Source organism: Tasmannia lanceolata, unplaced genomic scaffold (genome assembly GCF_043159265.1).
Source record: "Tasmannia lanceolata isolate RefF3 unplaced genomic scaffold, GAP_Taslan_0.1 ptg000012l, whole genome shotgun sequence".
Classification (NCBI taxonomy): Eukaryota; Viridiplantae; Streptophyta; class Magnoliopsida; order Canellales; family Winteraceae; genus Tasmannia; species Tasmannia lanceolata.
The window spans coordinates 26,986,554-27,115,758 of NW_027518689.1; the positions used below are offsets into that span (position 1 = coordinate 26,986,554).

The 129,205-nt window shown below is 38.4% G+C and overlaps 3 protein-coding genes and 2 long non-coding RNA genes across 6 annotated transcripts in view; 1 reads left to right on the forward strand and 4 right to left on the reverse strand.

Annotated features, from left to right (window-relative positions):
• LOC143887144 (uncharacterized) overlaps nt 1–754 on the reverse strand; it is a 1,258-nt gene extending 504 nt beyond the window's left edge. The window contains exons 1-2 of the long non-coding RNA XR_013254078.1: nt 650–754; nt 1–63 (exon numbers count right to left, since the gene is read on the reverse strand). The exon at nt 1–63 is cut by the window's left edge and continues 94 nt beyond it. This is a non-coding gene — a long non-coding RNA (uncharacterized LOC143887144). The remainder of the gene's footprint in view (nt 64–649) is intronic.
• Nucleotides 755–2,295: 1,541 nt separating this feature from the next.
• LOC143887772 (phospholipase A1-Igamma2, chloroplastic-like) lies at nt 2,296–5,570 on the reverse strand. Its single transcript, XM_077391947.1, has 3 exons — nt 4,982–5,570; nt 3,759–4,565; nt 2,296–2,773 (listed from the first exon to the last, which is right to left on the reverse strand). Exons 1-3 carry the CDS (start codon nt 5,485–5,487, stop codon nt 2,536–2,538), a joined length of 1,551 nt encoding a protein of 516 aa, XP_077248062.1. The 5' UTR covers nt 5,488–5,570; the 3' UTR covers nt 2,296–2,535.
• A 27,240-nt stretch (nt 5,571–32,810) lies between these two features.
• LOC143887145 (uncharacterized) lies at nt 32,811–79,464 on the forward strand. 2 transcript variants are annotated; one of them, XR_013254079.1, is made up of 5 exons: nt 32,811–32,925; nt 76,161–76,205; nt 78,184–78,249; nt 78,342–78,971; nt 79,057–79,464. It is a non-coding gene; the product is annotated as an uncharacterized LOC143887145 (long non-coding RNA). The 2 variants fall into 2 exon arrangements; XR_013254080.1 differs by lacking the exons at nt 32,811–32,925; nt 76,161–76,205 and adding an exon at nt 76,285–76,697.
• A 197-nt stretch (nt 79,465–79,661) lies between these two features.
• Nucleotides 79,662–81,071, reverse strand: LOC143888683 (uncharacterized). Its single transcript, XM_077393113.1, has 3 exons — nt 80,098–81,071; nt 79,873–79,927; nt 79,662–79,757 (listed from the first exon to the last, which is right to left on the reverse strand). Exons 1-3 carry the CDS (start codon nt 81,069–81,071, stop codon nt 79,662–79,664), a joined length of 1,125 nt encoding a protein of 374 aa, XP_077249228.1.
• Nucleotides 81,072–92,800: 11,729 nt separating this feature from the next.
• Nucleotides 92,801–93,778, reverse strand: LOC143888684 (protein FAR1-RELATED SEQUENCE 5-like). The gene has a single exon (XM_077393114.1). It carries the CDS (start codon nt 93,776–93,778, stop codon nt 92,801–92,803), a length of 978 nt encoding a protein of 325 aa, XP_077249229.1.
• Nucleotides 93,779–129,205: the final 35,427 nt, after the last annotated feature.

The window sequence follows — 129,205 nt, forward strand, 5'->3', positions numbered from 1 at the left end:
GGTGGTCGCATGCGCCGTGAATTAGCACTGTAGTTGCTTGAGGATGCCATTTAATACGCTTCTCTAAATAGAATATACATTCGTAAGTAAACTTTAAACAGTCATAATCACAATCTTCGCCATCCATTAAGTGATTCCCATTGTGGGTAGGCCACGGCCCAAAAATCATCTACAGAAGATGATTCTAGCCACCAATTTACAACATCCAAACTAAAACCAAATAGTATCAAGAAACGTATGAAGCAAAGGAATTTTGGGGTTTAAAACATTATCTACTGAATCAGGTAAGCATTCTCAGCATGAAGTAGTTACTGAGTTGCTTCTTCTTTCGAAATGTTACTCCCAGATCATGCCCAATTGTCTAATTTTATTATCTAAAAAAGAAAAAGAAATCTACACAATTCCAAATAGCCACAGATCTGGAACCCATCCCACCTAAAAACCAATTTCATACAAAAACAGATTCATCCCCCAATACACAGATTGATCAACCCTAAAATGTGAAAACACATAGTTCTACTTTTAAAACCATAAAAATAAAAACCCAACATCCATATACTTTATTCCCCTTTTTTGCACCTAAAACCTGCAACTTACCTCGTAGCTCATAAAGATTTAAATGTAAAAAAAAGATGAAGAATCGGCTTACCAATGGGGCTTGAACTCGAGCACTAGCACTCTGAATATTAGAAGTTTCAAGGGCCTCCTTCTCAGAAACCCACAAAAATCATGGGAAAATACTCCTAAAAGGAAAAACAAAAGGGGGTTTCAGAAGAGAGAGAGAGAGAGAGAGAGAGAGAGAGAGAGAGAGGAGAGAGTACCTGTGCGATTTGGGGGTTTTTTTTCACCCAAAAAAATGTTGCGGCCTGATGGACTCCGATCGAGAGAGAATAGAGAGAGAGATTGGATCGAGACAGAGACAGAGACAGAGAGAGAGTGCGAAGAAATCCAGATTTCGGTTTTTTTTTCTTCGCCTAAACAGAACTCCGTAACAGAGACAGATGAGAGAGATGAAGATGGAGATGAACTTGGAATGAAGCCAACCTTTCTCGCAGATCGCATAGAGAGAGAGAGAGGGGTAGGAGAGAGAGAGAACTCCGTGAGAGAGATGATTTCCTTTTTGGGTTGAAAAACACAGTGAGAGAGAGAGAGAGAACTCCGTGAGAGAGATGAAGATGGAGAGCCAATGGGTTTGGGTGATCCAAACCATGAAGATGGAGATCTCCGTGAGCCGATGGGTTTTTTTTTTTCTTTCGAGGGTTTGGGTTTAATTTTTGGGTTTAAACACAGTGAGAGAGAGAGAACGACGTTATTTTTGGAGATCTCCGTGAAGATGGAGATCTCTGTGAGCCGTGAAGATGGAGATCCAAACCGTGAAGATGGAGATCTCCGAAAGCCGATGGTTTTTTTTCTTTCGAGGGTTTGAGAGAGAGAGAGAGAGAGAGAGAGAGAGAGAGAGAGAAAGAGAGAGAACGACGAAGTTTTTGTTTTAATTTTTTTTCGAGGGTACGTCGAAGACGCACCCTCCGTAACGCCGCTTCCTTTTGTTTTTAAAAATGAATTGGCCCACCATTTCAGCCAATCCGAGGACTTCTCTCTCTTCAAGCGTATATAAGGAAATGCGCTTCAAGCGTATAATCTTTTTCCCTATATATATATATATATATATATATATATATATATATATATATATAGAGAGAGAGAGAGAGAGAGAGAGAGAGAGAGAGAGAGAGAGAGAGTGAAAACGGTTTCTACACACAAGTGTAGATAAGTTATCTACACACTAGCTTAAAATACAGGGGAGGGAATATTGTTTGGGTGATCCAAACCATTCATTTGATTAGCCCTCACATAGATAGGGTGTCCAGAAAAAATCAGCTCCATAGGATCATCCCAACCCTATCTATGTGAGGTAAAATGGACGTGTATAAACCTTTACAAATCTGTCCATTTTTTGCCTCCACGGTTTGAAGGGTTAGGATGATCCTATGAAGCTGATTTTTTAGGCATACCCTATCTATGTGAGGGCCCATCAAATGAATGCTTTGGATCACGCAAACAATGTGGGCCCTCACTGTATTTTAAGCTAGTGTGTAGATAACTTATCATGGGTTCGTGAATACGAACTACAGACCGCTAGGAAGACATGTCTATGTCAGGGGTCTCTTCAAACAGCCTTCCCTGATAAGCCAAGTACCCAACAACGCATTAGTGACCATTTTTATGACAATAATATCTTTATTTATAGTAAAATAATTAATACACCCATTTTAAGTGGGCTGTTTGGGACAACTCTAACAAAAGTGTGTCTTGGTGTCGTTTACAATACAGTAATGATCAATTTTTCACTACAAAGGTACTTCCTTACAATAGGGCAAATGTTTGGGTCAACCATGACAGTCTGTCATGGTATTATTCTTTCCTTTTTTCTTAGTCTTAGGATACAAAGAATAGTTCTACATTTGCTAGCAAAAAAAAAAAGGTATAAGTTTTACATTTACATCAGAGAGAGAGAGATGGCCTCTCTCTACTTGTTCAGTTCAAATCTATCTGCTGAAGATGGTGATCTATGTCTTCAGGAGGAGGATCATCGATCCTCAGCCTTTCAGGTTGTATCCAACGGCCTTCATCATTCCTCACCATTCCCTTGTTCTCATCTTGCCTCCAATTCGGTGGCACCTGGTGGTGATCCTTCAAGAAATCGCACGCTTTATTAACAAGTGCAGGATCCCTTCCACTAGCAAGAACAAATCTCTGGCCCTTTCCATGGTATCTGATTTCATTTTCAATGTATAAAATTGGTTAGAAATTTCTATATGAACACAGTTTATGAGGAGATTTGCTTAATTTTTGAAAGCCATTTCACTAGTCTTAGAGAAGTGCTAGAAGGACGTGGCAATGAGGATGCCAAGATGAGAAAGCCTCTGGCTAACTCTGTGTGTGTGCCCTTCTTGAGCCCACTGTTAGAGAGGGCTTCAGTGGGGCTAGACCCCAATGCAATATAATTAAGCCCGGACCATTACTACACACCTTGGAGGGGTTGACACAAGAAACATTCCGTCATAACCTATCCCAAGAGAAAGAACCCGAAAAATCGAAGAAAAGATCAAATGCTAGTGGAACTTCATACCCTAATGAAGACCTAAAATGACAGACAAGTGTTCGAACAATCCTAATTGAAACCCAAACCTAAAGGAGAAAAAGAGGAAAGAAAGAAGGAGGGGCTCCGAGTAGCCTCATCATAGCCCCTCTTACTTCACTTTGAATTTTCCCAAAATGTAGGATAAATCCTAATGGGATCGAGCTCAAGATCTCATCTAATCTTTTTTCTTTTTTTTTTCTAATTGGCTTGTGAGAGCTATATGCGAACTGTAATAATCTTTGACAGCTTTTTAAATAATAAAAGACAAGATAGGTCAGTGCAATATTAAAACAATGGTTGTGCTGATACCATTTCCCCTTTTTATAATGCCACCTCTGGTTATTTTAGGGAGTGATATATCCGCTCCCTCGTCTTCTGGGTCATCCCCTCCAGTATATTTATGACTACTCTTTTTACGCTCCAAGGGGGTGGCCCCAGAAAGAAAAGGGCACAAATATATCATTTCCAATATTATATTCTTTTTTTCCTAGACTGAGTCTTGGCTAGTCAATAGCCAAAGACAAAAGTTTCAGTCTAGAATGAGGACAAGAGTGCCAAAAAATCAAGCCTAAAAGATCAGTATCTAAAGAAGAGGCGAAGAGCTTAGAGAACTCACCCATCAAGCAAATGCAAGTGTGCCTCCAAGTTATGGAAAGAAGCAATATCGCGGGTCTCTTTCAAGAAAGGAGAGTTCTTGTGATCAAGTTCAAGCTCCACTCCCACATGACTATAGCTCCATGGTAACCCCTCCGTCAACCTTCGCACAAACGCCGGCATGTGCTCATTGACAAATATCCCCGGCACCTTTGGCACCTTGTCATGAACGTTCACCACCCTTAAAACCTTCACTCCCAACCCCTCAACCCTTTCCTTAAACCTTGCATTGCCGACCCTCGGCCCCGAGAAGGAAAACACGGAGACGGGTATGTTGTGCCCATCGGGTGCAACATTAAGACCCGTCTCTGCTATATCATACGCGCTCAGTATTGCAAGCGCACTCCCGAGACTGTGCCCGGTCACGGATATGGTCAATTCCTCATTGGGGTATTGGTGCACCAACCGTCTTACTTCGGTTAAGATTTGCTCCCTCGCGGAGTACTTACTAAATTGGCTATTCTCATCCTTGCCCTTGTCCGTATAGAGATTGAGGAACCCCGATTCGACCTTGACCATCGGGTCACTGGAGCGAATTCCCTCGGGGATGACCGGTATCAGAAAATCCATCAAGTCCGCGATCCATTCGAGTTGTGTCACCGTTCCTCGCCAGGCAATTATGATGTCTCGGCGGCCTAGGCGTGCTGTCATAGCGTCCCCGGACACGGCCACATACCCGATCCAATTGGCATCCTTGCTCCAGACGTGGGTCCGGCAGGATTTCTTGGAGAAGTTGGGGAGATTGATATTGGAAGTGGCGTAGATAAATCTGTGAAATTGAGATTGCGTGATCAAATCATAATTAAGCTTGTGATTTAATAAATTAGAGATTTTATATGGCATAAGCCTGTATAATCCAGTATTTTTCAAAAAGTGTTGTATGGCCCATACATTAGGATGACCCAAACCGTCAATTTGATGGGCCACATCATAAATAAGTTGTGCCCAAAAAGTCATCTTCATAGGATGATCCCAACCGTCCAGTCTAAAGAGATTTCCATAATACATAGTTTCTATATAGATCATAGGATCGGGATCATCCTATGGAGATGATTTTTGTAAACCTATTAAAAATGTGGCCATCAAATGGACGGTTTGTATCATCCTTTAGTGCGAAAAAAATAAAAAAATTGACTATACAGGCTTACACCATATAAAATATGAGAAGAGAATGGACATAAATACCTAGTGACCTCATAGCCGCAGCCGGCGAAGCCGAGGGACTCGAAGAATTCCTGACGGTTATATTTACTACTCCCGCACTTCTTGGAGAAGGGATCAAAGTCGAATGCGTCATAGCATGCTTGAGCCATCTCCCCGTAACGTATGAGCTCAGTTCGAAGGAGGGGATCCATTGGATCAAGCAATCCAATCCAATCATCTTGACCTTGGATCTCGCGCCAGCAATCTGCCAATTTCTTATTGGGTTTTTTCTCTATCTCTTCTTCTTGTTGTTCTTCTTTCTCTCTTTCAAGCTCCGTAATTATGGATGATAGAGATTCATCGATCTTCGGTACGGCCACCTGATTTACGGGTAAGGGTGTTCTTGTTCCTATTGGGCCATACTTAAATCTTAGATATCGTGGGGTTTTACAGAAAAAAGGTGTTAGGAGTGGGTTTTCTGATCGTAAAGTTTTGAAGCTATTTATGTGAAAGGGCAGAAGAGCTGTTATAGAGAGAGGAATAGCCATGATCTGTTTCTTGTTACAGGTTTGAAGGGGGAAGAAATAATATTTAAGTCTTAGGTTACTAATGAATGAACGAGTATATATGCATAAAAAATGTTGAAAATGGACGTCCATTGGTGGGTGAGTCTTAGTTTGACAATTTGCAAATAGAGTTATCATATGTGGATGATTGTTTTGCAAGCTGTCCAATTCCAAGATGAGATAACATGGGTTTGGATTTTGCACCAGAGAACAGGCAAATCAATTCCAAGATGAGATAACTTGGTCGTCGAATATTTATTAGGGAATTTGCTAGGCAATTTCTTGGAAGGCCATTTTCGGTCTTACTTTTGCACGATAGACTTGTTCTCTGATGCAAAAGTCAGCTGCAAAATGGCTTCTGCAAAACTGCCTAGTTTTATGCTCTGTTTGGTTGCCGGGTTTTTTTTGTTCCTGGGAGTTTTGTGGGAGAGTAAGTTAAATTTTGGTCCCATCCCATGTTTGGTTGCCTTTTAGCACTAGGTTTATTTTGATCCTACTCTTGTAATGATTACTTGTGGGGTGAATTTTTTAATCCCACTTTTGTAATGATTGCCTTTTCATCCCATCCCAAGATAACCCCAGGAACAAAAATAAACTCAGGAACCAAAAATAAGCTTGAGAAGAATTTTTTGCTACCCAACAGTTCAAGCAACCAAACAAAAGTTTTTTTTTTCCCACCATATCTCCCAGGGTATTTTTTTTCTCCCACATAACCAAACATGGGATTTTTATTTTACCAGGATACTTCCAGGACTCTTTTTTTTCCCACCTATCTTCCAGGGTATTTTTTTCTCCCACATAACTCTCGGGAACAAAAAAAACCTGGCAACCATACAGAGTAGGGATTTGGCAGGGACCATTGCAGAAAGGATTTCATGGAGCGTCTATTGCATCACAGAGCAACCACATAGGCTCAAATTCTGTGTTATTCATTTAATTCATCTGATACGGCTGCTCTCTCATGCAACAGAAGCTCCGCAAAATGCCATTTGCGATGGTACCTAGCAAATCCCTTATTATTATTATTATGAATTTGCTACGCAATTTCAGGAAGCCATTTTGCGGATCATTTTAATTTTGATCTGAAAGGCAACCGTAAGACCGTCCAAATGGCGTTGAGACCGATGACATATCAAACCCTTGATCCATCAAACCATCATAAAAATCCATAGAAAAGTCTTTAATTTCCTTTCCCACTATGGTCTATTGTGGACATGGCTTTGGATGGGATGACATATCAAATCACGATCCATCTCTTCTGAAATGATATTTGTAGAGGATGTAATCCTGACCGTTAATATTCCACTCTTACCATGTCCATCTCGTGGAACATTATTTTAGAGGACCGATAGACACATCTCAGACGCGTTTTTGACTGGAAAAGTCCAAGTAAATTGCCACGCCAAAAGCCCAAAACACGAGGTAGACATGGAACAATTCAAAAGGAAATGATATGCGCACTTCGTCGTTTTCCTAATGTAAAATCTCGACTTGATTCTTGAATGCCCTAACCCTCTTATGATATTTTGAAGGAACATGCCTCATGAGTAAGAAGCTTCTTGATTGGTGTACAAGGGGGCCCACTGGTATTCATTTAAGGTTGTTGAAGGTGGGCCATTGATATTATTCATATTGGGCCCTGCTGTAAAATACAAACAGGGAATACCACAGGGCATCCAATTATACAAGGGTCGTCCAAATTACTCATCGAGTAGACAAACACACAAAAAGATACCCTTAGAAAGAGACAACAACAGATTTTCCTACCTTTTTTTTTTTTGATGGGCAAGCTGGGGTTAGGCAGACTCCTACCAGATATATTAAGAAGAAAGCATATTACAATCTTTCATAGAGGGACCCCAAAGAGTCCGAGGACAAGACCTCTACAAGGGAGGGGGACAGAAAATTAGGGGGGAGATTATCACCTTTACAAAAATAATCTTGTTTAGAAAGGATGTCTGCTGCTGCATTTCCTTCTCTCCAAATATGGAAAATTTTCCAAGAGTTTAGATTTCTGAGCTTACTGTGGATCATGGCAAGAGTTTGGAATTTCCTCCAAGGGGAAGCTTGGGTGCCTTCGATCACTTTGACGGCATGGATTGAGTCAAATTCAATCCATAAGCTGCGGATGCTGAGATTCTCTGCTAGATTTAGACCGTGAAGGATGGCTTCGATCTCCAGGTGATGAATAGCTTTAGGGGGGACGATTTCCGAGAACCGGCGAATGGGACAGCTGAGATGGTCTCTAATAAGGCCCCCAACAGATCCAGAGTTGTCCATGAGGGATGCATCAGTATTAAGTTTATAGTGGCTGAGGTCGGGAGGGATCCATCGACATAATTTTGAGGTTTTGGGCTGCTGGAAAACTGGGAGTGACAAGTTTGCAACAATTTTGGAGCTGGCCTCGGTGGGTGCGTCTGAAAGCCTAAGGGACAGTATTCTTGTGCGAGAGGTCGAGAGAATTCGCTTGAGGAGATCCTGCTTGTGAGACCATTTTTCATTATGGATTCTAGCGTTCCTATAGCACCCCATTTTGACCGTACCTTGAGCCTCCCGTGTTTGAGCAAAAACCCAACCAAATTAATCACTTAAGGTCCCAAACTTCACCCTAAGCTGGTTAGGGTCCCATCTAGCTCCCCGCAAAATTTCGTCGAAGTCCGAGCTCGTTTGCCTAATAAACGAGCCGAGAGAGGACCGTTGTGTAAATTTAGAGGGGGGGGTGTGTGAATTATCCTGGAGTGAGCCCGCATGGATCCGAATGACACACGATTCGGGCGTGCGCTCATCATTTTTTTGCGCCAACCGCGTGCCTATAAAAATTAGTAGTGCCGATATCAACTCCCAAAATTGCTATAAATACAAAACTTAAGCTCATTTTTCAGGGGAGAGGGATTTTCTAACCTAGCAGAGAGAGAGAGAGAGAGAGAGAGAGAGAGAGAGAGAGAGAGAGCAGAGAGATTTAGAGTTCTATGTGATATTCTCATTTGTCCGGTCATCTTCTCCGGCCACTACGTTGTAACTTTGGCCAATGTCGGCATCATTTTGATGTTTTGTCCTTTGAATCAAAGATCCAAAAATTTCAAACCCTCATTGCAAACCCTAATCTTTTCCCCCTTTCTTCTCTGCTTAATCTTCTCCGGTGTGTTAGCCGGAGCTCCGGGAGAATATTTTATTTCAACAACACCGGCTCTTCTTCTCTTTCTAGTTTTTCTTTTCTTTTCTTGCACAGATTCTCCACAGAAATCCTAGTCTTGCATTTTTCCTTTTTCAACAATCCTAATTGCCTTTAAAACCTTTGAACTTAGTTTAGAAACCTTAACCTTAGCTAAAAAGCTTAGATCCATCACTATTACCATTTTGATTGCTCGATTTTTGCTAGATTTATTCACTGCTGTCTGAACGAAGCTTATAGCTACACAGATCTGGTTTTATACGGTTCAGATTTCTTGCATTTATGAGATTCATCATAATCGTGATTTTATTGCTGGAATTTTCTGCAATTTTGGCTGACAAATAGAAGTTTCAAAAGAGGAAAGAAGAATACAGGTATGTTCATCTAGATGATATTTTATTCTGAGTTGAAGTGAGTATATTATTTTTCTTATCATTTGTTGTGATCAGATAGAGGTATTAGTGTTCGTTTCTGTAAATTTTGGTTTAGAGTATGAATTTGTTAGCTAGAACAGAGCATCCAATATTTTCTAGAATTTCAGTAGATGAATATTGAAAAATGAACGGATTCTAAAATTTTAGTAAAGAGATTTACAGAGTTTTAATCACTTTCTGAAGTGTATTTGGAAAATCAATCACTCTTGTCACTGTTGGTTTAAAATTTAGAAAATACAATATTCGAGTAAAACCTCAACTTTCTGATTTGTGAGTAGCTATCATTGGTTTTATGGCTGAATAACTAAGAAATTCTCTATGATAATGAGTAGCTCATAAATATGCAGAAATAAGAAAATTAATTAATTAAGCCTTACTGCATGTATTTTGGTTGTCACTTGTATGGGGTAGTTGAGTCAAGGTAAACACTTGTCATTATTGGTTTTATATGTTGCCATTCCTAAATTGAATCCATGTAACCTTCTGCTAACAAATGAGATCAAATCTCTTAAAAAATGACACTTGTTATTGATCCTTTCCCCTTTGGTTACCTACAAGACTTTGCTACAACACCTCACCCTTTACTTTGGATTTGTGTTTGTTAAGTTGCTAAATTGTTTGGCAGCACACGGTCCTTTGTGCCTTGGTATTAATGCATTATGTCTATTTTAAGCTCACTATTTAGAACTGAAATGGCATTTTTTTAGACATGATTTTCTCATATGAGAATTAGTTATTTTAATAAGTTTCATCGAAGATATCACCACTTCATGTGTAGTAGAAGTCAGGCATGTGATCTTGAATTGCCCTTTTGTAACCACCATTACTTAACTACTTAGTGAGAGAAGGGTTAGAACTGTTGAATGGCAGCCCTCACCTCCTTTGTATTGGCAGCCACCTCACCTTTTTAATAATATCAGCCCTCTCATTTTAATATTGGCAGCCACCTCACCATTTTGATAATGGCAGCCCTCTCACTTTAATATTGGCAGATACCTCACCATTTTGATAACAGGTAGCCCTTTCACTTTAATATTAACATCCCTCACCTCTTTTGATATGGGCAGCCCTCACACCCTTAATAGTAACAGCCCTCATATTCTTTTGATATGGAAAGCCACCATTTCACTTTGATAATGGCAGCCCTTTTCCTTTTTTTATATAGCAGCAGCCTTTACCCCTTTGCCTTCTCATTTTTTTTACAAACAGCCCTAACCATTTTGATAGTAATAGCTTTTTTATAAAAAAAAATATTAGCAGCCAGATGAATTGGATGAATGTAACATTTTTAGATTATGGTGCATGTAATATTAATATTATTATGATATTTAAGATATTTTAACTCATCCTGTTCTATTAATAAGGAATGAAGCAAAATGTATTTTAGTTTGGAAAGGTTAGTGTATACGATAAAATGTGGGCAGTTATGTTGTCATAGTCATTTTGGAATGTTTTGATAGAAAGTGCTATTGATCTAATCATGCTTGGTGATTGTATGTTTGGCTGCCTTTGGTTTATGAAACTTCCTTAGGTGATTAAAATGACAGTTTTGACAGATACTCAAATACTTGAATGCAAGCTTTAGGTTGAAGGAATGAAGCATGGTAGTGTAGACACCATTTCCTTATTTGGTTCATGAGAATTGCCTTTACGAGTACTGTTAGGATTTTGACAACCCTTAAACTTTGAAATGCAAGGAGAATTGGTGTGGTTTCTCTTCTGAGACTGGTTTAGTCTTTTAAACACCTTTAATCATTAAATCCTCTTTATCATAGTAAGAAGGGCGATGAAGGCGCTAGCCCAAGCCCATCTTTTAGGGAGACCTACTTGGTCCATGTAGTATCCCTCTTTCTTTTGTCTTTTATAAAGACAGCCTCAAGTCGTTAGATCATTCCTAGATCCTTCCATTCATCGCAAGGGCGATGAAGGCGTTAGCCCGAGCCCATTATTAGGGGACTTGCTTAGTCCAAGTAGCACTCCTCTCTCTTATTTAAAAGACTTGCCCAAGTCTTTTAGATGTGTATCCCTTAAACATTAGAATCCCCGCAAGGGTAATGATAATGCTAGCTGGAGCCTACCCCTTTTAGGGAGACAAGCTATGTCCCAACATGAATGTCAAACCCGTTTAGAGACAGGCTTTGTCTCGTTAGAGCGCCAACCCTTTTAGGGAGACAAGCTATGTCTCACGAAAACATGATCAAATCCTTTGGAGACAAGCTTTGTCTCATTAGCGAGTCATACATAGGAGACTATCCAAGTCTCAAATAGAACACCTCCTTTAGGTTAAGGACCAACTTGATCTGTTAAAACCATCCCCTTTTTATCATTGCAGGGGCAATGGAGCCCATCTCTGTGTTTAGGAGACTTGCATAGTCTCACTAGCACCCTTATTATCTCCTCTTCTTTTAGAAGACTAGCCTAGTCTCATTGGCACTCCCCCCTTAGGGTTGTGCAGTAGGATTCAGGCCTTTAGCATAGGATGTCTATCATTAGTTAGAGAGTCAGTCATTCTTTTCGGAGTTAGTCCTATCATCATAGGGGTTAGGATTCTGTCCAGCCTCTCATCAAATCATGTGATTTTTATATCCGCTCTTGCAAGGTATAGGATGCTGTCCAACCCTTGCAGAGTTGTGTTTCTATCATTTTTCCCCCGCAAAGCATAGGATGCTGTCCAACCTTTGCCGGATATCAGTAGTCCGTCCTCCCCTTATGATGATAGGATTCTGTCCTCTTGTGTCAAAAACAACAAAAACATTTCAAAAACAAAAAATCTTAAAAATCTCGAGTCATTAGGAGTAGCTAGGAAAATCTATTCCGAACTACGTTAGCTTGATCATCTTTCACGAGGTACGTAGTGTATCTTGGGATCCACATCCCAAGTCCAGCCAAACCTTTAAAAATAAATTTGTCAAATCTTCAAAAAAAATACAAAGTTTCTTCAAAACCTTTTCAAAAGATCTTCCCCTAGAGTTAGGAGTTTGTCCTAGCCGTTTGGGGTGTTTTAGAGTAAGGAGTCTGTCCTGATTTGTTTGATATGGTGTGTCTTGTCGTGTGAGTGTCCCTAGAGTTAGGAGGCCTCGAGTCGATCGGTTGGACATTTAGTCGAATCGGTGGCTAGACTAGGAAGCATATAGTCAGCCCATGGTTTTCCTTAGGTTGCACAGCCTAGATACACATAGGATGTAGGGCCAACCTGCATTAGCTCAAGGCTAACTAACTTGCATTAGTTAGGGCATATAGAGAGTTCTAAAAATTACAATTCACCTGAACTTAAGCAATCATGCAAAAAGCTTTAAAAATCAGTCGAGTCTAGTGGATCGAATCTAGGATAGCGGTTCTAGATGGTTAGGCATCGTAGTTAGAATAGGTCATCGAACTACGTTGACTCCGATTCTTCTCGAGGTCGGGATACGTAGAGCAGCTGGGATGGACGGCCATCTTAGTCCGAGTCAAGTCGCATTAGATTTAGGATTTGTCTTGTCTTGTCATATATAGGATTGATTTGTGTTTTATGTTTTGAGGTGTTTTCTTACTTTCTTGTACTGATACTATACCTTTAGCTGTAGTTTGCATGTGTATGTCCACCAGAACTTAGACACTAATTAGGTATGACATTCATAACCTAGCTATTCTCAGGCGACACTATTTTCATTTATTTTGTGTGTGCTTATTAATCATCTCCGAGACATGCAGATTAGATAGACGTCTTCTCGGAGATATCCGTTCCCATTTCATATGACTTTCGTCCAAAACTCTTTAAAATCAATAAGTAAATGGCATAAGAGACTAGGTGTTTACACTTGGGCGGATGAGGTGCTCTTTAGACCTTCCAAATTCGTAACCAGGCACGAACCTTCTTTTTATATCTCTGGTTATCCGTTGCAACAGAGCATAGTATGGGATCCTTGGCCCACTTCCTTGGATGGCGACTCTTCTTTGTTTAAGGTAAACCTCGAATCTGGGCTAGTCCCCGAATCGAGAGGTATCTCACCCTTTGTATCGCTACTCATGCTGTGAGAGGCACCTTCTTTCGAGAGTTCCTTGGTTCCATTCACGTGGATGATCCATAGAGACGAGTGTGTGGGGCCCGTCCCCGCCTCTCTCTCGGATCGGGGTCCACAGGCTGGCGACTCTGCTGGGGTGACTCTTTCGAGATATTGCCTAACTCTGTTAAAATGCCATTTTTAATTAACTTTGAAGAATTTTGGGCAAAAATCATTATAAATGGGAACTTTTACGCTTAGAAATTAGGGGCACCAGATAGGTGTTTAAAACAAGGGATTCACACACTGCACAGCATACATCGTCTTTTTGTTTTTTATTTTCTTTTATTGATTTTATTATTATTGGCTCCATGGGATAGATACAGTACATGCCAGCTGGGATGTCGTTACCTGGATGGGATTGTTGTATCTATTACCAAGCTATGCGTCGGTGCTGCAGCCGTAAACACTAGGCGTACTTGTGTTTACAGCAGCCGATGAGCAATGAAGCATACTATGTATAACACTAGGCGTACTTGTGTTATACATTTTAAGTATGGATCATAAGCATAGTACCCGATATATTGAGTCCGGAGCCCTACTTTCATTTTTACATATATTATGTATATGAATATATTTGCTGATTTAGTGAAACCTAATTAGGATCTGCATGTGCTTATATATATATTGCATTCATATAGGGACGAACATGTGTTGCTTATACATGTTGGAGCCTAGATTTAGAAGCCTTATCCTATTTTTAGACTAGGGTAGCTTACTTTATGTGGCTACACACGCAGTCCTAGTACACTCACATGTCTGTTATTGAGTCGAGACTCTCTCGACTCCACTAGATTAGAATTAGGGCTGGTGCCCCTGGTTAGGGTGTATATATGTATATATACCTATTTATATTGATTATTAGATTAGGGCCTTCTTATTCAGTGAGGTTTCCTTATCTAATTCGATCAATCCTATCGATCCATATTCAAGATTTAGACACCGGTCTCTGACCTACTTCTGTCATTTTTTGGCCGTGGTCTTCTGTCTGATCTACTGATCATCTTTGATCATGGATGAAAAATTCAGTGTTGCCTATTATATCCTTCTCCTATGATTGATTCTGATCTGATTATGTTCCACTTGTTTGATTGCGAGTTTATCTTGCTGACATTTATTCGAGTGTGTGTTCTTGCTGAGAGCCTTACTTTATCTTAACCCAGTTGGCATACCCTTTGTGATTAACAGCTTTAGACCCTCTCTATATGGCCGTTATGCTGCCGAATTTTCTGCAAATACCTTGAGTTTGGTCGTATCCTTTTAGACTTGTTGACAAACTCTATGTGCTTATCTCACCATATCTCTTTGCATAGATGTTATGCTGCCGGATTTTATCCATGGGAGGATATATTCACATCATCTCTTGTCTCAACTTGCATATGGGATTTTCATTTGATTACCCTATATTGAACTATAGTGTTTGTCAATTCCATGGCAAGAGTCTGACCTTGTTGACTTCACTCATTTGCAGCACCTATTTCTATTCAACCCATACCAGAACCGATGGCTGAATCCGGAAATACTCTGGCCGAAATGAATGAATTGATGAAATCTATGCTCCAACAGATGAATAATATGAGTGAGGAGATAGTCCGTCTAAAAAGTGATAGAGGTTCTACTTCTGAAGGACCTGCACCCCAGCAAATTCCGCTTATACCTCCTCCACCCCCGGTGGCAGCTAGGCCTGTTATATTCCCAGTTGATGATGACTTTGATGAAGAGCAGTACGCAGAAGAGAATTGTCTTCCCCATCCTGATAGAACTGATAAAAGCAAAGGGATTGTAGACAGGTTGGATAAGCTAACCCGAGAAATGGAAAGCATGAAGTTCCAAGGCCCTAAGAAGTTGAACATGTCTGACTTCATGATAGCCCCAGGAGTCGTTCTACCTCCGAAGTTCACAGTACCTGATCTTGATAAGTATGATGGGACGGGATGCCCAACAAGTCATCTGAAATCCGTCATTTCTCTCCTACAGCAACATGGACTTTCTCCAAAGCAGATTGCCCTCGTATTCCCTCGATCTCTAGTCAGAACTGCAAAGAAATGGTTTTTGAGTCTGAAGTCTGATGAGATCAGAACTTTGAAAGACATTGCCAACAAGTTCGTGGAACAGTTTTCCATGGAGGAGGGGATCGACGTAACCAAAAGGGATCTGAAAATGTTGAAACAAGGGCATGATGAAACTTTCACTTCCTTCATCCGAAGATAGAGGAGAAAAGCTGCTCAGATGACCCACATATTGTCCGACGAAGATCAGATCAAGATTGTGGTTAAGAATCTGTCTCCAAAGTATTACCATCATATGGCTATCCAGTATTTTCTTGATTTCAACCATCTCATTAAGACTGGAACCCAGGTAGTGGATGCACTGACCAAAGGCCTCAAGACAAGGACCTCAACAGATGTTAGAGATGGAAAGAGGACTATGGTAGCAGCTGAAGATGTCAGCAATGTGGAAACCTCTCGTCAACTTTTCAAGAAGGTAGCTCAGAAAGGAAGCTAGCTTATTCAGAAGTCAGATAAAGAGATTCCTCCATTGCCGAAGAATCTTGAAAAAGCTTTGAGAGAATTGGTCGAAGTGGGTAAACTTGAACTTTCTGAACCTTCTCCTCCTCCAAATCCTCTTCCTAGCAACTTTTATGAACAAGACTTCTATGAATATCATCGAGTTCATGGACATTCAACCAATAGTTGCCAAGCCTTGAAACACAAGATTCTGAAACTTATCAAGATTGGTAAGGTAGTTGTTGGAGAACCCGGTGCTACCAGAAAACCAGTGCGAAGGTCAGTTGCCCCTTTACCTATGGTAGGAGCCATCTCTACGAACGAGCCATTGTTAGATCCTGCATCCCTTATTCGTCCTATCTCAGAAACACCACCTGTTCCATCAACCTCTCGACCAATGGAGGAATCTTTTGAAAGGTCGGCCCTCATCCGAATGGAAAACTGGATGGTTAAACTTTTTGGTCAGATGGCCATGCTAACTGAAGAAGTGAGGGAGATGAAAACTCAGATACAATATCTGTCTACCGGATGTGATCCAGCTCCTAAGCAGTTTGCCGAAATGGGTACTATGACAGATGAAACATCAGTTCAGAGTTTAATTCTTGACAGATATGTTGATTTGCATAGTGGGACAAAGCCTGTCATTATTCCCAGTGAAGTTAAGAATGTTGGACCCTATCGTCAACCCTTTAAAAAGCCAACAGAAGTAGAAGAAAGGATGGGTCAGAAACTGAGGAGGGAATAACTTACCTACCTTGTCCTCAAGAAGTTATCATGAAGAAATGGGTCAGTGAAGGTCGTTTGACACTTTTAGATCCGAAGCTTCTTCCTAACCCAATCTCTAAACACTGGATAAGAGATCAGTATTGTGAGTACCACGGAGGTATTGGTCATACAACAGAAAAGTGCCTGGTATTGAAACACAAAATTCAGGACGAGATAGATGGAGACTCTTCCCTTCTTCCTGAACTCTGTGCTTTCATGAATTATGCACCGGTTAGACCTATTCAACCTTACAAAAGTTCCACCACCTCTGCTTATGCTGCCTCAGAATAGAGAAATGAATCGAAAGGAAAAGGAAAGTTGTCAGAATTTGAGCCTCCGAAGAATGCCAGGGCAGAGAGCATGATGCCACCGGCAGATTTTCAAGGGCAGTTTGGGCCAGGTAGACAGAACTACATGGGACTGCCTCTTCCGAGATTCCTATACCAAGATTGAAACCACTAGTTGACAACATCATGGAGGAAGGCGTGCTACTCGCAAATTTCAGTGCCAAACCCTTGTCTCTGTTCAAAAGTCATGTTCCAAGTGTCATATTTCAAGATGTTTCTATCAAGTGTATACCAACTCTTGTGTTGAAAGTTGGTGAGTCATAGTGTCAAAAAAAAATGTGTGTCATGTCTGTCAGTCTTTCTCATTTAGAGTCAGTGTTTTATTTTCTGTCAAGTATGATGTAGAGCCCACTGAGGCATGTTGAGAACGTACTTGAAAGTTTTCAATTCAATAAAGTGTTTGGTTCTCTATCTTCAATATTCAATGATTCACTCTTAGATCTAATGTTTAAATAACTAAAGACACCCTTCTCGGATGAGAATGCAAACGAAATTCCCCTCGAGATCTGAAATATGATCAAACGAGAGGAAGAACGTCGAGCATAGCCACTCAAAGAAGAAATCAAAGATGTTGAAAGTGGCATTGAAATCCGAAACTCAGGAAAGATGGATTGGCAAAACTTTATCTCCCAAGGAGAGCGAGGAATTGATAAACCTGTTTATAGGGGTTCGAGGTAGCCTTGCTTGATCCTATAAGGATAAACCGGGTGAACGCCCTGTGCAAAGCAAGACTCCATCGGCTTTAGATATCAGTCGTAAAGCAAAATTCAAGAGAGAAGCATTAGTGAAATTCCACTTAGAAACCCAAGAGGGGGTGAATTGGGTTTCTTTTCAAATTTTAAGGATTTTGAAAAATTTAGATTGCACTAGTTTTAGATTGAATAGGAAATCAAAAATAGTACTTAAAGCAATAGTGAAAAGCTTACCACAAGAGAAGAGGTGAAGAGACAAGGAAGCTTTGACACAAAGATTTTTATAGTGGTTCGGTCTTAGCTCAAGACCTACTCCACTCTTCTCAAGTTACTCTCCTTGAGGATTCCACTATCTTCTCCAAGGAACTTAAATACGGCGTTCCTTCCGCCTTGTACAAATCGAGCTTCACGCTCCAAGGGTCTTCTACGGCGCCCTTCGTGCCAAATACAAAGAAGATGAAATGAAAAAGCTTGCTTGCCTCTAGATAGGCTAATTTAAAGTAAAGCTCACTCACTCTCACAAGAACAAGATGAACAAATGAAGGTCCTAAAGTCTCTCAAGAATAATCTAAGGAAAATGGCACAAGAGAGAGATGGAGAGTGAAGATCTTCAAGAGAAGGATAATAAATGCCTTTTAGTGCTCTTGAAATCTTTGTAAACTCCTTAGGTGGGGTTCAAGAGTCCCTAGGTTCATATATATAGAGGGGAGAAAAATACACAATATTTTCGCTCCCCAACGGCCTTCTCGGACTCCGGGCTCGGAGCTCCAAGCCTTATTTTTTTTGAACCTGGAACCATTCTCGGAGCTCCGAGAATTTTCTCGGAGTTCCGAGCTCGGAGCTCCGAGAATATTCTCAGAGTTCCGAGAAGCCTACGACAGCAGATTTTTTCTTATATTTTGGCTGTTTTCGTTTGGGCTTTTGGAACTTTGATTTATCAAGATAATTAGAATGTCATGAGGGTCCAACAATGTTGGGACACCACTATGATCATTCACAAACCTATTAAGTTCTAATTAGATTGATTTTAAATCTCCTTTGTGCCATAGACCTAGATTAAACATGAAGGACCATTTACATTCTAAATTGACTTGGTCTTCAATTTTGTTGGCACCTTGTGGAGGCCTTGACATCTCTTCACTCAACTCCACTGATGCTTGAGCCAAGCTTGAACATTTGAGATGATTACCATTCTTGTTAGGCTTGAGTTCAACCTTGTCTTTGACTACCTTTGAGATGGTGATGCCTTTGATATCACTTCGAGCTTGAATGAATTGCCATTTGTCATGCACTCTTGAAGATGCTATGCTGTGAACATTATAACTTTGCCAATGGAAATCATTAGTGTATAAAGCCTTTATTTTATAACAAATTGAGTTTGTTAATCATCAAAACATTTCAATGGGAGTACTTGTTGAACCCTTGGGCTAACAATCTCCCCCTTTTTTATGATGACAAACATAATTTGTTTTAGGGTATGAGCTCCCCCTTTAAGGATGAATAAAACAATTTGGGCTCCCCCTAAGAGTTTGATTTAATTGGACATGTAAGGCATTACTTTTAATGATTGAAATTTGATTGCAAAATTATAAGCATAGAGCTTTGCTCCCCCTTAATATATGCATTGGGAGCTCAAATATTCTCCCCCTTTTGTCATCACCAAAAAGGTGGAACAAAAGGAAAGAGGGTAGGTGAGAGCCAATGAGACAAGTGAAGTGCAATGCAAGAGAGAAAGCAGGCATAAGACAAGGTATGCACGCAAAGAATAGAACAGAGAAGCACACGGCACAGTAAAGCAAAGAGATATAGATATATATATATAGATGATGTGAAATGGCATACATAAAAGTGCATACAATCAGTCAAAGGACATAGCATCCACTACACATCATAACAGTGACAAAATTTGATAAACTAAATACATCCCAAAAAGATCCAACTGACTTTGAGAAACATCTACCTAAAGAGGATCCATACAACCAACTTATAATACAAGGACGAGGCAAATAGAAACATATAGAGAAGCCTAAAACAGAGCAAAATGGGATCCATCATCAGAGAACGAGAGTCATCTACTGCTGCGGAGGAGGCGGTGGCTGATGAGAAGAACTGCCCAGCGCCTTGCCCCACTGGTCACCGGAGAGGTAGCGATAATAGGCGGCCCACTGGTCATCAACATGGGTAGTCAGGGTCTGGAAGCGAGCAGAAATCTCAGAGTCGACATGGGTAGACAGCTGCGTGAACTGTGAGGCCATGGATCGCTCAATAGCCTCCTGCATGTGAGCCAAATCCTGGCGAGTGCAGAACTGAGAGGTATCCTGTGATGGCTGGGGTGCTGGTGCAGCCTGGGCCTCGGCTTCGTAGCCGCCTCCATCGTTAGAATCAACGCCAATTGCGGCTTGATTCAGAGCCATGCGGTTAAAGGTCTGCTCATCAAACGGGGCAGTCAGAGTCATGGTCATTTCTCCATCCAAGGTGATGCCAAAATGGCGGAAGACACGGGTGAGAATCATGCCATATGGCAACGAAGAGCGGTAGCGGCCAAGGGTCTGAAACATGTAGCGAAACATGATATACGACAGACAAAGCTGGCGGCCCTCTAGGATGCTGTAGATAAGATAGGCCTCTAAGGGTCTGAGGGCTTCACGCATCCCAGCACGAGGGATGAAGATGTGGTACATGAAGTTGTGAAGCATGCGCGCAACCGGAACGAGGTCGGCGGATTGGACGGGCATATTTGAGCGGTAGCGCCGCGTAGACAGTGTCATGATCGATATCATCAAGTGAATGTGTCCCATCTTCCGGCCAAAAATAGTGTGAGAGGCCATCAGAGCTAATCCCAAGAAGAGTGGCAAAGGTGTGATAGTTGAGTTTGATGACTGTTTTCTTGATTTTGGATTCGATTTTGAAGAAGGAAGGTGAAATGGTGAGATTGGCATAGAAGAGACGCACCAATCGAGGGTATACTGGTTCATTGAGGTGAAGGATGGGTGTCCAATGAAGGGCATCAAATTTGGCCTGTAAATCAAAATGTTGAAGGATAGGGGGATCAATGTACCTGCCGGTGAGGATGCCCCTAGTGCCGACGTCGGCCCAGAGTTTCTTGGCCTTATCCCCAGTGAAAAATGAGTTGGGCATAACCTCAGCTCCCACAGCCTTCGCCTTTGCCTTCTTCCGAGAAGGCCCTTCTTCCTCGGGAACTTCTTCAGGAACGTATTCGGGATCTGCAGCTTGGGAGGAGCCTCCAATGTTGAGATTTTTAGTTTTAGGAGGCATGGTGAGAGAAAGATGTGGTTGGAGCGAAAAATAAAGAAGAGAAGAGAGCCCTAAAATGAAGGAAATTTGGAGAAATAGAGAGAAATAGAGAGAATTAGAGAGAAATAGAGAGAAATAGAGAAGGATAATGGTGTAAAAAGAGAGAATAGCCCTAGAATGGAGGAAATTAGGGGAAATGGAGAAAGGAAGAAGGAAAGAACGAAAAAGGGGTGAAATTCTAGGGTTTGAAGGAAAAAAAAGTTTTTAGGAAGAAGAGAGGGATTGTGAAGGGAGAAGAGAGTTGTGGAGGAAGGTGTAGGGAGAAAAGGAAGAAAAACAACGAAAATGGAGGTAGGATTTTAGGAGAAATGGAAGAAAGAGGTAAAGAAGAGAGAAAAATAAGTAAAAATGAACCGGGTCCAGGGGTTTTAACGCTCCTGGCCCGATTCTCGGAGCTCCGAGAAAAATCTTGGAGTTCCGAGAACACACGCATTTTTATTTTATTTTCTACTAGACCTAATCTCGGAGTTCCGAAAAAATTTCTCGGAGCTCCGAGAACACCTGGACAAACTCTCAGAGTTCCGAGAAACTTTCCAGGAGCCCTCTGTCCCTTTTCTCGGAGTTCCGAGAGATTTTTTTTTTTAATGGATGGATGACAAGATTACATGATTCAATACATGTAAGTTACACATATGACTTATCGATGGTTTAGATGATGGCACATGGCCAAAGTTTTAGGTATCTTGATTAAGGGTGATGGTACCGACTCCCCCTTGACATGAAGTGGGCTATGGGTACCAATTGAGTGAGTTTTAGAGTTAGGGTTGGATCATCTAAAACATTGTAGTCACAAAATATATATATATATATATATATATATATATATATATATATAGATAAATACATGGAGAATTGTGTCTTCTATTCATGCTTCATGTGCAAACTCTTTGACTTGATTCAAGCTCCAAATGTTGAGTCCACTCCTAAGGTCACAAAATCGATCCTCATTAAGGAGTTTTGTGAAGATATCCGCCAATTGTTCATTAGTGTGGATGTACTTAATTTCAATATCCCCTTTTTGAGAATGATCTCTTAAGAAATGATGCCTTACCTCTATGTGCTTAGTTCTAGAATGTTGAATTGGATTTTTTGTCAAGTTGATGGCACTTGTATTATCACAATGGATTGGAACATTACAAAATGCAAGATTGTAGTCCATGAGAGTGTTTTTCATCCATAGGATTTGTGCACAACAAGCACCGGCCGCAATGTATTCTGCTTCAGTTGTAGACAAGGCTACCGAGTTTTGTTTTTTGCTAAACCAAGACACTGGAGACCTTCCTAGAAATTGACAAATGTCACTTGTGTTTTTTCTATCAATTCTACAACCGGCAAAGTCGGCATCCGAAAATCCTACTAGTTTGAATTCATTCGATCGTTCATACCATAAACCTAAAGAAGGAGTTCCTTTGAGATATTTGAATATCCTCTTAACGGCACTCAAATGAGACTCTTTATGAGCCGATTGAAACCTAGTGCAAATACATACGCAAAACATTATATCCGGCAGACTAGCGGTCAAATATAATAGACTACCTATCATTCCTCTAAACTTTTTCTCATCAACCGGTTTGCCAATTTCATCCTTTTCTAATTTGGTGGAAGTACTCATAGGAGTTGGCTTGATTTGTGAGCTATTCATGCCAAATTTCTTAAGGAGTTCCTTAGTATACTTCTCTTGGTTGATGAAAATTTCATTTTTACATTGTTTGATTTGAAGTCCTTGGAAATAGGTAAGCTCTCCCATCATACTCATCTCAAACTCTTTTTGCATGGATTGTGCGAATTCTTCACACATCTTATCATTGGTAGCACCAAATATTGTGTCATCTACATAGACTTGAACAATAAGCATATCTTTTCCTTTTCTTTTAATGAACAAGGTTTTGTCAACTGTGCCCATTTGAAAGCCACTCTCTAATAGGAAGGAGTTGAGCCTCTCGTACCAAGCTCTAGGAGCTTGCTTTAGACCATACAAGGCTTTGTCCAACCTATATACGTGATTAGGGTATTTGAAATCCTCAAAACCGGGATGTTGTTCAACATAAACTTCCTCCATAATATACCCATTTAGGAATGCACTCTTCACATCCATTTGATACAACTTAAAGTTTTTATGGGATGCAAATGCAAGTAGCATCCTTATGGCTTCCAATCTAGCAACCGGAGCAAAGGTCTCATCATAATCGATACCTTCCTCTTGGTTGTAACCTTGGGCTACTAATCCAGCTTTATTCCTTTGAATATCTCCATGCTCATCAAGTTTGTTTCTAAACACCCATTTAGTCCCAATAACCGGGTGATCACTAGGCCTAGGTACTAACCTCCATGCTTGGTTTCTCTCAAATTGGTTTAGTTCCTCATTCATAGCAATCGTCCAAAATTCATCATTTTTCTTTTATGGACTTGGGTTCTATTTGGGAGATAAAGGCCATGTTGGCACAAACATTCTTATAGTGAGATCTTGTCTTAACTCCTTGTGAGGTTTCACCTATGATTTGAGTAGAAGGGTGACTAGACATGACTCTACTATGTTTATGAAGACTTTCTACTTCAAGTTCTTCTATATGTTGACCTTCTAAATCAAGATTTTCTAAGGGTTGAACAATGGACTCTACTTGGCTATGAGGCTCTAGAATATTGACACCGTCATCATCTTCATTAATGACTCTAGGAGGTTCAAATGACTCATCAAATTTGACATGCACGGATTCTTCCACAATTTGAATTCTTTTGTTATAGACTCTATAAGCTTTACTATGGGTTGAATAGCCTAAGAAGATACCTTCATCGGATTTTGAATCAAACTTGTGCAAGGTGTCTTTCATATTTAATATAAAATATTTAGAACCAAAAACTTTGAAATAGCTAACTTTGGGGGGGGGGTTCCACTCCATAGTTCATAAGGTGTTTTGTTAAGGTGAGGTCTAATGAGCACTCTATTTAAAATATAGCAAGCCGTGTGAACGGCTTCCGTCCAAAAGTTTCTTGGAACATTGTGCTCATTTAACATGGTTCTAGCCATTTCAATAAGTGATCTATTTTTCCTTTCAACTACCCCATTTTGTTGGGGAGTTCTTGGAGCCGAGAAATTGTGCTTGATTCCATTTTCATTACAAAAGGTATCAAACTCAATGTTCTTAAACTCGGTTCCATGATCACTTCTAATTTCATTTATGAAAACCCCTTGTTCATTTTGAATTCGCTTGCACAAGTTGAGAAATTTCTTGAAGGTTTCATCTTTACTAGTTAAAAACAACACCCAAGTGAACCTAGAGTAGTCATTAACAATCACATATACATATCTACTGCCTCCTCTACTACTAGTCTTCATGGGACCAAATAGGTCTATGTGAAGGAGTTGTAGTGGACAAGAGGTAGATAATACACTTATGGGTTTAAAAGAGTCTTTAGCATGTTTTCCATGAATGCAAGTATTACAACTTTTATCTCTAATGTATTTGAGTTTAGGTAACTCTCTCACAAGATTCTTAGAAGATAATCTTGAAATCAAATCCATATGAGCATGACCAAGTCTCCTATGCCATAACCAAGGGTTATCATCCATAGCGGAAAGACATTGGATGTTTTGATTTTCAAGGTCTTCTAATGCTAATGAATACATATTGTCATCTCTATATGCAACAAATTCAATTTCATTATTCTTAGCATTCAAAATCTTACAACTATCTTTTTCAAAAAGAACTTTGTGACCAAGATCACATAGTTGACTAATGCTTATTAAATTAAATGAAAGACCGTCAACGAGCAAAACATGATCAACCTTAATGTCCTTAATTTTAATGGTACCTTCACCGATGATTTTGCTTCTTGTATCATCTCCAAAGGTGACATTTCCTTGATGGCTCATGGTGACAAAGGCGAACTTGGTTACATCTCCCGTCATGTGCCTTGAGCAACCGCTATCCAAGAACCACTTGTCCTTTGAGGGTTTTCCTTTCAAGCACACCTATAAGAATCAAAGCTCATGTTGAAGTTTTAGGTACCCACTTTTTCTTGGGTCCTTCAAGGTTAGCAAGATCATAAAGCTCATCCTTTTTAACCCACATAAATTTAGATGCTTTTGATTTTTTAATATTGCATGCAAACCTTAAGTGTCCTATTCTACCACAATAGTGACAAGTAGGAATAAAGGCACTAGTGTTAGCATGGATGTGGGAGGAATTTATTATAAACTTATTTTTGAATGAAGCTTTTCCTTTAGAAAAGGGTTGGTAACCAAGGCCATTTTTTTCTAAAGAGACATGCTTATTTTCAAGAATTTCATCTAGTTTGTTTTTGCCACATGAGAATTTTCTAAACGTTAAATCAAGTTCTTTGCATTTCAAAACAAGTGTCTCATTTTCCTCTTTCAAGCTTTTGTTTTCAATGATTAATTTGTCTATTTCTTCATTCAAAGCTTTGTTTTCTAAAATCAATTTTTCACTTGTATTGGTTTGCAAATCGAATTCCTTTTTCAAGAGTCCAAATTCCCTAGTGATATCTTGTAAGGATTTTTTCATTGTTTTGTTTTTGGCAAGTTGTAAATTCAAATTTTCATGAAGTTTTTCACAAGCAAATATTAGTTCATCATTAGAGAATTCATGAGACATATCATCAACATCATTTACCTCGGATACGGAGATATCTTGTGTCACATCGGCGAGTCCCATGAAGCAAAGGTCATCTTCATCCCTTCCGTTGGATTCATTTCCGGATGAAGCACTCCCTTCATCCCAAGCCGCCGCACACAAAGCCTTTTTGCCATTTCTTCTATTCTTCATATCCTTGTCATTCTTGTTGATGAGTGGGCAATTTGGTCGTATATGACCAACCTTGTTGCATTTTATAGCATCTCATCTCCTCTTTGCTTGAAGGCCTATTTCTTCCTTGGCTAGAGTTGCCTCCTTTCTTGAACTTGAGAAATTTCTTGAATCTCTTGGTGAAGAGAGCAAGATCATCTTGTGTGTCTTCTTCACTCTCTTCTTCTTCACTCTCAACTCTTGCTTTGAAAGCTATTCATTTCCTTTTTGTATCTTCCTTTTGTTTGTTTAAGGTTTCTCTTCATTTTAAAACCATTTCAAAAGTTATTAAGGAACCTATTAAGTCTTCTAAGCCCATTTTTGATACGTCTTTTGCTTCTTCAATGGCGGTGACCTTGGGATCCCAGTCTTTAGGTAATGACCTAAGTATTTTGGTAACTAAGTCCTTGCTAGACAATTGTTTACCTAATGATCTCAACCCATTTGTTATGTTTGTGAACCTAGTATGCATTTCGGCAATGGTTTCATTAGGGTCCATCATGAATAGTTCATACTCTCTAAAGAGAAGATTCATCTTGGACTCTTTCACTTGATTTGTCCCTTCATGAGCTATCTCTAACATATCCCAAATCTCTTTAGCGGTTTCAAGAGTAGAAACTCGATTGAACTCCTCGGGAGATAAGGCACAAATCAGGGCATTCATTGCTTTTGCATTGATAGTGGATTCTTTTCTTTCATTTTCATCACATAGTTCCATATCAATACTAGGTTCATTATATCCATTTTGGATACTTCTCCAAACATCAAAATCTAAGGATTTTAAAAACTCTCTCATTCGAGCTTTCCAATATGGGTAGTTTAAGCCATTGAAGAAGGGAGGTCTAGTAGTGGATTGCCCCTCATTGTTATGAGAAAAGGTTGCCATTTAGATCTTTTCCTTGTAGGTTTTGAAAGAGAAATCCTATGTAAGAGCCTATGCTTTGATACCAAGTGAAATTCCACTTAGCAACCCAAGAGGAGGTGAATTGGGTTTCTTTTCAAATTTTAAGGATTTTGAAAATTTTAGATTGCACTAGTTTTAGATTGAATAGGAAATCAAAAATAGTACTTAAAGCAATAGTGAAAAGCTTACCACAAGAGAAGAGGTGAAGAGACAAGGAAGCTTTGACAAAAAGATTTTTATACTGGTTCGGTCTTAGCTCAAGACCTACTCCACTCTTCTCAAGTTACTCTCCTTGAGGATTCCACTATCTTCTCCAAGGAACTTAAATACGGCGTTCCTTCCGCCTTGTACAAATCGAGCTTCACGCTCCAAGGGTCTTCTACGGCGCCCTTCGTGCCAAATACAAAGAAGATGAAATGAAAAAGCTTGCTTGCCTCTAGATAGGCTAATTTAAAGTAAAGCTCACTCACTTTCACAAGAACAAGATGAACAAATGAAGGTCCTAAAGTCTCTCAAGAATAATCTAAGGAAAATGGCACAAGAGAGAGATGGAGAGTGAAGATCTTCAAGAGAAGGAGAATAAATGCCTTTTAGTGCTCTTGAAATCTTTGTAAACTCCTTAGGTGGGGTTCCAAGAGTCCCTAGGTTCATATATATAGAGGGGAGAAAAATACACAATATTTTCGCTCCCCAACGGTCTTCTCGGACTCCGGGCTCGGAACTCCGAGCCTTATTTTCTTTGAACCTGGAACCATTCTCGGAGCTCCGAGAATTTTCTCGGAGTTCCGAGAAGCCTACGACAGCAGATTTTTTCTTATATTTTGGCTGTTTTCGTTTGGGCTTTTGGAACTTTGATTTATCAAGATAATTAGAATGTCATGAGGGTCCAACAATGTTGGGACACCACTATGATCATTCACAAACCTATTAAGTTCTAATTAGATTGATTTTAAATCTCCTTTGTGCCATAGACCTAGATTAAACATGAAGGACCATTTACATTCTAAATTGACTTGGTCTTCAATCTTGTTGGCACATTGTGGAGGCCTTGACATCTCTTCACTCAACTCCACTGATGCTTGAGCCAAGCTTGAACATTTGAGATGATTACCATTCTTGCTAGGCTTGAGTTCAACCTTGTCTTTGACTACCTTTGAGATGGTGATGCCTTTGATATCACTTCGAGCTTGAATGAATTGCCATTTGTCATGCACTCTTGAAGATGCTATGCTGTGAACATTATAACTTTGCCAATGGAAATCATTAATGTATAAAGCCTTTATTTTATAACAAATTGAGTTTGTTAATCATCAAAACATTTCAATGGGAGTACTTGTTGAACCCTTGGGCTAACAATTAGACACCCAGTCAAGCTAATGAGAAATTTAGCGATGACTTTCAGAAAATGAAGTCATCAATTCGAGCCCGAAAAGAGCACTTGAGCTACATGTTTTCAATCTGATTCTGAGGTGGAATACTTCATGAGTAAGGACATTTCTAATGTTTAAAAGCAAAAAAAAAAAAAAAAAAAGATAAGAAGGAGAAGGGAATGTGTCCTTTAGACAATATCTTAGAAAAATCAAAGACCCAAGTGATGGAGTCTATGAGATAGATTGAACATCAGAATTGTCTCTAACATTTGGAGACTATTAAGAGCTGTATAACCTTGAGTATAAATTCAAGATATTCGAGAATCGAATAAGTTCAAATGGAGCACCGTGGTTGAAGTGTTGCCCAAGAATACCGCCAGACTCCTCGACAAAAATATTCAAAGCCGTTGTAACTTATTCCTCAAGAGCTTGTACATAAAAACACCAGGAGGCCATCCTTGGTCATTTGAGCCTTTATAGCCAAAATCCCAACGTTTAAAAAAAAAAATCCTTTTGTGAGCCCTTTGAGCCAACGTTTTAAAACCAAACAATTCTTTCAACCATATTATAAACCAGGGGCATTTTATGCACCTGAACTACGTCACGACCTGATCCCCAACTCTTCTGGGGTACGTAGGCAACATGATCAACTCAAGTTCGGTCAAACCTTGGGGATAAAAGGTAAATCATCCCCCTTTCAAAATTTTGAAGCTAAAAAGCTAAACCATTCTTTGTTAAACCCCAAAGCGAACTACGCGGACCTGATCTTCCATTTTGGCGTACGTAGGTAGTCTGGCAAGACCAGATTCGGTCCAAATTCTTAGAACCTTAGATATCCAACCTTTTTGAACCCAAGCTTACCTGGAAAGTCCTTCTGGTGAAACAAGCAAAGGTTCAAGACAAATGAAACAAAAACAGAAAGAAATGAAAAGAACGAAAGTCTGAAGACCTGGTAGGTTGAAAACCTGAAAGGGCGGCCTAGAGAAAAGTGAGAATCATTTTTCTTGCTCAGTTAACAACCAAAGAGGTTGGCTTATGCAAAGTAAGGGTAGCGGTCTACTAGATTGAAAAATTCAAGAAGGCAATCTAGTTAGCAGCAAAGACTTCCCACAGACAGAAAATTGGTGAAATACAGAAGGAGCTCCTCAGTTATGGAAAATTTCAGAAATTGAGTTTAGAGTGAGAACTCAAAGCAAGAATCAAGACAAACGGTCTGCAAGACTGAAAACCTGGAAGGCATCAGTTTGACTTCCTGGAAAAAAGGAGAATCAAAGAGATGGAGAAGCAGTCTTCAAACAGGGCAGGATCCCAGAATCTGAGTAGTGTCGGCGAGACTTACTTTGATACCCTTCTAAATTAGGGGCATTAAAATTGAGCAATCCGATTGGGGATAATAACCATGATGGAAATACCGATGGAGGAAATTAATGCCTCTTGACATGGTTTTCGAAATTACTCTGAGAGCGGCTAGCCTTACCCTAAAAAAGTAATACATTGGATCTAAGGGTGAATCAAAAGTGAGTCGTCCCTTGAATCGTATAAATTTTCTTTGATCGAGTCATTCGAAGTCTATTCCTCATTCTTATCCATTTTTCTCTCAAGGTGTAAAGTTCTCAAGGTCTAAAGTTGTCTGGCACGGGAAGAGCGAGAGTACACCTTCCAAAATGCGAAGAAAATTCAAAGAAAATCCTGGTTTAGGAATCAAAGAGAGGCAAGAGACATCTTGTTCATACCTGCCAAAGACATCAAGGCTTCAAACAGTAAGCAACGACAGAAGAAATTCTCAGACTCAGCCATTGTAGAGATTGTCCTTCCTATTTCAAAGAAAGAACCCATGCAAATTCAAATTTCCCTTACCTATCCTGGTTCCTCTTCCTTAAGACTCTTGTCATGGAATCACAACACACTAGGGGCATCTTTTATGACTTGCGTCATAAAAGATATCAAGCACACAAAGGGCAATCAATGCCAGTGTCTTCAGTAAGTTGAGATAAGAGAGGCATGAGTATATCTCGAACCAAACCTCTAAACTCCTCAGAGGAGTCCACTCTCCTGAAGAGTCAACTTCCCGAGAAAATCAGTTTCCCCAGTGGAGTCTGGAATTTGCTTCCACAGCCTTCAATCCTTAGCAAAATACAGTTTCTCTTGGTTTTAAAAAAAAAAACAGAAGAGAGATACCCAAATTCTTACAGGTTATCTGAGTCTGGTTCTCAGCAAAGAACTCGCACTCACAATAGTTCTCGGCAAGAGACAATCAATCTCTCAGTGGAATCGATCAAAATTTTCGCATCCAAAAGCAAAATTATTGTCTGTACCTCCTAGCAGTTAGTATGGAGAACAGCCTTTCCACAGGTCCATCTAGCTGCTATTCTGGTGAAAGCCTTTTTCATAGGCCCATCATACCTTTGATTCCCGTACTGTCTCATGTAGACTTCTGCTTGATCAAGGTATTCTCAACTTTTCGGTTCATTCGCAACCAGGTAGATCCTCTGAACCTTTGACTCATTCGCAGTCCAGCTTGTATCTTCGACTTTTCGGTTCATTCGCAACCGAGTCGATCCTCTAAGCCTTTGACACATTCGCAGTCTAGCTCATATCTTCGACCTTTCAGTTCATTCGCAACCAGGTCAATCTTTTGAGAATTTGTTTCATCGTACCACCGAGAGTATGTCTCATTATCCCATTAAGAGTTTGTCTCACCATTTCATTGAGCCTTTGACTCATTCGCAGTCTCGCTCATATCCTCGACCTTTTGGTTTATTTGAAACCAGGTCAATCCTTTGAGTTTTTTACTCATTCGCAGTCAAGCTTCTATCCCTGACTTTTCGGTTAATCTGTAACCGAGTTAATCCTCCAACTTCTGATTCTGTCAGGTTATTATATCTTTGGTTCATTCGCAACCAAGTCATCATTTCGACATTTTCGGTTCATTCGCTACCGGGTCAATCCTCGACTTTCTGGTTCATTCGCAACCGAGTCGATCTCTGAGCTTTTTGACTTTCACAGTCAAGTTTTTCGGTTAATCTGTGACCGAATTAATCCTTTAACTTCTGACTTTGTCAGGTTATTACCTTTCTGGTTCATTCGCAACCAAGTCATCATCTCGGCCTTTTGGTTCATTCGCAACCAAGCCAAAATCTTAGGCTTCCGACTCATTCGCAGTCAGGTCTATTTTCTAATTTCTTGACTCATTTGCAGTCAAGTTAATCTCTTTGACTTCGGTTCGTTCACAACCAAGTCATCATTCCGGCCTTTTTGGTTCATTCGCAACCGGGTCAAAATCTTAGACTCTTCGGCACGTTCGCTGCCAAGTTTCTCGCTAATTTCTTGATTCATTCTTAATCAAGTTAATCTCCCCGACTTCGACTCACTCGCAGTCGAGTCAATCTTCAAATTCTTAGCTCATTCGCAACTTAAATCAAATTCCAGCCTTTTGGTTCATTCACAACCAAGCTAAAATCTTAGATTCTTCGGCTCATTCGCTGCCAAGTTTCTCGCTGATTTCTTGATTCATTCGCAATCAAGCTAATCTCCCTGACTCTGACTCATTCGCAGTCGAGTCAATCCCTTGCTTTCTGGTTCATTTGCAACCAAGTCATTATTTCGGTCTTATAGTTCATTCGCAACAAGGCCAATGTCCCTGACTCTGGCTCTTTCGCAGTCAAGTCACCCCTTTGCTTTTCGGTTCATTCGCAACCAAGTAAATTTCTGACCTTTCGACTCATTCGCAGTCAAGCCCATTATCCAATCTTCTATTTCGTTCGCAACCGAACCAATTTCCTTCCCGGCTCTCTCGCAGCCAAATCAATCCTTTAAAGTTTTGCAAGAGAGGCTATCTCATCAGTATATCCATTATTGAGTTACGAGTTGGAGAGAGGCTATCTCACCAGCGTTTGCAGAGTCAGAGTCTGGTGAAAGGCTATTTCACCGTGTTATCTTTGTAAATATCATTTTCAAAACCAAAAATCAAAATTTGATTAGCTTATTTTTTGGGTCGGCCAAAATGGTTTGTCTGTTCAGCTTTGACATTCACGTGACAAGCACGCTCTGCCAAAGAGGGGCATCTGTAGACACCCCATTTTGACCGTACCTTGAGCCTCCCTTGTTTGAGAAAAAACCGAACCAAATTAATCACTTAGGGTCCCAAACTTCACCCTAAGCTAGGTTAGGGTCCCATCTAGCTCCCCGCAAAATTTCGTCTAAGTCCGAGCTCGTTTGCCTAATAAACGAGCCGAGAGAGGACCGTGGTGTAAATTTAGAGGGGGGGTGAATTATCCTGGAGTGATCCCGTATGGATCCGAATGAGACACGATTCGGGCGTGCGCTCATCATTTTTTTGCGCCAACCACGCGCCTATCAAAATTAGTAGTGCCGATATCAACTCCCAAAATTGCTATAAATACAAAACTTAAGCTCATTTTTCAGGGAAGAGGGATTTTTTTAACCTAGCAGAGAGAGAGAGAGAGAGAGAGAGAGAGAGATTTAGAGTTCTATGTGATATTCTCATTTGTCCGGTCATCTTCTCCGGCCACTACGTTGTAACTTCGGCCAATGTCGGCATCATTTTGATGTTTTGTCCTTTGAATCAAAGATCCAAAACTTTCAAACCCTCATTGCAAACCCTAATCTTTTCCCCCTTTCTTCTCTGCTCAATCTTCTCCGGTGTGTTGGCCGGAGCTCCGGGAGAATATTTTATTTCAACAACACCGGCTCTTCTTCTCTTTCTTGTTTTATTTTTTTTTTCTTGCACAGATTCTCCACAGAAATCCTAGTCTTGCATTTTTCCTTTTTCAACAATCCTAATTGCCTTTAATACCTTTGAACTTAGTTTAGAAACCCTAACCTTAGCTAAAAAGCTTAGATCCATCCCTATTACCATTTTGATTGCTCGATTTTTGCTAGATTTATTCACTGTTGTCTGAACGAAGCTTATAGCTACACAGTTCTGGTTTTATATGGTTCAGATTTCTTGCATTTATGAGATTCATCATAATCGTGATTTTATTGCTGGAATTTTCTGCAATTTTGGCTGACAAATAGAAGTTTCAAAAGAGGAAAGAAGAATACAGGTATGTTCATCTAGATGATATTTTATTCTGAGTTGAAGTGAGTATATTATTTTTCTTATCATTTGTTGTGATCAGATAGAGGTATTAGTGTTCGTTTCTGTAAATTTTGGTTCAGAGTATGAATTTGTGAGCTAGAACAGAGCATCCAATATTTTCTAGAATTTGAGTAGATGAATATCGAAAAATGAACGGATTCTAAAATTTTAGTAAAGAGATTTACAGAGTTTTAATCATTTTCTGAAGTGTATTTGGAAAATCAATCACTCTTGTCACTGTTGGTTTAAAATTTAGAAAATACAATATTCGAGTAAAACCTCAACTTTCTGATTTGTGAGTAGCTATCATTGGTTTTATGGCTGAATAACTAAGAAATTCTCTATGATAATGAGTAGCTCATAAATATGCAGAAATAAGAAAATTAATTAATTAAGCCTTACTGCATGTATTTTGGTTGTCACTTGTATGGGGTAGTTGAGTCAAGGTAAACACTTGTAATTATTGGTTTTATATGTTGCCATTCCTAAATTGAATCCATGTAACCTTGTGCTAACAAATGAGATCAAATCTCTTAAAAAATGACACTTATTATTGATCCTTTCCCCTTTGGTTACCTACAAGACTTTGCTACAACACCTCACCCTTTACTTTGGATTTGTGTTTGTTAAGTTGCTAAATTGTTTGGCACCACACGGTCCTTTGTGCCTTGGTATTAATGCATCATGTCTATTTTAAGCTCACTATTTAGAACTGAAATGGCATTTTTTTAGACATGATTTTCTCATATGAGAATTAGTTATTTTAATAAGTTTCATCGAAGATATCACCACTTCATGTGTAGTAGAAGTCAGGCATGTCATGTTGAATTGCCCTTTTGTAACCACCATTACTTAACTACTTAGTGAGAGAAGGGTTGGAACTGTTGAATGGCAGCCCTCACCTCCTTTGTATTGGCAGCCACCTCACCTTTTTTATAATATCAGCCCTCTCATTTTAATATTGGCAGCCACCTCACCATTTTGATAATGGCAGCCCTCTCACTTTAATATTGGCAGATACCTCACCATTTTGATAACAGGTAGCCCTTTCACTTTAATATTAACATCCCTCACCTCTTTTGATATGGGCAGCCCTCACACCCTTAATAGTAACAGCCCTCATATTCTTTTGATATGGAAAGCCACCATTTCACTTTGATAATGGCAGCCCTTTTCGTTTTTTTATATAGTAGCAGCCTTTACCCCTTTGCCTTCTCATTTTTTTTTACAAACAGCCCTAACCATTTTGATAGTAATAGCTTTTAAAAAAAAAAAAATATTAGCAGCCGGATGAATTGGATGAATGTAACAGTTTTAGATTATGGTGCATGTAATATTAATATTATTATGATGTTTAAGATATTTTAACTCATCCTGTTCTATTAATAAAGAATGAACCAAAATGTATTTTAGTTTGGAAAGGTTAGTGTATACGATAAAATGTGGGCAGTTATGTTGTCATAGTCATTTTGGAATGTTTTGATAGAAAGTGCTATTTATCTAATCATGCTTGGTGATTGTATGTTTGGCTGCCTTTGGTTTATGAAACTTCCTTAGGTGATTAAAATGACAGTTTTGACAGATACTCAAATACTTGAATGCAAGCTTTAGGTTGAAGGAATGAAGCATGGTAGTGTAGACACTATTTCCTTATTTGGTTCATGAGAATTGCCTTTACGAGTACTGTTAGGATTTTGACAACCCTTAAACTTTGAAATGCAAGGAGAATTGGTGTAGTTTCTCTTCTGAGACTGGTTTAGTCTTTTAAACACCTTTAATCATTAAATCCTCTTTATCATAGTAAGAAGGGCGATGAAGGCGCTAGCTGTGGGACATGATCCCGCGAGAGGGGCGTGGGGCGCGAGCCGCCGCGCGCTCTCTCTTGGTCTCTCGTACCCACGCGATTGGCGTGTGCATTTTAATATTGATTTGAATTCGTCTTTCCTGTGGACTTGGGATCACTAAGGCAATCCGAATTCTACACGAAAGAGACTGACAGAGTCGCCACCTAGATGTGGGATCTAGGACCCATAATTAACCAGAAATCTAGACTCGCTACCTGGTTACGAGAATGGAAGGTATGGGGAGTTATCCACCACATGCACCATTCTTGTCCGATAATCGGTCTTCGATTCCAAAAGCTAACTCTTTTAAATTTATTTTAAATGGCTCATTCAACTCTATGTTAATGTGCGAACTAAGTGACATGCATCCTAGAATCTAATTTCAATGTGAATCCTAGATGTGTATCTTGATTTATTAATTTGTCTGGATTCATTCTAAGTGAAAGTTCTCCTAGAATTCTAATTTCATGGAAAACCCTAACTGATTTGATTAAGTATTTACAAGAAAATTAATATACAAAACACCACAATTTGTTGTGGTGCCGACTCGCGGGTGGTATGCCGTCAGACATCCAAGCTGCCTACGTACCCAAGCCTCACTGGGATCAGAGTCGACGTAGTTCAGTGGACCTAAGCTAAGCTACATATGCCTAACTCAACTAGGACACCGACTTAGACGGATTTGACTGTTTCAACAGTTTTAAGAGGAATTATTTAATTCAAGTTGAGGATTTTATTATCTTAGGATTTCATCTAAGATGCTATATGATTCTTATCTGAATGCAAGTTGTCCCTTAGACTAATGCAGGTTTTGCCTACATCCTAGTTTACTAGGCTTGTCCTAGGGAAAGATCGGGTGACTAGTGTAACTAGACCTATGGTACGGTTGCTATTCATAGCAAGCGTCCGTGATGAGGCTGGACTCCTAACTCTAGGACTCCCTAAAACCTAGGACACGGCACGACACCAGTGTTCCTAAATTGGGCTCTAATGGTTCTTAGATTGGAAACCATAATCGAATGGTTCCGGAAGACTTGAGACAAATCGATTCAAATTCTTGAAGTTAACGAATTTCAGATTTTGAGGATTTTCAGTTTCTGGACATTTAAGGAATACCAACGGTTCTAGGGTTCGCCAATTTCGGCTAAGAATGGCATCCAAGGAAGGGAATCGTGCTCTCTTTCCTTGTGCAATTTAATACTTAGGTTATAGCATCTTATTGCCTGGCAAATCTCAGGATTTCCGTGGACAGTAACCTCGGAGCCAACAACATGCTATAGCTTAAATATTAAAATTGTCAAAGATCGGTTGCAATTAGGATACGATTAGGGATGCACTGGCCATTTTTCCAGGAAAATCTAAAGACCCTAAAATTTCTGTTTCAATGGATTAAGGAATGAACATGTGACAGAATTTAAGGTTCTTTGGAAATTTTCACAATAATTTTTAATTGATTTCGAATTTTCAATGGATTTTATCAATTTTAAGCATATGAGTGATTTTACAAGTGAAATTATTGCAAACGAATTCGAAATGAGTTGAAATTTCTACAGCAGCAAGATGGGAATGTATGTAGCTTACTGGATGAGTTTTGCAGATTTTTACATTAAATTCACATTTAATCTTGATTAAACAATTAAATGACCAGATTACAACATTAACACAGAAACTACAAGAAATAGAAATTTAAATTCTATGAAATTTCTACAGAAATAAGATATGAATAAAAAAAACATGCTGTGAGAAGTTCATAGATTTTAATGACTATTTACAACCAATTCCGGATTTTACAATTTTCAGACCAGATTTTGAATTAACACTACAGCCCATATGAAAACAGATCCAAAACACTTGAAACTTTTACAGTAACAAGAAATATGGAATATAAGACAACTGTAAAACTTTCAAGAATTTTAATGATGATCTGGTGTCAGTAAAAATTCTCACAAAATCCGGTAATTTTCAAAGAAAATATAAAATAATATACCAAACCGAATCCAACAATTCTCAAAAATTCATGGTAGAATGTGTGAGTATCATAGTATTTGTCCACGAAATTTCATTAATTTTGGAGTCTGTTTAGTATATAATTTATTTTTCTTTGTCAAAAGATGTTTTTTTTGAAGAGTTTTCTATTTTTAAAATACAATTTGCGGAAAAATTCGGAAAAATTGGAAAAAATTCAAAAAAACAATGTACCTACCTGTGATGAAGATCTCCGCCCAATCCAAGAGTCAAGAAAAATCGCCGCCGCCGATCTACTCCGCCGTCTTTCGCTTTCTCTTAGAGGGAAGGATTGGGGAGTGATTTAAAGAGATAATGGAAGAAGAATATCTTAGAGAGAGGGATTGGAGGAGTGATTGGAAGAGATAATGAAGGATGAATCTATTTTTTTTTCTCCTCCTTTCATATGGATGGGAAGGTGTAGACACCCCATTTTGCTCTACCTTAATCGATAAAGAAATTAGGGTTTGTTTTCCGTCGGTTTTCCAATGTCTTTCTTTCCCGCATCCGTTTGTTACATTTCTAAATATTTTTGGTCGTTTCCGTCGTATTTCGTATTTTCCCGCTAAATGTTGAGAAGGATTATTCAGAAAAATCTAAACCAGAGAAAATTGGGACCCGTTTGGTGGGCCCGCATTGGGTGCTTCGATTAAATTTGGATCGAGAAAGTTGGACCCATTTGGTGGGGCCGCATGATGCATTTTGATTAAATTTGGACTCGTTTGGTGGGCCCGCATTGAACATTTGTTTAAAATCGAATCAACCGAGGGCCCACATTGTGGGGCCCGCGTTGTGGGGCCTCAGTGGGGCCTCTTGTGAGGCCTCTTATGAAGAGCAATGATGGTAGCTCTCCACTAAGAGCAATAATGATGGACTCTCCACTAAGAAACATGATGGGCCCTCCACTAAGAGCAATAATGATGGACTCTCCACTAAGAAACATGATGGGCCCTCCACTAAGAGCAATAATGATGGACTCTCCACTAAGAAACATGATGGGCCCTCCACTAAGAACAATAATGATGGATTCTCCACTAAGAGGGACAACATGATGAGCTCTCCACCAACATATCTCTCTCTCTCTCTTTCTCTCCCTATATATATCTCCCTTCCCATCCATAAGAGGGAGGAAAAAAAAGAGAAATTTATCTTCCATTATCTCTTTCTCTTCCATTATCTCTTCTAATCACTCCCTCCAATCCCTTTCCTCAATATATTCTTCCATCCCTCTCCCTAATATTCTTCTTCCATTATCTCTTCACTCCCTCAATCACTCCCTCTAAACACTCCAGAGAAAGCGAAAGACGGCGGAGCGGATCGGCGGCGGCAGGATTTTTTTATATTTTCTTGGATTGGGCGGAGATCTTCACCACAGGTAGGTGCATTGTTCTCAAAATATTTCTGTATTTTTCCGAATTTTTCTGATTTTTTCCGCAAATTGTGTTTTAAAAATGGAAAACTCTTCAAAAAACATCTTTTGACGAAGAAAAATTAAATTATATACCAAACAGATTCTAAAATTAATGAAATTTCGTGGGAAAATAATATGTTACAGATTCATTTTACCATGAATTTATAAAGATTTTTGGAGTTTATTTGGTATATTATTTAATATTTTCTTTGAATCTTATCAGATTTTAGGAGAATTTTTACTAACATCGGATCATCATTAAAATTCATAAAATTTTTACAGTAGTCTTATCTTCCATATTACTTGTTACTGTAAAATTGTCGTGTTATTTGGATCTGTTTTAATATGGGATGTAGTGTTAATTTATAATCTGGTCTGGAAATTGTAAAATCCGAAATTGGTAGTAACTAATTTCTTAAATTCATGAAAATCTCACTGCATGCTATTTTGATTCATATAGTATTTCTATAGAAATTTCATAGAATTTAGAGTTATATTTCTACTAGTTTATGTGTTAATTGTGCAATCTGGACATTTAATGGTTTAATCAAGATTAAATGTGAATTTAATGTAAAAATATGCAAAACTCATCCTGTAAGCTACATACATTTTCATCTTGCTGCTGTAGAAATTTCAAATCATTTCGAATTTATTTACAACAATTTCACTTGTAAAACCGCTCATATGCTTAAAATTGATAAAATCCATGGAAAATTCGAAATTAATTGAAAATCATATAAAAATTCCTAAAGAACTTTAAAATTCTGTCACATGTTCACTCCTTAATCCATTGAAACAGAAATTTTAGGATCTTTAGATTTTCCTGGAAAAATGGCCAGTGCATCCATAATCGTATCCCAATTGCAACTTGATCTTTGACAATTTGAATATTTAAGTTATAGCATGTTGTTGGCTCCGAGGTTATTGTCCACGGAAATCCTGAGATTCTGCCAGGCAATAAGATGCTATAACCTAAGTATTAAATTGCACAAGGAAAGAGCGCACGATTCCCTCCTTTGGATGCCATTCAAGGCCGAAATTGGTGAACCCTAGAACCATTGGTAATCCTTAAATGTCTAGAAACTGAAAATCTTCGAAATCTGAAACTCATTAACCTCGAGAACTTAAATCGATTTATCTTGTGTCTTTCGGAACCATTGGATTATGGTTTCCAATCTAAGAACCATTAGAGCCCAATTTAGGAACACTGGTGTCGTGCCGTGTCCTAGGTTTTAGGGAGTCCTAGAGTTAGGAGTCCAGCCTCATCACGGACGCTTGCTATGAATAGCAACCGTACCATAGGTCTAGTTACACTAGTCACCCAATCTTTCCTTAAGACAAGCCTAGTAAACTAGGGTGTAGGCAAACCTGCATTAGTCTAAGGAACAACTTGCATTTAGATAAGAATCATACAGCATCTTAGATGAAATCCTAAGATAATAAAATCCTCAACTTGAATTAAATAACTACTTTTAAAACTGTTGAAACAGTCAAATCCGTTTAAGTCGGTGTCCTAGTTGAGTTAGGCATAAGTAGCTTAGCTTAGGTGCACCGAACTACGTCGACTCTGATCCCAGTGAGGCTTGGGTACGTAGGCAGCTTGGATGTCTGACGGCATACCACCCGCGAGTCGGCACCACAACAAATTGTGGTGTTTTGTATATTAATTTTCTTGTAAATACTTAATCAAATCAGTTAGGGTTTTCCATGAAATTAGAATTCTAGGAGAACTTTCACTTAGAATGAATCCAGACAAATTAATAAATCAAGATACACATCTAGGATTCACATTGAAATTAGATTCTAGGATGCATGTCACTTAGTTCGCACATTAACATAGAGTTGAATGAGCCATTTAAAATAAATTTAAAAGAGTTAGCTTTTGGAATCGAAGACCGATTATCGGGCAGGAATGGTGCATGTGGTGGATAACTCCCCATACCTTCCATTCTCGTAACCAGGTAGCGAGTCTAGATTTCTGGTTAATTATGGGTCCTAGATCCCACATCTAGGTGGCGACTCTGTCAGTCTCTTTCGTGTGGAATTCGGATTGCCTTAGTGATCCCAACTCCACAGGAAAGACGAATTCAAATCAATATTAAAATGCACACGCCAATCGCGTGGAAACGAGAGACCAAAAGGAGAGCGCGCGACGGCTCGCGCCCCACGCCCCTCTCGCGGGATCATGTCCCACAGTCTGGCGACTCTGCTGGGGACCACCTAACTTCATTAAAATTTCAAAAGATAATTCATTTGAATTTAATTTAACTGGCTCATGAAAACTCTATCTCTTTTATGCTTGTTAGATTAGTTTGTATGCTTTATTTTCTCATCACATATACTCAAACTTAATCTAACAAAACCTGAAGGCATCATAGATTGCGCGAACTTATTGCACACACTTACATCACTTTCATCTAAACCCCTGCATCTCACATGCACACACGTCCTATTTTAGGAACCCGGAGTGTTATCTAGCATAGTTGACTGGGATTTCATCACCTGGTGCCTCTGTGCTAGAGAAGCATTCCACCCTTAGCCTAGTACCTTTATGGTACGTAAACGGATCTCTTGTTCACGTACTGATACGCCGGACACTGGTACAGTATATCGAACAGGGATTCGCGCTAAGGGAACTCTTGGCCTTACCCCTAGATTAACCCACACATGCATGTAGTATACGAACACATGTGCATCACGTGTGTGAGCCTAGTTTAGGATATCTTACCCATTTGTGTCTAGATTAGGCCGTAGTCCATTTTCCAATGGCTACGATCGGTCCTTAGATACACGAACAAAGTCATGAGTCGAGATCCTCTCTCCACTCCGCTAGATTAGGATTAGGGTTGATGCCTTCAGGTAACACTGTTAAAATGTGCGAAGACTAAAAACTTTTCCTTTGGGGTTAGGATATAAATCCCATCATTTCCAAAGATCTCATAGGATTAGTTATTCTTGATCTACCCGTTGAAAGTAATCCTATGCAATCTCACATTTTGATCATGTGTCTATCATTCGTCTCTTGTGGGATTCGATTGTGTCTTCATTGGCGGAAATTGTGTCTCAATCATTTGATCGTGCAATCTTGATGATCCAATCTTGCCTGTACCCTTGATCTCTTCCTCCTCTAGGGGCTACCTTTTTCAAGAATATTTCTGCTAAATCCTTCAGAGTTTACTCTCATAATCCTTGAACTAAGGGCATTCCCCTCATCATTTGGATTCATTCTATTGTCCCAATTACTTGCTTAAATGTGTAATATTTTTCAGTCATTGAGAAGAAACACTCCATGAATGTCAAGCTCATATACCTCGTGTTCATTATTTCCATGACAGGGCACTAAACACCATAGCTAACCCTACTATTCCTTGGGTTCGGATCTCTTCTCGATTGCAGAGGAAATCTGTCTCCCCGCCACCTTCTCTGAGGACCCCAGCATCTCCTTCTTTCCCATCCTCATCCTCCCCAATGGCAGAAAACCAGAACAGTAGTCTTCCACCCGCTGCTATTACCGATACTCTCACCTTGATTCTCCGGCAGCTTCAAGAACTCAAAGAAGAGAACCAAGTTATCAAGGCCCAGCTTTCTGAAAAGTTGGGGCCATCGTTGTCCAAAGATAAAGGGTCCATGCACCATACAGTTACTTCAGCCGCACCTGCCCAGCCAGTGTTCATTCCTATCCCTGACAAAACTGAAGAAGATTTTGAAAAAGAGCAGTACAGCGAAGATCGCAGCAGGCCTTCTCAGTCCATGGTTGATAAAGTAGTTATGGAGAAATTAGAAAGTCTTACCAGGAAGGTTCAGGACATTCAGTTTCAGGACCAGGGTGGTTTCAATCCAAGTGACCTCACACTGTTCCCAGAAATCCGTCTCCCAGCCAATTTTCAAATGCCGGACTTTGATAAATATGATGGTGTGGGTTGTCCAATCACACATTTGCAAATGTTCACCATCATGTGTCAGCCTCAAGGCTTATCTTCTGAGCAAATGGCTCAATTGTTCCCGGTTTCCCTAACCAAGGTTGCCAGGAGGTGGTTCATGGTCTTGGACAAGACTCGTTACAGGACATGGAAGGATATCGGCGAGCAGTTCATCAGGCAATTCAAATATGATGACGGGACAGAAATCACCAGAAAGGATTTGGAAAGGACAAAGCAAGACTTGAGGGAATCCTTTCTGACCTTTGTGAAAAGATGGAGGAGAATAGCAGCTCAGATGATGGAGCGCCCTTCTGAGGAAGAGCAGGTCCAAATAATCATGAAAAATATTTCCCCCCAGCTCCAGTATCACATGTCGTTGCAGTATTATCCGGACTTCAAACACTTTATCGTGGCAGGCACCCAAATAGAGGAGGCTATGGCTCAAGGTGTGTTCAACCGAAGTAACCCGAATACCAAAGAATTCAGGAAGCCTCCATCAGCTGAAATTAATAACCTTTCCCGCTCCAAGCCTCAGCCTTCAAAACCTCAGAACCCCATGGTGATGGATTATACCCAACCTGCTGTCGCACCTCGGCCACAGGCCCAGACAGAATTTACCCCTCTCCCTCTTCCACCATCTGTGATACTCAAGGAGTGTCTAGCCTCAGGTCGCATAATCCTGCCCGACATTAGGGCTCTTCCTAATCCTTTACCAGCAAATTGGCGAACAGATCAACACTGCGAATACCATAGAAATTCTGGCCATCTCACTGATAATTGCATTGCCCTAAAATTCAGAATCCAGAGGTTGCTCGACAATAAAAGCCTTGTGTTTGAGCCAAGTCCCGTTGCTACCAATAACCCATTACCGAATCATGCAGTACTGCCGCCAGCCGTTCGCAATGCTTAAATAACTGAAGGCTCAAAGGGGCACAGGTCCGGTTGCAATGAAAAGAATCAGAAGTTGAAAGTACCATTTATGAGCCAGCTTTCGCCGAGCCTCCAAAGCTAGACAGTTGCAGCAGTTAAAGTTTTAGTCATTTACTATTTTATGTTGAGTCAGTCACCATGGTCAGTACAATTGTTGAGTCCGGTTTTACAGTTCAAGGTTAATGCCTAGTCCAGGCAAGTTATCGTTTGCTTTTCTCTTTATTCAGAGTTGTGAATCCTGAGCATGTTCAGGATAGGTCGTCAGATGTAATAGCCTTTCCTTTAAATAAAATTTCAAGTTTCAATAGTTCACTTGTGTCTGTTTCTTAAGTATGCTTCTGATCTTAAAGTAAGACTCCCTCCTCAAATGAGGACAAAATTGGCGAAACTCCACTTGAGTCACAACAATTACTTGAACAAGAGGAGGAGCGCCAATCTCAGCCTTTCAAAGATGAAATTAAAGTGGTAAACACTGGCACTGAAACCTTGATCCAGTAAATGCCGATTGAAAATACATTACCCTCTGAAGAGTGTGAAGAATTGGTAAACCCATTTTGAGGATAAAAAGATGGTCCAGTAAGCGTTACCATTAATGCCAAGAGAAAGACCCAGATAGAAGGTTCAAGAAAGAATGAAGTGAATATCATATGCTATGCAAAGGGCATGGAGTGGAAACAACTTTCATATTTCCAATCAATGACCTTAGTTCTCAAATTCATAACATGAAGCTAACAAATTCAAGATAAGAAGTTCAAGAGCAAGTATTGAAAAGTGGTCATCAGATATCAAGAGTTACAAATCCATAAATGGAGGATGTCAAAGAACAAGTTTCGCTTTATGAAAGTCGAAAGTACGCATTGGAATCTTGGAAGAAGAAGATACATTATCTCTTACCTGGAAATGCCGTCAAACTCCGTAAAAAAAAAGAAAAAGAAAAAATAAATAAATAATCAGTACCAGAGGGACTCTAGTAACCTAGATCGATTCTCAATCTGAACATCGGAAGGCCTCCTTTGGCCGAATAAATCCCAAAATCAGAACCCAAGGTCAAAAGAATACCGGTTTGCAAACCCTTCGAGCCTGAATAAAATTTTCTTGAAAACCCATCAAACTAGGGGCATTCCCCCGAACTACGCGAGACCTGATCCCTACACTGGGGTACGTAGGCAGCTCGGTTAAACTGAGTTCGGTCAATTCAAAAAAGAAAAGCAATTCAATCAATCCAAAAAAAAAAAGAAATTCAATCCTTTCAGAAAAAAAAGGGGACAAGTTCCTAAAGAAGAGAAGTCAATTATTCCAGAAAGAAGAAAAAAAAAAGAAAAATCAATAAACTTTCGAACAATTTATCTTCAAACTAGGGGCATTCGCCCTGAACTATACACGACCTGATTCCTACCTTGGGATATGTAGGCAACCTATTCACAGGTTCGGTCGAAATCTTTGTTGAACCTTAAGCCATTCTTTGAAAAGCCCTATCCTACCTATAAAGTCCTTCCGGTGTTCAGAACTAATGATCTAGGTCCCGAAACAAAAAAAAAAAAAAATGATGATGAATAAAAAAAAATGGAGTTTGAAGATCTGCTAGACTGAAAACCTGAAAGGGCGGTTTAGGCAAAATTTAAGATCATTCCCCTGTTAAGTTGAAAACCCGAAAGGGCGGCTTAGGCAAAAGCTAAGGGGATAGCCTGCTGAATCGAAAACCTAGAAAGACGGTTCAGGCAAAAGTTAAGGCTACCACGGTCCGCCAAGTTAAAAACCCTGAAGAGGTGACTTGGTCACGGTAAGAGAATCATTATAAGAAGGCTACAGCCAGTATCAAGACTGAAGATCAACTGAAGTTCAAGCAAATTTATAAGAAGGTTACAGCCGGTATCAGGACTGAAGATCAATTGAAGTTCAAACAAATTCAAGTGACATCCTCAAAACTGGGGGCATTGGAGCTAAGCAATCCTAGGAGTTGTAATTAAATCATTGAGGCATTACTGTTTTAAGGAAAAAGTCCAGTGTTTACCAATTGAAAAAAATATTCCTTGAAAGGATAGACTTACCAAATAAAACGTTAACTAAGTCAGAAGCATTACTGTGTCTGTCAGTGTAGTTAATCAATCGTTGTTATTCTATGTTCATTCCTTCAGAGCTCCTCAATCCTTTGAGTAGTGTCTTTTATCTAAGTTTTCTCTTTAAAAAGAGTCAATCGTCGTCCTTGTGTCCAAAATGATGCAACTGTCTTGGTGAAGGAGGCCCGGCCTAGGCAGCTCCCTTCAATTGTACCTGAAAGAGCTCGAGAATTTAGTCAAACAACTTCATTTCAAAAAAGATCAGCTCAGAAAAATTCAGAAGTGGAAACATCAGAAAGCCCAGCTTCCGTAAAAAGATCATACCCCAGGAAGGCATCTTAAGCTTGGAAGAGCCTCAGATGCAATGATGGTCGAGCCAATTTCTCAGAAAGATGAACCGTTAAAATTCAGAATTTCCTTCCAGTTAGTTAAATACTTTCCTGGTCAAGAAATGTTTATCTAAACACCTATCAAGAGGCAAGTCCCACTTTTCCATGATTATATCCAAGAGAGCCGTTGTTCTAGATTACCAATTTCAAGTGTCTTGTTCAAGGTTTCAGTCATCCAAATCCCCAAAGACAAGACCAGCAGTCTCTTTGAGAAAAATCTTGTTGAAGTTTCATAAAAGTGTTTCTAATCCATTCTTGTTAGTAATGGTTCTTCGGTTTGCCGTTTCATCATTCGTCACGGTTTGCCGTTTCATCATTCGTCAAAGTCCTAGTTTCCGATATCTTTGTCAAGCATGATCTGTAACATCCCCGATTTCATTAAGTTCAAAAAATCAAAAATTCATCAAATCCAATCCTATGTCAAATTCAAGTTCATGAAAAATCTCTAAATTCTTCATTGTTGAATTCATCAATCAAAGCTATCTTGTTTCCTTGAGCCCGTTTGTGAACGGTGCCTCATTTTCTGAGTCCATTTGTGAATGGTCTCGTGTTCTCCTTGAGCCCGTTTGTGAACGGCGCCTCATTTCTGAAGTTCATTTGTAAATGGTCTCATGTTCCCCTTCATCCCGTTTGTGAACGGTGTCTCATTTTCTGAAGTTCATTTGTAAATTATCTCATATCCTCTTCAAGCCCGTTTGTGAACGGTGCCTCATTTCTCGAGTCCATTTGTGAATGGTCTCGTCTTCTCCTTAAGCCCGTTTGTGAACGGTGCCTCGTTTCTCGAGTCCATTTGTGAATGGTCTCGTCTTCTCCTTGAGCCCGTTTGTGAACGGTACCTCATTTTCTGAGTCCATTTGTGATTGGTCTCTTATTCTCCTTGAGCCCGTTTGTGAACGGTGCCTCGTTTCTCGAGTCCATTTGTGAATGGTCTCGTCTTCTCCTTAAGCCCGTTTGTGAACGGTACCTCATTTTCTGAGTCTATTTGTGAATGGTCTCATGTTTTCCTTGAGCCCGTTTGTGAACGGTGCCTCGTTTCTCGAATCCATTTGTGAATGGTCTCGTCTTCTCCTTGAGCCCGTTGGTGAACGATACCTCATTTTCTGAGCCCATTTGTGAATGGTCTTTTATTCTCCTTGAGCCCGTTTGTGAATGGTACCTCATTTTCTGAGTCCATTTGTGAATGGTCTCATGTTCTCCTTGAGCCCGTTTGTGAACGGTGCCTCGTTTCTCGAGTCCATTTGTAAATGGTCCCGTCTTCTCCTTAAGCCCGTTTGTGAACGGTACTTCATTTTCTGAGTCTATTTGTGAATGGTCTCATGTCCTCCTTGAGCCCGTTTGTGGACGCTGCCTTATTTCTGAAAAATCAAAAATTCATCAAATCCAATCCTACGTCAAATTCAAGTTTATGAAAAATCTCTAAATTCTTCGTGGTTGAAGCTATCTTGTTTCTTTGAGCCCATTTGTGAACGGTGCCTCATTTCTCGAGTCCATTTATGAATGGTCTCATGTTCTCCTAGAGCCCGTTTGTGAACGGTGCCTCGTTTCTCGAGTCCATTTGTGAATGGTCTCGTCTTCTCCTTAAGCCCGTTTGTGAACGGTACCTCATTTTCTGAGTCTATTTGTGAATGGTCTCATGTTTTCCTTGAGCCCGTTTGTGAACGGTGCCTCGTTTCTCGAATCCATTTGTGAATGGTCTCGTCTTCTCCTTGAGCCCGTTGGTGAACGGTACCTCATTTTCTGAGCCCATTTGTGAATGGTCTTTTTATTCTCCTTGAGCCCGTTTGTGAACGGTACCTCATTTTCTGAGTCTATTTGTGAATGGTCTCATGTTTTCCTTGAGCCCGTTTGTGAACGGTGCCTCGTTTCTCGAATCCATTTGTGAATGGTCTCGTCTTCTCCTTGAGCCCGTTGGTGAACGGTACCTCATTTTCTGAGTCCATTTGTGAATGGTCTTTTATTCTCCTTGAGCCCGTTTGTGAATGGTACCTCATTTTCTGAGTCCATTTGTGAATGGTCTCATGTTCTCCTTGAGCCCGTTTGTGAACGGTGCCTCGTTTCTCGAGTCCATTTGTGAATGGTCATGTGTTCTCTTTAAGCCCGTTTGTAAACGGTACCTCATTTTCGAGTCCATTTGTGAATGGTCTCGTCTTCTCCTTGAGCCCGTTTGTGAACGGTACCTCATTTTCTGAATCCATTTGTGAATGGTCTCTTATCCTCCTTGAGCCCGCTTGTGAAAGATGTCTCATTTTCTTTAAAAAAAAAAAAAAAAAAAAAAAAAAAAAAAAAAACCGCTTGAGAACGATCTTTGTTCTTTCTGTTCGGAATCCATTCGAAAGTGGTATCTCATTCTCTCGTTGCCCGTTTGTGAACGGCACCGCATCAGGATTTCTTATTATGTTCTAATTCTAGGATTTCATTTAGGGCCTTGCATTAGGTAGTAAATGTTTGCGTCTAAGTTCCGTTTGTGTAGAGTCTTTTGTCGATTAAAGCTACGCAAAATGGCTCTGTCATTTTGACTTTGGTATTCGATGACTACGTCATCTCTACCAAAGAGGGGCATCTGTAGACACCCCATTTTGCTCTACCTTAATCGATAAAGAAATTAGGGTTTGTTTTCCGTCGGTTTTCCAATGTCTTTCTTTCCCGCATCCGTTTGTTACATTTCTAAATATTTTTGGTCGTTTCCGTCGTATTTCGTATTTTCCCGCTAAATGTTGAGAAGGATTATTCAGAAAAATCTAAACCAGAGAAAATTGGGACCCGTTTGGTGGGCCCGCATTGGGTGCTTCGATTAAATTTGGATCGAGAAAGTTGGACCCATTTGGTGGGGCCGCATGATGCATTTTGATTAAATTTGGACTCGTTTGGTGGGCCCGCATTGAACATTTGTTTAAAATCGAATCAACCGAGGGCCCACATTGTGGGGCCCGCGTTGTGGGGCCTCAGTGGGGCCTCTTGTGAGGCCTCTTATGAAGAGCAATGATGGTAGCTCTCCACTAAGAGCAATAATGATGGACTCTCCACTAAGAAACATGATGGGCCCTCCACTAAGAGCAATAATGATGGACTCTCCACTAAGAAACATGATGGGCCCTCCACTAAGAGCAATAATGATGGACTCTCCACTAAGAAACATGATGGGCCCTCCACTAAGAACAATAATGATGGATTCTCCACTAAGAGGGACAACATGATGAGCTCTCCACCAACATATCTCTCTCTCTCTCTTTCTCTCCCTATATATATCTCCCTTCCCATCCATAAGAGGGAGGAAAAAAAAGAGAAATTTATCTTCCATTATCTCTTTCTCTTCCATTATCTCTTCTAATCACTCCCTCCAATCCCTTTCCTCAATATATTCTTCCATCCCTCTCCCTAATATTCTTCTTCCATTATCTCTTCACTCCCTCAATCACTCCCTCTAAACACTCCAGAGAAAGCGAAAGACGGCGGAGCGGATCGGCGGCGGCAGGATTTTTTTATATTTTCTTGGATTGGGCGGAGATCTTCACCACAGGTAGGTGCATTGTTCTCAAAATATTTCTGTATTTTTCCGAATTTTTCTGATTTTTTCCGCAAATTGTGTTTTAAAAATGGAAAACTCTTCAAAAAACATCTTTTGACGAAGAAAAATTAAATTATATACCAAACAGATTCTAAAATTAATGAAATTTCGTGGGAAAATAATATGTTACAGATTCATTTTACCATGAATTTATAAAGATTTTTGGAGTTTATTTGGTATATTATTTAATATTTTCTTTGAATCTTATCAGATTTTAGGAGAATTTTTACTAACATCGGATCATCATTAAAATTCATAAAATTTTTACAGTAGTCTTATCTTCCATATTACTTGTTACTGTAAAATTGTCGTGTTATTTGGATCTGTTTTAATATGGGATGTAGTGTTAATTTATAATCTGGTCTGGAAATTGTAAAATCCGAAATTGGTAGTAACTAATTTCTTAAATTCATGAAAATCTCACTGCATGCTATTTTGATTCATATAGTATTTCTATAGAAATTTCATAGAATTTAGAGTTATATTTCTACTAGTTTATGTGTTAATTGTGCAATCTGGACATTTAATGGTTTAATCAAGATTAAATGTGAATTTAATGTAAAAATATGCAAAACTCATCCTGTAAGCTACATACATTTTCATCTTGCTGCTGTAGAAATTTCAAATCATTTCGAATTTATTTACAACAATTTCACTTGTAAAACCGCTCATATGCTTAAAATTGATAAAATCCATGGAAAATTCGAAATTAATTGAAAATCATATAAAAATTCCTAAAGAACTTTAAAATTCTGTCACATGTTCACTCCTTAATCCATTGAAACAGAAATTTTAGGATCTTTAGATTTTCCTGGAAAAATGGCCAGTGCATCCATAATCGTATCCCAATTGCAACTTGATCTTTGACAATTTGAATATTTAAGTTATAGCATGTTGTTGGCTCCGAGGTTATTGTCCACGGAAATCCTGAGATTCTGCCAGGCAATAAGATGCTATAACCTAAGTATTAAATTGCACAAGGAAAGAGCGCACGATTCCCTCCTTTGGATGCCATTCAAGGCCGAAATTGGTGAACCCTAGAACCATTGGTAATCCTTAAATGTCTAGAAACTGAAAATCTTCGAAATCTGAAACTCATTAACCTCGAGAACTTAAATCGATTTATCTTGTGTCTTTCGGAACCATTGGATTATGGTTTCCAATCTAAGAACCATTAGAGCCCAATTTAGGAACACTGGTGTCGTGCCGTGTCCTAGGTTTTAGGGAGTCCTAGAGTTAGGAGTCCAGCCTCATCACGGACGCTTGCTATGAATAGCAACCGTACCATAGGTCTAGTTACACTAGTCACCCAATCTTTCCTTAAGACAAGCCTAGTAAACTAGGGTGTAGGCAAACCTGCATTAGTCTAAGGAACAACTTGCATTTAGATAAGAATCATACAGCATCTTAGATGAAATCCTAAGATAATAAAATCCTCAACTTGAATTAAATAACTACTTTTAAAACTGTTGAAACAGTCAAATCCGTTTAAGTCGGTGTCCTAGTTGAGTTAGGCATAAGTAGCTTAGCTTAGGTGCACCGAACTACGTCGACTCTGATCCCAGTGAGGCTTGGGTACGTAGGCAGCTTGGATGTCTGACGGCATACCACCCGCGAGTCGGCACCACAACAAATTGTGGTGTTTTGTATATTAATTTTCTTGTAAATACTTAATCAAATCAGTTAGGGTTTTCCATGAAATTAGAATTCTAGGAGAACTTTCACTTAGAATGAATCCAGACAAATTAATAAATCAAGATACACATCTAGGATTCACATTGAAATTAGATTCTAGGATGCATGTCACTTAGTTCGCACATTAACATAGAGTTGAATGAGCCATTTAAAATAAATTTAAAAGAGTTAGCTTTTGGAATCGAAGACCGATTATCGGGCAGGAATGGTGCATGTGGTGGATAACTCCCCATACCTTCCATTCTCGTAACCAGGTAGCGAGTCTAGATTTCTGGTTAATTATGGGTCCTAGATCCCACATCTAGGTGGCGACTCTGTCAGTCTCTTTCGTGTGGAATTCGGATTGCCTTAGTGATCCCAACTCCACAGGAAAGACGAATTCAAATCAATATTAAAATGCACACGCCAATCGCGTGGAAACGAGAGACCAAAAGGAGAGCGCGCGACGGCTCGCGCCCCACGCCCCTCTCGCGGGATCATGTCCCACAGAAGGGAGATATATATAGGGAGAGAAAGAGAGAGAGAGAGATATGTTGGTGGAGAGCTCATCATGTTGTCCCTCTTAGTGGAGAATCCATCATTATTGTTCTTAGTGGAGGGCCCATCATGTTTCTTAGTGAAGAGCCCATTATTATTGCTCTTAGTGGAGGGCCCATCATGTTTCTTAGTGGAGAATCCATCATTATTGTTCTTAGTGGAGGGCCCATCATGTTTCTTAGTGGAGAATCCATCATTATTGTTCTTAGTGGAGGGCCCATCATGTTTCTTAGTGGAGAGTCCATCATTATTGCTCTTAGTGGAGGGCCCATCATGTTTCTTAGTGGAGAGTCCATCATTATTGCTCTTAGTGGAGGGCCCATCATGTTTCTTAGTGGAGAGTCCATCATTATTGCTCTTAGTGGAGGGCCCATCATGTTGTCTTAGTGGAGAGCTACCATCATTGCTCTTCATAAGAGGCCTCACAAGAGGCCCCACTGAGGCCCCACAACGCGGGCCCCACAATGTGGGCCCTCGGTTGATTCGATTTTAAACAAATGTTCAATGCGAGTCCAAATTTAATCAAAATGCATCATGCGGCCCCACCAAATGGGTCCAACTTTCTCGATCCAAATTTAATCGAAGCACCCAATGCGGGCCCACCAAATGGGTCCCAATTCTCTCTGGTTTAGATTTTTCTGAATAATCCTTCTCAACATTTAGCGGGAAAATACGAAACACGACGGAAACGACCAAAAATATTTAGAAATGTAACAAACGGATGCGGGAAAGAAAGACATTGGAAAACCGACGGAAAACAAACCCTAATTTCTTTATCGATTAAGGTAGAGCAAAATGGGGTGTCTACAGATGCCCCTCTTTGGTAGAGATGACGTAGTCATCGAATACCAAAGTCAAAATGATAGAGCCATTTTGCGTAGCTTTAATCGACAAAAGACTCTACACAAACGGAACTTAGACGCAAACATTTACTACCTACTGCAAGGCCCTAAATGAAATCCTAGAATTAGAACATAATAAGAAATCCTGATGCGGTGCCGTTCACAAACGGGCAACGAGAGAATGAGATACCACTTTCGAATGGATTCCGAACAGAAAGAACAAAGATCGTTCTCAAGCGGTGTTTTTTTTTTTTTTTTTTTTTTTTTTTTTTTTTTTAATGAGACATCTTTCACAAGCGGGCTCAAGGAGGATAAGAGACCATTCACAAATGGACTCAGACAATGAGGTACCATTCACAAACGGCCTCAAGGAGGATATGAGACCATTCACAAATGGACTCAGACAATGAGGTACCATTCACAAACGGCCTCAAGGAGGATATGAGACCATTCACAAATGGACTCAGAAAATGAGGTACCGTTCACAAACGGGCTTAAGAAGAAGATGAGACCATTCACAAATGGACTCAGAAAATGAGGTACCGTTCACAAACGGGCTTAAGGAGAGGACGAGACCATTCACAAATGGACTCAGAAAATGAGGTACCGTTCAAAAACGGGCTCAAGGAGAAGATGAGACCATTCACAAATGGACTCGAGAAACGAGGCACCGTTCACAAACGTGCTCAAGGAGAACATGAGACCATTCACAAATAGACTCAGAAAATGAGGTACTGTTCACAAACGGGTTCAAGGAGAATAAGAGACCATTCACAAATGGACTCAGAAAATGAGGTACCGTTCACAAACGGGCTCAAGGAGAAGACGAGACCATTCACAAATGAACTCGAGAAACGAGGCACCGTTCACAAACGGGCTTAAGGAGAAGACGAGACCATTCACAAATGGACTCGAGAAACGAGGCACCGTTCACAAACGGGCTCAAGGAGAATAAGAGACCATTCACAAATGGACTCAGAAAATGAGGTACCGTTCACAAACGGGCTCAAGGAGAAGACGAGACCATTCACAAATGGACTCGAGAAACGAGGCACCGTTCACAAACGGGCTCAAGGAGAACATGAGACCATTCACAAATAGACTCAGAAAATGAGGTACCGTTCACAAACGGGCTTAAGGAGAAGACAAGACCATTCACAAATGGACTCGAGAAACGAGGCACCGTTCACAAACGGGCTCAAGGAGAACATGAGACCATTCACAAATGGACTCAGAAAATGAGGTACCGTTCACAAACGGGCTCAAGGAGAAGACGAGACCATTCACAAATGGACTCGAGAAACGAGGCACCGTTCACAAACGGGCTTAAGGAGAAGACGAGACCATTCACAAATGGACTCAGAAAATGAGGTACCGTTCACAAACGGGCTCAAGGAGAAGACGAGACCATTCACAAATGGACTCGAGAAACGAGGCACCGTTCACAAACGGGCTTAAGGAGAAGACGGAGACCATTCACAAATGGACTCGAGAAACGAGGCACCGTTCACAAACGGGCTCAAGGAGAATAAGAGACCATTCACAAATGGACTCAGAAAATGAGGTACCGTTCACAAACGGGCTTAAGGAGAAGACGAGACCATTTACAAATGGACTCGAGAAAAGAGGACCGTTCACAAACGGGCTCAAAGAAACAAGATAGCTTTGATTGATGAATTCAACAACGAAGAATTTAGAGTTTTTTTTTTTTTTATGAACTTGAATTTGACATAGGATTGGATTTGATGAATTTTTGATTTTTCAGAAATTAGGCAGCGTCCACAAACGGGCTCAAGGAGGACATGAGACCATTCACAAATAGACTCAGAAAATGAAGTACCGTTCACAAACGGGCTTAAGGAGAAGACGGGACCATTTACAAATGGACTCGAGAAATGAGGCACCGTTCACAAACGGGCTCAAAGAAACAAGATAGCTTTGATTGATGAACTCAACAACGAAGAATTTAGAGTTTTTTTCATGAACTTGAATTTGACATAGGATTGGATTTGATGAATTTTTGATTTTTCAGAAATAAGGCACCGTCCACAAACGGGCTCAAGGAGGACATGAGACCGTAAATGGACTCAGAAAAATGAGACACCGTTCACAAACGGGTTCAAGGAGAAGACGAGACCATTTACAAATGGACTCGAGAAACGAGGCACCGTTCACAAACGGGCTCTAGGAGAACATGAGACCATTCATAAATGGACTCGAGAAATGAGGCACCGTTCACAAATGGGCTCAAAGAAACAAGATAGCTTCAACCACGAAGAATTTAGAGATTTTTCATTAACTTGAATTTGACGTAGGATTGGATTTGATGAATTTTTGATTTTTCAGAAATAAGGCAGCGTCCACAAACGGGCTCAAGGAGGACATGAGACCATTCACAAATAGACTCAGAAAATGAAGTACCGTTCACAAACGGGCTTAAGGAGAAGACGGGACCATTTACAAATGGACTCGAGAAATGAGGCACCGTTCACAAACGGGCTCAAAGAAACAAGATAGCTTTGATTGATGAACTCAACAACGAAGAATTTAGAGTTTTTTCATGAACTTGAATTTGACATAGGATTGGATTTGATGAATTTTTGATTTTTCAGAAATAAGGCACCGTCCACAAACGGGCTCAAGGAGGACATGAGACCGTAAATGGACTCAGAAAAATGAGACACCGTTCACAAACGGGTTCAAGGAGAAGACGAGACCATTTACAAATGGACTCGAGAGAAGAGGCACCGTTCACAAACAGGCTCAAAGAAACAAGATAGCTTTGATTGATGAATTCAATAACGAAGAATTTAGAGATTTTTCATGAACTTGAATTTGACATAGGATTGGATTTGATGAATTTTTGATTTTTTTGAACTTAATGAAATCGAGGATGTTATAGATCGTGCCTGACAAAGATATCGGAAACTAGGACTTTGACGAATGATGAAACGGCAAACCGAAGAACCATTACTAACAAGAATGGATTAGAAACACTTTTATGAAACTTCAACAAGATTTTTCTCAAAGAGACTGCTGGTCTTGTCTTTGGGGATTTGGATGACTGAAACCTTGAACAAGACACTTGAAATTGGTAATCTAGAACAACGGCTCTCTTGGATATAATCATGGAAAAGTGGGACTTGCCTCTTGATAGGTGTTTAGATAAACATTTCTTGACCAGGAAAGTATTTAACTAACTGGAAGGAAATTCTGAATTTTAACGGTTCATCTTTCTGAGAGATTGGCTCGACCATCATTGCATCTGAGGCTCTTCCAAGCTTAAGATGCCTTCCTGGGGTATGATCTTTTTACGGAAGCTGGGCTTTCTGATGTTTCTACTTCTGAATTCTTCTGGGTTGATCATCTTTGAAATATAGCTGTTTGACTAGATTCTCGAACTTTTTCAGGTACAATCGCAGGGAGCTGACGAGGCCGGGCCTCCTTCACCGAGACAGTTGCATCATTTGGACATATGGATGACGATTGACTCTTTTTAAATAGAAAACTTAGATAAAAGGCACTACTCAAAGGATTGAGGAGCTCTAAAGGAGTGAACATAGAATAACAACGATTGATTAACTACACTGACAGACACAGTAATGCTTCTGACTTAGTTAACGTTTTATTTGGTAAGTCTATCCTTTCAAGGAATATTTTTTTCAATTGGTAAACACTGGACTTTTTCCTTAAAAACAGTAATGCCTCAATGATTTAATTACAACTCCTAGGATTGCTTAGCTCCAATGCCCCCAGTTTTGAGGATGTCACTTGAATTTGTTTGAACTTCAATTTATCTTCAGTCCTGATACCGGCTGTAACCTTCTTATAAATTTGCTTGAACTTCAGTTGATCTTCAGTCTTGATACTGGCTGTAGCCTTCTTATAATGATTCTCTTACCGTGACCAAGTCACCTCTTCAGGGTTTTTAACTTGGCGGACCGTGGTAGCCTTAACTTTTGCCTGAACCGTCTTTCTAGGTTTTCGATTCACCAGGCTATCCCCTTAGCTTTTGCCTAAGCCGCCCTTTCGGGTTTTCAACTTAACAGGGGAATGATCTTAAATTTTGCCTAAACCGCCCTTTCAGGTTTTCAGTCTAGCAGATCTTCAAACTCCATTTTTTTTTATTCATCATCATTTTTTTGTTTTGTTTCGGGACCTAGATCATTAGTTCTGAACACCGGAAGGACTTTATAGGTAGGATAGGGCTTTTCAAAGAATGGCTTAAGGTTCAACAAAGATTTCGACCGAACCTGTGAATAGGTTGCCTACATATCCCAAGGTAGGAATCAGGTCGTGTATAGTTCAGGGCGAATGCCCCTAGTTTGAAGATAAATTGTTCGAAAGTTTGTTGATTTTTCTTTTTTTTTTCTTCTTTCTGGAATAATTGACTTCTCTTCTTTAGGAACTTGTCCCCTTTTTTTTTTCTGAAAGGATTGAATTTCTTTTTTTTTTTTTGGATTGATTGAATTGCTTTTCTTTTTTGAATTGACCGAACTCAGTTTAACCGAGCTGCCTACGTACCCCAGTGTAGGGATCAGGTCTCGCGTAGTTCGGGGCGAATGCCCCTAGTTTGATGGGTTTTCAAGAAAATTTCATTTAGGCTCGAAGGGTTTGCAAACCAGTATTCTTTTGACGTTGGGTTCTGATTTTGGGATTAATTTGGCCAAAGGAGGCCTTCCGATGTTCAGATTGGGAGTCGATCTAGTTTACTAGAGTCCCTCTGGTACTGATTATTTATTTTTTTATTTTCTTTTTCTTTTTTTTACGGAGTTTGACGGCATTTCCAGGTAAGAGATAATAAATCTTCTTCTTTCAAGATTTTAATACGTGCCTTCGACTTTCATAGAGCGAAACTTGTTCTTCGACATCCTCCATCTATGGATTTGTAACTCTTGATATCTGATGATCACTTTTCAATGCTTGCTCTTGAACTTCTTATCTCGAATTTGATGGCTTCATGTTATGAATTTGAGAACCAAGGTCATTGATTGGTAATATGAAAGTTGTTTCCACTCCATGCCCCTTGCATAGCATATGATATTCACTTCATTCTTTCTTGAACCTTCTATCTGGGTCTTTCTCTTGGCATTAATGGTAACACTTACCGGACCATCTTTTTATCCTCAAAATGGGTTTACCAATTCTTCACACTCTTCAGAGGGTAATGTATTTTCAATCGGCATTTACTGGATCAAGGTTTCAGTGCCAGTGTTTACCACTTTAATTTCATCTTTGAAAGGCTGAGATTGGCGCTCCTCCTCTTGTTCAAGTAATCGTTGTGACTCAAGTGGAGTTTCGTCAATTTTGTCCTCATTTGATGAGGGAGTCTTATTTTAAGATCAGAAGCACACTTAAGAAACAGACACCAATGAACTTTTGGAACTGAAATTTTTATTTAAAGAAATGGCTATTACATCTGATGACCTATCCTGAACATTCTTAGGATTCACAACTCTAAATAAAAAAGAGAAGCAGAAGATATCTTGCCTGGACTAGGCATTGACCTTGAAATGTAAGACCGGACTCAACAATTGTACTGACCATGATTACTGATTCGCATAGGGGAACGCCCCTAGTTCAAGGATTATGATAGTGAACTCTGAAGGACTTAGCAAAATATTCTTGAAAAAGGTTGCCCTTAGAGTAAGAAAAGACCAAGGGTACAAGCAAGATTGGATCATCTGGACTAGGCATGATCAGATCATGAGATTGCATAATCGAAAGATTGTGAGATTCTGCTCCTGCCAGTTAGGGGATGTCATGAAGATACGATCGAATCGTATGACAGAAGAATGAAAGACGCACGATCAAGAGATTAGATGAGATAGTATAAGATTGCTTTCAACGGATAGATCATGAATGACTAATCCTATGAGATCTTTGGAAATGATGGGATTTATATCCTAACCCCAAAGGAAAAGTTTTTAGTCTTCGCACATTTTAACAGTGTTACCTGAAGGCATCAACCCTAATCCTAATCTAGCGGAGTGGAGAGAGGATCTCGACTCATGACTTTGTTTGTGTACCTAGGACCGATCGTAGCCATTGGAAGATGGACTACGGCCTAATCTAGACACAAATGGGTAAGATATCCTAAACTAGGCTCACACATGTGGTGCACATGTGTTCGTATACTGCATGCATGTGTGGGTTAATCTAGGGGTAAGGCCAAGAGTCCCCTTAGCGCGAATCCATGTTCGATATACTGTACCAGTGTCCGGCGTATCAGTACGTGAACAAGAGATCCGTTTACGCACCATAAAGGTACTAGGCTAAGGGTGGAATGCTTCTCTAGCACAGAGGCACCAGGTGATGAAATCCCAGTCAACCATGCTAGATAACACTCCGGGTTCCTAAAATAGGACGTGTGTGCATGTGAAATGCAAGGGTTTAGATGCAAGTGATGTAAGTGTGTGCAATAAGTTCGCGCAATCTATGATGCCTTCAGGTTTTGTTAAATTAAGTTCGAGTAAAATGTGATGAGAAAATAAAACGAGACAAACTAATCTAACAAGTATAGAGTTTTTATGAGCCAGTTAAATTAAATTCAAATGAATTATCTTTTGAAATTTTAATGAAGTTAGGTGGTCCCCAGCAGAGTCGCCAGACTGTGGGACATGATCCCGCGAGAGGGGCGTGGGGCGCGAGCCGCCGCGCGCTCTCTCTTGGTCTCTCGTACCCACGCGATTGGCGTGTGCATTTTAATATTGATTTGAATTCGTCTTTCCTGTGGACTTGGGATCACTAAGGCAATCCGAATTCTACACGAAAGAGACTGACAGAGTCGCCACCTAGATGTGGGATCTAGGACCCATAATTAACCAGAAATCTAGACTCGCTACCTGGTTACGAGAATGGAAGGTATGGGGAGTTATCCACCACATGCACCATTCTTGTCCGATAATCGGTCTTCGATTCCAAAAGCTAACTCTTTTAAATTTATTTTAAATGGCTCATTCAACTCTATGTTAATGTGCGAACTAAGTGACATGCATCCTAGAATCTAATTTCAATGTGAATCCTAGATGTGTATCTTGATTTATTAATTTGTCTGGATTCATTCTAAGTGAAAGTTCTCCTAGAATTCTAATTTCATGGAAAACCCTAACTGATTTGATTAAGTATTTACAAGAAAATTAATATACAAAACACCACAATTTGTTGTGGTGCCGACTCGCGGGTGGTATGCCGTCAGACATCCAAGCTGCCTACGTACCCAAGCCTCACTGGGATCAGAGTCGACGTAGTTCAGTGGACCTAAGCTAAGCTACATATGCCTAACTCAACTAGGACACCGACTTAGACGGATTTGACTGTTTCAACAGTTTTAAGAGGAATTATTTAATTCAAGTTGAGGATTTTATTATCTTAGGATTTCATCTAAGATGCTATATGATTCTTATCTGAATGCAAGTTGTCCCTTAGACTAATGCAGGTTTTGCCTACATCCTAGTTTACTAGGCTTGTCCTAGGGAAAGATCGGGTGACTAGTGTAACTAGACCTATGGTACGGTTGCTATTCATAGCAAGCGTCCGTGATGAGGCTGGACTCCTAACTCTAGGACTCCCTAAAACCTAGGACACGGCACGACACCAGTGTTCCTAAATTGGGCTCTAATGGTTCTTAGATTGGAAACCATAATCGAATGGTTCCGGAAGACTTGAGACAAATCGATTCAAATTCTTGAAGTTAACGAATTTCAGATTTTGAGGATTTTCAGTTTCTGGACATTTAAGGAATACCAACGGTTCTAGGGTTCGCCAATTTCGGCTAAGAATGGCATCCAAGGAAGGGAATCGTGCTCTCTTTCCTTGTGCAATTTAATACTTAGGTTATAGCATCTTATTGCCTGGCAAATCTCAGGATTTCCGTGGACAGTAACCTCGGAGCCAACAACATGCTATAGCTTAAATATTAAAATTGTCAAAGATCGGTTGCAATTAGGATACGATTAGGGATGCACTGGCCATTTTTCCAGGAAAATCTAAAGACCCTAAAATTTCTGTTTCAATGGATTAAGGAATGAACATGTGACAGAATTTAAGGTTCTTTGGAAATTTTCACAATAATTTTTAATTGATTTCGAATTTTCAATGGATTTTATCAATTTTAAGCATATGAGTGATTTTACAAGTGAAATTATTGCAAACGAATTCGAAATGAGTTGAAATTTCTACAGCAGCAAGATGGGAATGTATGTAGCTTACTGGATGAGTTTTGCAGATTTTTACATTAAATTCACATTTAATCTTGATTAAACAATTAAATGACCAGATTACAACATTAACACAGAAACTACAAGAAATAGAAATTTAAATTCTATGAAATTTCTACAGAAATAAGATATGAATAAAAAAAACATGCTGTGAGAAGTTCATAGATTTTAATGACTATTTACAACCAATTCCGGATTTTACAATTTTCAGACCAGATTTTGAATTAACACTACAGCCCATATGAAAACAGATCCAAAACACTTGAAACTTTTACAGTAACAAGAAATATGGAATATAAGACAACTGTAAAACTTTCAAGAATTTTAATGATGATCTGGTGTCAGTAAAAATTCTCACAAAATCCGGTAATTTTCAAAGAAAATATAAAATAATATACCAAACCGAATCCAACAATTCTCAAAAATTCATGGTAGAATGTGTGAGTATCATAGTATTTGTCCACGAAATTTCATTAATTTTGGAGTCTGTTTAGTATATAATTTATTTTTCTTTGTCAAAAGATGTTTTTTTTGAAGAGTTTTCTATTTTTAAAATACAATTTGCGGAAAAATTCGGAAAAATTGGAAAAAATTCAAAAAAACAATGTACCTACCTGTGATGAAGATCTCCGCCCAATCCAAGAGTCAAGAAAAATCGCCGCCGCCGATCTACTCCGCCGTCTTTCGCTTTCTCTTAGAGGGAAGGATTGGGGAGTGATTTAAAGAGATAATGGAAGAAGAATATCTTAGAGAGAGGGATTGGAGGAGTGATTGGAAGAGATAATGAAGGATGAATCTATTTTTTTTTCTCCTCCTTTCATATGGATGGGAAGGGAGATATATATAGGGAGAGAAAGAGAGAGAGAGAGATATGTTGGTGGAGAGCTCATCATGTTGTCCCTCTTAGTGGAGAATCCATCATTATTGTTCTTAGTGGAGGGCCCATCATGTTTCTTAGTGAAGAGCCCATTATTATTGCTCTTAGTGGAGGGCCCATCATGTTTCTTAGTGGAGAATCCATCATTATTGTTCTTAGTGGAGGGCCCATCATGTTTCTTAGTGGAGAATCCATCATTATTGTTCTTAGTGGAGGGCCCATCATGTTTCTTAGTGGAGAGTCCATCATTATTGCTCTTAGTGGAGGGCCCATCATGTTTCTTAGTGGAGAGTCCATCATTATTGCTCTTAGTGGAGGGCCCATCATGTTTCTTAGTGGAGAGTCCATCATTATTGCTCTTAGTGGAGGGCCCATCATGTTGTCTTAGTGGAGAGCTACCATCATTGCTCTTCATAAGAGGCCTCACAAGAGGCCCCACTGAGGCCCCACAACGCGGGCCCCACAATGTGGGCCCTCGGTTGATTCGATTTTAAACAAATGTTCAATGCGAGTCCAAATTTAATCAAAATGCATCATGCGGCCCCACCAAATGGGTCCAACTTTCTCGATCCAAATTTAATCGAAGCACCCAATGCGGGCCCACCAAATGGGTCCCAATTCTCTCTGGTTTAGATTTTTCTGAATAATCCTTCTCAACATTTAGCGGGAAAATACGAAACACGACGGAAACGACCAAAAATATTTAGAAATGTAACAAACGGATGCGGGAAAGAAAGACATTGGAAAACCGACGGAAAACAAACCCTAATTTCTTTATCGATTAAGGTAGAGCAAAATGGGGTGTCTACACTAGCCCAAACCCATCTTTTAGGGAGACCTACTTGGTCCATGTAGTATCCCTCTTTCTTTTGTCTTTTATAAAGACAGCCTCAAGTCGTTAGATCCTTCCTAGATCATTCCATTCATCGCAAGGGCGATGAAGGCGTTAGCCCAAGCCCATTATTAGGTGACTTGCTTAGTCCAAGTAGCACTCCTCTCTCTTATTTAAAAGACTTGCCCAAGTCTTTTAGATGTGTATCGCTTAAACATTAAAATCCCCTCTCATTGCAAGGCTAATGATAGTGCTAGCTGGAGCCTACCCCTTTTAGGGAGACAAGCTATGTCCCAACATGAATGTCAAACCCGTTTAGAGACAGGCTTTGTCTCATTAGAGCGCCAACCCTTTTAGGGAGACAAGCTATGTCTCACGAAAACATGATCAAATCCTTTGGAGACAAGCTTTGTCTCATTAGCGAGTCATACATAGGAGACTATCCAAGTCTCAAATAGAACACCTCCTTTAGGTTAAGGACCGACTTGATCTGTTAAAACCATCCCCTTTTTATCATTGCAGGGGCAATGGAGCCCATCTCTATGTTTAGGAGACTTGCCTAGTCTCACTAGCACCCTTATTATCTCCTCTTCTTTTAGGAGACTAGCCTAGTCTCATTGGCACTCCCCCCTTAGGGTTGTGCACTAGGACTCAGTCCTTTCGTATAGGATTCAGTCCTTTAGCATAGGATGTTTATCCTTAGTTAGAGAGTCAGTCCTTCTTTCCGGAGTTAGTCCTATCATCATAGGGGTTAGGATTCTGTCCAGCCTCTAATCAAATCATGTGATTTTTTTATGCGCTCTTGAAAGGTATATGATGCTGTCCAACCCTTGCAGAGTTGTGTTTCTGTCATTTTTCCCCCGCAAAGCATAGGATGCTGTCCAACCTTTACCGGATATCAGGAGTCCGTCCTCCCCTTATGATGAGAGGATTCTGTCCTCTTGTGTCAAAAACAACAAAAACATTCCAAAAACCAAAAATCTTAAAAATCTCGAGTCATTAGGAGTAGCTAGGAAAATCTATTCCGAACTACGTTGGCTTGATCTTCTTTCACGAGGTACGTAGTGCAGCTTGGGATCCACATCCCAAGTCCAGCCAAACCTTTAAAAATAAATTTGTCAAATCTTAAAAAAAATACAAAGTTCCTTCAAAACCTTTTCAAAAGATCTTCCCCTAGAGTTAGGAGTTTGTCCTAGCCGTTTGGGGTGTTTTAGAGTTAGGAGTCTGTCCTGATTTGTTTGATATGGTGTGTCTTGTCGTTTGAGTGTCCCTAGAGTTAGGAGGCCTCGAGTCGATCGGTTAGACATTTAGTCGAACCGGTGGCTAGACTAGGAAGCATATAGCCAGCCCATGGTTTTCCTTAGGTTGCACAGCCTAGATACACATAGGATGTAGGGCCAACCTGCATTAGCTCAAGACTAACTAACTTGCATTTGTTAGGGCATATAGAGAGTCCTAAAAATTACAATTCACCTGAACTTAAGCAATCATGCAAAAAACTTTAAAAATCAGTCGAGTCTAGTGGATCGAGTCTAGGATAGCGGTTCTAGATGGTTAGGCATCGTAGTTAGAATAGGTCATCGAACTACGTTGACTGCGATCCTTCCCGAGGCCGGGATACGTAGAGCAGCTGGGATGGACGGCCATCTTGGTCCGAGTCAAGTCGCATTAGAGTTAGGATTTGTCTTGTCTTGTCATATATAGGATTGATTTGTGTTTTATGTTTTGAGGTGTTTTCTTACTTTCTTGTACTGATACTATACCTTTAGCTGTAGTTTGCATGTGTATGTCCACCAGAACTTAGACACAAATTAGGTATGACATTCATAACGTAGCTATTCTCAGGCGACACTATTTTCATTTATTTTGTGTGTGCATATTAATCATCTCCGAGACATGCATGATTAGATAGACGTCTTCTCGGAGATATTCGTTCCCATTTCATATAACTTTCGTCCAAAACTCTTCAAAATCAATAAGTAAATGGCATAAGAGACCAGGTGTTTACACTTGGGCGGATGAGGTGCTCTTTAGACCTTCCAAATTCGTAACCAGGCACGAACCTTCTTTTTATATCTCTGGTTATCCGTTGCAACAGAGCATAGTATGGGATCCTTGGCCCACTTCCTTGGATGACGACTCTTCTTTGTTTAAGGTACACCTCGAATCTGGGCTACTCCCCGAATCGAGAGGTATCTCACCCTTTGTATCGCTACTCATGCTACGAGAGGCACCTTCTTTCGAGAGTTCCTTGGTAGAGCTCTCCATTCACGTGGATGATCCATAGAGACGAGCGTGTGGGGCCCGTCCCCGCCTCTCTCTCGGATCGGGGTCCACAGTTCCTCTCACACCAAATGTGATAGATAGAGGAAGCAAAGAGAATTCTAACAGAGATTGTAGCTTGTCCTTTACCTGGGAAGGAGGATCAAAGCCATAATTCTTCTTCGCCTAAACTTTTCTTCTGTTTTTTTCTCTTGGAGATTCTCCAAAGCACCAATCTCCAAATCCAGGCGGAGTAGGAGCAAGAGAAGAACAGGTGATCTCTGGTTTCAGGTTGGGCGTGACAAAGAGGACATCTAAGATCGTCTTGGCCATTCAGGAAGGGAAGGCAATCTCTTGTGCATAATTTGTTTTTAATTGCTTGCCAAGCGATGAAACTATGACGCGGTATGTTACCAGGGAACCATATAGAAGAAGACCAATCGACTTTGGCTTTTTGGGATCTGATGGTATTCTAAGCTGATTTTACAGTGAAGAAACCATCATTTGTTGGTTTCCAAATTGGACGATCAAAGGAGCTCTGAGAGAAAATAGAATCAGAAGTGATTTGTTTCAGCTCTATGAGGTATGATTCTGATTGAATGGAGTCCCATTTTCCAGACTCGATTACATCCTTAACAGAGAAATTGCTCGGAATAACATTGAGGATGGGGCCCATGGAAGGTTGAGAAATAATGACACCAGACGGGATCCAAGGTTGAAACTAGAAGTTTATGCTAGCACCATCACCCACAGCATAGCAGAAATGGGGCCTAACATCTTCACGAGCTTTTAGGATACTCCGGACAGCCCAAGATGGGTTGCGAGGCATCTTGATAAGCCAAAAATTCCGATTTCTAATATATTTTGCATTGAACCAGAGATTCCAGGGAGTGTTTCTGTTCTGGGTTATATTCCATACCTGCTTGATTTGGAATGCTCTGTTTATATCTGAGAGGGATCTCAAGCCAGCTCCACCTTCTACTTTAGGAGTGCAAATGTCACTCCATGGCAGAGAATGGTATTTCTTCTGTGGATTGCAACCACACCAAATAAAATTTATGAGTATCTTTTCTATATTGTTGAGGGTCGCTTTTGGAATGTGAAAGGAAGCCGACCAGTAAATTTGAAATGAGTTCAAGACGGATTTCACCAGCTCAATACGCCCAACTCTAGAGAGAAGTTTACTGGACCAGGAAAGAATTATTTCTTAACTTTGTCAATCAAAGGCTTGCAATCTTTTGAGGTTTACCTGGATGTAACTAATGGGAGCCCCAGGTATTTGATTGGAAGGTTGCCTTCCAACATGTTGAGAAAAGTGCAGATCGAGTCCTTCAGATTGTTATCTGTTCCAGAGAAGAAAATTTCTGATTTAGATAGGTTAACTTCAAGACTGGAGCAGGCTTTGAATACATTAATGCAATCTAGAAGGCCTCTTGCATCAACAATAGCAGCCTTAGTGAAGACCATAACATCATCTGAAAAAAAAAATATGTGTTATAGAAACAGATTCTTTGCAGAAAGGGGTGGAAATTGTTCCCAGGGATGAGGCTAAGAGTAAGATGCAGGAGAACATCTCCATCACGACACAAAAGAGAAGACGGGAGAGGGGGTCGCCCTGACGGAGGCCATTGGAGGATTGGAAGAAGCCTACAGGGGAGCCATTTATAAGAACCGAGAAGGAGGGGGTGGATATGCATTGGAATATCCACCCACACCAAGTCTCATTAAATCCAATTTTCTTCATGAAGGAAAGAAGGGAATCGAATTTAACACTATCAAAGGCTTTTTTAAGATCCATTTTGATGCACATGGCGTTTTTTAGAATGTTTCGGTGGAAGTTATGGCAGAGATCATGGGTTAAAAGGATATTGTCCTGGATGAGTCTACCTTTCACAAAAGCTGATTGAGAGGGGCTGATGATTTTGTCCATGAGAGGCTTCAATCTGTTGGCTATAAGCTTTGAAATTATCTTATAAATGAAGTTGCAAAGGGAAATTGGTCTGAATTTATCAGGGGAAGAGGCCTCAGTGCATTTTGGAATGAGATCTATAAATGTAGAATTTATTTCTGGAAGGAGCTTGCTAGTTTTGAAGAAGTGAAGGATGGCTCTTGTGAGGTCTGGTCCTATCACATACCAAAAAGCTTTGAAGAATTCCCCGTTGAAACCATCTGGGCCGGGGGCTTTGTTTCCATCCATGGAGAAAACAGTAGATCTGATTTCATCAAGGGAGAATGGTCTGGTGAGGAAATCAGCTTCTTCAGAGGAGATATGTTTTTCGGGTCAGGGGTAGGTGGAGAAGATAATCTGTTAGTACTCTGGGAATTGAGAAGCTGGTAAAAGAATTCCGTGAAGGATTTAGCAATCTGGGCTTGGTCGGTTGAAACTTCCCCATCAGGGTTGCTGATGCCATGAATAGAGTTCTGGTTTCTTCTGGCTTTTATAGCGGAGTGGAAGAATTGAGAGTTGGAATCGCCCAAAGTTAGCCATTGAATCCTTGATTTTTGTCTGTACAGGGATTCCTCTTTATTAGCCATAGAGATGTAGTCAGCTTTGATTTGAGATTCTTCAATTCTGAGCTCTCGATCAATAGGATTAGCAGCCAACCTATTTTGGATGTCTTCTAGCTTGATTCTGAGGCGGGGAGCTTCAATATCGATCCGGCCGAAGACATTTGCATTCCAGATCTTTATGAGTCTTTTAACTTCCTTTAGCTTCTTGGCCACGATGAACATCGGATTGCCATTAATCTCTACTGACCAAGCTCTTTCAACAAGTTCGAAAAGGGAGTCCTCATCAAGCCAGGCATTAATGAATCTGAAAGGCTTTTTACTAGAGGGGGAAGGGGGTATCATCTGCACGATGATAGGAGAAAGACCCGGGGCTTTATAATCCACAAAGGAGGTGGGGAATTCGCAGAGCCACTCAATGTTTACAAGAGCCCTATCAAGCCTTCTGAGTTTGATTTCAGTGGTCTTTGCACTATTATTCCAAGAGAGAGTTTGGCCAACTGATCGCAGATCTGTGAGAGAACAATTGTCAATGCAACGATTGAAATCATCAAGGTCTGAGTTAATTGGGTCAGCACCACCAAGTCTCTCATCAAGGAATCTAGTGGTATTGAAATCACCAAGAACAATCCAAGGGTCATGGGTCTGAAGGGAAAGATTCTGGAGATCATGCCATAGGGGGGTTCTTTCCTAACCCGTATTACGGGCATAAACAACAGTGAGGTAGAACTGAGATTGGGTTTGGATTAGAGTTACTTCAGCATGCACAAATTGGGCGGATTCGCTTCTGATGATAACTTTGACGATAAGGGGGTTCCAAGTCAACCAGATTCTGCCTCTGATAGTATGGAGGTAATTTGCATGGTAGCTCCAACAATTGTTGATGTCGAAAACACATTTTACAAACGAAGGCTGATGAACCTTAGTCTCAAGAAGACAAAACAGGGGAAGGTTGTGAGTATGGATGAGCCGGCTGATGTCTTCCTTTTTTGAGTGGGAGGCAATCCCCCTAACATTCCATACTGCTAGGTTTGACATTGGAGGAGGTGGGAGAAGAGTCACAGGCAATAGCCAAGATGCGGTCCTCTGAATTGAGAGTTTCTTCATGGGAATCATCTTCAAAAATTTCATCTTCATGGATGTCTACTTCAGCTTCAGCAAGAATAACGTACGGGTTGAACAAAACGATGCTCCTTTGATGGCTATCTATTGTTGGGTTGGTTGCAGGTATGGTAGGATTTCCTGGGTCTGCGCTATGAGTTTCATCACCATTTTTTGAAGAGGCGGGGAGTTTTCCTGCAGGGAGATTTGTAGGGGTTCCTACATCATGATTGATCTGCCAGCAGGATTCTGATATAGGGTTAATAATAACCTTTTCCAACCTAACAAGAGAATAGAAACAAAATTTTACCTGTCAATAAACTATAATATCCACCAAATAAAATAAAATCTCAAGTTTGCAATCTCAATGAAGAAAAATAATAGAATAAAATCTTCATAAAAACTATGGAGCAAATACATTTTTTGTATTATATACATGTGTATATAATACAAAAAATTATATAATACAAAAGATGTAGGGAAAACTACTAAAAACCCCCTGGATCAAAATGTATTTACAAGATTCCCCCCAAAAGCTTCTTAATTACCAATACTACGTTCTTGTGCCTTAAATAACTTTTAATCTTTTATTTTCCCATTTTACCCTTGGTTACATTAACTATAGCTATAGACAATGTAGAAATCTCTAATATCTCTCCTTTCAACGAGAAAGGCAAGATTAAATCGTTTGAAATTCTCTCTCTCCCTTAATTAAAGGCAAGATTTCTCTCTCTTAAATGAGATTTTATATGGTGCAATCCCATTTAGTCCATTATGTTTCAGAACATACGGTCTAGGTCACACCCTAGGATGATCCAAAACCATCCATTTGATGGGCCACAACATAAATAGATTGTAGCCCCAAAATCATTTGCGTAGGATGGATCCCTACCCTCCGATAGTCGATCAACAGAGGTTTCCATAATATGCCTTTCCTCTATAGATCAGAGAGGTAGGATTATTCTAGGGAAAGGATTTTGAGCCCACAACCTATTTACCTTGTGGCCTACTAAATGGACGGTTTGGATCATTCTATGGTGTGGCCTGGATGGTACTTTTTGTGTAGGATTTTCCTATGGAAATGATTTAGAGGCCATAACCTATTTAAGTTGTGTCCCTTCAAGTGGACGGTTAGGATCATCATATAGTGTGGCACAGACAGTACTATTTGAAAAAAAAATGGACTATATTTGAGAGAGAGAGAGAGAGAGAGAGAGAGAGAGAGAGAGATAGAGAGATTTTTAAACGATTTAATGTAGCAGAGATTTTGGGGATTTGAGGATTTCTACATTACCTACAAGCAGTGGCGGAGCCAGGAATTGACACTTGGGGGGGCCAGATTAATTTACACAATGCTTGCATTGGTCATTGGGGGAGCCAGCTTACAAATTTTTTGTAATAAAATGGATTTTTCAATACCCTCAAAAGGGATTTTGCAAGTCAATGGGGGGGGGGGGGGGGGGCATGGCCCCCCTCAGGCTATATGTGCCTCCGCCTTTGCCTACAAGTCTACAACTAAAGGTGATATAAAGAAGGGTAAAATGGGTAAAATAAAAGATTAAAAGCTTTTTAGCACAATAAGGTGGTATTAGTAATTAAGAAAACTTTGGGGGGATTATTGTAGATTCGTTTTTATCTAGGGGGTTTCTAGTAGTTTTCCCTCAATCTAATGGGCCACCACTATTAGGGCTGCAAACAAGCCAAGCCACGCCGAACTTTGGGGTGTTCGGGCTCGGCTCGCTTAGTTTGAGCATCGGCTCGTGTTCGGATCGTCTTCGTGACAAGCTTAATACTATCGGCTCGAAATCGGCTTGCCAAAATTCAACCAAGCTCAAGCCTGGCTCGGCTTGGCTCTTTTAGTAAACAAACGAGCCCGAGTCGAGCCGACTCGAGCTTCGTTGGGGTCGGGTTCGGCTCGTTTAATAAACACATTCCAAGAGCATGATATCAAGCAAATACCATTAAGAAATATATATATATATATATATATATATATATATATATATATATATATCGACACACATATGAGAAAACGATTTCTACACACAAGTGTAGATAAGTTATCTACACACTAGCTTAGAATACACTGGAGGGCATATTGTTTGGGTGACCCAAACCATTCATTTGATGGGCCCTCACATAGATAGTGTGTCTGCAAAAAATCAGCTCCATAGGATCATCCCAACCCTACGATTTGTGGAGGTAAAATGGACGTTTATAAACCTTCACAAATTTGTCCATTTATAAACCTTCACAAATCTGTCCATTTTAAGCTAGTGTGTAGATAACTTATTTAACTTATCTACACCGTTTTCTCACACACACACACACACACACACACACACACACACACACACACATATATATATATATGAGGAAAGTGTCTCTAGTCTCTCCCCTAGATAAGCTTATCTACTCCTCCCTTTAAAAAAACACAGTGGGCCCACGCTGTTTGGATGATCCAAAGCATTCATTTGATAGGTTCTACCATAGATAAGGTGTGCCCAAAAAATCAGCACCAAAGGGTCATTCTAGAACTTCGTTTAGTGGTGCCTTGTGGTACCCAGAATGGACACATATAAACGTCCACGTTTATATGCGTCCATTTTGGACACGGTGTGCCCAACAAAACGAAGTTTTAGGATGACCCTTTGGTGCTGATTTTTTGGGCACACCCTATCTATGTTAGGACCTATCAAATGAATGCTTTGGATCATCCAAACAGCGTGGGCCCACTGTGTTTTTTTAAAGGGAGGAGTAGATAAGCTTATCTAGGGGAGAGACTAGAGACACTTTCCTCTCTCTCTCTCTCTCTCTCTATATATATATATATATATATATAGAGAGAGAGAGAGAGAGAGAGAGAGAGAAAACGGTTCCTACACACATGTGTAGATAAGTTATCTACACACTAGCTTAAAATACAGTGGGGGCCACATTATTTGGGTGATCCAAACCATTCATTTTTAAGGCCCTCTCATAGATAGGCTGTCCACAAAAAAATCAGATCCATAGGATCATCCTAACCATTCGAACGTTGGAGGCAAAAAATGAACTAATTTGTGAAGGTTTAAAGACATCAATTTTACCTCCACAAATCGTAGGGTTGGGATGATCCTATGGATCTGATTTTTTGTAGACACCCTATCTATGTGAGTGCCTTTAAAATGGATGGCTTGGATCACCCAAACAATGTGGGCCCCCACTGTATTTTAAGCTAGTGTGTAAATAACTTCTTTACACATGTGTGTAGAAACCGTTTTCTCATATATATATATATATATATATATATGAGAAAACGGTTTCTAGACATATGTGTAGAGAGTTCTCTACACACTAGCTTAAAATACAGTGGAGGCCCATATATATATATATATATATATATATACATATATATATATATATATATATATATATATATATATATATATATCTACTACTATAAGCTGGGATGAAAAGAAGAGAGTTTTTTGATTTTTTTGAAAATTATATGAGAATTACACATCACATTTTTTGACTTTTTTTAACAAATGCACCCATTCAACTCACATATTTTCAATCCTACCCCTCCTTTATGCTTTTAACAAAGGCACCCATTAAAGCCATATAATTTCAATCTTACCCCCCTCCTTTATGGTTTTTTAATAAAAATCTACAGGGTGATCTTGACCATCCGATTTAAGAGGAATTATGGAAACATCTATAGATTGGAGGGCTAGGATCAGCCTATGAAAATGATTTTGGGGGCACAACCTATTTGTGTTGTGTTCCATCACATGGACGGTTTGGATCAACCTATGATGTGGTCCGTACAGTTCTTTGTCGGCCCGTGCATCGCACGGGTTTTTTACTAGTATACTATATAGCAGAAGAGAAAAGAAGAGAATTTTTTGAATTTTTTGAAAATTCTATGAGAATTACACATCACTTTTTTTGACTTTTTTCAACAAATGCACCCATTCAACTCACATATTTTCAATCCTACCCTCTCCTTTATGCTTTTTAACAAAGGCACCCATTAAAGCCACATAATTTCAATCTTACCCCCCTCCGTTATGTTTTTTTTATAAAAAATCTATAGGGTGATCTTAACCATTCGATTTAAGAGGAAGTATGGAAACCTCTATAGATTGGAGAGCTAGGATCAGCCTATAGAAATTATTTTTGGGCCACAACATATTTATGTTGTGTTCCATCACATGGACGGTTTGGATCAACCTATGCCGTAGTCCATACAGTTTTTTGTCTGCCCGTGCATAGCATGGGGTTTTTTACTAATATATATATATATATATATATATATATATATATATATATATATATATATAGAGAGAGAGAGAGAGAGAGAGAGAGAGAACGGTTTCTACACACGTGTAGATAAGCTATCTACACACTAGCTTAAAATACAGTGGAGATAACTTATCTACACACTATACATTGGAGGGCATATTGCTTGGGTGATCCAAACCATTCATTTGATTGGCCCTCACATAGATAGGGTGTCCACAAAAAATCAGCTCCATAGGATCATCCTAACGCTTTGAACTGTGGAGGAAAAAAATTGATAGATTTGTGAAGGTTTATAAACGTCTATTTTACCTTCACAAATCGTAGGGTTGGGATGATCCTATGGAGCTGATTTTTTGTCGACACCCTATCTATGTGAGGGCCAATCAAATGAATGGTTTGGATCACCTAAACAATGATATCTCCACTGTATTTTAAGCTAGTGTGTAGATAACTTATCTACACTTTGTGTAGAAACCGTTTTCTCATATATATATATATATACATATATATATATACATATATATATATACATATATATATATATATATATATATATATATCTATCTAATCTAATATAATAAGGAGGGAGGGGGGGGGTTTACTGTTCACATCTCTGATGTGGCACCCCTCCTCTTCCTCCCTCACGTCTATGTTAGCGAAATGCCTAATATGCCCTCACATTCCCACGCCTCTGAGTTTGAAATACCCCCCCGGTCCTCAAACCTTTACACGTCAGCATTACTCTTTTACCATTAACCCCTCTGCTGCTATCTAACATCTATATCGGCAAGAAATTATTTGAGGGTAAAATCGTAATCTACATACGAAAAGTAGCGACAGAGGGTTCCAGTCTATGACAATTACGGAAAAAAACTACCAAGAAGAGGTAAAGACATATGAGAATGACGAAAGAACTACTTTGTATTACTCATGCAGGACACTTCCAAAATATTGACAGATTCCGAGCACCTGAAGAGGAACAACAATTATGGAAACCTCTATCGATTGGAGGGCTAGGATCAGCCTATATCGATTGAAGGGCTAGGATCAACCTATGGAAATGATTTTACGGGCACAACAGATTGATGTTGTGTTCCATCACATGGATGGTTGGGATAAACCTATAACCCTCTATAGATCGGAGGGCTCGGATCAACCTATGAAAATTATTTTTGGGGCACAACCTAAAAAAAAAAATCATAGAAAAAGTTGGGTTTCACTGGGGTCAGTTGCCCAAACCCTCAACCCGAACCCAACCCCGAACTCAACCCGGATTGGGAAAACTCAACCCTAACCCCGACCCGAACTCAACCCTGCTTGACCCTTTTTTTGGGGTGAACCCGTCGAGTTCGCCCAAACCGAGTTGCACCCTAAAAAACACCCTTAAAAGTAGATACATATTTAGAATTAGTTCTTTGTTTTCTTGATTTTTAGGAGCTCTGCATGCTCCCCTCAGCCCCCACCCTCTCAAGTCTCTTCATCCTAACCCATCTCTCATAACTGACCCAACAAATAGTCCATGGAATATTTTTTCATGGTGGCCAAACATGGCTAAAAGTCAATTTAAAGAAAAGAGGAATAAAATGTATTAGAAATACAAGAAAAGGAGGTCATAATATCATTTTCCAATTCCACGCATCCAAAACCAAAAGAAAGATGTTCTGACGCGGGTTGGGTTCAACCCGAACCCGATGGGTTTGAACCCGAATTTGGGTTGGGTCAGGTTAAGCTTTTTCGCAAATTAGGTTGGTTGGGTTCGGAAAAATCAACCCGAATTGGAAATCGGGTCGGGTTGGGCTGTCAGGCAACCCGACCCTACCCGAAACCCGAATTTAGGTTCCATCTGAAGAAGTTCTGTATATGTGTTTTTCTTTTTCAACATTGAAATTGTCTCCACAGTCCACAATGGACAGGTTGGATAATCCTATGGTGCGGGCCATACCGCACTTTAATAAAGTGAGGATTATGATCATCAAAATATAGTAGTGCGGATAACATTTCCCTCTCTTAATTGTTACTCCCTGTTTGGTTTGGATTTTCAGAACGAATTGAGTTAAAAACTGATTATTGGTGACTCACTATTGGTTTTCAAAATCCTAAACAACCCGACTTCAGTTGAGGTGGTCAACAATTGCTACCATATCAAATCGACCTAACCCAACCCGAATTGGAATTGGGCTGGGTCCAATTCCGGTTGGGTTGGGTTGAGAAAATTGCAAATCGGGTTGGGTCGGGTTGACCGCAGTCGCTTTGGAAATTGGGTTGGGTCGGGTTGACACCCAAGTTGCACCCTTAACAATCACGAAAAAACTACTTTTCCATATTCACTATGTGCGGGTCAAATTACGGAAAGTTTGATATGACGAATGCAGGACACCTGTAAATATATTTACGATTTCTGGGCACTTTAAGAGAAACAACAATTATGGAAACCTATATAGATTGGAGGGCTAGGATCAGCCTATGGAAATGATTTTTGGGGCGCAACCTATTTATGTTGTGTTCCATCATATGGACGGTTTGGATCAACCTATGATGTGGTATGTACAGTTCTATGAGAATTACACATCACTTTTTTTGACTTTTTTAAACAAAGGCACCCATTCAACCCACATATTTCCAATCCTGCCCCCCTCCTTTATGCTTTTTAACAAAGGCACCCATTAAAGCCACATAATTTCAATCCTACCCACTTCTTTATGCTTTTTTAATTATGGAAACCTCTATAGATTAGAGGGCTAGGATCAGCCTATGGAAATGATTTTATGGGCACAACCTATAGGTGTTGTGTTCCATCACATGGACTGTTTGGATCAACTTATGAGATAGAAAATAGCAGGCGAAATAAGCATCTCTCGTGAAACGCGGCCCAAGATTTTCCCTCGATTTTCTCCCGAGATTTTTTGTTTTCATTAATTTTTACCCATCGAAAATTTAAAAAACACTGTTCTGTCCCCGATTTCCCACGCGCCAAGCTGCTTGAGAGGCATCTCGACCTCTCTGTGCGCCTCTCTCTCTCACTATCTGTAACCTGGTCTTCAAAATCTCTCTTTTTTTGTAAAATTAAAACCCCATAAGAGGTCTCTCTGGAATTCACAGACGTCTCTTTCTCTCCTCTTCTGATTTTGTAGTTTGATTCTGCACTTTCCAGTTCTTCTAAGGTTTCCACGGTTAGTTTTTTCATCATCTTCCCTGTATGTGTGAGGTAAAACCCTTATGATCTATTATCTTTGTTCTTCTATTTTGGGTTTTCTCCCCTATTGTATGCTATTTTCCTGGTTTGGGGTTTTCTCCTTTTATCTTATATGAATTTCTTAGGGTTTGCAATGTAATTTTCTAAATCTGTTTAAGAACCAGTTGGGATAATCTGTGATTCTCTTTTTTCTTTTTATATATATATTTTTTACTTTGGTTTGGGGTTTGGGTTTCTTTTCTTTTTCATTTTTCAGCAGTGCGGTTTGCCCAGTCCAACCAAACCCTCATCCCATTTGTATTCAAATCCAAGCCGTCCTCTTTTTTTTTTTTTGCCAAGTTGGTCTTCTATAGGCAACCCAAATGCATTTCCCTTGCCTTTCTTTTTCTTTTATTCATTTATTTTTATTCGATTTTAGCTGGTCTCTCTTTAGATTTACATTCCCTTTTTTCTTCTTATTCTTTTGGCCATTGATTACGGGAATCAGTGACTTGGGCTGGATTTACAGAGATTTCTGCAACATGAAAGGTGATTTTACAATTTCTAATCTTAACTCCTGCGAAATCTATCTCAAGGATTGGTTTAGGGCTCTCTTCGTTCATCGGCTGGGGAGTTCTCAAGTTTCATTTATTTCCGTACTTCAACTACATTATTTCCATTCTTCAGCTGGATTATGTTTTATGTTTTTAACGACTAATTATGGGTCATTACATCCTGACTGTAGGGGTTGTCAAGCCCAGGATGAGGAGTAAGATATCGCACAATAAAGGTATGCTTATTCTTTCTTGAATACATGTACTGTATAATTGTGTTTTTTGGGCTTTTCAGGCTTATAGTTACTGCATTTTATTTTTTTGGGAAAATGACCAAAAAAAAGGGCTTTGATATGACAATCACCTGTCAAGGGGGGAGACTTGGAAATGACCAATCCAGAGTGATGGTGACTGGTTTGGGTAGGTTTAGGACAAAACTACCCTTAAAGTCATTCAAGTGTGTTTTACAGTATTTACTCTCTCTCTCTCTCTCTCTCTCTCTCTCTCTCTCGCCGGCCCTCTCTCTCTCGATGTTCCTCTCTCGCCGGGTCTCACTCGCTCTCGCTGGCCATCTCTCTCTGTCGTCGGCACCCTCTCTGGTGTGATTCTCTCCGACCTCTCTCTCGCGACCCTCTCTCTCTCTGTCGTCGGCATCCTCTCTCTTTCCCTCTCTCCGGCCCTCTGTCTCTCTGGCAGCCTCTGATTCTGAGAGGACCTCCTTTTCACAGGTTGGTACTCTCTCCCTCTTAGTTGTATTTTGATATTTTAAGTTAGGGTTTTGAGAAAATTAGTTTAGGAACAAAAAAATTAGGGGTTTTGAGAAAATCAGTTTATGAACAAAAAATTAGGAGTTTTGAAAAAATCAGTTTAGACTCAAACAAATAAGTTAGAGTTGGTACTCTCTCTCTCTCTCAGTTGGGAAAATCAGAGAGAAAGAGAGTAATCAAACCCCTAATTGAAACCCGTAATTTTTTTTAGAAATCTAAGGTTTAAAGCCCTAAAGTTTGCTTTAAACCTCTAATTTTTGTAGAAAACCTATGGTTTAAAACCCTAAAGTTTGGTTTAAACCCCTAATTTTTTTAGAAAACCTATGGTTTAAACCCTTAAAGTTTGGTTTAAACCCCTAATTTTTTTAGAAAACCTATGGTTTAAACCCCTAAAGATTGGTTTAAACCCCTAATTTTCCCATAATTTGTCAGAAATTATGGTTTTTAACCCCTAAAGTTTGGTTTAAACCAATAATTTGTTAGAAATCATTGGTTTAAAGTTGAGAAAATCAATTTAGAAAAACCCTATATTTCAAAAAATCAGCAACTAAACCCCTACTTTTTTAATAAATCTAGGGTTTAAACCAATAATTTCTCTCAAATTATTGGTTTAAACCTCTAAAGTTTGGTTTAAGCCATTGGTTTAAACCCCTCTCTCACACTGTCACTCTCTCCCTCTCAGTTTTAAGGTAGGGTTTTGAGAAAATCCGTTTAGAATTTTTCCTATATTTTCCCAAATCAGTTGACTGAACCCTATAGTTGGAAAAATCAGCAACTGAACCCCTAATTTTTGTATAAATCTATGGTTTAAACCAATAATTTCTCACAAACTATTTGTTTAAACCTCTAAAGTTTGGTTTAAACCAATAATTTGATAGAAATCATTGATTTAAACTCCATATGTCAGAAATTATTAGTTTAAATACCTAAATCTTGAACAATTAATGGTTTAAACCAATAATTTGTGAGAAAGCATTGGTTTAAACCCTTAATAATTCAAAATTAGTTGGTTTAAACCCTTAATTGTTGTAAAATGTATGGTTTAAACGTATAAGTTCTCACAGATTAGTGGTTTAAATCATTAAATGTTGAAAATCAATGGTTTAAACCAATTATTTGTGAGAAATCATTGGTTTAAACCCCTACTATTTCCGAAATTAGCTCCTAAATTTTGAAAAATAATAGTTTAAACCAATATTTTGGTAGAAATCAGTGTTTATAACCCCTAATTTTTTTAAAATATATGCTTTAAACCTATAGTTTCTCAAAAATTATTGGTTTAAACCTGTATGTTTTGAAAAATCTATAGTTTCTATATGGTTGGCATCACAGTTAAGAAGAATGTTGGGTTTTCATCCCTAATGGATCAAAAGGGTAAAATTCTGGTTGTTAAAGAATTTTGGTAGACAACTTTGTTAATTTTTTTCCTGAAATTCTGTCTGAACAGGTCCAAATCTAATTAATTGGATTGTATTCCATCTTTTCCACATAGTGATCATCTCGTGAAACCATGGTAATGCCTCCGGTTATTCTTTTAAGCCTTGTTTTCCATCTTTTCCATATAGTGAAAATGTTGTATATATCTGATAATTCTTTGTTTTGCAGGCGTCTTATGCTACGTCGAGATGCTGCCCCTCCAAGTTTCACGACTTCTTCAAGTCTCTGAAGTTGAGGAAATCGCATACCGATATGCGAGAGAGAAGCCCATTTGGGGCCTTGCTTAATCTTGAAGGTGTCAAATTGCACAAGGCAATATTGACCGTCCTCGTGCGATCCTAGATACCCAAGTTGAGGGCATTTAAAATAGGTGGCATATCAGTCCCCTTTGAGGTCAGGGATTTAGCATTGGCATTGAGCCTAAACCTTATAGGAGATAGAATACGGATAAACTGGCATTCGACAGAGGAGGTCGAAGGTTGGAGGTTTGCCCGTGCTTGGGTGAGATTTGGTGAGATTGCAGATGTTATCAGGGCAGAGTCCAGATCGGATGAGATTGCATCGGTCCAGGCGACAGTGAGACATGTGTTGCTGCTCCTGTGCTGCTCTGTGCTTTTTGCCCGGGCTGACCCTATGGATCACAGGATGAAATCCTGCCTCTTCCCCTACTTAGGAGCAGAGACCGTGGGAAGAGTTGCTTGGGCATACTCCGTCTACGACTTCCTGGTAGAGTCATTGGATGCATATTCCAAAAACGAGAAGATGGGATATATCACCGGATGCACGATTGTGCTACAGGTAAAGAGTACATATATTATATACATGATTAGTCTTTTGTAAGTTTGGTTATTTGTTCTCTAAATACTGTTTGTCTTCATTCCAGGTGTGGCTATTCGAGCATACTACCTTCTGGGCACCTTCTACTCGTTTCCAGTCGGTCTCCACTCACGTTGACGCCCAGTTCTCTACCCTTTATCAGTACCTCTCCGGTGGTCCGTCGAGTCAGCACCCAGGCAGTTCCTCTTCTTATCCACCACCACCTCCTCCAGAGCAGTAGATGGATGCAGTTATTTGCTGATGGCTCTCTTTTTTTGCTCCGACTCCTTTGCTATATTCGGAGTCTCTTTGTGGATGTTTTGGGCTATATTAGCTTTATATTCGGAGTCTCTTTATAGATGGATGCAGTTATTTGCAAATGGCATGAAAGTTTTCTTTTCAGCATCTAAAATGAAACCTGTGTTGCAAACTTCATTCATTGAGAGAAATATAGAGAGAGTAAACAATTTTCTTACGCGCAAATCCAACGCCAGAGCTGTTATATAATCAACCATTTTTTGGGTACAAATTAAAGCCTGTACATTATAGGGTATAAAATAGTAAAATTTCTCATTGTTGCATATCTACACATAATGCTAGGCCATTCCCATATAACTTCATAATCTTCAGATGAATCCTCACTGGTTGAATTGCTCAATGGTTGATTGCTCCCTAGTCCAGAAGTTTTGGAGCCGCGTCTAGTTGACGACCCCAAACTTCTTGAAGAAATCTAACATTGAAACTGTATTGGGTACAAAAACAGGTCACCTACATGGAAAATTCAACACGCCAGCAAGTTGTTTAAATGTTTCATCTCATTTTATGCATTGTCTTGAGAAAAATTCACCTTCTAATGATTCAAAAGAAAACTAAAATTACATACTAGGAGGCAGGCAGGATAGACCTCGAAACTGTTTCTATCAACGAAATCCAAGTCCCTTCAATTCAAATGATCCCAAAAATACAAAAAAAGAATCATACTTAAAAGAACGGAGGCAGGCGGGATAGGCCGGGCTTGCAATAAAATTACCAAGAATAGTTTAAAGCTGGCACGGATTGTATCGAGGATCATAATATAAGAGAAAACACAAGTCAAAAAATTACATACCGGTTTTCCATTGGTGCGGAAGGCCCGATTGGGACCGTGTTTGGCTGAGGAATTACGATGGGCGGATTCTTGCACGATCTCTTATAATGTCCAAGTTGACCGCAAGTACCGCACTTATGGTGCACCCCTCTTTGCATCCCTCTCTCCGTTCTCACTTTTTTCTGTCGGCTTGGCTGTCGTCTTGATTTTGGCGGTAATACCAACGGCAAAGGATGGGTAGGCTCCGGCCATTGCGATCGGTCTAACGTGGGATAAATTACTCCATCATAAGTCCTCCGATACGTATCGGCATGATACCATTCCTCGCAGTAACTGTATGGGTCTCGTTGGTCCAGTCCCATGGCTGCTATCGCATGGGAGCACATCATTCCCATCGTTTGGAACAAACGACACGTACATGTTTTCTTTTCTAAGTCCACCTCATCAATGTGGTACTTGGACTTGACCTCATATACGGTCCAACCACACTGGTGCGCCATATAACCACCTGCTAGAATACGTTCATCGGCCAACCAGTCTTCCGTGTTTGGGGTCAAACGAGCCGTCCACTTGCTACCTGCCTTCTGACGGTACTTAAAGAAGTCAGATAGTCTCCATCTTGTCTGTTCGACAAGTGCTACAACAGGCAGCTCCCTTGCGCCCTTTAAAAGTGCATTAAAGCTCTCAGCTGCGTTAGTTGTCAGCACGTTATATCTAAAACCTTCAAAATACGCACTGGCCCAATTTCGTTTAGGAATCTCCGATATCCATTTCTCTGCGCTTTTACTCATGCTTTTAATACTCTCCATTGCATCCTTAAAAGCACCCTCCCTTAGGGAATATCCAACATTCATAAAACGTTTCCAAAGATCTTCACTCTTAAATTTTTCATGGAAGTTGGCACTAAGGTGGTGGATGCAATAGAAATGGTGCGACCCTGGCAGAGCTTCCGCTACGGCTCTAGGCAACCTCTTCATCCGGTCGGACCCAATCATGATGACATCTCGTCCAGCCGAAATAAAATTATGACAGAACAAATGCAGGAACCATACCCAGCTATCATACGTCTCGGCCTCGACTACTGCAAGTGCCAGCGGGAATAACCCATTGTTGCCATCTATCACAGTTGCGGCTAGTGGCCATGGGATGATCGTTCCCTTTCATTGTGCTTGAGCATGTGTGCTGAGGGATAAATGTTTTTACCTTAATCTGTATAAGTGGTCCCTCTGATACGCCATGGGCAAGTATGATCATTGCATCTAACGCCGTACTTTGTGGGATTTGTCTCTTGTGGGACAAACACAAACCGATGCCGGATTGCATACTTTTTGACTTTCTTCTGAAAGACTTTAAGATTTGGGAACATTGCCCCGACCGTGAAATCCTCAGGTCCCACGATCACATTTACTTCATCACCCCCTACAATCATTTCATCTGCTTCCATCGGCTGCCTTATATTGGTATTTCCCAAAGCATCGCCTAGATAATTAGTAGGTTCATCTTCCTCCTCGTCACTCATCTCATCATCGTCACCAAAGTCCTCTTCATCATCACTGAAGTCCTCTTCATCATCACCTAAGTCCTCTTCATCGTCGTTATTACTGCCATCATTCGGTCGAACCAAATCATTAGCATGAATATCACCTCCAAAATCCATACACAAGTCCGAATCGTTTCTGCCTGGTTGGGTTTTCTCAAACTCGGTCTTAGTCGCGTCGGTCTCATTCAAAGTGGGATCTTCGAAATCCTGATTCAAGTCCACTTCATACCTGCAGATCGATGGCCAATTAAAGATAAAGTAATTGATTTAGAAATGAAACGAAGGAATATTAATCGCACCCAACAATTGTTAAATACTATAATTTACCGATATATGGTATGAATACCGCCAAGCGTTCTTTTCTCTTTTCGAGCAACGGCCGTTAGACTCGGTGATGCAGGAAGCACGGGGACAGTAATAATATTCGGCCTCGAAGCCTCTTCAAATGATGAAGGAATCGTAGGGTCCGGAGAATTATTTCCTCCGAATCTGAACTCTTTAGTTACATATAGGCTCGAAGTGTTAATGACCGTAGTATCAAAGAGCATCATTACCAGATCAAGGTCGTCGTCATCTCGAATATCATATAAGATGATTTGAGATGGGTCAAAAACATATCGACACTTTACAGATAGAGAAACCTCACTTCAATTGGTCCCAATTTTGCTATGAATTAGATTGTCAAAATCTCTATATTTTGTTCCCCGACCCACAATAAGAGGCAACTTCTTCCCGCCGACGTATTCAAATGATACCGCATCCTTTGGAATGCCGTCGACGTGTAAGACAAAAGAAGCCATTCGTTCCTTTCTCCTGTAAAGACAAAATTAAACACTGATTAGAAGTTGTTTAAAGCAATTTAAATGTGCTAAAAATGGAAAGAGATGAGAATGGAAAGGGAACTACATACATTTCCATGGAAGGGAGGTTAGTATTGGTGCAATGTAATGGAATGATGATTTTGAGTGAACCAATCGAATGATGGTTTATGCCCCTACAAAGGAAGCAATGGAATGGTGGTTTAAACCAGTGATTTTTTAACAATTACCAGCTTTCTCAACTGATTTCTCAAACTTCAGTGTTTAAAACAACTAATTTCTCACAAATTATTGGTTTAAACCATTGTTTTTTCTAAACTTTTGGGATTTAAACCGATAATGTGTCACAAATTATAGTTTTAAACCATTGATTTCTCGAAAATTAGAGGTTATCTCAGCTGGTTCCAGAAATATTATATCTTTAAACATATAATTTCTGACAAATTATTGGTTTAAACCATTGACCTTTCAAAGTTTAAGGGTTCTCTCAATTGATTTCCTAAATACTAAGGGTTTGAACGAATGATTTCTTAACAATTATTGGTTTAAACCATTGATTTTCAAAACTTTATGGATTTAAACCAATAATTTCTGAGAAACTATTGGTTTAAACCATTGATCTTTGAAAAATTACAACTGATTTTAAATATATTACGAGTTTTAAACAATGATTTCTCACAAATATTGGTTTAAACCATTGTTTTTCAAAACTTGGGTGTTTAAACCATTAATGTGTGAGAAATTATTGATTTAAACCATTGATATTTGAAAAATTAGGGATTTTCTCAACTGAGTTTTACAATATTAGGGGTTTAAACCAATGATATCTCACAAATTATTGGTTTAAACCATTGATTTTTTGAACTTTAGGAGTTTAAACCAATAATGTGTGAGAAATCATTTGTATAAACCATTGATCTTTAACAAATTATTTCTTCAAACCATTTATTTCTCAAACTTTAGGGGTTTAAACCAATAATGGGTTAGAAACTATAGGTTTTAAACCATTGATTTTGTAAAAATTAGAGGTTTTCTTAAGTGGTTTCAGAAATATTAGGGGTTTACACCAATTATTTCTCCCAATTTAGGGTTTCAACCAATAATGTATGTGAACTTATAAGTTTAAACCATTGATTTGTGAAAATGTAGGTCTTTATCAACAGATTTACCAAATACTTGGGGTTTAAACCAATAATTTGTTATCAATTATTGGTCTAAACCATTAATTGTTTAAAAATTAGGGGTTTTCTCAACAGATTTTGGGTTTTAAAGCAGATATTTCACCCAAGTATTGGTTTAAACCATTAATTGTTCAAAACTTAGTGGTTTAAATCAATAACTTGTGACAAACTGTAGGTTTAAACCATTGATTTTTCATAAATTAGGAATTTTCCAACTGATTTTCTAAAAAATTGTGGTTTAAACCATGCAGATTATGGGTTTAAAAAAATAATTTCTGAGAAACTAAACCATTGATATTTGAAATATTACAACTGATTTTCGATATATTACTGGTTTTAAAAAATAATTTCTCACAAATATTGGTTTAAATCATTTTTTTCAAAACTTAGGGGTTTAAACCATTAATGTTTAAGAAATTATTGATTTAAACCATTGATCTTTGAAAAATTAGGTGTTTTCTCAACTGATTTTTAAAATATTAGGGGTTTAAACCAATGATATCTCACAAATGATTGGTTTAAACTATTGATTTTTAAACTTTAGGGGTTTAAACCAATAATGTGTGAGAAATTATTTGTATATACCATTGATTGATCTTTAAAAGATTAGGGGTTTTCTTAACTGATTTGTTATATAGGTTTTACCCAATGAATTCTAAAACATTATTGCTTCAAACCATTTATTTCTCAAACTTTAGGGGTTTAAACCAATAATGGGTTAGAAACTATAGGTTTTAAACCATTGGTTTTTTAAAAATTAGGGTTTTCTCAAGTGGTTTCAGAAATATTAGGGGTTTAAACCAATGATTTCTCACAATTTAGGGGTTTCAACCAATAATGTATGAGAATTTATAAGTTTAAACCATTGATTTGTGAAAGTTTAGATCTTTATCAACTGATTTACAAAATACTAGGGGTTTAAACCTATAATTTGTTATCAATTGTTGGTCTAAACCATTAATTGTTTAAAAATTAGGGGTTTACTCAACTGATTTTGGGGTTTACACCAGATATGTCTCCCAAAGTATTGGTTTAAACCATTAATAGTTCAAAACTTAGTGGTTTAAACCAATAATTTGTGACAAACTGTAGGTTTAAACCATTGATTTTTCAGAAATTAGGTATTTCCCAACTGATATTCTAAAAATTTGTGGTTTAAACGAATGATTTTTCACAGATTTAGGGGTTTAAACCAATAATGTCTGAGAAATTATTGGTTTAAACCATACATTTTCCAACCTGAGAAGCATGCCGCCGTGTGGGGAGCGCCTTCTTTGGTGCCGGTGATGGGGAGAGAGGTAGAGAGAGTGTCGGAGAGAGAGAGTGAGAGGCGGGAGAGAAAATGCCGGAGAGAGAGAAAGAGAGGCGGGAGAGGGAACGCCGGAGAGAGAGAGAAAGAGAGGCGGGAGAGAGAACGCCGGAGAGATAGAGAGAGGCAGGAGAGGGAACGCTGGAGAGAGAGAACGCTGGAGAGAGAGGGAGAGAGAGAGAGAGAGAGAGAAGACGGTGAAATGTGGGTCTTTATCACCTGCAATTTGATTTGAGAGAGAGAGAGAGAGAGAGAGAGAGGGAGGGAGAGGGAGGGAGAAAAACATACACTAAGGGCATTCTCGTCCTTAAAACGCTTCATTGGTCATTTACAACTCTCCCCCTTGACAGATCATTGTCATATCAAAGCCCTTTTTTTTGGTCATTTTCTCTAATTTTTTTTATTGACTTGGTTCTTGGCTTTACATATTTTTTCCTATATGGCTGTGGATATTTGGGTTTCAACTCTAAAACTATTAAAGGGCTTTACGTGGATGTTTCCTTTTCTCTATAATCTGTAGAGGAATTTGTCCGACTCTTCTTACTTTGGTTTACAATTTCCAATTAGCTTCTCATTGCCATGTAATGCTCAATACGCACAGTCCTTTAAGCGAAATGTATACCACAATGTCAGATGAAATTAGCCAGCTGGATTTCATGGACGTCTCTAGCTTGGTTGTATTTTTGAAGAGATGACAGCATCATTGTGGTTAACGTCGAAATAAATGTATTGTATACCTCTGTTTTGATACTTAAGGATCTTATGGTATATAAATTTAGTTATTTATTGACCTTGGTTCTTAGGTTTAGATACTTTGTTTTTTCTGTATGTTTGTAGATATTTTCATTTTTTCTAACAAGATCAAATCAAATATAGCAGCTGAAATTTGGTTAAACTCCAACTTTCGAGAAGGACTTCTCATTGATGTTTCCTTTCCTTTGTAATTTTTTTTGAGTTTTAGTTGAGTTCTTCACTATTTTTTATTTTCTATTTATGCCGTTGTTTACTTGCTGTACCCATAGCATTAATAGATTCTATTTCTTAGTGATGGGTTTTCATTTTTTTGGAGATCTGTAAATTAAAATTTCTTATTTTATCTTTAGTTTTTTTGTCGCCCCGTGCATCGCACGGGGTTTTATACTAGTATACTATATAGCAGAAGAGAAAATGAGAGAATTATTTGAAGTTCTTCCAAAATTCTATGAGAATTACATATCACTTTTTTTTGACTTTTTTAATAACGTCACCCATTCAACCCACATATTTTCAATCCTGCCCCCTCCTTTATGCTTTTTAACAAAGGCACCCATTAAAGCCACATAATTTCAATCTTACCCCCCTCATTTATGCTTTTTCAATTATGGAGTCCTCTGTAGATTGGAGGGCTAGGATCAGCCTATGGAAATGATTTTACGGGCACAACTAGACCTGGCAAACGGGTGGGTCATACCGGGTCAACCCGCGGGTGATTCGGGTGCGCGTCACATGGGTCGGGTCAGGAGATGACCCGCATTTTTGCGGGTCAGAATTTTGGTGACCCGCGCCAGCAGGTGGGCCGGGTCAACCCGCGGGTCACCCACAAATTCAAACAGTAGTTTATTTTGGAAAATATTATCACTAGATTTTGATGAGGGGGGTATGGCCGGCACCGTGGGATGATCCAAACCGTCCATTAGATGGCCCACAGCCTAAATAGGTTGTGCCCCAAAAATCATTTCAATAGGTTGATCCTAACCCTCCGATCTATAGAGGGTTAGGATCAAGTGATCAACCCTCTAACATTCAAATCGGAGGGTTGGGATCAACCTATGGTGCTAGCCACATCCTATTTATATTCTATGGTGCCAGCCATAACCTATTTAGGCATCAAACCCTTAAAAAATAGATTAGCATGACAAAATCACCATCCTTTGCATTAGAAAAAAAAGCCATCTAACTAGATTAGCATAACAAAATCACCACCCTTTGAAAAGCCAAGTGACTTGCGGGTGCCTGCGGGTTGACCCGACCCGACCCGTGTTTTTGCGGGTTGGGTCACCTGCGGGTTGGTTTTGACGGGTCACTAAAACTCAAACCCGTGCCTGCAAATTTGCGGGTGGGTCGGGTCGACCCGCGGGCACGGGTCGCTTTTGCCAGGTCTAGGCACAACCTATTGATGTTATGTTCCATCACATGGACGGTTTGGATCAACCTATGATGTGGTCCGTACAGTTCTTTGTCGGCCCGTGCATCGCACGGGGCTTTTTACTTGTGTGTATATATATATATATATATATATATATATATATATATACTAGTATTTGGGGCCCATGCTATGCATGGGTGTAAAATTGAGAACCCTACTCATTAGAATATGAGGTAAAATTACAGTTCAACGATGGACCGTGAACTCCCTTAAAACGTTAATTATAAATAACTTACTTAAAGTATCTTCACAGTCACAATAATCTTCGATAAATCAAGAAATCCCATTAAATTCCTTAGTACTTAAACATCTGATAATACAAATGAAATTTATGTTAGACAAATCATAGAAACATAACTGATTTATGTTACAAATATCATAGGCATAAATTAAAACATCATCAAATAGATATAACCAATGATACACATAAATGGAAAACCTTCCATCAAAAGCAGTCACGTTCCTCAATAATATTGGAAGTGACATATATGGAACCTCTTGGAGCAATTTATAGAATAGGATGGAATAGCCCATGGGGACCCTAGCAGTTCATGTAAAACAGATTACAAAAATGGGAAATTGTAGAAAATAACAATGCTAAAGCAAACTTTCCCAGTTTATACCAGAAAAATCCTTAATAATTGTAAAGCCATTAATCCCCTGCTCTGCATGTAGGGATGCAACTTGGGTCGAGTTTTACCAGTCCCGCATCGACCCGACCCGAAAATAGCTTGGGTTGGGTTCATGTTTCTCGGATTTCGGGTGGAGCCGGGTCTACGATCCAAAAGCCCGCATGAATCGCGGGTCGAGCCAGGTTTGAAGGGGCCCGACCCGACCTGACCCGACCCAACCCGACCCGACCCGAGTTACTTAAGTTATAGTATGTATTTTTTTTCTAAAACTTTGTTACTTTAAAAGTGAACACTTAAAAGTAAAACTCACGCACGCACGCAATCACAGGGACTCTTTCCATCTTTTGTTCATTTCCCCCCTTTAGCTCTAGGGTTTCAAGTTTCAACTAAATAGTTAATTCAGTAAATAGTTTGTTGTTTATCTCATATAAGTATAATCATTTTCATTTGGTAATGCATCAATTTACTCTCTTTGGACTAGTTATTAGTTAATGCACTATAGAGTTTGCCATGCTTGAGTTTTTCTACTTCTATGAGTTCAGTTGCCTTGCCAAACAAGAGTTTTCCTTAAAAAATTGCGTCAAAGTAAAAAAAACCCGACTAGACTCAACCCAAAATTTATCATGGGTAGGTCCGGGTTTGGGAATCGTGGGTTTTCCGGAAGAAAACCCGACCCAAGATATTTCTCGGGTAGGGTTGGGTTCTTCAAAACCCGACCCGCCCGACCCTAGTTGCAGCCCTTGTTGTATAAAATAAGACAGAACAAAATGCAGAAAATAGAACAGTATAATTAATTGGGCAAGGCACTTCCAAGAAGCTTTCTTTAAGATAGTAATTTCCCACGTATAGTTGCAGATGGACTCTTGAAATTCTATCTCCAGGATACAATGCCCAACACTGAGAATTTTAACAAGACTGCACTTCTTGTATCTCATGAAACAGAACCCACTTAGGAAAATTTTAAACGTATATAAAAGAGAAGAGATCGATTGAAGAGGAACACTTTTAACAAACTCGGATTGAGTCGTTTTAAAGACTTAGAATCGGTGCAAAAACACCTTCTCACGAAGAGACTCGCACCCTTTAAAAAAGAGGTGCAACCCTTCAAATATAGCCGTTTAACAAAAAACTGTTTCGGCAATTAAACTTTAAATTGTTTCTGTTTAAAAAATGACTGTTATCGCCGTTAAGGCATAACCGTCTTTTTATTTCTTTCCTTCCTTCCTTTCTTCTTATTCTTCTATATATATATATATATATATATATATATATATATATATATATATATATATATATATAATAAGAGAAAAATGATCATATGCTCAACCGTTTGAAATGAGGGTACGCTTGAGTAGTTATAAGTGTTTCTATTGGTTCGTTTGAAATGGGCCCACATGCTCATGCGTAGAAGAAAACAAAAACCCAAAACCATTTATACTGCGGGTTCCTCTCTTCTCTCGTCTCAGAAAACCCACATATTGGTTGGTTTGAACGGGTCCCACATATATCTGTCAAGGGAAAAAATCCAAATACGAAGCTTCTCTGTAAAGAGGAGAAAACGAAGCTTTCTCTCTCCCCGACTCTACTCTCTCTCTCCGACCCGTCTCGTCCTTCTCCGGCGGGCGCCACCGGCTTCAACTCACAGGTATGTTGTTTTCCATTTTTTTGGGTACAATCATATTATAGGGTTTCTATTTTTGTTTTTTATGGATTAAAGGGGTTTAGATTCAAGGAAACCCTAGATTTTAAGCAAAACGAATCCCTAAACAATCAGTTAGGGTTTGTATCTCTGTTAAAATCTAGGGTCAGAAATACAAACCCTAACTGATTGTTTAGGGTTTTATTTTCTTTCTAAAGCTCAAGTTGTTAGAGTTGGTGCTATTTAATCATTTATACTTAAAGACTCCCTCTCACGTGTTGGCTCCCTTTTTTATCTTTGGTTGGCCTTACATATGGCACAGGTGGCGTCTCTTTTGGGTTGGCCATACGAGTAGATTTTTAATATGAAGGAGTTGTTGTGTTTAGAACACACGATCTGCCATGAGGAAATAGCTTTGGTACCATGTGAAACAACCAATTACTCTAAATCTTAAGCTTAAGCTGGTAGAGTTAGTATTATTTAAGCTGGAAATAGCTTTTTTCCCACTGTTGTATCTGCTTAGTTACATCTAAGGATCTGATCCAGTTCCAAATCTCAACTGCAAATGTGAGAAATCCAAATATAAATCCTATGGGTATCCAAACGTGGGCTAACAGAATGAACGGAATCTATTATTTACAAAGATGGTCACAATTCAAATTCTGGAAGTGGGAAATATGGATCCAACAACAGGTTCATACCAGAGGGGAACACTGCACTTTGTGACTTAGAATCATAGATGATCCCTTAAATCAAAACATATAGTTATGCTCAGTTACTTTCAGATGTGGTGAGGATTACTCTGCTTCCTTATAGTAAGAGCTTCGGTTATCGTTCTTCACTACCAACCAAGCCCAATCCGTCACTAGCCACGATTGACCATCGGTACTCGAAACCTTCCTCCCACTTAAAAGCCCGAGAAGCACAACCCCAGAGCTGTAAACGTCACTCTTCTCAGTTAATTGCCCATACAAAGCATATTCTGATGAAAACAAAGTTAGTGTTTGAGTCAATTTTTTCAGAAATTGGAGTGCTTTGAAGAAAGTTAAAGCTATCTATGTTTGACAAACAAGTAAAGATACAGACTGTTTTATAGGAGAATTTATATGATGGGTGGCTGTGAAAACACGTGAAGTCTAAAACAGTAGGCACGGCTCACTTTTTTTGATGATCCAAACCGTTCATCTGTTTGGGCACAATTTAAATAGGTTGTGCCCCAAAAATCAGTTCCATAGGTTGATCCTGACCCTCTGATATGAACTGATCTGAATATGGAGATTTCCAAAAATCATTTATGGAATCTTCTATAGATCGGAGGGTTAGGATCATCCTATGGAACTGATTTTCCAAAAATCATTTATGGAATCTTCTCGTTTTATAGATATTTGTTCCCTTTAGGTTTGAAAATAGAAAGCCTTTCTTTTTCTCATAACATATGTTGGCATTTTGAAAGAACTATGAGTTATACAAATGTATATAACACAAGACATGAGACAAGACATGAGAGAGATTATACAATATAAATGAATTATCCAAGATATTTCACTAACATGGAGAAGGGTACAAGGCAAGTCTGACCCAAAAGGTCATTTTATTCACACAATGCCAACGATCAAAAGTGTCCCAACAAAACAAAAGCAATAGCAGCAGCAACTTTTTCTTCATTACTAATGCAGAAACAGCCATCAGCACCAAAAAAAATGCAGCAGCAGCACGTTCTGATAAGTGTAAATGCAGCAGTAGCCCAAAAAAAAGTAATGACCTTCCTCCATTAGGTTCCTCAAAATTTACAAGTCTCCATTCAGGGAACAAAGGTTTATAACAGATAAAAAATCGAAGCAGATTTTAAGCATGTTTTAAGTCTTCAAAAACTTCTCCATCCAAAAATGCCTGCAAGGATGAAAAAAGACAGAAATATCATCACCAGGAGAAAATGATTTTTTTAATGGTGGCGTTGGAAAAAATGATGCTCTCACCTAAGAACTCCAACAAATGCCACAAGCATCCTCCGACTCCCTTTGCATTCATTTCCTGGCATATAAATTAAAAATATGGGCATAAGGATAATGCATCAAACGTAGTAAATATGCTTCTGTGAGGGGGAAAAACACAGACTAACCTGAGCGTCTGCTCTACTCCTCCCCCTGCTCATCTTCCTCTTCCTCCTCTCCCTCTTCTTTCCCTGGCCGCTTTCTTTTATGTTTCTATTACCAAACACAAGAACAAATTATTAATAAGTACTAGTTTAAGAAACTTATAACTTAAAAAAGCACCATGTACAGACCTTGGAGTTCTTTTTACAAGTCAACGCATAATGTCCTTGTTCCCCACAGGATTTGCACGTCATCTTCTTTGGTTGGGTTGCAGAGGTCTCTATGTTAGATTTCAAACGTGTAGCATTCTTCGGTCGGCCCTTCGTCTTCGCAACTGGGGGGTCTTGAATTGTAATTTTAGGCATTTGACGAACACAAATGTTAGACTGGACTTGGCTACCAATGACTGGTAACTCACTTTGCACCAACTCATCTTTCTTCCTTTCTTCTTCTTCACTCCAAAGTGCACTGCAAAAATCTTCCATCCTTTTCATTACATCCTCCCTCTTACCCGGTCCATCTATAAGTCGTTGCCATGTTGAGATTAGACACCACCTCTTAAACAGATTCATGCCATTACTATCTTGTGTACTTGTAGGTAATATACTTCCCACTCGATATCTGGCCTCAATAGACCACCTCCTTAACATGTAACGATCAAGAACCTTTCTCAATTGTTTAAGGTCAAAAATAAGAAGGATATGTTGACATAATATCCCCTCCATCTCAAACATATCGCACTCACATGTCGCGGTCACTCCGTCAGAATCGTTATACTGTACCCTGCACCATCTACTCTTCTGTTCATTTCTGAGACCTACAGAATACTCTTCTATTGTCCCTTCACTGCTCAAATGATCATACCAACAGTTGGTACTACCTTTCAACTCATCCTGAGATTTGTTAAAGATAATACTCGATTAGAATTTACCGGCCTCTTCTTCTATTGGGCTATTCGTTTGCATCTTAGGAATCAAATATTTTGACTTGAAATCTTCTTCGGCTTCGGTTTTACAGCGTTGAACAAGTGCCCTTTCATAGGCATTCAAGAACTCATGTAAGCCAGTATTGTTGTTCACATATCCGTCGAAGAAGGAATTCATGCTTTCGCTGCGATGACTTGATTTCATGCATGCAGTGAAAGTGGTTCTCCAATATGCCCGCATCCAATGCTCTCACTGCTCCCACATCCTACACAACCATTCGTTACCACCAATTTCATAATTGACCACCAATTGTTGCCATTTGTCCTCACACTCCTCTATTTTTTTCAAATGAAAACACCGATTATAATCACGGTAAAAATCACTATCGGTATCCTGCATTTCTACAACTTTCTCAAGCAGATGCTTCCGTATGTGCCACTCGCAAAACCTATGGCGTGTATCTGGAAAAATTCTTTTGCATTTTTCATAGCCAAGTCCATATTGGTTATTATTGCACCCGGAGCTTTACCATGCATGCACGTCAACCACTGCTCAAATACCCAACAAAATGTCTCATCCATCTCGTCGGCTAGCAGTGCAGATCCGAAAAGGATCGACTGTCTGTGGTGGTTTACTCCTGTAAACGGTGCAAATGGCAAAGAGAGTCTATTTATTTTGTAGGTAACATAAAAAACAATGACATCATTGAATGTCATGTACGCATCCCTCGCCCTAGTGTCAACCCAGAACATGGATCGGAAGGTCCCATCCGTGTCTAACTCCATCGAGAAAAAGAAGTTTGGGTCTTCCGATCGTTTCTTTTGCAGATGGTTGGCCACTAAGATTGCTTCTTGCCCCAAATTGTTCTTCCTTTTTGCTCTCAAATGAGCAATAACTTGATTTGTTGAGAGCCCACCTGTTACTCCATCGTGGGTCGAATTAATGGCCTTTGCGATCCTAGACTTAGGCATTTGTGTCTCATTGAGACAATCTATCAAAATCTTAACACCTTCACTCTTGTGAAATCGGTTATGGGAACGAAGCATTTTGGTTTTTAATGGGGAGGTCAGCTCGTGAGAATGGATGTCTTCAAAAGTATTCACAACCCACTTCTCATTTCTAGGTTTGATGATCATCCTAGCTTTACAATTTACTCTCACAGCGCGACGCTCCCTCATTTCCTTGACATTATCTATCTTGCCCTTATCCCTTTTCACCCCCTCTCTATCATATACAAACGTCCTCGATATGACCACCTTTGTCTTCATTGAAGAGGATGTACTCCACTTCCGTACCCCAAACCCAGTGGCCAGCCCATAAGCATTGTAAAACTCATAGGCAGATTCCCATCTATCAAACGCTTGTCCCACAAAAGGCATATTCACAACACCCTTCTCACCATCAACCCTTTTGGGTGTACTAAATGTACCACTGCCAACCTCATCTCTGTCATTCACATCTGTCTCGTCCCATTCTCCAATATCTTCATCCAGATTAACACTGTAAGCCCAATGGTTCCCACCTTGGCATTCCCATCTTTTTTTTATGATTCCAATACACAAGTGATTTAATATCACTAATGTGTTTGAATGTCTAAGTTGTAGATCATAATTATGCTAAGACAAGATTGCTTGGATTAAGGCCAAAAAACTCTCATTGGATCGCTTATGAAGGCCTGTAGACACCCACATTTTGCTTTACTTTAACCAACAATAACCTAATATATTGATCCGTAGAATTTCATTGGTAAAGTATGCATCCTCAAATTTTTTGAAAAAAAAAAAACAAAATGATACAGAGATGTACCTGGTGAGATGATTAGATCCGAAAAATTGAAAAATACCCTGATTGGTGAATTTAGTGTGTTAAATCCATGTGAGAACCCCCTCTATCATTGATTTATATGTTTTAGGTCATTAATATCTTGATCTGACTTTACGGATCATCAATCGGGACAAAATAAGCTAGGGTCACTTCATAGCCCGGACCCTGATTCCATTTCGAGACCCGATTTCCGTAAATCGTTAGATCAATGGCAGATCTTGACCTGGGTCTAACCATCCAAAACCACCTAACCTTTCTTCTCATCCTAACCATCCAAACCTCACCTAACCTCACCTAACCTTACCTAACCTCACCTAACCTTACCTAACCTCACCTAACCTCACCTAACCTCACCTAACCTCCTATCCCATTCTCCTATAAATACCCTCTCATCCCACCATCCAAAAAAAGAGAAAAGGAGGAAGGAAATGAGAGAACCCCTCTCTTAGAAAATTCAAGCCCTCTCTCTAGACCGAATCCCTCTTCTCCATAAGTTTGCATGGAATATCGTCTACAAAAAGGTATGCCTTTTGGAATTTTATTTTATTTTCTATATTTGTATGATTGAGTGTTGTTTTGCGTATATTTTGGTTGCTGTCATGTTTAATTTCGTACCGGTTGTCATGTTCTCACTTATGCTAAATATAATTAATGTGTTAGGGTCATTAGAACCTATTTGCGATGGGATTTTGAAATCATTGGCTTGTTAGGGAATTTAGATTTGTTTTGGGAAAACAATTCAATAAAAAAATTTAGACATATAAATAAAGAAAAACTTGAATTTCACATGAATCATTGAATCCCATTTAATTTGGCTTACAAAACCTCCATCTTTCAATTGATAACAACAGCCCCCACTCCAATTTGATAACAACAGCCCCCACTCAATCTCAAGAACCCAATATCCATACCCCACCTTGCCAAGTAGATAAAAACAACCCCTTTTTCAAACATCCCATTTGAATCTAATCTCAGGTCCATTCAAGCCATTTTTCATATTCACCGTCTTTTAATCACTAAAAAAATAAGAATTATCAAAAGAAAACATGGGGGTGCCAATATCATTCCCGTCATAGTGCTAGCTGTTAGACTTTAAACAGATTTTTCGACCTCTAAACAACAGAATCGTGGGAAATGGTTAACTACAAAGTCGTAGATATTTTTGTGCCGTTTCCAACGAGTATTCGTGCTAGATCAGACGGCGAGCGGTTAAAAAGTTAAGTCCAAAATGGTTGCGGCACACCTTTAGGCATTTCCAGTTTAATGTTGCTGTCCTTTTGTTTGCAACACAAATTCGAACCTCTAAATCACAGATTTACAAACAATGGAGAACTACAAAGTTGTATCCCTATAAAAGATCTTTCCAACGCATGTTCGTACGTTGAATTTGGCCAAGCGGTTAAAGAGTTACGACAGTTTTAATGGGCTGCATTTGTTAGATCTTTTAATGGTCAATGGTTTGTCGAATTTGTGCAATTGTCAAAACTTGGTTGTGTTAACGTCATTTTCCAAACCAAAATCGAAAGACATTAATCTAAAGTGCATCCAACCTAAAATTAACAAAACTAAAATTCACCCATTTAAAATCCGCTAATAAAAATCCGTTAAAAGCCATTAACCAAAAGACCACTAAAAATTTCAAGTGAAACTAAAACCTTCTAAATAAACAACTTTAAAAGCTACCAAACACACTAAATACCCTCAGATAATAAAAGCTTCAAGAAAACTCTAAAAGTTTCCACAAACCCAAAAGAATTCAAGATTCCCAAGAGCCGGTGGATTCAAAATTCCTTTAGGAACCCTTAAAGCCCAATTTAGGAACACTGGTGTCATGTCGTGTCGTGTCCTAAGTTTTAGGGAGTCCTAGAGTCAGGAGTCCAGCTTCATCACGGACGCTTGCTATGTATAGCAACCGTGCCATAGGTCTAATTACACTAGTCACCCACTCTTTCCCTAGGACAAGCCTAGTAAACTAGGATGTAGGCTAACCTGCATTAGTCTAAGGGACAACTTGCATTTAGATAAGAATCATATAACATCTTAGATGAAATGCTAGGATAATAAAATCCTCAACTTGAATTAAATAACTTCTCTTAAAACTGTTGAAACAGTCAATCCAGTCTAGATCGGTGTCCTAGTTGAGTTAGGCATAAGTAGCTTAGCTTAGGTGCACCGAACTACGTCGACTCTGATCCTAGTGAGGCTTGGGTACGTAGGCAGCTTGGATGTCTGACGGCATACCACCCGCGAGTCGGCACCACAACAAATTGTGGTGTTTTGTATATTAATTTTCTTGTAAATGCTTAATCAAATCATTTAGGGCTTTCCATGAAATTAGAATTCTAGGAGAACTTTCACTTAGATTGAATCCAGACAAATTAATAAATCAAGATACACATTTAGGATTCACATTGAAATTAGATCATAGGATGCATGTCACTTAGTTCGCACATTAACATAGAGTTGAATGAGCCATTTAAAATAAATTTAAAAGAGTTAGCTTTTGGAATCGAAGACCGATTATCGGGCAGGAATGGTGCATGTGGCGGATAACTCCCCATACCTTCCATTCTCGTAACCAGGTAGCGAGTCTAGATTTCTGGTCAATTATGGGTCCTAGATCCCACATCTAGGTGGCGACTCTCTCAGTCTCTTTTGTGTGGAATTCGGATTGCCTCAGTGATCCCAAGTTCACATAAAAGATGAATTCAAATCAACAATTAAAAAACACACGCCAATCGCGTGGGTACGAGAGACCAAGAGAGAGAGCGCGGCCCGCCCCTCTCGCGGGATCAGGGTACCACAAGGCCAAAGACATCGGAGATCCAAGACGCATGAAGACTTGAAGAATCGCAATTGAAGATCTAAGTCGTTTTAGAATGTAAAGATCCAATCCTAGTTTAGGTGTTTAGAGGCATAAATAAAGTTAATCTCACACACCCTAAATGTTTAAGAGATTGTCCTTGTGGTGTTCCAACACTTTGGAACCCTCATAACAATCCCAACTTGGTGTAGAGTTGGAAGCCCAAATAAATAAAGAAACAAGAATTGAAAATCTGCTGCATATAGGCTTCTCGGAACTCCGAGAGAATTCTCGGAGCTCCGAGATTTGGTCCAGTAGCTTTTTTCCAACTTCTGTTTGTATTCCCGAAACTCCGAGATAAATTCTTGAAACTCCGAGAAAATCTCTCGGAACTCCGAGACCACTATTTCGGGAAGAAATTATAGCCGTTTGGGTTTTTGCTAGAATTACCACTATGCCACCAAAAGGTCATATTTTGGTTTTTCTATATATATGGGTATTCTAAACTTCCCAACTATCAATCCTAACACTCTAAAAACCTATTGGAATATCCTAAGAGTGAATCAAGCTTGTTTATGCCTCTCATCCTCTAGATTTAGGATTTGGATCATTAGGCTTAAATTTGTACATCTTCTACAAACCTTGTAAACCCTTGTGAGGGATTTTTTTTCTTTCTTTCTTTATCAAGAAGAATGTATTTGGGCGAGTGTTTGGAGAAGCGGAGCCCACTCTCCGTGGTGAGGATTGCCACAAAGGTTAAAGGCAATTGGAATTGTAATCGGCACCGATCTTCGCCGAAGTTAAGAAGATCAAATAGTGAAGCCATCAACGGGTTTGGTTGGTGGAGTGGAGTAGGCCTCGCGTTTGGAGGACCGAACCACTTTAAATCTCGGGTGCACTCTCTCTTATCTCTTGCTTTACATTTGCATTGCACTTAGGATTTAACTTGTGTGCTTAAATTTCATCATTGATCTCTTAATCTTCAAAATTAGGTTAGAAGTTTTCAAAAGGTTAAAACTTGTTAGGAACCTAATTTTACCTTCTCATTGGTTGCCATTAGTATAGTACTCGGGCCTACCCTTGGAATTTCACTTGGTATCAGAGCCTTGGCTCTTAAAAGATTTTATTTTCTTAAAATCTTTGGTAAATTTGTTTTATAAATTTAACAAGGGAAAGATCATAAGATCATTGGCAACCTTCTAATTGTAAAATGGCCAACATAAATGGAACCGGACTTCCAGAAGGCCATTCCACAACTGGACCTCCTTTCTTTAATGGGTCCAACTATGGACATTGGAAGATAAGGATGCGCATCTATCTTCTTTCGATAGATGTGGAGCTTTGGCGTATTGTTGAAAATTGATACATTTTGCCTTCCAAGCCATTTGAAGAATGGAATGTTGTAGAGAAAAGGCATGCAAATTTAAATTACAAAGCTATAAACTCTTTGTTTTGCGCCTTATCTACGGAGGAGTTTAATAGAGTACCTCTTTTTTATTCCGCCAAGGTTATTTGGGATACTCTTGCCGTTACCCATGAGGGAACATCACAAGTCAAGGATTCCAAAATAAACTTGTTAAAGAGCAAATATGAAATGTTTAGAATGGGTCAAAATGAAAATATTTCTGAAATGTATACCGGATTTTCTAAAATATCAAATGAATTAGCTAATCTTGGTAAATCTTATCCTACTGATGAGCTTGTGGGTAAGTTGCTTAGGTCACTTCTTCCACATTGGGATCCAAAAGTCACCGCCATACAAGAATCAAAGGATCTCAAGACACTAACTATGGAGGAGCTTGTAGGATCTCTTATCACTCATGAGATGCTCCTCACTAGCCGTCAAAAAGAGAAGAAGCCGAAAGAAAAAGAAAAAGAAAGTCGATCTCTAGCTCTAAAGGCCTCCAAGTCGGACTCATCATCCTCAAGTGATGCGGATAATGATGAGGAAGAAGCTTTGAGAAAATTCAAAAACTTATGGAGAAAGAAGCACAAAAAGGATAAAATGAAGAAGAAAGAAGAAAATGAAGTAGAATGAGGAATAAGATGCTATAATTGTAAGAAGACGGGACACAAAAGACCGGAGTGCCCTCTTCTCAACTTATCTTCCTCAAAGTACAAGGGAAAGAAGAAGGATTGGAAGAAGAACAAGAGTCTTGCAGCCGCCTGGGATGCTTCTATCACTTCGGAAAAAAGCTCAAGTGAAGGGGAAGCTAATAAGGATGATCTTTGCTTCATGGAACTCACCCATGAAGATGAGGTAAATTCAAACCCCTCTTGTAATTCATCAAGTAGTGATAGTGAAAAAATATCTTATGATGAATTGTGCATAACCTTGCATTCTCAAATTTCAAAAAATAAAGTTCTTAAAAAATCTATTTCAAAATTAGAAAATGAACTTGATATTTTGAAAAATGAGTCATCTTCTTCCATATCTAAATCTCAAGCACAACTTGAAAATTTTAAACTTGAGATTGAAACCCTTAAGGGTAGTTTGGATGAGAAAACTTGCCAAATTGTTAAACTTCAAGATGTGGCAAGCTCTTCCAAATCTTATGAAGATGACACTAATGATTTTTTAAATCAAATAACACATCTTCATAATGAAAATGAAAGGTTAAGATTATGTCTCCATGGATTCCTAAATGGTGATAAAATTATTGACATAATCTTGAAGAAGGCTAGTCATAGACCTAATCATGTATTTTATGATAGGACTAGTCTATCTAACCCTCATGTTAGATGCCATTATTGTGGAATCAATGGTCATTACCAATTCCAATGTGCATCTAAAATTAGGAATTTTGGTGGAACCAAGAAAGCTTGGGTTCCCAAAGCCCCCATATGATTCTCTTCATATGTGTTTTTAGATTAGGGGCTTGCTCTTAAAATTGAATATCATTTTATGGTTATTTAAATATCCCCTCTTATGTTGAATAAAAACTTTAAATAGGGGGAGTTCTATGTTTGTCTTTTTCCTTGAAAAATGGGGAGCTTAAATTTGAAAATTTTATCCCTTTGATTTTCTTTTACCCCATCTTTTTTATTGATGCCAAAGGGGGACAAAAATCTAGTGTAAGGAAATAAATGTATGCTTTTATTGGAAAATCTCTTGTGCTTGTCATCATAAAAAATGGGAAGATTGTAAGCCCAATGGTTCCTACCTTGGCATTCCCATCTTCTTTTGATGATTCCAATACACAAGTGATTTAATATCACTAATGTGTTTGAATGTCTAAGTTGTAGATCATAATTGTGCTAAGACAAGATTGCTTGGATTAAGGCCAAAAAGCTCTCATTGGACCGCTTATGAAGGCCAAAGACATCAGAGATCCAAGACGCATGAAGACTTGAAGAATCACAATTGAAGATCGAAGTCGTTTTAGAATGTAAAGATCCAATCCTAGTTTAGGTGTTTAGAGGCATAAATAAAGTTAATCTCACACACCCTAAATGTTTAAGAGATTGTCATTGTGGTGTTCCAACACTTTGGAACCCTCATAACAATCCCAACTTGGTGTAGAGTTAGAAGCCCAAATAAATAAAGAAAAAAGAATTGAAAATCTGCTCCATATAGGCTTCTCGGAACTCCGAGAAAATCCTCGGAGCTTCGAGATTTGGTCCAGTAGCTTTTTTTCAACTTCTGTTTGTATTTCTGGAACTCCGAGAAAAATTCTCGGAACTCCAGACCACTATTTCGGGAAGAAATTATAGCCGTTTGGGTGTTTGCCAGAATTACCACTATGCCACCAAACGGTCATATTTTGGTTTTTCTATATATATGGGTATTCTAAACTTCCCAACTATCAATCCTAACACTCTAAAAACCTATTGGAATATCCTAAGAGTGAATCAAGCTTGTTTATGCCTCTCATCCTCTAGATTTAGGATTTGGATCATTAGGCTTAAATTTGTACATCTTCTACAAACCTTGTAAACCCTTGTGACGGATTTTTTTCTTTCTTTCTTTATCAAGAATGTATTTGGGCGAGTGTTCGGAGAAGCGGAGCCCACTCTCCGTGGTGAGGATTGCCACCAAGGTTAAAGGCAATTGGAATTGTAATTGGCACCGATCTTCGCCGAAGTTAAGAAGATCAAATAGTGATGCCATCAACGGGTTTGGTTGGTGGAGTGGAGTAGGCCTCGCGTTTGGAGGACCGAACCACTTTAAATCTCGGGTGCACTCTCTCTTATCTCTTGCTTTACATTTGCATTGCACCTATGATTTAACTTGTGTGCTTAAATTTCATCCTTGATATCTTAATCTTCAAAATTGGGTTAGAAGTTTTCAAAAGGTTAAAACTTGTTAGGAACCTAATTTGACCTCCTCATTGGTTGCCATTAGTATAGTACTCGGGCCTACCCTTGGAATTTCAAACACCATCATCAACTATTAGTAAACCATGAGCATCAACTTCTTCAATAGCTAAGCTGCATGCTTGCGAGAAAGCGTCGTCAACCAAACTTCAGGGTCTACCTTCAACTCCTTCAATAGGTACCTGTGGGACCCGATCCCGTGAGAGGGGAATGACGCAAGGCGTCATGCTCTCTCTTGGTCTCTCGTACCCACGCGAATGGCGTGTTTTTTTATTATTGATTTTAATTACCCAACCAAGCAGGCAGCAACCAAGCCATAGGGTGCAAACAAACGTTCAACCCAGTACCCATAAGGGCAGGGAAAAGCCGCCGAGCCTAGCAAGGTGCGATTTAATTCATCTTTTCTGTGAACTTGGGATGACTAAGGCAATCCAAATTCCACGTAAAAGAGAGTGACAGAGTCGCCACCTAGATGAGGGATCTAGGACCCATAATTGACCAGAAATCTAGACTCGTTACCTGGTTACGAGAATGGAAGGTATGGGGCGTTACCACCACATCCACCATTCCTGCCCGATAATCGGTCGTCAATTCTAAAAGTTAACTCTTTTGAATTTCTTTTAAATGGCTCATTTGACTCTATATTAATGTGCAAACTATGTGACATGCACCATAAGATCTAATTTCAATGTAATTCCTAAATGTGTATCTTAATTTTCTTAATTTGTTTGAATTCAATCTAAGTGAAAGTTCTCCTAAAATTCTAATTTCATGGAAAGTCCTAAGTGATTTAATTACTTTTAATTTAAGGATTAATGTACAAAACCCCACCACTTATGTGTGGAGCCGACTCGTGATTGGTATGCCATCAAGCATCCAAGCTGCCTACGTACCCAAACCTCAGTGGGATCAGAGTCAACGTAGTTCGGTGAACCTGAACTAAGCTACTTATGCCTAACTCATCTAGGACACCGATCGAGACTGGATTGACTGTTTTACAGTTTAAGAGAAATTATTTAGTTCAAGTTGAGTAGATTTTATTATCCTAGGGCTCCATCTAAGATGATATATGGTCCTATCTAAGTGCAAGACATCCCTTTGACTAATGCAGGTGAACCTACATCCTAGGTAACTAGGCTTGTCCTATGAGAAAAGTGAGGTGACTAGTGTAACTAGATCTATGGTACGGTTGCTATCCATAGCAAACACCCATGATGAGGCTGGACTCCTAACTCTAGGACTCCCTAAAAATTAGGACACAACATGACACAAGTGTTCCTAAATGGGGCTTTAATGGTTCCTACGATGGAAATCGCAATCCAACGGTTCCGAAAGACATGGAGTGAGTTAGTTCAATTTGTTGAATTTGATGATTTTCGATTTCTGAAGATTTTTCGATTCCTAAACATCTAAGGAATGCCAAAGGCTCTATGGTTCGCAAGTTTCGGCCTCGAATCACAACCATGGAAGGGAATCGTGCTCTCAACCCTTGTATAATTTAGCACGTAAATTATAGTATCTTATTGCCTGGCATATTTCTCAGGATTTCCGTGGACAGTGGACCTTGGAGCCAATATCATACTATAATTTACGCACTCCAATTATGCAGGATTAATCACAATTAGTATACGATTAAGGTTGCGATCTCGGCAGTTAAATTGTCACAGCATAGCCAATTTTCAAACGCAATCTATGAACCCTAAGGTTTCTGTTTCAAAAAGTTAGGGATTGAATTTATGATGAAAAGTTAAGGTTTTTTGGGGATTTTTACTGACTTTTCTATTGATTTGCTATTAAATTGTGATTTAATATCATTAAGACCAGATTGCTAGGAATACACAGTAACCCTAAGCAATCGAACTCCAAATCAGTTGACACTTTTTCAGTAACAAGATATGGATGATTGTGGCTTACTGGAAAAATTTCATGAATTATTATTAAGATTTGATATCAATTCCCCATTTTCAAAATCCAAATCAGATTATAGATTAACACAATAACCTATATCATATCACTTTTAAATTACTCCAAAACTTTACAGAATAAATATATAAATGATTAAAGCTTACTGAAAAATTTACATGAATTATCATTAAGATTAGATATCAATGTCTGATTTTTCAAAATTCAAATCAGATTATAGATTAACACAGTAACCTATAGCATATCAATTTCAAATCAACTTAAACTCTTACAGTATAAATATAATCATAAGATTAGACTACTGTATGACTTTCATGGATTTTTATGACGATTTGATGCCCATTTAAATTCACACAAAAATGAGATGAAACCAAATAATTACTTAAAAAGCAAACTTAATGGTATCCTAAAATCAAATGAAAAATTTCAGTAGATATATAATAGATTATAGAATTTATTATCAAAATTTCAAAACTTAAAACTTAAATCTCCTCCATAAAATTGATTTTTAAATATAAGAGATCAATTTGTTTCCTAGGCGTTAAAACCCGTTTATTAAAATAAATTGTAAAACCTTATCAAATCTTTGTAAACTTAATTGAAAATATTTCTATAACATTCCAGTAACCAAATTTACTGGTTTGTAAAGAAAAATTTTAAAAATATATTAATTTAATAAGAAAAAGAATTATGGCACGTAAAACGGGGAAGCGATTAGAAAACAGTAAAAACCATATTTTTTTAAAATATTTTTCAATGGAAACTTCCATTGATTATTAGGCTTTAATTCTGGAAAGTTTCATCAATTTTTAAGATGATTTGGCATTTATTAAAAATAGCCAAAATTTAAAATAATTAATAATCCGATTAAATAAACTCCAAAATATATGAAAATTTTTGGGTGATCTAATAACCTTGTAAAACTACTGGAAACAAACTTTCACTAAATTTGGTCATGATTTGATATACTTTTGGATCCATTCATCAAGAAATAACCCTTTTCGGGGTTATTCTTTGAAAAATAGAATGAAAAATAAAACAGCTGAACCGCGGTTGGAAATTAAGTTTCCAGTAGTTTTGTATTTTATATAAAACCTAGAAAATATCAGTTTTTAAAAAGAACCATGTTTTCAAACACTTGCTTTGATAATCTAATTTAAATCAATATTGAATAAAAACAAAAGAAAACCATTTTTAAATGGAGGAAATTAATTTTTGGATCAAATTTTGGATTTTGAAAAATCATAATTTATATTATAACATACTGGAATTTCAAAGAAAAACTCGTTGATTTGATCCATCAAAATTAAAACCCTAGCATGCTTTTTCTACTTCACAAAGATGAGGAATCCTTATCGTTGATCGTGATCCTTGTGTCTAGGGTTGGTGATCCAAGATATACGCTTTGTCGAACCCTTTTATACGCTAAAAAAAGATCCAAAGAACCGTCCAATAATCTTTGATTGTGTGATGCCTTGGAGAAGAAGAAGGAATTCAAGAATTCCTTTTGTGAAGAACACTTGAGAGAGAGATCACACCTCAAGAGAGAAGAGGTTTTTTTTTTTTCCTTCTTGGGAGGAGAGAGAAAAATGACGAATTTAGATTTTTTTCCAATCCTTTCTAGCATTGTTTGCTTTGATTTTTATACAAAAAAAGCTAGGGTTAAGAGAGAAATAGTAATTTCCAATGTGAGAGCTCCCTTTTTGGCTTGTTTCCAATTTTCCCCTCTTGCTTTCTTTCTTTTTTATTTCCAAATTGGATTTGATTCCAATCTTAATTTCTTATCAATCAAGAAATGCTATTCTCATTCCACATTGCTTCTTTGGAAGAAAACTTTTTTAAGCAATCATTTATCTTTTCCTTCTTTCCTTTTTCAATTTTTATTCTTTTTATTTTTCTTTTAACAAATATGATGTCACCATTGTGACATCATCAAGGTTGGGTGCTCAACTCATGTGGGTCAACCATGTGGGCCGCCCACCATGGTGGTTGACCCATATGGGTGAACCCACATGAGCTTCATCTTTGCGGGCTTTAGCCCAATGGGCCATTTCACACGGGTTTCGGGTTTTTCCGTAAAAAATCAATAAAATCTTTCTAAATTCAACATTCTATATATGGACCCAACCCATTTGACATTTATGGTCCATCCCTCACACATGATCGGACCATCTTTTTTGGAAAATAACTTTTCGGACCAAAATGCCCCTATTTGACCGTTAGACATCCAAACGCGACCAAAATACCCTCAGATTGATTTAACCCTAAAGGGAAAAATTAAAAATGGAAAGTCTTTATGGTCAAACTTCAAAAATAGAAACTTTTAAAATTGGGTCCTTTCGGTGAGCAATATTAAATAGGATCATTTGGTATCCCCTGAAAATACCCAAAATGCCCTCAACACTTAGAATTTCCAAATTAAGCGAAACTCCTGAGAAATTCTAAATTTAGCAGGTTTTCCAAAATTCAGGAAATCATTCATAATCTCTCTGACATATTTCGGGGATCAAAAGAATTACACAGGAAAAGACCAAATTACCCCGAGGTGCTAGAATTTGGCGAGACTAGGGAAAACCTTGAGAATTTCTAAAAATAGCAGATTTTCAAAAATTTATGAACGGACTCAAGATTTCTTAGACACAACTTAGGGACTAAGTATGATATGTTTGGAAATGTCTAAAATACCCCCAAAGTGCAAGACTAAAAGAAAATCTTGAGAGATCTAAATTTAGCAGGTTTCCCAAATCTTACGAAATTACTCCTAATCCATCAGCCGTAACCTCGAGATGGTTTTGGACATATAAGAAATGATTGAAATATCCATAAGATGATGAAAATGTGGAAGCCTCATGAGTTTCTAAAAATAGCAGCTTTTTTTAAATTTCTAAACTCACTCAAGATTTCTCAAATATAACTCGGGGGTCAAATGAGACACATCGGGAATGACCAAAATACCCCTGCAGTGCAAAATTAGCAAAAATGAGGGAAACCCTGAAAATTCTAAAAATAGCAGGTTTTTTCATTTGCTTGGAAAGTTAAACTTTCATCTTCCAGATGCCAAAGGAACCCCCTAGAGACCTTCAGGATCGCGAATCAACTTCAAAACTTTCATAATGAGGTGAAATCTACCATAATATGCATAGATGCCTAATCTAATGTTGAATACGGACTCAAGACTCGATGATACTACTGAATCTTTCGCTTTTTAAAGCGTAGCAAAATGGGGGTGTCTACAGTACCCCACATTGTTGCGAAGAATTTGGATCCATTTTGGTTACCTTAAAAAATGAAAATTTGAGAAATATATCCACCAAACAACATGGAAAAACAAAATGAAAGACACATATTAGAAATGTAAAAGAAAACAATAAATATCATTTAGTGACATGTTCCAATGGGGGTGCCTTGTGGCTGATTTACTAGAGTGCCTACTTTGGGGCTAAAACTCATTTGGAGTTAGACTTGGCAAATGGGTGGGTCGGTTCGGGTCGGGTCGACCTGCGGGTCATGCGGGTTGCGGGTCAAAACGACCCGCATTCCTGCGGGTCAGCAAACACGTGACCCGTACCCAGTGCAGGTGGGTCGGGTCGACCCGCATGTTTTTCCAAAAATGAGTTTTTATTGGGCGGTGATAAATTCACCCCCTTCTATGTATGGATTCACCCCCTAATTTTCAAAATGGACGGTATAGCCTACACCATAGGATGATCCAAACCGTCCATTTGATGGGCCACAACGTAAACAGATCATGCCCCAAAAAACTTTGCCATAGGATGATCTCAATCATTCGATCTATAGAAGTTTCCATATTGTCAGTCCCTCCTTAGATTGGAGGGGTAGAATCATCCTATGCTAATGATTTTTTGGGCACAACAATAGGGAGTTTATTCATACATAGTAAATTAGTAATGCCCATCCCATGACCTACTGGAACTCTAGAAGTGAGATGCTATTGGATCAAAATTATCAAAGGTGGGATGATCAGTACGTGTTTCTACGGCCCTTCATCATATGACTATTTTCTTTTCTGACATTAACAAAAAAAGTTAGAAGGGCTGATTTCGTGCACTATTCCAACCCGTGCCCGCACATTTCCGGGTGGGCCGGGTCGACCTGTGGACACAGGTCGCCTTTTCCAGGTCTATTTGGAGTGCCCTACCAAGAATCGGAATACACAACCACATGTTGATGCCGTTGGAATCACAAAACAAAAAATTGGGGTTTGGTTCGGGTTTTCCAAGATTTAAATGGGGTTGGCATTTCCATCCCTAACCAAACACAACCAAAGGAAAGGCCAACCCAACCAGAGGTGAAATCAGCTTTAAACCCATTCGGGTCGGATTGACCCCGACCCAAATTGCACCACCACTAACAAGACACAACCATGGAAGGAATTATTTTCAGCCCAGAGAATGAGCAATGGACATTGGACAGAAGTAGGACCTAAGGCATTACTAGATAAAGAAAGATGGCTCATATTTTAATATCTACAGATCAAGAAAGAAAGAAAAAACCCAAAATAAGAATCCAAAAGAAAACAAAAACCCTAGATACATGAAAAACCAGAAATCAAAAAAAGATATTCCCTCATATCTCTACAGCAGAACAAAAAAGAAAAGAAAAAGAAGATAAAATAAGAATCTAAGAGAAACACAAACCCTAGATATGTTTTTTTCAAAACAAGAAGAAGCAAATCACATACATGTGGAGAAGAAGGTGGGGCCCGTCCGAAGAGGGAGTGGCGGAGCGATGTCGGCGACGGGGGCCCTAGCCAGAGGGAGAGAGCAGAGTCGGAGAGAGGGAGAGCTTCGTTTGCTGTTGGGGTTTTCGGAGACGAGAGAAGAGAGGAACGCACAGTATAAACGGTTTTGGGTTTTTGTTTTCTTCTACGCATGAGCATGTGGGGCCCATTTCAAACCAACCAATAGAAACGCTTATAGCTACTCAAGTGTACCCTCATTTCAAACGGTTGAGCGTATGATCATTTTTCTCATATAATAATTATTTTTACTTGAAGTTCATTCATGGTGCTCTCTCATAGAGAAAGAGCTCCAAAGAACTTGAATGAGATGAGTGAATCCATCACCTATTTATAGGTGAAGGAGTGAAGGAGTTTGAATCCTAAATCTCCATGTGGGATTCAACAAATTTCAAATAATTCCCACCAAAGCATTTTAAAGGATTCCAAATGAAAATGATGGAAGGAACTTGCACTACTCCCAATATTTTGATTTTTCCTTTAAAATAATGGAGGGACCTTTCACAAATCTCAAGGCTTTACTTTTTCCTTCAAAATATATTATTGTAATATAATATAATTTATAATACCAATTACATTATTAGTAATATAATATAATTTATAATATATAACAATCCCCCCACTTATTACTAATGATGAGTGTAGAATGCATGGAATGCAAAACTGAGTATAAGTATAGTGCAAGTCCAAAGGTGGCCTAGGGTTGAACCTTAGGATTGAATATGAGACACAAGGAAACATATTCACACTATACACGGGTTCTTGGTTCTCTCAAATGGCAGCGCGTTAATGGGCCTTGCGCTGATCCTGGTTTAACAAGTACTCTATGATTTATCCGGAGAAATCCATAGAAAGCGGCCTCTCATTTTCTTACTTGTAAAGGCATACTCATAAGGAACGTCCACAACCGCTCTATCGTTCCACTTTCAAAGCTATGAGTTATGTTAAGAACAAAGTTCAACCTATCTTGTTGTGGAGACACAGTACATCTAACTAGATATGAGACTTTAAGAGAAAAGTTTTACCCCCACTATTTCTCAGAATATATAATGCACTGGAAATGCAACCTCGCATTGACATTTCATGGATAATTCTTGATTGAATTGCCATTGAACTCTTATGCACATGATTTTCAAATTAAAGTATTAAACTTAAATTGACATCAATATGATAAAGTGGGTTTCAACCAGTATTATCTCTTTACACCGGTAATAATCCCATAGCTCCCATAGTTTTTCTGATCTTATCACCTGATAGAGGTTTAGTAAGGGGGTCTGCGAAAATTTGATCAGTAGGTAAGTATTGAAGTGTCACCTTACCCTTTTTCACAACTCTTCGTATGTGATTATATCTCATAGCTATATGCTTGCTATTATTTGATTTTCTTTTATTTATGGTGTTGTAAATTGCTGCTTGATTATCACAGTATAAAGTGATTGGTCATTTAGTAAAATCTATAAATGGAATACATCTTAAAATCTTTTCATCCAAAGTATCTCTTTGCTTGCAAGAGACATAACAATGAATTCAGATTCCATTGAAGATAATGCTATACACGTTTGTTTCTTAGAGGACCAAGCAATTATGCAACCACCCATAGTAAAAAGCCAGCTACTAGTTGACTTAGAAGTAAGTCTATCAGAAGCCCAATTAGCATCACTATAACATTCTAAAACAAAAGTTGTACAATTATAATGCAAGCCATAATTCACGGTATGCTTTAGATATCTCAAAACTCTACTAATTTCATTCCAATGTTCAACACTTGGATTACTAGTAAATCTACTTAACATACCAACTGAACATGCAATGTCTGGTCTAGTATAATTCATAGCGTACATTAAGCTACCAATGATTTTAGCATATTCCTTTTGATTTACAGGTAACCCAGTGTTGGGTACTAATTTACAGTGAGGATCAAAATGAGTCTTACTAGGTTTGCAATCAAAATGATTAAACTTCCTTAGTAATTTTTCAATATAATGAGACTAAGTTAAAATATATTTACTATCTCTTTTGATAATTTTAACTCCTAAAATAACATCAGCAGGACCTAAGTCTTTAATGTCAAATATTTGAGTCAAGTATCTCTTAGTCTCATTAATGCAATCTATGTTCGAACCAAAAATCAATAAATCATCAACATAAAGAGTAATTAACACTTTAAAATCTTTTGTGCTCTTAGAAAAAACACAACTTTTTACTTTACTTCTTTTAAAACCAAAATTTTTAATCTCTTTTCTGAATTTCTTATACCACTGTCTAGGTGCTTGTTTAAGACCATAAAGAGATTTGTTTAGTTTGCACACCTTATTTTCTTGACCTTTGAGAACATACCCTTCAGGCTGATGAATGTCAATTTCCTCATCAAGGTTTCCATTAATAAATGCGGTCTTGACATCCATTTGATGTACTTCAAGATTGTAGATGGAAGCTATAGCAAACATAATTCTAATAGAAGTAAATTTAGTAACAGGAAAAAATGTTTCAAAATAATCTAATCCTTCCTTTTGACTATAACCCTTGGCTACTAACCTTGCTTTGTATTTTTCAATACTACCATCAAGTTTGAGTTTCTTTTTCAAAATCCACTTATAACCAATGGATTTAGTATTAGGAGGAAGATCCACAAGAGTCCATGTATTATTATCATTTATGGATTTGATCTCATCATCCATAGCTATTTTCCATAATTTGGAATCAGGTAAGGACATAACTTCTTGAAATGATTTAGGATCCTCTTCTAATAAGAATGTAAACATTCTAGGTCCTAGATCTTTTTCAAACCTGCGTCTCTTACTTCTTCTCAATACTGGCTTAGAATCATTTTTTCCATTAACAGTATCATGCATATGAGATGAACCACTTACATGAGTCGAATCAAGTAAATTTTCAAAAATATGATCATGATTATCATTTTGTACTATGGAAGAATCATTGTAAACAATATCAGTATCAATTTCTAATTCACTTGATAGTTCTTTTTCTAATTCTAACTTATCAGCATCTTTAATAGTTAAATGTTCAAAGTAAATAGCATGAACAGATTCAATAACACTATTAGTTTTAAGATTAAGAAATCTAGAAGCTTTACTATGCATAGCATAACCCAAGAAAATAGATTTGACAGCTTTACTACCTAATTTAGGTTTTTTAACAGTAGCATCTAAAACATATGCAATACATCCCCAAATTTTGAAATAATCAATATTTGGTTTTCTACCATATAATAACTCATAAGGTGACTTATCATTATTTTTATGTAAAATTCTGTTATAAATATAACAAGATGTATATAAAGTTTCACCCCAAAAACTAAATGGAAAATTAAAATATAAAAGCATAGCACTTACCATCTCTAGTAAGGTTCTATTCTTCCTTTCTGCTACTCCATTTTGAGGAGGAGAATTAGGAGCATAAACTTCTCTAACAATACCATTTTGCTCACAAAAGGATATAAAATCATTATAGAGAAATTCACCACCCCTATCTGATCTAATCCTTTTAATTTTCTTTCCAGTTTTATTTTCAATCTCCTCTTTAAAGATTTTAAACTTATCAAATGCTTCATCTTTAGTTCTTAGTAAAAACACATGTATATTTAGAAAAGTCTTCTATAAAAGTTATAAAATAACGTTTGCCTCCTCTAGTTAATTTTTCTTTATTATCACATAAATCTGTATGAATAAGCTCTAACAAAGATGTAGATCTAATGACAGATTTAAAAGGTACTTTAACAATTTTAGCTTGTGCACAACACTCACAAGTTTAGTAATTAAAACAGAACTAGATTTAGGAATCAAATCATGTGAAGCTATACGATTTAAAGCATTACTACCAATGTGTCCTAATCTATAATGCCAGATATATGTCATGTCATTTGCATCAATCATATAAGCAGAAACATAAGCATTCTTATTGATATTAAGCAAGTACATATTGTCCTTAGCATAGCATTTCCCAACAAATGATCATTTCTTACTTATGATCACTTTTTCAGAATCAAATAAAATCTTAAACCCATGATCATCAAGTTTCTTAACAGACACAAGACTCTTCCTAAAGCCAGGAATGTGATAAACATCTTGAAGAGTTAACACTTTTCCAGAAGTAAGAGGGAGTTGCACAGTCCCTTTTGCCAACAACAACACTTGTGGAGGAATTTCCCATGAAAACCGTCTTGTCTTCATTGATTTCATCATACTTCTTAAAAGCACATTTGAATGGAGTCACATGCCATGTTACACCAGAATCAACCCACAGTTTTCTTCCATGTTGACCATGAGAACCTCAGTGAGCATTGCAACCATGTCGTCTTCAGTCACCACATTTGTTTCAACAGATATCTGTCATTTGCGATGGCGACAAACTTTAGCCAAGTGACCCATCTTTTCACATACAAAACAGGGACCTATCTTCTTATTTTTCTCATTTTTCTTGTTGTCTCCTCCTCTCTTTCTCTTATTTGAAGAGCCTCCATTTTTCTGAAACTTGGGTTGGGGTCTAAAGGAAGAAGATGTAGGAACTTCAACATTAAGAACTTTATCTTTCTTTCCTTGATCAACAGATATTTCTCTATTGCGAGCCTCATTCTCAATTTGAATATGTTGAACCAATTGATCCAAATTCAGAGATTTTCTCTTGTGTTTTAAACATTTTTGGTAATCCCTCCAAGAAGAAGGCAATTTACCAATAATAGTAGAGACTTGAAAAGTTTCTAAAATTGGTTCACTGGTGAAATCCGAGGGGTGACTCGGTTTGGCAACCTAGAGGGGGCGTGAATAGGATGTTTATAAAACTTTTACCTTTTAAAAACTTTTACTAATTTCACCCTAGTTTTATCCCTTGTTTAATTAAGTTTGAAATGGTTGAACTTAAAACAATAATACAAATTAATATAAGTTCAAAACCCTTTTTGATTAGCAAACTTAATTAGGTGATTTAATAGCCTAGTTAGCAAGGTTAAGATTATTTAATTAAAATCAAGATGCTAACTACTCACTCAATTCTAAATATGTAAAAATGCAAGCACAAATAAATAAGAGAGTGAGAGGGAGTGAGAGAAATACCAATCACACAAGTGACACAAAGATTTATAGTGGTTCGGCAAATGGCCTACTCCACTCTACTCAAGGTCGCACTTGAGGATTTCCACTATTGAAACCTCCACGACGCCCGGCTCCGAGGCTTTTACACTCTAAGGGAATTAAATGAGGATGCCCTTCCACCTTTACAATGACTCTCCTACTTCGCCGAGTTCTAAGCGCTCCACCCAAGGGAATTAACACCGGATGCCCTTCCACCTTTCTTGTCTCTCCTACACCGCCGAGATCTAAGCGCTTTCCGAAGAAGATAGATAGCTTTGCCTCTAAGTAGGCTACAATGCACAATGAAGCTCTCACAATGTTCTCTAAGAAATAAACAAGTTTAAGCCTAAACCAATCTCAAATGATTTTCACTAATCAAGGCACAATGAGTTTGGTTGAGAGAAATTAACCCAAAAATGATTGCAAGTGTGTTTCTAGGGTTTCTTAGAGTTGGACAATGTTCATCTAGTGTTTTGAAACCATACAACTTGTATATATAGGTTCCCAACTCAATATGACCGTTTGAGGGGCAAAGTGGTACTTTTAGGGTCAAAAAATCCACTAGCCGTTGTAGCCGCAACGGCTATAATTTTTTGTCCCTGACTGTTTTCTCGGAGCTCCGAGAGATTTCTCGGAGTTCCGAGAAAATTCTCGGAGCTCCGAGACTGGTTTTCCAGCAGGATGTTCCTAACTTGTAAAATTCATATCTCCCTCATTTCTCGTCGGATTTTGACGTTCTTATACTCTACGGATATGAGAAAAATGAGAGCTATCTGTTAAAAATATTTTCAAAAATATTTAAAAATATTTGAAATAAGTTTTGATAGGATTTAGTTGCTGGTCCAGGTTGTTGCTTCGGAACTTTATTTTGTTCAATGTTGGGTTGAATGCCATATGGGTCCCAACATGTTGGTACACCACCATGGCCATTCACTTATCCATTTAAGTCCTTAAAGGGTGTGTTAGTCTCTTTGAAAAACATATTTTTAGGGGTTTTAAGATGTGCCTTGATCAAGAGAAAACACAAGAGAGAAAGGTGATACATACTACCCTTTTGAACACTCTCTTGAATGAACTCTTGAGCCAATCTTCATTTGATCTTCAATGTGGTTCTTGGATTGCTTGTGGGATCTTCACTTGAGCTCCTTGCTTTAACATCTTCCAAGGATGATGCCACCAATGTGTTCAAGCTCCTTTGCATGTTGATCCTCAAGCATGTGTTGTGTTGCATTGTGTAATGGCGATATGACATGTCAAGCATGTCAAGTTCCTGTCTAAGACACAACACTCAAGGCAACTGATCAGTCCATAAACGACTAATCAATTTGTGTTTGTTAATCATCGAAACAAGGTGATTGAATGAACCCATGGGGAACTCTTGGGGAACCCTTGGGCTTACAATCTCCCCCTTTTTGATGATGACAAACCAAATTGATTAGATAGGTGGGAGGAACCTCTTATGAGGATTAGATGGACAATTTAATCATGACTACTCCCCCTCAACATATGCATGAGATATATTCAACAAGGTATAATACAAGAATGCATATGATAATGGATCTAATCAATTATACAAATTCTCCCCCTTTTGGCATAAGCAAAAAGGAAGAATTAAGCACTTAAGCACAATACATAAAGCATCAAGATATACAATGAGAATATGATACTCCCCCTAGTTTCTTGTCATGATTTACCAATTAAATTAATGTATATATGGCATGATAAGAGATAATCAACATAGGAAAGGAATGACACAAAACAAATCAAGCCTATGTTGGAAAAACAAAGAGACATTCCAAATTTAGCACAACTTTTTAGGGTATATCTTAGTATATATATAATTCCAATATAAATCTACCCTATGACCCATAATATAGTAATAGATTAGCAAGTTAAAGCTTATATTTTACTTATCATGAAAGAAATTAAGCAAGTTTTAGACTTAGCATGATAAGCCCCCTTTTGTTTTTAAAATTCCTATTAGAATCTTATCATGAGGTGATGTGTAAGTACACATGATAAGCAATCAAATTCATAGAGATTAAGATTACAAAGTATAATTTTCTCCTATGAATGGGAAACAAGAAAGATATTCAAGATTGAGCACAAAATTCAAAAAGATGAACATTTAAGCCTTTTTTTTTGTTTTTGTTTTTGTTAAAGTATGAACATATAAGCACATATAGGTGGGGAATGAAAAAATGAACTATATAAGCAAGTCATTATAGTCATTTTAAACATGAATATAGCAAAGGTAATCTCTCTCCTTTGTATTTGTCATTTGCCTTATATAAAAACAAGGTATGACATTACACAATAGGCCAAAGATATGACAATTGAATGCTTGGCCATCAAAAATTATTCTTGGAATAGATGATACCAATCTAGATCATCCAAGATAAGTCTAAAAGCCTAAAAGATATGACTTTAAGTCCTAGGCTATGGGCTTTTTGTCTTAAAACAGTCACATGCTAGATGATACCAATTTAGGAGCATAAGACAAGCCCGAACTAACCACATATGGAGCAATCATGGCTCCTAATGGGTGTACTTATCATAATCCAAATGATATATACATTGAGTATCATATGATAAGCCACTAAGGACAAATCTTGACCTTTAAGCTCCCCCTTTGAAAGAGAGTCATGCAATGCATGAATCCAAATGGTAGTCCTAACATAGACTCTAAGGGATCTTCAAATGAATGATTTTAGATCAACCCTTGGGCTACGAAGACACTTTACTCTCCAAGTGTCGGTTTATCATGATAAAATGATAGTCATAGTCTAGCTCATCATGATAAACAAGCATAGCACAAAAGACGTTCAATCTTTGGCTCATGCTCCCCCTAAATGTGATATAATATTTTTCAAATTTAAGTTTTACTTCCCTAAGTATGCAACATATATAACTAGCCAGGGAGATCACATGTAAATGTATACCTATTCATGTTTGAGAGGTTGGCACAATGCCAATTTGTTAGATATTTTAATTACGGTGAGTGTACCATCTCCCTCTTAGAATCTAAGAAGGCTAAGGGCACCAATTGAGTGACTTTTAAGTTAAAGTTTGACATCTCATACATGTAGATATAATCAACCAAGGGGTGATATCTATAGAATATATATATAAGAATTCCAATTTGACTTGATTCTATAGAACTTAGACATAGAAGAATAGACATTAAAGAACCATGTCTAAGAGAGACATCCATGGCTCATGAGTGAGAGTATACCACTATGGGTAATCATGAGGAAGATATGATCTATATCAAAGCTTCCATGGATAGTCTACCATGTTTGGACACAATGATCATGATACATAAGGTACATGGTCCAAACATCTTCTTCCTACAGTCACATACCACAAATGTAAAGATAAGGCATTAAGCACATAGTGCATAAGCCCATTGAAAACCAAGATGTGTGGGAGATATATGTTCCCATCATAATCTAGTGTACACAACCACCATAGTGAATTTTAATTTTACTCAAGTGAGTAAATGCCCAAATATGATTCTAGATTCCTATGATATTTTCATTTCAAGTGATACATTGAATCTATGTATATTTTCAACTTCCTTACAAATTATATCCTTTTATGAATTTTGGGAAGAGACCAAGGATTTTAAAACCATTTAGGTTCAAGTCTTAAACCTATGAGTTTCCTTTGGTTTTGCTAGAAAGATGTGATCATTTAATGTAATTACTAGCAACTACCAATATGGGTTCAAATGCTAGGGATATACTTGTAGATTTAATTTGAACACATGGGCAAGTGATGTGGTTGTATATTCTATTAGGATCAAATTATGGTTTTCACATTAAATTCTATAGTGGCATGAATGTGGATGAATACTAAGTGCAATAAGATCTAAATCATAGTGTGTGCACTTAGAGTAGAACGTATAGATACATGAGAATCAAACAAGAATAAGTACATGGTATCTACACAAACAAATCTATCAAAAGATATTTCATTTTAAGCTCATTACCCCTAAATCTACTAATCATATGATGTGATTCAAGTAGGGGATTTTGGAACCCAAACCATGTTGGTTCCAAGCAAGTTTGTTCTAGTTAATTTATCTTTTCTAACCCAAATAAACTTACTACTTTTTACAAATCTAAACATGCATTTAGATTTGTAATGTCCAAATCTATCACAATAGTCACAAGATGCATAAGGGTAGGTAGATGGACGGGATGAACATGATGAATTACAAGAGTGATAATGATGGCAATTGAATTTTACATTCTCTTGTAACTTATGATTATCCAACTTTAATGTTTCATTCTTAATTATCAAATCATTGATTTTCGTTTTAAAATTCATTGATTCAAGAGATGAAAACATTTTGATTTTCTCTTCTTCTTCTTTAAGGAGTTGATTTTCCTCTCTTAGTGAAGCAATGGTATTACTTAGTTCAATAAAATCTTTTTTAAAATTTTCATTTTCTTCACTAAGATGTGCATGATCTATTTCTAGTGACCTAAACTCCTTGTGAATACTAGCTAAATTGTTTTTCAAGTTTGAATTTTTAGCTAGTTGATCCTCAAGTTTCTTATGTAATTCTTGGACATTTTCAACAAGTTCTTCAAGTGTGAATTCGGCATTATCCAATGGGTCTACATTAGATAATCCCATTAAGCACATATTTTGATTTTGAAGATTTTCAATAGAGTCCAAAATATTTTTAGCATTTTTACAAGAGGATACATTTTCATAAATGTTAGGTGGTAATGCACAACATATTGCAATTAGGGCTTTTGTATTTAGTAAAGATAATTTTTTATCATAATCATTTGATCTTTTAGATTTAACATTTAAATCAAAACCATTTTCAATTATCTTTAACATATCTTTATCTAGACCTTTTAAGTACGTCTTCATATGGATCAACCATGATCCATAATCCGAACCATCCAAAATAGGTAGTCTAGATCCCATATTTTAAGTTGCCAAAAAGTTTGATCTTTTAACTCTCAACCGGTTAGGGTCTTAATCAAGAGCCCAAGCTCTGATACCAACTGAAATCCGAGGGGTGACTCGGTTTGGCAACCTAGAGGGGGGGTGAATAGGATGTTTATAAAACTTTTACCTTTTAAAAACTTTTACTAATTTCACCCTAGTTTTATCCCTTGTTTAATTAAGTTTGAAATGGTTGAACTTAAAACAATAATACAAATTAATATAAGTTCAAAACCCTTTTTGATTAGCAAACTTAATTAGGTGATTTAATAGCCTAGTTAGCAAGGTTAAGATTATTTAATTAAAATCAAGATGCTAACTACTCACTCAATTCTAAATATGTAAAAATGCAAGCACAAATAAATAAGAGAGTGAGAGGGAGTGAGAGAAATACTAATCACACAAGTGACACAAAGATTTATAGTGGTTCGGCAAATGGCCTACTCCACTCTACTCAAGGTCGCACTTGAGGATTTCCACTATTGAAACCTCCACGACGCCCGGCTCCGAGGCTTTTACACTCTAAGGGAATTAAATGAGGATGCCCTTCCACCTTTACAATGACTCTCCTACTTCGCCGAGTTCTAAGCGCTCCACCCAAGGGAATTAACACCGGATGCCCTTCCACCTTTCTTGTCTCTCCTACACCGCCGAGATCTAAGCGCTTTCCGAAGAAGATAGATAGCTTTGCCTCTAAGTAGGCTACAATGCACAATGAAGCTCTCACAATGTTCTCTAAGAAATAAACAAGTTTAAGCCTAAACCAATCTCAAATGATTTTCACTAATCAAGGCACAATGAGTTTGGTTGAGAGAAATTAACCCAAAAATGATTGCAAGTGTGTTTCTAGGGTTTCTTAGAGTTGGACAATGTTCATCTAGTGTTTTGAAACCATACAACTTGTATATATAGGTTCCCAACTCAATATGACCGTTTGAGGGGCAAAGTGGTACTTTTAGGGTCAAAAAATCCACTAGCCGTTGTAGCCGCAACGGCTATAATTTTTTGTCCCTGACTGTTTTCTCGGAGCTCCGAGAGATTTCTCGGAGTTCCGAGAAAATTCTCGGAGCTCCGAGACTGGTTTTCCAGCAGGATGTTCCTAACTTGTAAAATTCATATCTCCCTCATTTCTCGTCGGATTTTGACGTTCTTATACTCTACGGATATGAGAAAAATGAGAGCTATCTGTTAAAAATATTTTCAAAAATATTTAAAAATATTTGAAATAAGTTTTGATAGGATTTAGTTGCTGGTCCAGGTTGTTGCTTCGGAACTTTATTTTGTTCAATGTTGGGTTGAATGCCATATGGGTCCCAACATGTTGGTACACCACCATGGCCATTCACTTATCCATTTAAGTCCTTAAAGGGTGTGTTAGTCTCTTTGAAAAACATATTTTTAGGGGTTTTAAGATGTGCCTTGATCAAGAGAAAACACAAGAGAGAAAGGTGATACATACTACCCTTTTGAACACTCTCTTGAATGAACTCTTGAGCCAATCTTCATTTGATCTTCAATGTGGTTCTTGGATTGCTTGTGGGATCTTCACTTGAACTCCTTGCTTTAACATCTTCCAAGGATGATGCCACCAATGTGTTCAAGCTCCTTTGCATGTTGATCCTCAAGCATGTGTTGTGTTGCATTGTGTAATGGCGATATGACATGTCAAGCATGTCAAGTTCCTGTCTAAGACACAACACTCAAGGCAACTGATCAGTCCATAAACGACTAATCAATTTGTGTTTGTTAATCATCGAAACAAGGTGATTGAATGAACCCTTGGGGAACCCTTGGGCTTACAACTGGCATCAGCACATTCAGTTACAATATCATTGAGTTCATTAACTTGATCAATAATAGGTTTGGAATCAACCATTTTGAACTCAACATATTTGTTAACACAGAAAGATTTATTTCCAGCATCTTCATTAACATACCTTCACTGAATTGCCGACCACAATTCAAAAGCAGTAGAATACTTGTGAAATACGTTGAAGAGCGAATTCGTCATAGCCTGCAGAATGGTGAATCGACAGATATAATCATCCTCCAGCCATTTCTTTTGCCCATCATTAAGTTCGCTGGTACTTTCTCCTGATTGATTGTGCGGATATGCTGTGCTCAGTACATAGGCAACCTTTGCAATCGTGAGTTAATAGAAGATCTTCAAACTCCAGCGTTTGTAATTCAGACCATTGAATTGCTCAAGCCGTTCCACATTCTCAACTTGCGTTTTGACAATTGCAGAATCCATCTCAGAATAATTATTATCTTAAAATTGTTGTATAAAATAAGACAGAACAAAATGTAGAAAATAGAACAGTATAATTAAGTGGGCAAGGCACTTCCAGGAAGCTTTCTTTAAGATAGTAATTTCCCACGTATAGTTGCAGATGGACTCTTGAAATTCTATCTCCAGGATACAATGCCCAACACTGAGAATTTTAACAAGACTGCACTTCTTGTATTCTCACAAAACAGAACCTACTCAGGAAAATTTTAAACGTATATAAAGGAGAGAAGGGATCGATTGAAGAAGAACACTTTTAACAAACTCGGATTGAGTCCTTTTAAAGACTTAGAATCGGTGCAAAAACACCTTCTCACGAAGAGACTCACACCCTTTAAAAAAGAGGTGTAGCCCTTCAAATATAGCCATTTAACAGAAAACTGTTTCGGTAATTTAACTTTAAATTGTTTCTGTTTAAAAAATGACCGTTATAGCCGTTAGGCCTAACCGTCTTTTTATTTCTTCTTCTTCTTCCTTCCTTTCTTTCTTTTTCTTCTATATATATATATATATAATAATAATAATTATTATTATTATTATTTTTACTTGAAGTTCATTCATGGTGCTCTCTCATAGAGAAAGAGCTCCAGAATGAGATGAGTGAATCCATCACCTATTTGTAGGTGAAGGAGTTTGAATCCTAAATCTCCATGTAGGATTCAACAAATTTCAAATAATTCCCACCAAAGCATTTGAAAGATTCAAAATGAAAAAGATGGAGGGAACTTGCACTACTCCTCGTATTTTCATTTTCCTTTAAAATAATGGAGGGAAATTTCACAAATCTCAAGGCTTTACTTTTCCCTTCAAAATATATTATTGTAATATAATATAATTTAAGAGGAAAAGGAATCTACGCTCGAGCGTACCAAGCTTATGGTATGCTCGAGTGCCCAATCACATGGGTCCCACAATTTTTGTAGTGATCCAAAGCATTCATTTGCAAGGCCCTATCATAGATAGGGTGTGTACCAAAAATAAGCTCCATTGAATCATCCTAACCCGTTCAAAAGTGGAGGGAAAAAATGGGCAGATTTGTGGACAAACAGTGTCTGTCCATTTTGACCTCCACAAACGGATGGGTTAGGATGATCCTATGGAGCTGATTTTTGGTACACAACCCATCTATGTAAGGGCCTTTCAAATGAATGCTTTGGATCATCCTAACAAAGTGGGCCCACATGTGATTGGGTACTCGAGCGTACAATCCTTTTCCTCATAATTTATAATACCAATTACATTATTAGTAATATAATATAATTTATAATATATAACAGCCCTCTCTGCATGTGATCCGCGATGGATTCAGGGCCCTTTATGTCATGATGGATCCATCTTTCCTTTTTCATTTCTTGGAATTAGGGGTGTTCATTATTCGGTTATAACCGAATAACTGAACCGACCGGTCGGTTCGGTTCGGTATTTTTCCTTTTTGGTTCGGTTTCGGTTTTTTTCTTTGGAAATTCGGTTATTCGGTTTCAGTTTCGGTTATCTCAAAAAAAATCGGTTCACCGAAATAACCGAAATTATGATAAAAACCATTATTTAAAAAAAAAAATAGTGTTATATGGGCACTCCATAGGATGATCAAAATTGTCCATTTGATTGATCACAACTTAATTAGGGTGTGCTCAAAAAATTATTTTGATTGGATGATCCTAGCCCTCCGATCGAAACCGAGATTTTGTTTTTTTCCCTCTTTTTCTCACACTATTTGATTAACCGAAATAACCGAATTTTTTATCGGTTCGGTTTTGGTTCAAAATTTTTCGGTTCGGTTTCGGTTACCGAAATTATTTTGGTTATCAAATTTCGGTTATTTCGGTTCGGTTATAACCGAATAACTACCCCTACCTGGAATAGATAAAGAAATAAAATGGTCTTAGGTCCCACATGAGTCGCATGACCACACAACTTTGCAAGAGAAGGGAAAGGAATATTGGCTTCAAATCAAGTCTCTCTCAAACAAAATTAGAAATGAAAAATCAGGTAAAAATGAAAACGGAAATGAAATATTGACATTAAAAACAGTTGGTCAGCTTTTAAAGGCCACTTGTCTCTTGGAAAAAACACAATAAAAGGAGATTACAAAGTACAACGAAAAAAATTGCAAAAATCAAACTAAAATAATAGAAGATTGCAAAACACATCTAAGAAAACTATAAAAGAAGTACAGACCTAATGTAGCATTGCAAATAGATCCCAATTGAAGAACTCTAATATCCTAGAGAAGGATTTAGTACTGGAAGCTTCTGCAATACTGTATTGCTTCATTGATCTCCCCACCTAAAACAAACAAAAAAATCAGTGAAAATTTTACAGAAACAAAGAGGTGAAAAACAAAAAGGGAGACAAATATGTAGTAGGATTGTGTGTGTGTGTGTGTGAGAGAGAGAGAGAGAGAGAGAGGGAGGATTCTAATAAAAGAATTGAGAGAGAGAGAGAGAGAGAGAGGAAACCTTGCTGCTTTTAAGAAGAAAGGGAAACCAAATAGATTTGGGACGGAAGAGATCTTACGGAGAGAATGGAAAGTGGAGATTTTACGTTTGGGTTGCTTTTCACTAAAAAGGGAAGTGAGAAATCTCAGGAAACGTTAAGGCAAAATCAAACTAAAATTGCATATGGATTTTCTTAAAAGAAATTAGAGAGTGGCCCTAATTAGAAAGTGGAAAACCGAAATTGGAAGTGAGAAGTCGCGGGAAACGTTGAGGCAAAATCAAATTAAAATTGCATATGGATTTCTTAACGGAAATTAGAGAGTGGCCCTAATTAGTAGGTGCAAAACTTTAATTTTTTGGGTGGTAACGAAAATTAGAAAGTGGCCCTAATTAATACGCGGGAAACTGAAATTAGTAATTGTCAAAATTTAATTTATGGGTGGCAAACCTAAATTGTTGGGAGCACAACATAAATTCTTGGGGCGGCCAAACCTAAATTATTGGGAAAGTGCATTTTGTAAGGTGGGAAACTCAAATTTTGGAGGCGGGAAAAGTTTTCTTAGAAAAACTCTTCCCGGAAAAAGCGAATGACATTTTGGAATCCTACAGGCTTAGTATATAATATAGATATAGATAGATAGTATGATTATTGGACTCAAAGTCAAACATAAATTTGAGTCAATAATCAGTCTGAAACTGTTTATTTTAGTCTTATAGTTTTTATGCTTCCATTTTTGTATTGTCTTTGCTCTTGGGCTTAATTTTTTTTTATCACCCCGTGTGCACGTGTTGTCTTCTCATTTATATTCTAATAGTTTTACATTTACAAATAATTCACTTAATTTTTTTACATTTTGTTTTTGGGATTTTTGCTGATTAGTCCCTACATGGCAAAATAATTGTTTATTAGTTCATAAGAAAAGCATATTTGCTTAACAGTCCTACTTTTAGAAAATATTTGCTAAAAGGTCCCTAAAACTCATGAACTTGAATATTCTCAGTTAAAATTTTTAAAATAAGAAATTTACCCCCAACCCATTTAATCATTTTTAGCGTTTTTTGGATTTCCCTTTCAATTTTTTAGGAAAAAAACTAGGAAATAAGCAATATTATCTCTTCCAATATTTACTTTCCAAGGAATTTGCACCACTTGTGTGAGAACTTGAAGTCTGAAATAAAGGGGTTTTTTTCATCAGAATTAAAAAAAAAAGATGGTTTTTTCACCAAGGAGAACGGAATCCCGTGCAGAAAAAGATGGGATCATCTATTGCTACACGTGTGCATACACCCAAAAAAGAGAGGCACGTACCATGAGAAATGTAAAAAACATCCAAATCGTATTTACACCTTTATTTTCAATACGGCATCACATTTTAGAAGTGTTTTCTTATTTTTAAATTGGTTTGTAAGAAATTTTTTGAAACTGCAGCTCTTTCCTAGCAAGATGGATTAGTGCTTCTCTTACAGAATGCCTTCTACTTAGGCCCCGTTGGATTGTAGGAATATTAGTGGAAAAGTTCAAGAAAAAAAACACATAAAAAAAAGATAAGGTGAACCAACCCTATTCAATTTTTCAGTTAGGGACCTTCGGTTTATGATGTTATCCCTCTAAATTAATCACACATAATTCCTCAATGAAAAAATTTTCCATAGAAATAATTTTCCATGAGAGATATTTTCTTGCAATCCAACTAAGATAGGAATTTCTTAGAAAAATTAGAAACGAAAAATATTCATAAAATTTCTTTCTTTATTTATCTATGAAGAAAAGATAACTCAAACTGACCATATTTAATTTATTTTAGAGGGATTTTTAATTTTTTTAATTCCTAAAATGATTTTGTTGTTGAAGATTTTTTGACAAGAATATTGGAAGAGATAATATTGTTGCTTCTTTCCTACTTTTTTTCCTAAAAAATTGGAAGGGAAATCCGAAAACGCTAAAAATGATTAAATGGGGTGGGGGGTAAATTTGACATGTTAAAAGTTTTAACGGGGAAATTTGAAGTTCGTGAGTTTTAGGGACCTTTTAGCAAATATTTTCTAAAAGTACGACGGTTAAGCAAATATGCTTTTCCTAGGGATTAATAAGCAATTATTTTGCCATGTAGGGACTAATCAGCAAAAAAAAATTTGTTTTTTCTTCCTGGCCATGTTTTTTTTTTTTTTTGGACCATTATTTTCCATGTCTCAAGATATTTTTTGGGTGCCGCTCCACTACATTCAGGGGAAGAAATGAGATAATTGATTATTCCCTTTCAGTAGCTTTGCCTTTATAATTTGTCTTTTTGGTACTTTATTTAATGAGTGCATGTGTGCATGTATATTCTCCATTTGAGATACTTTTAAATCTCTTATGCATCACTTATGACCCCCAAAGCCTATTTGTTGCTCTTTAGTAATAGATTTTTGTTTAATTCTTTCCCTTTTGCCTTTTGCCGGTATTTCACTTTTCTGTTCATTAAACTATTTCTATTCATCTCTTCTTAGGAAGCTCCTCCTCTGTCCTGTCTTTTTCTTTCTAATAATATTGTGTGCTTCTGAATTTGTAACATGCCTCATAGCTTTACTATTTGCAGCTAGAAATTCTAATGGGCCAAAAGCGTCAAATCTCGAATTGTCCATACAAACCAGATACTTCCGTGGGGTTTGGTTTCCTGCTGACTTTTTTAAAATTTACACTTCTATGCTATCTTTTGTTCTTTTACATCAATTAGAGAAGAAAGTTTTCCCAACCTTATGTATACTTGGATGTTATTTCACAGGAAATGATGCTCAGGAGTCAAATATGCAGATTCATAAAGCTATAATTTTAATGTGATATAATGTGAGTGTTTAGTACATTTTGCTAATGGGATAGCTATTTTCAGACATCAAATTGAAATTTTCTACTTCATAAATGATTTCCCTTTTCCGTGTTACAATCTATTGACATCCCAATCATACTGGGATTCACCAATAATTTATCCTACAAAGGTCATTACTTCACGTTCTTAGATGCCTAGAACCTGTTTGTTTCGAGTCCAATAATCAATTTTGGCCTCATAATCAGTTCTCAAAATCCAAAACAAACAGGCCCATAGTATGATTCTCTCATTTCTTAGATATTTTTGTAACATTATGTTTTGCAATGCCAAAGGCTTCAAGCTTCTCGGTCATTTTTGGAACCCATAGATCATTTTTATGATTTGACAGGAAATGATGCTCAGGAGTCAAATATGCAGATTCATAAAGCTGTAAGTTTTAATGTCATAGAATGTGAGTGCTTAGTACATTTGCTAATGGGATAGCTAATTTCAAGTCTGCTACTTTTGCTTTCCTCCAAAAATAACATTACTAAAAAATTCAATGTAGTAACAGTGGCAATTTTCCACGTAATGGGATCGGGATTTTGAAAAAGCAGCTACTGGAGATGGAGTATTCCAAACCAACCAGAAATTCAAAAACAACAAATTATTTTTCACGGTAAGAGAAAAATACTCTGTAACTATCAAAATTCCGGACCTCTAAATCTAAAATATTCAATTAAATCTAAAATAATTTATCTATCATTTTCTCTCACCCAAAATGTTTCAATCATTTCCTTTCTAAATGTTGGAAGAGAAAACACAGGGATTCCTGTCACACCCCCAAACCACACACATACACATACATATTCACAACACAAGGCTTAAGGGTGCGGTAGTGCCGTACACTTGTAAAGCAAGCTTCACAAGCGTACAAGGCTAGCAAAGCAAATATCAAAACCACCTGGAATAATCTAAATAATCAAATTTAAATGTCTTACATTCATCCAATAATCACATCTCAATTTCTTTCCAAATCTCTCATCTAACCCCATATCCCATAAAATCAAAGTAACATAATCAAATAACACAGTCTCAATAATCCTAACAATACTCACTGGCAAAAGAATGCAAGGCACTAAAATAACAAATTCAGAAATCAGGGTCACTCCTGCGCCACCAATCCGGTTCCATGAGAATCAAACTCTGAAATGATAATATAACCACAGTCAGCTGAAAAGCTTAGTACATAATAATGCACTACAAAAGTGGGATCATTGCATGCTACAAAAGAAGGGGGTTCACAACCGTAGGAAAGGTACAAGTCACAAGTGGAATGATTAACATAAGTTCAATATTGAGGAGTAAGGTTCGTAAAGGCATAGGTCAAAGTGTCACAACTAAAGAGTCACACTATTCAAAAGATCAAAGGCCAATAGTGAATAAAGTAGACACAAGCTACACAAGGATGGCTAATCACAAGAGCAATAGCTTAGAAGCAAAGTTCATAAAAGATGTCTCATAATGTCACAACGAAGGGAATCACAGATTCTTAAGGTCACTGAATGAAAAACTCATATAAGTACGATAACACCCTGAGATCATCGGCTTAGTCCAAAAAGCAAGTTATTGTAACCCCGACTGGCAACGGGTCCAAAAAGTGAGTTATTGATTACACCGACCGCCCACGGTGTCAGAACTAGCTCCTAGGTTCATATACCTGTTGACAGGGCCAATGTTTATCCCCCATAGGCGGGATCATAGTTCTTATGTTCATATATAAGCCAAAGCCTGTGCCCCTCCGACGGGGTCTTTTTCTGAGTTCATATAATCTAAGCATCTCAATAGGTGTTCAAAGTTCACACAGTTCAAAAGAAGGTGTTCAAAGTTCAAAGTGAGTGTTTCACATTAGTTCCAAAGTGGATTCATATAGTAGAGGATGTCTGATAGTTCAAAGATTCATATAATTAGAAAAACTGAAAAGGAGTTTCACAAATCCAAATTATTCCATCTGAAATATGTACTGGATAACAAGGTTCAATAGAGTTCATATGACATTCAAACATAGTAATTCATATGGATTTTTCATAAGGTTGACGATGTGGGTGGTCACACAGTAGTCAAAGTTCATAAGTGTGAAGGAATCACAAATAGGTTCACAAAGGTTTCATATATTGGGAAAGCATTCAATATGAGTCTATTTGCCATAAGATTCAATAGATTTCAAACAATAACGGAATTAGCATGCAAGACCCAAGTTAAGTCTAATATTTATCACTGGCTCAAAAGATTCAGAGAGTTTAGGATTCACAATCAACAATGGCACAATGTTCGAAAGATAAATCGCAGCACTACGAAATTACGTAACTTAAAATCGAACTACTTCCCTTTTCATAATCACCTACAGTCAAAAGTAGGAATATTTCCATGAGTCTTATTGCTGACTTCACTCCTATTAAGCACATGCATATTCCTACTAACACGAGACACCCTTTGGTGCCTCTTCGGAAAAGAATTGGCAAACCGTCGTAGGGTTCTTCTTAGTATTTTGGAATTATCATCATTATAAAGTTTTCAAAATTTCTTGGAACTATTTTTAACAGAAAGATGTCGTTCTCGGCATATCCGTAGAGTACAAGAATGTAAAAAACGGACAAGAAACGAATTAATTATGAATTTCCGAAGTTTTGAAAAAATTGCCGTGCAGGACGTTCGCGCATTTCGGTCGTCCGGATATCCGGATGTCCACAAAGTCCGGATGTCCGCGGATCTACTGCTGCCAAACTTGGACGTCCGCCCCAAGCGCAGACTCAGATTTCTCGGAAACGCGATTTTTCAATGTTTTTGCAGTAAAACGGCCATAACTTCTTCGTTTGACATCCGATTCGCGCGTGGTTGGATCCGTTGGACTCGTATCGACGAGAGAAATCCATCTAATCCAATTCCACACTCGAAAATCCTCAATTAACAAGGTTTCTATGGATACAAACAAATTGATCTTGAGTTCTTTAGCTGGTTTAACACGAAACAAATCCCAAGAAATCCAAGATCTACCATGGAGTTTGCCATAGACTAAAACCAAGGCTCTAATCACATATATTTTCACATCAAATCCCTAGTTTAGGGTTCTTTTCATTCGTTTAATCATTAAAAATTAATAATCTTACCTTGGTTTGCGATTTCTTTTCTTGAGTCGCGCTCTTCCTCTTTTTCTCCACGAAGATCTCTTCTTAGGGCCACAAAGATGGTTTAGGATTTCTTAATCTCTCATAAGATGTATTTATAGGCTTTTCTAAAGAAGCCCTAATCTAAATCTAACTCTTGAGGACAAAAACGCCCCTCACTAATAGAGGGAAACAAATTTTGATGGGAGGGTATTTTGGGTATTTACATTCTACCCTCATAAAAATTTTATCCTCGAAATTTACTCACTGAGTTAGCTTCTTATTCTGAACCATTCTTAAGCTGAGTTGTGTAGACACCCCCATTTTGCTATACTTTAAAAAGTAAAAGATTCGGTAGTTCGTCAAGTCTCGAGTCCGTATTCTACCCAGGATTAGGCATCTGTGCATTTAGGATAGATTTCGCATCGTTGAAAGAATTCTGAA

Bases quoted from the DNA above. Each gene is read 5' to 3' on its own strand.
- LOC143887772 (XM_077391947.1), bottom strand. From the start codon at position 5,487: ATGGCTATTCCTCTCTCTATAACAGCTCTTCTGCCCTTTCACATAAAT. The intron at 4,566-4,981 runs GTATTTATGTCC...TCAATTTCACAG, and splicing joins TGCGGCTATGAGGTCACTAG to ATTTATCTACGCCACTTCCA. The intron at 2,774-3,758 runs GTGAGTTCTCTA...AAATGAAATCAG, and splicing joins CACTTGCATTTGCTTGATGG to ATACCATGGAAAGGGCCAGA.
- LOC143888684 (XM_077393114.1), bottom strand. From the start codon at position 93,778: ATGCCTTTTGTGGGACAAGCGTTTGATAGATGGGAATCTGCCTATGAG.
- LOC143888683 (XM_077393113.1), bottom strand. From the start codon at position 81,071: ATGATTGGGTCCGACCGGATGAAGAGGTTGCCTAGAGCCGTAGCGGAA. The intron at 79,928-80,097 runs GTATGTAATTTT...TTTGAATTGAAG, and splicing joins TCCGCACCAATGGAAAACCG to GGACTTGGATTTCGTTGATA. The intron at 79,758-79,872 runs GTATGTAATTTT...TTTTCCATGTAG, and splicing joins TCTATCCTGCCTGCCTCCTA to GTGACCTGTTTTTGTACCCA.